At 38.6% G+C, this 141,959-nt stretch overlaps 1 protein-coding gene and 1 long non-coding RNA gene across 4 annotated transcripts; one reads left to right on the top strand and one right to left on the bottom strand.

The window, feature by feature from the left end:
- Window positions 1-26,708: 26,708 nt before the first annotated feature.
- On the bottom strand, window positions 26,709-98,156 carry mpped2a (metallophosphoesterase domain containing 2a). 2 transcript variants are annotated; one of them, XM_086143977.1, is made up of 7 exons: window positions 97,683-98,156; window positions 95,099-95,364; window positions 68,145-68,326; window positions 60,777-61,002; window positions 30,627-30,742; window positions 29,006-29,119; window positions 26,709-28,115 (listed from the first exon to the last, which is right to left on the bottom strand). In XM_086143977.1, exons 2-7 carry the CDS (start codon window positions 95,242-95,244, stop codon window positions 27,997-27,999), a joined length of 903 nt encoding a protein of 300 aa, XP_086000103.1. In that variant the 5' UTR covers window positions 95,245-95,364; window positions 97,683-98,156; the 3' UTR covers window positions 26,709-27,996. The 2 variants fall into 2 exon arrangements, with proteins under 2 accessions (XP_086000103.1, XP_086000104.1); XM_086143978.1 differs by lacking the exon at window positions 97,683-98,156 and having other exon boundaries at window positions 95,099-95,226.
- LOC147235764 (uncharacterized) lies at window positions 97,695-123,625 on the top strand. 2 transcript variants are annotated; one of them, XR_015105932.1, is made up of 4 exons: window positions 97,695-97,827; window positions 121,822-121,954; window positions 122,525-122,642; window positions 123,213-123,625. It is a non-coding gene; the product is annotated as an uncharacterized LOC147235764 (long non-coding RNA). The 2 variants fall into 2 exon arrangements; XR_015105931.1 differs by lacking the exon at window positions 123,213-123,625 and having other exon boundaries at window positions 122,525-122,851.
- The last annotated feature ends 18,334 nt before the right edge of the window (window positions 123,626-141,959 follow it).

The following is a 141,959-nucleotide window of genomic DNA, read 5'->3' as shown; positions in this document are numbered from 1 at the left end:
CTTGGTGGATTTGTCTTGTTGCTAGGCTTCTCTAGAGCACTAACACCTAGTGACTCACAGGCTAGGTCATAAGTCGATAAAATGTCGTTGGTCATTGGTTCTCATCATCAATGCACACCATGGTCACCAGGAATTCAAACTATATGTCTGCATAGATGCAGACACCAAAGTATGAGAAAGGTACAAACTTTTATATAAACTAGTTAGTCACTGATGACCTGCTAGATGTTCGTACCAAGTACCTTTGAATTCCCCTCAAATTGTGACATATACTCTATGTCTGAACAACCCAAAAAGACGATGTCTCATCAGCGTTCAAAACGGTACCTCCCAACAGCCTAAGCTCTAGCTAGCAAAGGTAAGGCAATTTTTTAACACATTTATTTTCTTATTGCTCTCTGCACAATAATGCACAAGGTCCTCTTTTCCTGCCTTGTTATTTGATTTGAATATGATTTGAAGGAGAGATGCGTTTTTCTACATATATTATCTGAGGGGGGATAATACAGTATGAAAATGAAATGCTAAGGAAACAATATAAATTTTCACTTTGAAATTACATAAGATGTGACATTATGTACACTGCCAGGGATTAGAAATGCATATGGTTTCACCATTTGGGATTTTTCTTTCTGAATTCTGAATGAGGTTAATGTAGTACTGCTGCCTGGATCATGCAAACAGTTTTCTGATTTCATAATGAGGTTATATGTTTCTTTCTTATCTCAAGTGTCTGCTTAGACAAGACTAAAGCTGATTATAAGGCCCCCGTTTAAGCACAGATTTATTCTTGCCTTCTCCAACATCAAATCAAAAAACAATTAGAAAGTGATTTTGACACATTATGTCAGTTTACTGTGAGGGTAAAAGTAGTGAGGACTGCAAAGGGACACAGAGGACATGACAGATAATATAAAAGCAGCAGCATTGGAACATTGCATTGATTTAACAAACAAGACAAAGCCAGAGCCATTGATTGGAAAATCCAGTATTAATGACAGCACCTCACACAGTGTTATCACTGGAGAATCACGGGAGGAATAAAAATCAAACAAAAGCAACCACCATTCGGTTTGAGTTGCTCTCAGTATAAATATTCTCTTTAAAAATATATAAATGTGAAGACATTTTTCCAGTAGTGTGGTCACAGCCACACAGTGGTTCTCTGCTCAAATTGTAAGCTGTATGCAAATACATGTGCAAAGATATAGAAACAGCCCCACTGTGTAATGTTGTAATGGGGGATGGAGAGAGGAAGAAGTGTGAGGGGAGGGGGGTGTGAAGGGTGCTATTTGGGATGGGGTTGAGGCGCGCTCCTGGAGAGGCTCATTCATCAAGTCATTACAGGAGGTGGCTCTTGTGGTATTTCAGCCTGTCCATCAGTGGAGGAGGATGGGGAGATATTCCCCAGAGGACAGAGGCTCGGCTGCCCTCCCCCTTTTCCATCTCTCTCCCTCTCTTCTCCTCTTGGATACCCTTTTCCAGGTTCTCCTTTGCCAGCTCACCTTGTGATAGCTAAAAGTCCCCCTTCCTTCCATCACTCTGTCTTTCACTTCATCCAGATCCTCTGTCTCTCTCCAATGGCTCTTGCCACACACTCCTCCCTCCACATTCTCAGTACTTCCTTCATTCTTTTCCCTTTTACATTTCTCCTGGGAGGCAGCCCTTGACTCTCAGATGTCCCTTGCATGCCAAAAATTACTATTGACATTTCAATTCTGTTGAGTTTTTTCGTGTTGCTGCTCTCTGCTGATGCTTTATAGCAGGAGTACATTTACATGTCAATGGGCCAGACAAAAGAGAGGCAGTGTGTGCCCACACCGGTTTCCTTACAGTGGCTGTAACACAGAATGTGGCTTCCGGGAAGGCTCAATGTGCTGGACCTATGAATGTTTAAGTATCTTTATATATGAGGTTATATTGGTTTACAATGGTGCAACAATCTACAAAGAATGTCTCACAGTTGCGTATATCATACACACACATGCTGGCTGATCAGTTTGCCTGTATGGCACTACGATGCAGGAGTGTACCTCCCAAAGAAAAGAAAAGTTTCAAAAATCTATATTAGTTGTGACTTCAGTAAGCTTCATAGTCAAATTTTAATCACAAAAGGGGAAAAAAATTGGATCAGCGTCGCTCTACAGTGTTGTGGTGCTCTGTGGGGTTGAGTAAGGAGCATAACCTTTGAGAATGGAATAATTCCCACCACAGTGAATTGGGACCAGCAGTTGTTTCATCAGTCTAGAGTGTTTGTGGAGGCTATTAGACTCTTCAATTAACATACCCTATTTTTTGGTAAATAGTATTGCTTTAGAATAGGTGTTTTCACAGATGGTTCCTTTAGCAGATGTAAAACAAGGTAGCAGTCTTCAGAGAAAGCAGGGGTTAGGATTGCGTAATTTGTCAGCCGCATGATGATTTGCAAAGGGCATGTAAATCACACTGGTAAATTTTTATAGAGACAGTTAATCAATTTTAATTTTGAGGTACCTTTGAGTATTCACATTCAATGCTCTGCACTACTACTCAACAGCGTGATTGTTTATGAGCTGTTGCACAAGTGAATACAAATTGCTCCTTCACTTTCTGCACTTTGCAACTTATTTAGTATATCAGATCTGATTCTTTGGGGTATGAACACTGTCCAAGTCGACATGCTATATGAACATATACATTAATTTGTTCCAGATTTCCCATGATCACAAAACAGTATGCGGGAACAAAATGAGAGCTGGCTGTGGGAGAGCATTCCTTCTGTGCATGTACATTCAGGAAATCTTTTCCAGGCACAGGTTTAACCTCAGCAGGAAATATCACCTTTATTTGACCTATTTAAGGGTGCATTTTTTCTTTTAAACCTGAGGTGACAACCTAGACTTTAAAAAGGCATAAGAATCAGCAATATTTTAATTATTCCTGAAAAATTGTATCAAAATACAGTTTTGGTTATTTGCTTTCTGGTAATTTTTATCGGCGGGTTTAATGTCTAGTAGAACAGCTGACATGATTGCACAAAGTTGACCCTGCCTGGTTTCCTTGTATGGATTATCAAATGGAAACTGAGTGTTGTTTGACAGAATAACTGCACAATGTGCTCAAGGATTATCAACATAGGATTCCAAGTAAACAAATAAAAAGAAAAAAATTACATCAGCTCAAAATGGACTTTAAGATGTGATAAATACAAAAGTCTGAACTGAATGATTGTGTTATTTCTCTGTTATTCTTGGAAATTCCATGATGTATATATATGTTTAGTTGTTATTTTCAAATGCTAATCAATATTTTACATCTCTCCCTACACTTTCACAGTGTATATTATTGACACACTGTGAGAAATTGGAATTTTAAAATTTAGACCAGGGGTCAGGAACCTTTTTGACTGTGAGAACTATAAAAGCCAAATATTTCTAAAAATATTTAATTGAGAGCCATATAGTACTTTTAACATATAATAAATTACATAGGTCTTACTTTTAATGCAACCTCTGGTACTGCATGGATTTGTTCGAAGTGCCGCTTTATACTTGACAGTTCCATCAATGCAATTTTATCATTGCATATTAGATATACCGCAGATCCAAATGCAAATCCTCTGTCCACGCAGCCTGGTATGCACGGAAATCATCATCTTTTTGTCTTTTTGCCATCTTTTCCGTTACAAGGGTTGAAGCGGATAAACTAGTTGGCTATCTGATAAAATTGATTTCTTCACCTTTACAATGACCCGGACATGCTCGGAAGCGCGAAATTTATCTTCAAAACTAAAATCTGTTTCCTTTAAAATGACACTGTATTATGAAAAAATATCACAAGTATTTAGAATCGGTTCCAAACTGAGGTTCTTTTCAACTCAAAATTGTCTGGGAGCCCTATGCTGTCACCGGAAGAGACATATATGGCTCTCTGAGCCATAGGTTCACGACCGCTGATTTAGACCATGGATTTGTGCATGCCGACCAAAAGAGTGTATTACAGAGTGATACTTGTAGACATGGTCTTCTGTGTAGTTCTACAACACATAGCAGTTAGCCTTTGCGACATTATGGCTTCCCTTTAAGGTGAAGTAGTTTGGAGCTTCCACTGTGTGACATCTTGCCCCATCACAATCAAGAGGCCACGTGCAAAATTTTTCTAGTAACATTACAGCCAGTTATTATTTCATATTCTTTTTAAAGACAGGATGATAAGGAATTTGAATACTCCAAACCATCATACAAGACTATCAAGCTGTGAGACATTCATTATAAGCGCATGTCAAAAATGATGAGATTGCAGAAAAATGAACGGCCTCATATCATAAATGGGATATTTTACAATGAAGCTGGCTAACCTGTTGGTTTCTCACTCTGTGAAGATCCAGATATGCTTGACATAATTCCTTACTTATTGGCTACAATTTTAATCTCTTTGATTACAATTGTTTTAAGTGCAGGCTACATCGCTGTCACAACAAAGTAGTGTTGCAGAGTGGAGCAGTGACATCACAGCTATGTTGCTACTGCCTCCTTTATTGGAAAATAAAAGAAACCGCATGGAGACTGCTTGCCTGGAGAAAAAGCTATGGACAACAGGTGGAGGATATGCTCTTTGACTTATTTAAAACACATTGAATGAATATGTTGATACATAGCAATTAGTTACCAAAGATGGATTTTCAGACTGTAATTAAAAAAAAAAAGATTATTATTTTTTCTCCCCAACTCTTGGTCGTTTTTTGAACGTGTGGTAATTTCTTGACTATGATAATGCAATGTTAATGACTGTTCCTTCTTGATACAAAATGCAGTTGACTTAAGCTCATTTCCTTATCACAAAAACAGTTGAGTGAAAAAAGTTGGTATGGCTTTTCAATTGATTAAATATAAACATACATATACAGGCACAAGTATCCACAATGACCACGAACAACCAGTTTTAAAAATAAACTAAAATATCGAGTGATATTGAGTGGCATCAGGCAGCCACAGATGAATGCTAAATCACATCTTGTCATAACTGGCAGAAATAGCAGCATTTCCTTTTTTTACTGGATCAATTTTACACCTGCATATGGTGTCCACCAAAGTGAAATGGTGGCCAATGTGCTGCAAGTTCTGGCCACGTAATTGTGACTTGTACATACATGGAGCGTAACAGTCTACTCCACCCTTCTGCAGTCTGTGCCTTATCTGAAACCCCTCCCTCAAAGAAAATAACATCCTGGACACAAATAATACGGAATAATGGCAAAAAAGATTAGGTAAGAGAAAAATAGGTTCAGAATGCAGGAAGAGACATATAGGTGTTGGTATCAGTAAAAATGCTGATTCCCACTAGCATATAAAGTGACAAATGTTGATGCCATATTATATATCATTATGATGCATGAATGTATGTTTGAATTCCATTTTTTGTTATTTAGATCAGAACTGTATTATATTCAGGATTAAAAAAAAAGAAATTCAGATAACTTAATTACATGTGATTTGTTCTTTTCACATTCAAGAAAAATAATATTTAAGTCACATATATGCGGTCACTAAGTCACCATATACACACAATATGGCCAAAAGTATTTACTCACTCATTCAAATAATCAGGTGTTCCAGTCATTTCCATAGCCACAGGTGTATAAAATTAAGCACCTAGACATGCAGACAGTTTTTACAAACATGTGAAAGAATGGGTTGCTCTCAGGTGCTCATTGAATTTGTGGATCTGTGACAGGATGCCACTTGTGCAACAAATCAGGTCGTGAAATTTCCTCACTCCCAAATATTCCACAGTCAACTGTCAGCTATATTAAAAGAACATGGAATTGATTGGGAATGACAGCAAGTGATAGGCCACATAAACTGATGGAGTGCCTGATGGACGGTCAGCGGCTACTGAGGTGCTTGGTGCAAAGAGGTCACACAATTTTCTGCAGTCAATCGCTACAGACCTCCAAACTTCATGTAGCCTTCAGATAAGGTCAAGAACAGTGTGCAGAGAGCGTCATAGATTGGGTTTCTATACCCGAGCAGCTGCATACATCACCATGTGCAATGCAAAGCATCACATGCAGTGGTGTAAAGCACGTCACCACTGGACTCTAGAGCAGTGGAGACGCGTCCTCTGGAGTGACGAATCTGGGATTGAGGGTTGCCAGGAGAACGACACTTGTCTGACTGCATTGTGCCAAGTATGAAGTTTGGTGGAGGAGGGATTATGGTGTGGGGTTGTTTTTCAGGAGCTGGGCTTGGCCCCATAGCTCCAGTGAAAGGAACTCTGAAAGCTTCAGCATACCAAGACATCTTGGACAATTCCATGCCCCCAACCTTTGGGGAACAGCTTGAAGCTGGCCCCTTCCTTTTCCAACATGACTGTGCACCAGTGCACAACGCAAGGTCCATAACGACATGGATGACAGAGTCTGGTGTGGATGAACTTGACTGGCCTGCAAAGAGTCCTGATCTCAACCCGATAGAACACTTTTGGGATGAATCAGAGCGGAGACTGAGAGCCAGCCCTTCTTGTCCGACATCAGCGTGTGACCTCACAAATGTGCTTCTGGAAGACTGGTTAAAAATTCCCATAAACACACTCCTGAATCTTGTGGACAGCCTTCCCAGAAGAGGTGAAGCTGTTATAGCTGCAAAGCGTGGACTTACGTCATATTGAACCCTATAGATTAGGAATGGGATGTCGCTTAAGTTCATATGTGAGGCAAGGCAGGTGAGCGAATACTTTTGGCCACATAGTGTATAAAGCAATAAATACAGGCAATATTATAAATTGCCTTAGTGATGGAGAGCTGGATGAATGGCAGAGTTGTTTTTAACATCAATGTGCATGGTGTCACCTTTAACTAAGCCCTGTGTAAGACAATTTAGAAGCTTGGATTATGTGCTTTTATGCAATCTGGTTTCATATGTGAGCTTACAACTTCACAGAGCTCTTAAATTATTGGAAAATGTTTCTTGATTGCTCAAATATGTCAAATTGTGCGGTCCTCCATAATAACTGTACTTGCAAGATGTATGCTCCTGTGAGGCTTGCATCCTCTGAAGGATTTACTGTTCTGTTGGAGTTCAACGGGGCTGATCTGGACATTTAAGTTTCCACACCAGTCATTTTTAATGACAATGCCACTGTGCATGTCAGCAGTAGCTGCATCATAAAAGGCTAAATTTACTACTTTGAAGACAACAAGAACTGCAGCATGACGAAGAAGACCTATGTTGTCACCACCAGTGTTGAGATCATTTTAGAAATGGTAAAACCAATGTATTACAATCAAAGCAGACGCAAAACTGGTAGCATTTTCAAGTGACTGTTTAAGGGGACCAAAAATGTCAAAAGTCGCATGCCAGCTTATAATGAGAACTCCAGTATGTTTTAGTATGAAGACATATGAATCTGGATGTAGCAAAAAATGTGTGGATTAAAAATTTATAGCAGATGTAGTACACCATTAAATTATCAAATCAGAATAAGATATTTTGGTGCCATGCAGCGGGGTAAAATGAAACTCTCCTCTGCAGAAAGCTTGGGTTATAAATGCAAAACTGATTACTGGCATCAGTCACTGAGTGCATAAGTCAAAAAAAGAAAACTAAATAAATAAATAATGGTTTCAACATTTTAACATGACCTTTCAACAACTGTACAGATGTCTGACTGGCTTGTGTCCAACTCTTTTTATACATCCATGCCTTGGTTTTAGTTTCCCTCAGTGCTACATCCAACTTACATTCCAAGAAAACACTGAATTCCCAGTGCTGACAGGTGGAAAGCTAGTGAAGGATTACGTCCTTGTTGCTAGGCTCGGGATTTCTCAATGTTAATTGAAAATCTTCCAGGTCTTTTTGGTGACGCTCACACAAAGATTTTTTTTAAAAAAGCTCTATGAAAAACAATCAGGAGATTCCTAGCTCTAGCAGGCATAATATAAACAAGTTAAAGGGCATTATTGTCAAAGCTTGTCATGGCCGCTGGAATTGGCCATGACCTGGATGATTGACAACCTTCACAGAAAGGTAGAAAGGTTGAAGGGTTCTATTCTTATTCATTGATATATGTATATATCACTTATATGTACACACATACACACACACACACACACACACACACACACACACACACACACACACACACACACACACACACACACACACACACACACATTATAAATATATGTATCTATATAAATGTGTAAACTGTTTTCTGTATTTCGACATATAAAACATATAAATAATAATAATAATTAGTTTCATTTAACTACTGAAATAGCCTGCAACTGGCTTTGACTATGAATGTATGTGTGTGTGTTCCTGTGTGTGCTTACATGTTTGGCTGTGCATGCTTGAGGAATCACCACCTTACTGGTCCCAGTGCGCCTGAGCTCCCAACTTGTTTTGATTATGATAAAAAAGATGCATTGCATATGTAAATGTTCTGCGGTGGAGAGATCCGGCTGCTGCTCAAGAAAGGAAAAAAGCCCCACAGCATTGATCTGCCCTTCTGCATTTAGTTTGGGTTAAGTGTTCAGCTTCAATTAGGACTAAATTCATACAGGGGGTTGTGTAATTATGTCTGAGTCAATCCCCATTTCTCCTTAGCACTATTGAACAGCTGCTTTCTTTAATAAAAACAAGCGTCAAATTCTGGAAGAAGAGCTACTTCTGCTATGCATGTGTGCGTGTGAGTGTGCGTGCGCGTGAGTGTACCATTTCGGGTGCATATTGTTGCATTTGCAAAGGATTTGAATCAATGCAAACAGGAAAGAAGCATAGAAGGAGCTTACCAGAAGCAACGCGCAGGAATTGTGCTTCAAATGTCCCGTCAACTACACCATCTGTGCCACAAACGCCTCTTTCAACTTATTGCTCTTTCTCCCTGAGGGACACGATCCTCTTCTCTGTCTACTTACCACAGACTATCAGTCTGTGGCTTCTCCTAGTTTCTATTTTCCATCATTCCAGGTTTCTTTCCTTTTGTTGAGAGCTTTCAAGCCTGACCTTTGTGCCCTTGGAAAGACCGCTGTGGGTAACAAAGAATGCCAACCAATCACAGGCTGGTCTGAGTAACCCAAGGTATGTGCAGCTCATTCTAAATGGCATAAGAAGGGCTGAAATGAACTTTAAGATGGCCGGTTATCTAAACATGACCTAGTATGCAATGACATCCTTGAACATCCCTCCCTTCCTTAAAAGCTGAGACCAAATTAAGTTTTTACTATAGACACCTCTGCTGCTATTTTTCAATATAGCATTCACTTGACTTATCTTGAATCTTCTAATTAAGGTACAAAGACATCTTTTTGGACTGCATGGTGGTTATTTCAGCAATATTGCATTTGGCAGGATTAAATATATCATTTTAGTGTGGCAATCAGGAGTATACTTTTTGCCTCTGAATAATTGTCATGTGGAAATAAGAAGTGAACGTTCAAACGAATTAGATGATTTAAAATTATATTGTGTTTTCACCAGATCAGATCAGACTTCCAAAAAATAAAATATTTCTTTTCTACTGGTTTTCAGTTTCAATGATAAACAACCTGACATTTGTCAGTCATTGAAGAACTGAGGGGCTTCTCTAGAGCATATTTATTCTCGAAACACCCAGACACAAATGACTTATGCTGTTCAAACTCCCTTCAGACAAAAAAAAACAAAACAAAACATAGTAATATGTATCACAGTCCCTTTCAGACTTAGTCCTGTGTTGCCATCATCAGCCATGATTGTGGTTTGAATTTACAGCAGCATGTCAGCACTGGTGTACCAGAAGCACCCTGCTCTATATTCTCTGTCGCTGGACCCTGCCATCCCCCTGCTGTCCCCTGCAGCCTTTACTCATTCATCAACAAGAGAACTAGCTGCACAGCAAGAAACCACTGAGGTTAAAACGTTCTCCTGCCAGAGCTCTTAAGGCAGGTCAGAGCACTAACCAGCAATTTGGGTGTGCCCACATTTGCAGCAGCTGTCTCTCAGATTTAGGAAGTTTCCTTCAGGAAAAAAGGACTTTGGTGTAGGATTTGTTTTGCTATTTGACTCCCAGTCACCTCAGTCTAAATGTCTGCTGCAGTCTCCATTACAGTGCCTGGACAGTGTGTTTTTATCAACATTTATTGTTAATTAAGCTTTTAATTTTTCCAAAATTTTGTAGGATTTACACCGATTAGTGTGTGCTCACAAACGCACAAGCACACACACCACAGATAGAGATACCCTTTTAAGACCAGAATGAGTGCACAAATTATATGCACACACTTATTCCCTCTGTGATGTGTTTTCTGGGAGTGTATGCAATCAAAAAACAAACAAACCTCCCCTCAAATACAGCACCAACTGCAAAAACGTTGGTCTCTCAAAACATTGCTGACCACCATATAGCGTCAAATAGACTTCCCACTGAGGAACATCGGAATTCTTCTAATACGCTTCTTTTTTCCCCACTGCATACCTGTTTATTTTATTTTTCGCCATTAATTAACAGTTCACAAGACAAAACAGTTTTTCAGTTCAATGAACCAAAAGCATGCTGGAATTTGAAAAGTGAACAGGATAGATTCACATTGCCTAACTTTGCAAATGTTCATTCCTCTGGTGTTATATTAGCATCCCATCACTATCTACGTCTTGTGCGGTTCTTTTCTTTCTGTCGTTTCCTTTGTGTCTCCCACTGGCTTTACCAGTCTCAATATAATCCTTGTCTCAATGGCTCTATTTCTGTGCTGCGCAACACTCCCGTTGCAGTCCAATCCTTGACATATGATAAACCGGTTGCTGAGGGTCTCAATATAGCGTTAAGGGATGAGGTGCGGCAGCTAGTCCTGAGGCCGGTCAGCACTCGGCATGGAGCCCTGCGGTGTAAAGAGGTTCACAGAGTGCATTGATCTAAAAGCAAACTTGTGTGTGTCTCTCCTGGCACTGACCCAAATTGCAATAAATCTCACCTAGGAACGTCTAAGCTTATCCATATGTTCAAGACTTTTTCCTGCCCTCTCTTTGAATCCCCCTTCAGTCATCACATCCGCAGATATTGAGGACATGCCACTGTTGGTTTGCCCCATTGGGTGTCCTGTGCTCTGACCGCCCACTAACTTGACCGCTCGCCAACTTCGACCATAACTTTTCTCATATTGATCATGAGGCATGATTTTTTTTTCTTAACTGGAAAAGCCAGTTACCCACTAGACCCACCAGAAATTGGCTGTCCTTTCATTTGTTTAAGCTGTGAAAGAGAATTGTTCCCCCCCCAGGACTCATCCGTTAGTTTTCTTAAAACTTGCCAACATTTCTTGGGTTTGTCAAGGTCACTCAATTAGACAAGCGTTCCTCCTCACTGACGAAGTGGATCCCCGTCCTGCACAAAAATCTTTCGACTCCTGGCCCAAAAGAATATTCTTGTATTTCAATCTTCAAAAAGCCACAACCATTTTGCATTATTGTCTCCAACTGAAAACCATATTTGTGAAATTGGGTGCGGCACAAGACCATGATAACGGTTGTCTTTAAAAGAAAAAAAAAAACAACCACCAAATAAAGAAAAGTTTGGGAACTACAAGTGGGTTCAGATGCAACTTTTGAGAACTTTTTTTTATTTTGTCAGTTTGTTCTGCGAGATATAAGTTTTGGACATAAGGTTTGACGATCCACATCCACACCTCTACCAGGATTCTGAATGACTGAGCCTGAGTTCTGACTTGTGGGCTATAAATCTAAAGCTTCGAAAAAGTGCAGAATGATGGCGAGGAAAGGGGTACGACTTGGAAGAGAGGTTGCTGGTGCAGAAAATAACAAGTGCTGTTCAATGAAAGATTTTTGTGGCTTCCTCCCCGTCTCCCATTGGAGGCAGAGACAGACGTCTAAGACAAGCAGATAAGGTGTATCCGTCTGTCCTAGATGCTCATCCTACTGCTTCTCCACTAACTTTTGGCTATGCTTTCATTCATCCAAGTTTCATGTTACTTTAATGACTAGCGCGACTGCAGCTCTGTTTATTTCTTTCTTCTGTGAAAGATTGATTGAGATGACAAAAAAAGATTGAGATGTCTGTCTCTGTGAGCCATTTTCTCATCATCTTCAGTCAGAATCAGTCAACTTTAATGGCCAAGTGTATTCGTCCATACAAGGAATTAGGTTCTGGTTTACGGTTACGCCTCCTTCTATGATGAAAGTAATCAATGACTGAACAACAGGACATTATACACAAGACAAATAGCAAAGTGCAGATTGCAGTGTTGTTAAGTAATATACTAAATGGTTTAAGCAGTCAGTGAGGTACCACAAAAGGATAAATCAGGGGTAAACATGTCTGTCCATATATAAGGCATGTATATATTTTACAACATGGACATGTATCACAATATGTTCAATGAACATATAATATATACATATAATAACAGGGAGTATATTGAAGTCCCTACTGTATTCTAATCTTAATTCTTCCTTCTTACTTTATTATTATTATTATCATTATCACTATCAATAATGAAAATAAAGTGCACTCTCTCCAAGTGCACTGTCAACATTTAAATAGTTTAAAAAAAAAAAAAACATTTGAAAATAGTACAGATGCCACCATTTGAACAAGCGATGCTAAATCTGAAGAAAGCTGTAGAACTGAGCGACTGTCAAAATCAAATATATGCAGATTAAGCCAGATTGTGTGAGATTTTCTTTCTACCCTCAAACCAGCACCCGTGGATCACCACCTCAAAAAAGCTTCTGTAAACTATGAAGGCTGGATCTGGTGACAAACACAGCCTGCCATTAGAGGCTCTGCTCCTTATATGAATGTTTGTGTTTCTGTGCATGTGTGTGGATTTATGTTAAGATACGTGTAGAACCGAATGAGTGGGAGTCAAAATATCATTTAATCTTTTTTCCTGAAAATGCTGGCAGTAGCTGGCGACTCTTTTGAGAAACGCTGGCGAAAAGAAATGTCTTTTTACGTTCCATCTACATGAAAAACAACTTGTCTGGAAAGGAGACTGCTGACAGATGAAAAGCTGGACTAAGTTAAGAAAAATGCCAGTAAACAGGATAAAATCATATTGGAGGTAACAAAGTTTTCACAGGGGGGAAAGTAAATGCAAATGCAGCAAAACTCCTAGTGGAGCCCAAAGAAAGACTGAGCCTCAATGCAGCGCAAAATGAGCAATTGATTCTGTTCTACCTGTACACATTTATATTTCTAACAACCCAATCTCCTGTATGTTTCAGGTTGTTAAGTGTTATTAGGGTGTTGCATAGCAACAAGAACAATGATGAACACCCATTCAACCCTCTGAGGTTCTGCTAACTCTATTGCTCGGGAATATTTGAATACCTTAACAGATCTGCGCCATTGATGATATAATAAATGTATATAATAAATGTTTTCTAATTCCTCACAGATCTATACAGTCCCTGAAAGTCTTGCATTGTCTCAGACATTCTTTGCAGAAATGTGATTACTCGAAATGCAATCAATCAGAGAACCAATGCAACTTGACCTTCTCTACAATTTATGTGCATTGCTCAGCCAGACTGCAAACATATGCCAAAATATTCACTCAGATAAAGGAAGCTGCTACATAACACCGTAGTAATCACTGTAATTAGGTACCTGGACCCAAACTCACAATATGTATTATCCAATATTTACTCCAGGGTGGCCACATTTTGTGTTTCTTAGCAGCTTACTTCTGCTTGCTTTTCCTGGATTTCAGCAGTGAGCTAAATATCGTCGCTATCTCTTTTGTGCTAACAAAGACTGTAATTACACAGAAGGCCATTCAATTAAAGGAGGTCATGCACCTACATGGCTTGTCACAAAAAAAAGTCACGGCTAATTAAATGAGTCAACCTTGAGCGGGAGGCCACATGGAGGGGATGCGGTGAATGAAAGTAAATCTTCAGCTAAAAAAGGCCCAAATATATATATATATATTTAGGAGTTTTCTGCTCTGAAAACTGAGCTGTAAATTTGATCACAGGAAAAATAATTAGGTATATTTGAAGATGGAACAGAAGTGTTGAGCTCCTGACTGATGAATAAAATGATTCAGTCACAGTAAAAAAAAATCTGTTGTTTTTCCAGTACCCTTCCAAATTAAATCCATGTAATAGCACAGCTACGCATTTCAACATGGCTTGACACTGTGTCGGGCATCTTGTAGGTCATGTGGCTGTGAGGGGCACACTGGATTGCAGTGTTCTTTTCATTTTCCATTTAACTGAGAAAAATTCAATTGTCTCATTTACGTCTCCACAATGCTATTTGAGGTTTTATTTTCACTTTTTTCTTTTTTCTTCAAATATGATTATATATTTATTTAAATGTGAAACTGTGAAAAGAAAACAAAAAAAGAATATTTTAGAAAAAGAAAAAAAAATCAACCACTGTTATCTAACATTATAAAGTTTTTATTAGTTTTGTTTTTGCATTTGGATCCTTATTATTTGTGAATGCTTGGTGTGCTGCTGTGTTAGCAGACTAGCAATTTCACTCATTTATGGTAAACACAAATAAAAACAACAGTAGCAAAAACATAAACACTTACCTTTGGCCTGAAATAGTACACAACACACTATATGTGAAATAGTCCATTATATATGTGGGCCCTAGTCAATTTTGATTTGGAAAAGATAAAGAGAGAGAGGGTCACTTAGAGCAAGAGAGAGGGAGTGAGATGGAGAGAGAATTAGTGTTGCAAATCGGTGTGACAATGTTTGTTATGTTTCATTAGTTTTATATGGAGGTACCCTCTGTCATGCATTAAAAAGAATTCATTTTAATGAATTTGAAATAATCATTAATTAAGTTGGGTTTAGAGCATGGCAGTTAATTTTTTTGTTTTACATTGGAGAAAATGAGAACTTCTAAAGAAAAACGAAGCTGCTACACGCTTTAAACACTCGCTTGGTCTCTGGACAAATGTATTGACATTCAGTGTGTGACAGCGGAAAGGAGTGGCTGGATAAACAACTGTGACATTGAGGTTATCATACCCAATTAAGCTGCTATCGCTCAGATAGAAACAGATCTTTTGTCATGTGACGGCAGAGGTTGCGAAGGTTAGGCGATGTCTCATGTCGAGTGGCTGTTGTTAACTCCTAGGGCAAACACAATTGACACCGTGTGCCAGCTAGAACAGGTGCAGTGCATCTGAATGTGTGTGTATGTCCATGTGTTTATAGATATGTGTGTGTGTGTGTGTGTGCGTGCATGTTTGTATCTGTGCCAGGAGTTAACGTCATCAGGACACAGACAGGACTACTGGCGCCAACTGAATGTTTCACAGGACCGAAGAAATTCCTCAGGATTAAAGGAAAAACCCTGTGCAGATACTCTTCCACCATTAGCTCTCATCGATTTGTGTTTTACGTCTGCTGTGTTTTCTGTGACGAGCTGCTGCTCGGAGCTGGAAAGTGAGTGATTATCTATTCATTTAAATGCGACACGGCTGTGAAAAGAGAACAAAACAAAGAACATTTAAGAAAAAGAAAAAAAAAAATCAACTTTTGCTCCCTAATATTATAAAGTTTTTGTTAGTTTTATTTTTGCATTTTGATCCTTATTATTCGTGAGTGCTCATAGAATCTGCTGCTGTGATACTGTAGATTTTGTTAGACATTTGACAAAATTTGACAAAAAAATTGAATATTTGTATTAAAATTGGCTGTGTTTTTTTATTGATCATTTCCACCACAACAGTAGTTATATATAGTTAGTATTAACAGAAACTTTAAAGGGGCTACTGAGCTCAGAGGTTACTCAGCTGAAAGGCAGACTATATGATTTGGTTTCGTGCGAAAAAAGGCAAAGCAAAGGCCTTATTTCACGTGCCATTAAGACTAAATTTCAATGTTTTAAAATAAATATAAAAACCTGGGGATGAAACTGAATGCCTGACTTTTAACTATGCAGTGGTTATCATCAATGCCAATTGTATGTGTAATAAAATTTAATTTTTCCCAATTATCTGAGATAGATTTTAAAATGCTTTTTTGTTTATTTTTTTTGTCTTTTTTTTCTTGCCCAGGCTAATACCTCACTGAGGTGTTCCAGTGTAACAACATAGTCTTCGTTCGTACCTATCTCTGACTCTGATCTGCCTGTTGTTTGTCACTCAGCATCTCCCTGCCGCACACACACACACACACACACACACACACACACACACACACAACACGCACACACCCACACACACACACACACACACATTGTTGAAAGCTGTTTGAAAGTGCTTGTTGATAAAACTGAAAAGCAGGCTGAGCAATGAGCATTGACGGTGAGTCTTGCAGTGTTGCCTGTTACTCAAACATACATTTTACTGAGACGGCTATATTGGGCACAGAACCAGTAGTTTAACAGGACTTACAGCCAAAAAGCTGTTCGTATCTCTGCCAAAAAAGCCACATATGAAGGATTGGGTGAAAGGTTTGCTGCTAATCGTGCAAGACGTGATACTTGTTTAAATATGAGAATAACAGCACGGAGAAAAGTCTCTGGCTGAGCTCAGTGGTGTCAGTGTCAAACTGTCTGTTTTAAAAAACTACATTTCTGTCAGGCATCCCCACCCCATTCCAGAAGTGTGTGTGTGTCTATGTGGATATAAAGCTGTTCCCACATTTAGCAAGCCCTCCATAATAAATGGCACCCTGACATTCATTCATTATCCATACTGGTCAACAATTGATTACAGGGCCACATGCAAAGAATATAAAAAATATTCACATTCATCAGAAAAACAGATTTTAGACTCATCAATAACATTTTAGAAATTATTTTCATAGAAAGTGCTTTGCAATGACTCAATATCATGATAGTAAAACACAGTGAAGTAAAGAAATAAGATGGATAAAAACAACTTGAGTTGAATAGATACTAAATTAAAAAATGAAAATATGCAATGTTCACAAGTCAAAGCGCAATGTGTGAAGTTTATATCTTTCTTGGAGAGCCAAGGGGAGAGCAGCTCCTCTGTTGCAGACACTCCTTGTGTTTAAAGCTCTTAAGAGTGTGACTGACAAAGGCTTCATTGATGATTTTCTTTTGATTTCTTCTGGAAAACCTCCAGAAAACCAGCAGAGATAAACGTCTGCAATAATTGCCCGTTTTTTCTTTTACAAATAACAGCACATTAATCACTGTCAAGAGGAACATCAATGCCACAGTTTAATTGTCATTTTTGGGAGAATGTTTACTTCGCATGAATGTGTGTCTGCAGACCGTCTTATATCGGCTCCATACTCCTGCTGGCCCACTTTTAACAGATGAGTCTCTACATTGTCTTTCATGCATTAACAGCAAAAACACACACACAAAAAAAGAATAAATCTATCATGATTTTTATCTATCAAACATATATTTTCTATTTTGGTTTATTCTTATTGGATTGGGGAATCAAGAATATGTTCGAATCATGTGCAGCTGGGTCAGATTGCTGGTGTCAAACTTTGTTTTATATCAGGTCACGTCAACATTTTGACTGCCCGAAAAGGGGAACTAGTAGCTATTAGACTTGAATCTACTCGGTCTACAGTCATTTTAAACAATTGCCTCTACGATATATTCGTTATTATTTTTGTTGCAAAGAATTATCATAACTAAGCTTTTGCAGGAAACATGATGCAAATGGACATCCATGGTAAAATTATTTTAACCAATTTACAAAATAATAATACCAATGGGAAGCATTTAGGGACTTTCTATCCGGTGCTTTGGGTATGATGCATGTTGCTATTTGAAATGTTTAAATTTGATGATTTTTTGGGGGGGCTGCAAACTTTGGAAAGCATTTTTCTAATGCCAGAAAATGAATAAAGGAGTTTAACCAACTTTGGTTAAACGGGTTAAATGAAATTAATTTGGTTAAATTCCTTAATTCTTAGTATTTGAGAGACATTTGTAGTTTTACAGTTTATATATCATGATTATTGCAAAATTATTCTTCAGAAAGCTTGGCTAATGAACCACACCCTGGTGAAGGTTTTTGCCAAATTCCCTGCCTCTCCCTGAGCGCCCTCTTGACCTGCCTGGTGCAGCGGTTGGCCTGTCCAAGAGAGCCATGATGCTCCCCCATATGGCAGACAGCATCTCCTGCTGAGGGACTGCTTCCCTTCCATTAACACACACAGTGTTACCAAGAGCTGAATTGAATTAATCAGCTTGAAGACGTTAATCAGACATTAATGATGTATTGACCTCTGCACTACACTGCTGTTCATGGTGTCTGCTTGCCTGCTTATGAATGAAGCTTTTTATCAACAGGCAGCCCTGTTTGCTGTTGTTGTTTTTTTTATGTCCTCTTAAAAATGCTGACCGACAACCGAAAGCTGCGGCTAAGTTTTCTCCATGACAAAATAATCAACCATTATTACAAAGTGTGCTGCAAGTCAAATCCAGTTGCAATTTTTTCTTTTTTTTTTTGTCCCCTGAGTAGTTTGCGGTTAGTTCAGGGGGCAAACTGTCCCCCTTTGTTGCACCCTACAGGTTTCATAAAAAAGGCACCCGAAATTTAAGAATAAATCAAGAAGTTGAGATTATCTTACCCGACACAGCTACGATAATTTGACTTCAACTCATATCACATGGCATACAAATTTTAGCGAGACTACATTGGAGGCTGAATCTTGAGGCTTTTCTTTTTAGTCTGAGCAAGACGTTTGGACGGCACTACTTTATTTTATTGTAAATGCTAAATTGACAAATTTTGTAATTTAACAATGTTTGTTCCTTCATATAATTTGATATTTTCTGTGGATGTATTTAGTTTTTCATTGAAATAATTGGGTAGATTTTCTCTTTTTGTAAGGGTTTGATGGCATGATCATTTCACACATAGAAATATGGCCTTGTACAATATCAAAAACAATATTCCAGGTGTGTGAAGAATTTCAGGATTTGCTCTGGACATTTGTGCCTGATAAGCCAGAAAATACTATAGTTTCTCCATAGCTAATGAATCAGGGATCTTTAAGAAAAAAGAAGGGCAGGAGAGGCAGAATCCAAAAGAATTAAGAATATTATTAACTACAATAAAAACCAAGCTTTTTGTCTGTTAGGGGATGTGAAGGTCCTGCAGTGGGACAAATCATCTCAAGTCATTCAGTTGATCCACTTGTGATAATCTTGTATTGTTAATGAGGTTAGGGGGTCAATTCCCCTCTGTTTCAATCAGCTGCCACAATTCGTTAAAACTCAGAATGTGAGGACAAATGACAGTGACAGATCAAGCTGCAGAAAAGTAAATAAATAGAAAAAAAATTGTTGAAGACTCTGTCATTAGCCAGTTAAGTTTTATTTTAATTGAATCAAGTTTTACATTTGGAATTGACCACATTAAACTTTTTGACTGTGTGTGTTTGTGCAGCACACATTGACTTCTCTCTCCGTGAATTCAGTTGTTATTATACTGTAATCTAAGTATCTTTCTCAAATAAACTTCAATTACTAGAAATGTTAAAATGAAATATTTAGTCTAAACTTCTGCTCAGTGAAACCACATGGGAACAATGATTGCATGGAAACTGTGAGGCTGCATGACTTTGATTCAGAAAATTATTTCATAGCAACTCCATTCGAGCCAAATGAGCTCCAGATTATAATAATATGACTGGGGGGCAATTAAGTCCATATAAACATGGCATGCAAAGTGCTGGCACTGAAGTAAGTACGGTACCATCTCTCCCTCCAACACACACACACACACACACACACACACACACACACACACACACACACACACACACACACACACACACACAGACACACACACACCTATGGTGGAGATGATTGATCTGATTGTTTCATCATGTCTCGTCCTGTATACATTAGCAGGTAAAAGCTAACTTAACAAAACAGCAGATGCCTGATGCGTGATGATTAATAAAGCCAGCAATTTGTTTAGAGATCAATGTCCTGACATGGAGAAACAAACGGAGAGCAGAGATGGAAAAAGGAGAGAAGCTCTGATAATCTGGATAAAAGCTGGTCTGAGACAGACAGTGAAATCCACTTGTACTATTCTTCTGATATATAAATCCTTTAGAGATATACAATCTCTAACAAACCCAGAAAAGGTCAAATATGGTGTTAGTTATTTGATTATTTCAAACTGTTCTGATCTCCTAACTGCAGATTTAGAAAAATGCACATCTATTTTCAGATTCAAACAGTTACCGTATTTTCCGCACTATAAGGCGCACTTAAAAGCCTTAAATTTTCTCAAAATTGACAGTGCGCCTTAAAATCCGACGCGCCCTACATATGGATCAATATTGGTTAATTATGGCTAACGAAGTCAGGGGGTGTTGCTGAAGTTGCAGTAGTAAAAAACGGTAAAGGTGAATTCCAGGCCCACACCACTTGTGTGTGTATAAAAACCCCAAAATGGCAGCTATCGAGAGACACACTTACGACGCAGAGTTTATACTCAAGGCGATTGGTAACGCAGTAGAAGACGTGAATTGAGGAGCTGAAGAGAATTCATCATTAATGAAGCAACAAGAAGACCTGCGCCAAGTAAAGAAGACCAAAAAGAGTTTCCGAGGAAACAAAACGGAATGGCCACAGTTGGAGGACAAACTTGAACAGTGGGTTGTTGAACAGAGAGCAGCAGGTCGAAGCGTCTCTACAGTCAACATTGGAATGAAGGCAACAGTGCTAGCTAGCGACATGAACATCAATGAATTTAGAGGCGGTCCTTCTTGCTGCTTTTGTTTTATGACACGCTTTGAACAATGACAAATGGAGTTGGAAAAATATTACTTTCAACAAAGGTGGCGCATATACCGGTAAGAGCTACTGGTAAGTGCGGTACCGTATTCTCAATGCACTATGTTGTTTTTGGAGAGTTGTCAGAACATTGGTTTGTATTCTATTAATGAAGTTTGACTGACTTATCTGACATTGTTGACATTCCCTTTAGAGCAGCTTCACCTGGTGGATGTATAACACAACCCCAGCCACAAAAGTAGTTTCTATTCTATGCGCCTTATATATGACAACAGTTTTAAAACAGGCCATTCATTGAAGGTGCGCCTTATAATCCAATGCGCCTTATAGTGCAGAAAATACGGTGGATAAAATAAACCAATTATTGGATAACAATTTTAAGACAACAGACAAGATAAAACAGAAACCTTTGGCTTACATATAAGATCAGACAGACAGTTTGAGCAGCTACACCTCTTTATTACATGAACCTCCTGGTTTTGGGACACTGAATAGTGTATGACAAAGACTGGTGCGACCTCAGCAGGTCAGAAGGTCAGAGATTGTAAACAGAGGTCCCAAAGCAGCAGTGGTACCCTTAAGATGGAAATGTACTGACTTCCACATGCTTATATTCACAGAATGGGCCCAGATGTTCATTATCGTATCAGTTCTGTGATCTAGTTTACACCAAGTGCTTGACGGTAGGCAAACAGACAATATGTCTGGAAAAATTCTACAAGTTCCTTGGTGTGATAAAATGAGCAGGAACCTTAAGTCAATGGTATTTGATATGTGGGCATTGGAACATCCCTTGAGATAATATATCCAAAAGTTCAGGAAACTTCTTAGAGTCTAAAAGTGATTAAACGAGTAAAATTTGCTTACATATTCATTACACTGATAGGAACAAAATCAATAATGTGCTTGCATACATTTGCGTTGTTATATTTATGATACATTTCAGGAGGCTGGAATTTGCATAACTAACTTTTTTTCTTTCAATGTACGACACCAAAGGCAACAATGCAATCTGGCAAATATATGATCTGGGTGCCGAGAGACAGAGTTTTTTGAGCACGAAACAGAGATGACATGTTGTTTCAAACAGTATTTTCAGATTGGGGGTTGGAAGACACACACACACACACACACACACACACACACACACACACACACACACACCACACTTCAAGATACCATAGAATTAAGCACAAATACTGGAGTATCTCATTTAGTTCAATGAAGAAGTCTTATAAATGTAACTCTCATCCCACACAAAATGGAATGTAAAATGCAAAACATAAATATTAATGCTCAAAATGGACATTAAAGCTGAAATATAAAATGTTAAGAAGCGTTGTGTATTTCTCATATTTACTGCATAAACACCACCTACCAAGAAGGATTATTATGGTCTTTAAAGAATGTTTTTGTGCATCTTGATGTGAGTAGAATGCTAATGTGTGTCACTTTGGTGTTATGTTACATTCATACAAGACATGAGAACATCTATTAAAGAACACAACAGCGCAGATACATAACATGTGCCTCCACTCAGTAAGAATAATAGTGCCCGTATGCATCCGTGTCTCCTCCTGCTCATCTGTGGCCCATGTTAATATGATTAGACTGGATTATGGTAATGTGTGGGGGGATCTGGTTGGTGTGCGGCGATGCTTTGCTGCTCTTGTTTCGGGGAATAGTTAATTGGTTGGGCTGCTTTGATGTTGTGAGGATGAGAGAAGGGGGTTGGTGGGAAAGCCTGGCAATGGTGCCCTACAACTCAAGCCCATTTTATTTTTGGCCTACAAGGGATCTGTGCTGGCGAGTGGTGAAAAGGAATGAAACCTGATGAAACCGGTGTGAAACACTCCAGATCTGGAGCAGGAACATCGTGAATACTCAAATAATAGCAAGTATGAAAAAAAAAAAGGTAGCCAAAATTTATATTCTCCCCCGCTGAGTGTGGCATGCTGAGTCAACAGCTCAGTGGATTGCACAAATCTAGTATTTTTAATGTTTTCAATTAATATCTGTGGGACACCCGCACACTGTGATACTTGACTGAACAAACAATTACACTGCATTGATATTCATTCTAAATACAAATGGTTCTCAGGAGGTCCAAAACCACACCTAACCCAAATCAACATTTACATATTAATACATTCAAGGGATACATTTATTGATGTAAAAAGCAGGGGAGAATGCAAATTGCATGGTAATGAGTGTAAAGCATTAGTAAATCAAGCAGGAGATGGTTAAATGGGAAAATGAAAACAAAAGCAGTTTTGAGTATTAGCTATTAAGTGGAAAACACGAAACACACATCTTTTCTTTCACCAGTTTTCTTCCTCATGCATTCATTTTACCCCCCCCCCCCCCCCCAGCCCACCAGTTATGTTCTTTTACCCCTGTTTCAACAAGAAGTAGGTTTGGGTTTGGATGTCAGGATTTCAACAAATGGTAATCAACTGAAAGTTCTTTTCAGTGTTTAAATGCCCTGATATTTAGAAAGCAAATGCAAAACAGATGCCAGCATCCTATGCGTTTCTCCAATTACTAAACATTAGATCAACCTTGCCAGCAGAAAATGCATTTCCAGGAATGACTGCAGAGCTCAGACACAAAAAACATGGATTGCACATTAAAAGGAAAGACTTTTCCACCCTGATTAAATATCAGGGCTTTCGGTAACCTGTGCGTTTTAAATGTAATTTTCCATTTGAAAAAATATAGGGTTTTTGTTTAAGGAAGAAAAAAAAATGCCAACTTGATAAAAAATAGTGGACCAGAGCTGAGCTATTAAAATGATACATGAAAATCCTGTCACTTCTACGATTGTTAGTGGTTGATGAAACACAATGGATTGATGAAGAACCTACAGGGTTTCTTGAATGAATCCATATGTACAATTCTTCTTAAGTGGCAATAGAAAGACTCTGGAGAATTTGCTACTGTCATGCAACACAGCAGGGTTATTATGAATGAAACTGTATACAAGAGTTTTTTTCTGTGTAAGATGGATTTGGGGATGGACAACCCAAAGAATGAGGCAAGGAAGGAAGTACCTTCAATTTGTACCAGGCAGCAAAGAGTGACTCTCCAAAACCCTACAAAAAAAGGCTCACTGCTACGATACTGAGAAAATGAACCACATATCTTAGATTTCTGGACAGGTTAATGTTCAAATGTTCACTTGTCTGCCTCAGTGCAATATATTGTTCATTTTTAAACAAATTATTTTCTCTGCTAAAGAAGATATAAGTCTCAGGTGACACTGAAAGGCAAGATGTGATGTAGAAATTAATGAACTAGATGTCACTTTTATTCAAAAAGAAGATTATTAGTTTCGTTGTCACCTCATTGCCACAATATGATTTTACCACCGCTGAATATATCTTACTTTGACTGTAGAGACTCCACTAAATCTGGAAACTGAACACTTCTCACCAGCAAGGATGTTATACTCAAAGTAAATGCAACTTTGTAAGTACAAATTTTGCAATTTTATTTGCATATAAAGGCAGCTAAATATATCACAATGAAATGAAACAAAACTAACAATTCAATGAAGAGGGATACAATCAGAGAAAGAGCGAGAGAGGAACGGAACACGAAAAGAGCATTTACAGCGGCAAAGTTGAAACAACTATTGGCAACATTTTTTTGTGCTAGCAAGATTGCATTTACACACAGTGCAAAATTAGAAAAAAAAACAATAAAACACAAATACTATCAGATTTACACTTTAAAGGACAACTTGACCATGTTTAGGCAGGCTAGTTGATAGGAACAAACAGTGCCTGTTGGATTGTGACAAATTTTTCTCTCTCATTCAAAATAAGGAATGCCCTATTGGGACAGTTGATATAAAACATGAAAGAAACGTCTGGAGAGCGTCGGATAATAGCAATAAAGAAATCAATCACACAGGTGCATATTGGGAAAAAAATGCACCAGATTTTTTTTTCTTCCTCATCAAACACAGCTTTTAGTACAGTTGTTTTTACACATATACATACATACATGTATATGTATATATACACACATACATATATACATATCAGTGATGTGCAGTCAGGGGAGGCAAGAGAGTCCGTGCCTCACTTGCCAATCTTGGAAAGAAAAAAATATAAAATGAAAAAGAAATTACATGGTTATATTTATCAATTTTATATCAATATTAGATTTATTCCAAATGGCTGCATTTACTTCTCAAATACTAAGAAGAGATGTGTGGTGAGGCCGCGGACTGCTGGCATGGTCTGCACTAAGACAGTATTGCTGTCTCTTCGTATGTCACTATTAAAATGGTTAAACACTTTCACTATATGAGCTACATTTCCAATGTACAGTGTTTTTTTTTCAGTAAATGTATGTGTGTTACTAGTTTCTTGTGCAGAGCGATCATAAAATGGCTCAGAAGAGCCGCTAAGTGAGGCACGCAGTTCTCCTGCCTCATGATAGTGGGAGCTCGTGATTACCAGGGCTTCTTGCAACTCCTCAGCTGCAGAATACAGTGCCTAACCAGCCATGAACCTCACCACACACCACTGATACATATGCATATATATATATATATATATATATATATACATACAGTCAGGTCAATAAGCAGTCGATCCCTCTGTGATTTTGCAAGTTCTCCCACTTGGAAATCATGGGGGGGGGGGGGGGGGGTTAAAATTTTCATTGTTGGTGCATTTCCACTGCAAGACAGAATTAAAAATCAAATCAGAAATCACAGTGTATGATTTTATTTTTTTTTACTATTTATTTGTAAATTACAGGTTCAAGTAAGTATTTGATCCCTTGAATCAAACAATTTTAATATTTGGTACGGCAGTCTTTGTCAATAATTACAGAGGTCAAACGATTCCTGTAGGTCTTCACCAGGTTTGCACACACTACAGCAGGGATTTTAGCCCACTCCTCCATACAGATCTTCTCTAGATTTCCCAGGTTTCGGGATAGTCGCTGAACAACAGAGTTTCAGCTCCCTACAAAGATTTTCTCTGGGGTTTAGGCCTGGAGTCTGCCTGGGCCACTCCAGAACCTTGATATGCTTCTGACGGAGCCACTCCTTGGTTTTCCTGGCTGTGTGCTTCGGGTCATTGTCATGTTGGAAAACCCAGCCGCGACCCATCTTCAATGCTGCCTGAGGGAAGGAGGTTTTAGCCCAGTATCTCACAATCCATAGCCCCGTTTATCCTCTCCTTAATACAGTGCAGTTGTCCTGGGCCCTGTGCTGAAAAACATCCCCAAAGCATGATGCTTCCACCCCTTTGCTTCACTGTACGTATGGTATTATTGGGATGATACTCATCCTTCTTCTTCTTCTTCCAAACACGGCAAATGGCGTTAAGACCAAAAAGTTCTATTTTGGTCTCATGTGACCACAAAACCTTCTTCCATGAATCCCCTGGTTCATCCAGATGGTCCCTGGCAAACTTCAGACGGGCCTTGACATGGGCTGACTTAAGCAGGGGAACCTTCCGTGCGATGCATGATTTTAAACCATTATGTCTGAGTGCATTACTGACAGTAGCCTTAGTGGTCCCAGTGGTAAATAGTGGTCCCAGCTGTCTTCATGTCATTGACAAGCTCCTCCCGTGTAGTTCTGGGCTGATTTTAACCTTTCTTGGCATCATTGATACCCCATGAGGAGATCTTCTGTGGGGCCCCACTCCAAGTGACATTGGCAGTCATCATCAGCCTCTTCCATTTTCTCACAATGGCTCCAACCACTGTTCTTTTTTCACCACACTGCTTGGCAATTGCTCTGTAGCCCTTTCCAGCTTTGTGAAGGTCAACAATTTTGTCTTGTGTCTTTTGACAGCTCTTTGGTTTAACTCATGTTGGCTGCTACAATTTTGACAGATTGTGGGGTGCACAGGTGTCTTGAAGAAAGCTATCAGCATTAAGAATGAGCAGAGTGTAGTTGGACTCTTTAAAAGCAGAGGAACAGGTAATTTACCTGTAATTTACAAATAAATTGTTAAAAAAATCATATAATGGGGTTTCTTTTTTTTTTTTTTGATTATGTTTCTCACAGTGGAAATGTACCATGGATAACAATTTAAGAACCCTCCATGATTTCAAAGTGGGAGGACTTGCAAAATTACAGGGGGATCAAATACTTATTGACTGTACACACACACACTTTATATATATGTATATATATAATACATAAACTTTTGAAATTAGATCAGAAATCCAAGCACGGGATGTTACAAAGTTAATGTTTAGGGGCTGTAAAATTGATAAGCTCTCTGTCCCTGCGTTAGTCAGTTGTTGTTTGCCGGGATGATGGGTAATAAATAAGGACTTTTCTCTGAGCTTGCAGAGAGTGGGTTTTCTAGCTGAGAACATTAAAGCTAGTTTAAGGCAGTGTCCCTGTCAGCCAATAAGAAATGAGGAACTGACGAGAAAAAAAACATTAAAAAAATACCTAAACACAAAATATCAGATGATACAACATAAAACAATGGCATCCATTGTCTGGCTGATGCAAACCAAACATAAAGAAATTGTACAAATTCACAAAGCTTTATTTATCTTACAGATCTGACCAATATTTAACAAGAGCAAGATTGTTTAATCACAAAAAACACCCTGAAAAGGAGAATATCGGTGTATGATCTCAAACTCACTCTGCATCATATCCTGGATTTAATTGTTGTTTAAAAAAACACACACGCACACACGCACACACACACACACACACACGCACACACGCACTTAGAGGCTAAGAGAGGAGGCAAGAATGTATTTTCCTCCTGTTGCTTTGTTTGTGTCAATTAAATACTGTAGTTGTATTTGCGTTGTGATAACCGCAAAATCCTGATGGGTGGTTCACAAACTGACACCAGGTTACTCTTTTCTGTATCTATGGGGTACAATTTTTGTAGGACTTTCTGGCTAAGGCTTCAGACAGCTCACACAACTGAGGCAAATAGCACAAGGGTGCATGACAAACAGGACAAAGTGAAGTTGCTTCATGCAGGTGGCAAATTGCAGTCTTCTAGAGGAAAAAAAAAGACTGATTTATATAAACATGATGACTGTGTACAGAAAGCAACATTATGGGCACCATCTAATACATATAAAACACCGATATTCTCCTTTCACCAGACCCCACCTCCCCCCCAGTCTTCAAATATTCTCAATCTCAACGACAGCCTGGAGAAGATCCAAAGTTTGCAAAGTAATACTTTGATTCTTTTTTTTTCTTATTTTACTCAACATATTTGTAGAAAAAAAGTAGTTTATAAGCCCCCATCCCCCCATCTCCCATGACCTCAGGTCTCAGGAGCTGGAGGGGTTGGGAAGGTCAAACAGGATGGGGGGGTTGGTGGGCTGGAAGCTGACGGTGCAGGTTGATGCATTGATGAACGTTGTGTAGCCGTCGGTCATGATCCCATAGCCTGATGGGACAACAGTTTTTAATAATTGGGATTACGCTCTTTTTTTGCCCCTTAAAATCATTTTGCAGGACTTTTCCAGGACATGTTAATAATTAAATAATTAACATTATAAATAATAATTATAAATAATTAACATAATAAACATTTTGCTATATTGTTCTGAAGATGAACAATTTTGAAATGACCTATTCGTCAAAGTGACAACACAGATTTATCTTTAAGAAACAAAGCCATTTTGGTTAGGAGTACACATTATCCTCTTTAAAAATATCATGCATTTATACCAATTGCAAATACCTCTGCTAAAAATCATTTTGACTAATTTAAACGAGAATGCGACACATCGAGGACCTATAGTAGCAAAAAAAGGCTTATATAATTTTATATGATCACTATGTTGAGAACCAGAGACTTTTAATACATTTTGAAATTTGTCATGTTATCTATGACTTGAAAATTGGACATCAGTTCATCTGGTTTTCCAGGATGTGTGGATTCATTAAAACTCAAAATCATTAAAATGAATCTAGATTCTGTGAAGACATTTATCAAAGAGTTGATATTGTTCTCAACAATAGAAATGTATCAAAATATCTTCCAGGGATATCCCATGAAAGATCGATATCAGGGTGACTTGATACCAGCCGAAGGCTCCACTCTGCATTTCAGTAAGATAAATCTGAAACAGCATCAGAATAAGCTGAACTTTTATAAATGAAAAGTTGTGCTGTAGGTTGATTCAAGAGTCTTTTGGTGGCAACCTTCTGAAATTTTTGACCTTGAAATCAACCACGAGAACAAATTATTAAAATAACACGTTGTACAATATGAGAGCTCGATAACAGTGTTTATTTACGGATAGAATGGGCCAGCGGTATTTTGCTTTATACCTTCATGTATGCCTCCAAAGGCATGGAGTTTTGGCCGCACCCTTTTCTGGACCGTGTTGAGCAACTCCACGCAGCCGACCCGCTGGAGCTCCTTAGGGACCCAGTCTCGAAAACCTACAGAGACACACATACACATACCCTTAACAAATTCTTATCTTTGTGTTTTTTGCCAGATGTGTGCTTTTGCAAATCCGTCACCTTAAGTCAACTGGGAAAAGGAAGATGAACAGAATTTAATTCATTCTCAAAGAGAAAAACTGTTATATTTTAACAGAAGAATGGCTGGATAGAGTTTTCCTGCAACTTACAGATTTTCTTCTGGTAAATTTCCAATTAATAAGTGAGTATTTTGAATATCCAACATTAAAAGTTGGAGAATATATAATGCATGAATGGTGTATGGACATACATACATACTTGTTTTATTTATAACATACAATGGCCTTCATGAATGGCCTGACGTACACAAAATAATTTGGATACGGACCAAAAATGAATTCTAGGCATATTTTGACTGGGGTTTCCTTCAAAAACTTCATAAGGAAAAATTGTTACACTCTGACTGAATTTAGTTGCTTATAAATTGTATTTGGTTGGAAGTTGTTAAGAACTTCAAGGTTTCTTAAGTCTCCTGCTGGAAATGTTATGTCAAATTAATATACAAGCATCCCCAAACACTGCTTCGCCTGGATTTAACATAAATTTAAGCTGGTTGTGCTGGACAGTTTGCTAGAGTGAATCGTAAGTATGAGCAGAGACTTTTCATATTTCTTACATTGTCTTGCAACCCCGCTTTTTCCCCATTTTTGCAAGCCACCCAATATCCTCAACGACACCCTGCCCACATACTAGGCTCTCTTCTTTTTTTCCTTGTTTGTGGCTCCTGTCACACTGTTGCAAAATCAAGTTTCCATGCAATCAAAAAGCCACAGTAGCAGCAGCAGCTCTCCATAGTCGAGAGGGAAGGAAATCGCTCAATAAAGCCAGATGGAGTACACATAAAAGAAAAAATAAAGCCCAGAAAAAACAACTGTGGCTCAAACAAGCAGAGAGAAACCCAAACAGTCAGTTGTGATTTTTGTTTCCGTAAAGTCAAACACAAATCCTTAATCGTGTTCAGGTTGTTGATTCAGACATTGTTGGGTTTGGATGAAAACACTGTTTCTTCACTCAAATATATAAACACATTTGCGGGAAAGGGAATGTTATAATGTTAAGGGGAATGTTTATTCCTCTCTATGAAGGAATGAGAGTACAATCTCACGTACCAGAGAACAAAAACATCCAGTGTCAAAGCAGCATAGTAGTAATCAATAATAATCACATTCACATTTAAATACAACAAATGCTTCTCCAATTGGATTTCTAATTCAATCATTTGTGAAAACAATTTGCAATGTTGATATGGAATTTTGTCAATTTCGTCATTAAAATTCAGATTAGCAATACCAAAGTAAACAAGACTTCTTTATATAAATAAATTCAGAAAAAAAAAAACACACACACACACACACACACACACACACACACAAGCACGCTCTTTTATGGATATTGGGAATAATGAGGAACAACGCCATTAGGGGTGGCGATAAAGGAACTGTGATTGGTTAATTGTACTCACCCAGTGGAGGACCGTGGGTCATCAGAATGTCGATACCCTCTGGGACTTGGTTCCATTTATCCAGCAGAGACTGGCCTCGGGGCAGATTGAATCCCCACCCGTTAAACCAGGGAGTCCTGCAGAGGCAGAAGGAGAGAGGACTCACATTAACATTTGATCAGGAGAGTCAACAAAACATCATGATGACAGAAATCTAATTGATGACATCACCAAATATAATAGAACTCCCACACCTGTTTCTGCTCCATGGAAATTTTGAAATTACAAAACACGAAACAACTACAGGAAGCCTTTAATGGATAACGATATTGGACAAAGCCTTTCTTAAAAAAAAAATGCATGAAAAGGAACTACTTGAAAGAAATTAACCGATTACTTGCACAGATCTTCAATTATTCACAAGAAATAAAAATTAAATCAAATTTTTTTTTTTGAGGGGGGGGGCAACCAGGGGGCAACCATTTAAAGACAGTCATTCTACAATTTCATTTGAGGGACTTTGACTTTTCTTCTGGTTTTTGTAACTAGTCATTTTAGTGCTTCTTTAGCAACACTTGTTACTACTGCTTTTCCTCTTTTCACTTTGTCCTTCTGTTCCCTTGAAGAAAAATCAACACTTTACAAGTGTAAGGATATGTAGTACTATCTATTAGCACATTTTCTATTAATGATTAATTCCCAAAACAATTAAATGCATATACCGAGTTAATTAATTATTGGATAATGTGCTTACACACACACATGACCCACCCACAAAAACAAATAAATACAATGTATTGTTATCATACAATTATCCATGTCCGTAAAATAATATATTCTGTATTCAAAAAAATCTTTAATCCATAAGAGCTACATTACATGAAGCTACACGACTAAACCTTGGTACTTATTGCCAATACATATCATGAATAATACAGACCTGAGAGCACAAATAATTGGTCAAAATGTTAACCTTTAAATAGAGAGACTACATCAGCCAGCTTTTAATTAAATTAATCAGAATTCAGAAATACATGACTTGCTGTACAGGCCTTGGAGAGAGGGAAGTGTGAAGAGTGAATTCTAAACAGCAGGAGCCCTGTCATGTGTCAAACCCCCATCCCCTCTGCAACCTGGTAACAGATTGACTGACAGCAGCCAAGCCACCTCCGGCAGCCTAGACGTGGGTTTGCAGCTCCTGGGTGACAGGCAGCATCTCAGCTTCCCATGGCAGACACAAAGAAACCATCGATGTGGCTGAGTGGGAGAGTGGGATAGACAGATGGATGCAGCACGGTGAAAACAGATGAAGAAATAAGACAAGTGGTGCAGAGGTTAGATGCAGGAGTGGGGCAGAAATTGAGTAGATGCTGGCTGATAAAGTGAGACTTCATTAATCATAATAGTGGTAATTGTAGTAGATGGCTGACAACAGAGAAAAAAAAAATACTGGACCTATTGCAATACCTATGACCTATTGCAATACATCCACAAAAATCCACAAAATATTGCTCTAATTGTAATTAGATGTTTGCTAAGAAGGGTTGTGAATGCAGTGATCATTTTGCCTCAGTAATTCCCAGGTTTCTTTGGGACAGTTGGAGACCGCTTGGTGCAGACTGCTGCAGACCGCTTGGTGGTATAGTATTTGACCAAGGGGAAATAAGGGCTGCACAACCATCAATAAGTTTTGTTACAGTGAGGGATGGATGCTGTGGCTCGAATCAATATCTGCTGCTCCACAGACTGAGTTGGACTAATCAGGGCCCGGGTAGCCACAAGATGTTGAGCAGAGATTGCTATCCGTTCCAGTTTCTTTTAAACACATGCGAATTCCTGATTTTTCTTCTACAGACAAGCAAAGAAAAGGGGAAATACTTCCTTTGCTCAGCAGAGAGAGAGAAAAGAAACCAGAACAATATAAGGTGCTCCTGCACTCGGGACACAAAGACTGAAGCTCATTCTTTGATTTGCTCAGCCGCTCTTTCCCTTGTTCTCTCGCTCAGTAGAGAGCTGAAAAATGAGGTTAAAAATTAAATGTGAGGAGCGGAGGAGTGAAGGCCACAGACTGAACTGATTAATTAGAACTAATCACACAAATCTGTGCTAATGGAAGTCTAATGGATTACTGGGGAGAATAGCCATTTCTCCAATGGAAACAGAGCTGCTGCGGAAAGCACTGAATCAGGGCTGAGCTTGCCCTGCTTGGCTGCCTACACACAGCAAGCACCAGCAGAGCATTTGCCTGACTCTGGTTGTGACGAATAGCAACAAGGCCAAACTCTGAAAAATAGCCCAACACTTCCCCCCCCATTCAGAAAAAATAAATTGCACTTTCTTGTAACAAAAATAAATAAACACCAGGAACGTTGACTTTGCTCCATGTTTCACATGTTTTCTCCCACATAAACACATTCATCTGGGAGATGAAACATAACCCCCGACATGTGCCGTGGATCCGGAGCCAACCCAAAGGTCCTGACTGAATGCAGAGCAGGGCGCTGCAGCTGACGCCACAATAGCCCCATTGTGGGCTGTCTGCCTGTGAAATATACCTTCCATGCAAGTGCATTTGTTAACCTCCACCAAGATTAATGATATCCCACTCACACATAAAGTAGGATAGTTTCCTGTATGGCAGTGACAGAGGTTTTACTCTACTGTACTACTGCATGGGTGTGTGTGTGCATGCGTGTGCTGTGGGCATAGGGTCATCCAAAGAACAAAATGTACACTCCTGATGTCTCATTCTGTTCATATAGTCTATATACATACTCCAATGTGACTGTGTGTTGTGGTCAGACAATATACAGTGCTCGGTCGTGCCATGACACTTGCCATCTGGAGCATGTCGCCCTGGAAACAAAGGAGAAGCGTCTGCAAGGAGGCTCAGAGGGAAGTAAAACAGTCACTGAAATACAAGTCAAAGAATGGAGGAGAAATGGGACAATAGCGGAGGAAAGGGGAGCTCTGTAAAATGAAGAGATGCAGAATAGCTTCCACATGTCGTGCATTTGTGGTGCAGTCGTGTGTTGGGTAGATGTAAAGGCATTTAGGGTGAAAAGTCATAGATCCCTCCTGCATATAACAAGAAAAGTTGCTGAAAAACAACGGATATAAAATGGTTTCTTTTCCACTTTAACACCGGTATTTCTACAGAACACACATGCCAAACAAAAAACACAAGGACAAAAGGCTGGTAGCCATGGTGACAGGGAAATTTAATGATCCTCCTGGGAATCAAACAGTGGAAACTGGTTAAAAATCAGCCCTGCAACCCAGACTAGCAGCAGCAGTAAGACAGACCATTTAGCCCTCATATGCAGAACGTCAATATTCAATTAGGCTGGTGGTCATCATTAGAACGGGAGTGCAGTGTCTCTGTGCGTGACATGGCTTTTAAACCCCCTTCTTCCTAAGCTGCTCTCTCTGGGCCCCGAGTAAGGATGTGATACCCCCACTAATACCAGTCTCGCACACATACAACTGATGCCTCATTCATCTTATTATGGCTATTAGTGAAGCCCCTCCCCCTCTGAATGGTTCAATTTAACCTATATTTTATACTTCAGTGAATTACTTGTTTATAGACAACACTCCTCTTTCTCTATTTTTGCATTGTTAACCCACGAAAAATTATGGCAATAGCAATAATTTAAAAACTTCAGTTCCATCCCATCTAATGTAATGTAATAGCTTGTATCACATGTGAGGTGGAGTAGCTGTACGTAAACAAACAGAAGCTCTTAACCCAGTGACGTAATAAAGACACCTGAGTATTTTTCAAGGTATATTAATATGTTGATTTAGAATGTTGCCTTAACTGAGCATAGATTGTCACAGGACTTCTACAACTGATCCAAATATTGATGTTAAAATTCCAGAGAAGGTCCAGAAAAAGCTCTCTGCACATGATACTGTAGAAAAATTGACAACAACAAGCATCATGCCAGATCAAAGCTGCAAAAGAAAGCCATCAATATAATATAAAATGTTTCAGTTAGAATTCTAAATCTGGTATCAACATATTAAAGTAAAAATGCTTGTCCCAAATCTTATATCTTCCACCTGTTCACTTAAAAATGCATTATCAACATCAGGGGTCCTGACACTGTATCTAAATACCTTGTATCCAGCAGATATTCATGCTAGCCAACAGTGTGCTGATGCTCACTTATCTTTGAGCAACCAATATCTATATGGCAGTGGCTCAGCCCATTGGGATTTGCCCTGGGGACTGGAGGATTCGAGGCCTACTTGGACCAATATATATATATATATACTGTGTTTGGATTGGTGGCTGGAGAGAACCCGAAACTGCCCCCTGACGCATAAATCTGACAGTATTCTCCCTCCGTCACCTCTCCACCCAAGTAGTTCTGTTTGTGCATGTGCGTTTATTTCTCACCAGTGTAAAAATATGAACAACAGAGTGCAGAAACATAATTTTCTGCTAACGATCAGTAAAAAATGTACTTATCAAGATCAGTAATGTTCTGCCTAAAATCCCTTGTCATCACAATAGACATTTTGCTGTCTACATAACTGCTGATGTTGCACCAATCAACGCTACCGTCCATCACCCCTCAATTGTGACACTTGGTCACAACAGTCTGTCAAGCACACATCTGAAAAACTTGTAGATTTGCATCCATGATGTCAAAACACACTACACCTTACCTTAATTGTACAGCACAAATGGTCCTCTTCTATGTAATCTAATAATAATAAAAAAGGTGTTTATTTTACAGCTATTCAGTGCTAAAAGCACAAGTTACACTGACAGTGGACATAGCAATGACATCAATCTATCTTGATATATTTTTGTTTTATTTGTTTCACCTTTATGCACTGTAGGATTGAAAATTTTCACTTTGTCGCTCATATTTGCCCACAAAATTGGTGCATGAATCTGATAACTGAGTCGGATCTTTTTTTCAAACATGATAGATTATCAGCCTTGGTTACCCAACTCCATTTAACAAGCCTTTTACTCATGGGTAGACCCAGCAAATGTTATTTCCACTTCTTACTGCTTAAAACTCTGATCAACCTCTTCTTCTTTCTCATACACATGAACACTCATATACCCTGTGCTGAGGTGAATGTTTACCCAACACAGTAACGGTGCAGATTCCTAGTCATCTCACATTGTCTGTCATTCACAGCCCAGACATCTGGTAGCCTTTTGGACAGAGGAGACACAATACTGCAGGAACAAGTGCCAGCAAATGAATACATACACCTGTACTGATTGTCTTTGTATTATCCTCTTCAAAAAAAAGAAAAAAAAAAATCTGTATTGAGACAAAATTTCCGGTTCTCTCTTTTGCTTGCTCTAACACACACACTCCCACACACACACACACACACACAAACACACACATACACACACACACACACACACACACACACACACACACACACACACACACACACACACACACACACACACACACACACACACACACACACACACACACACACACACACACACACCCTCAGGACTATTTGTGTCATGTTGCAAGCAGAGATAATATCAAAGTATGTCACAGGTAAAATATAATCCTTCACCTGAAAGCTGTGAAACAGCTGCTCTCTGGTATATCAACTGGATGCGAAACATATGACAGCAAGTACAACCTGTGCTGTGACCAGACCAGAGATAACAAGAGAGGTGAAAATGTATGTGCACAGCCAGCGATCCATCCTGTCTGACCTCTTGAGTCAGAGTGTCCCTGAGGTCAGTGGGGGGAGGAATCTAATTGATCAACCTGTCAGAGCCAATGAAGAGCGCCATGTTAATGGGACTTTTATAAGCCTCACGGGATGAACCACCTGACATTCAACTGTATGAGTATGTTCAAAGCAAAGAGCTTGCCCTATGTGTGTATGTGTGTACATTCAAGAGTCCAGGTAGCCCTATTAAAAGGAGCCAAGTGGAGACTGGCCAGGTTTTGACAAATGGCCTCTCAACACCAAGGCCACCTTTGCAAACTTTGGGGACAAGGTAGAAGGCGAAGTCACAAGGGTGAAAAGGGGTTATGTATGTATGCATGTGTGTGTGTGTGTGTGTGTGTGTGTGTGAGTGTGTGCACGCTCTGCTCTGTCCCAGCACTAATAACCTGTGTCTAGTGACTGATGGAGTGTGGAATGGATTAATCTTGCTGCAGTCATGCTGCCAAATGCTGAGGCACTGAGGGTTAGCAACCCGACTTAGCCCGCTTAGGAAAGGCTAGAATCATGGGGAGATGTTGCATGCACGCACGCAGACACACACACACACACACACACACACACACACACACACACACACACACACACACACACACACACACACACACACACACACACACACACACACACACACACACACACACACACACACACACACAGCCTCTCTCCTTGGGGTTTGTCTTCACACTGTGATGAAGCCAGCTGCAGTTTGACCAGCAGGCCGCTGCATCAGCCAACAGATGCTTCATGGCAAACACAGCTGCTCTCAACGGCCTCGCAGCTTCCAGCACTTCACTGCATTCAGGTCCGGCTGGGTATGAAGACATGGAGACAACCAGTGGGAGAGTGACAAAAGTCCCCAATACTGCTGCAGGAAATCAAACAGGCAGATGTTGCAGTGCTCCTCCTACCTTCATAGCGATGTGTACATTCTCACTTACACACACACACACACACACACACACACACACACACACACACACACACACACACACACACACACACACACACACACACACACACCTCTTGTGGATCAACGTGAACATCAAAGGTTGCTTAATTGCAGCCTCCTGTTACAGTGCTACTCAGATTGAAGGGTTAATGTAAAAGCACTTTTTTCTTAACCCTTTCAACCTTCCCATAGACAAGAGCTCTTTCTAAAGAGTTTTAACAAAGCAGGTTTGAATGTGTGTGAATATTATAAGAAAAAAAAAGTTTTACTTAAAGGAACAGCAGAAATACAAAAACAATGGTAGAATAAACAGAACCACGAGAAATATACATGAGAGACAATAAACGGAAACTGTGTAGAGTGATAACTAAAAACTAGCAGGTTTTGGTTCTGATATGAGAATATTGTGTGTAAACTATGCCAGTAAATAGTTCAAAGACAGTGAGTCATTTCAAAAATATGATCATGTCTACTCTGAGTAAAAGAACAGAAGAATAGAGGTACAAGTAGAAAAAAAAGCACCAAACCAGAGAGCACAAAGCCGCTGCACCCGAATGCACCGCCATCTTGTGTCTTCACACAAAAGAAACGTCAGTGACATCAACTGCGGAAACAGCTTTCCATTCTTCCTGACCTTTATGAACCAATAAATTGCTCAAATTTGTGGACTGATAAAGAATATCAACCAAAAAACTAAGGTCCAAAATTTTAAATAAAGATTCAAAAACTTAGGTGTCAAGTCAGAAGGGATTGCAGGGTATAGCTGACACACGTTGGCATTGTGATGAAACTGTTTGACTACTGAAGCATTAGTTGCCCTTGGAGACTTGTTGTATGATGTGTTTCTGGATGTACTTGAGAAAATCACAGCTTAAATAGAATTATTGTTGAGGTTGATAAATGAATAAACACCATATCAACCAAAATCAATGAAACTTTAACCCCAAATTCAGATAAGAAGAGGATTTAATGTGGAGACTTGAGTATAGAATTGCATGAGAAGAACTGCTTTATCAAAAAGCAGACAAGGCAATGTTGTTAAGGTTCTACCATGGCAATAACAATCTACATTACCACAATATGTAGTTATTTTTCATGGAGATGCTGGTTAAGAGGTGCAAAACTGCATATCTTCCCAGTAGACATGGCATTTTTGAAACACATAACATTTTATTATATATTTTCAGGGTTTTCCCCCTTAGGCTAATAGGCATATAAACTATCTTGATGTCTTGAAGTATCTGCAGACAAAATCCTTGGGAAAAGAGAGTTGAGAAGCAGTTTCACGTGTATTTTCGGAAGTTAGCCATGTACATGTCAGAAAATCTGAATTTATAATTAATTGGTGATCACTGAGCTAGATATGAGTTAATTTTGTCAGCATCTTGACACAATATCTAAAGAAAAAGTATTTGTTATGAGATTGAACATATTACCACAATCTCCTTCATTGGCTTGTTGCACAATAGAAACATGAAAATATACAAAAGAACCACATTACATCAAAAGGTATTGAGGTAATGAGGTATTCACAAGAAAATTTCAAGGTAAAGGATAACAACAAAGGCTCAACAGAAATGTTGAAGTTGAATTGTTTTTAAACATCTCTGGTCAGTGATTTCAAATGTTGATAAAGCGGATTTAAATCAAATTAGTAAGATAAGTACTGTGATGTTGCATTGTTATTTCAAATTGAAACTGAAATATCCTGCATATATTGGCTAGCATGCTAAAAAAAACAATACAATTATTATTAAAAACACATTATAAAAAAACACTTGGAATTTCCAATAACATTCATTGAAAAAAAATCACTTTAAAATCAAATCAAAAATAATGAGAACAGCCTCAAATTTTTACTGATATTTAGCACAGAATTATATGCAAATGTTCATGTCAGAAAATATTTTTAATATTTGATAATTCAAGCTATTCACATAAGAATCATTGATCTGATTTTTGTCAGATTTCTTTCAAAGTTTTTTTATCATTGAAAGCAGTGTTCAGACAGAAGTACAATGAAAATATTCCCCGATTATCCTGGGGACAAATTGATTATCAGACCTGTGAGGAACTGTGCCCAAGCTTATATTGTGATGCATCAATAAAAAAGCATTTTAAATATCTTCTGCATGTGATATGAAATTCCCCAGCCTTAACTGCAATCTATATTTATATTGATTATGTCAAAGTATCACAAAATGAGTGATCTGTTATCCAGGCTGTCAGTCCTACTTTTTACCAGATGTTGGCAATGATGCATGTTTGTTGTTGGTTAAAAAAAAGCGGGTCAAAACACAGTGGAACCTATCATTACCCAAACATAGACTGACTATGGAGATTGTATAATTCTTTTCAAACTCTTCTTGTGACAAGTAGACTTGATTTTCTTCCCTTGAAGCTCTCGAAATTAACCATGACCTGGATATCGGAGAACTTCCACAAATATGGAGATTGTAGACATACTCAGAACATTCTTGCAGTTCATTCATAGTGTCTGCAATATTAAGAGTGAAGGAATATTTTCGAGAAGTGTGAGACACAGTTACTGTGACATGTTTACTGTACTAGCAGCAGAGTGAGCAGACGACTTAAGACCGTTAACATACTGGGGTCACTGAGGGAAGAAACAGATTTATGTGAATGATTTGTGTCTGGAGGCTTGTGAACTGAGTGGGCTCTAATCTATGTGTTCATGTATAAAACAGCACAGACCTGCTGCGTGTCCCTGGTGTGTGTCTCTGCTTTTGAATGTGGCAGGTGGGGTTTAGGAAGAGTGGTGAGGTGTTATGGGAACAAGGATGTGTCTACATGTGAACAAGGAATCTAAACACTGTGAATTATGGATCTGTCAGAATACTGGGCAGTTCTGTAGAAACCAGAAACCAGACTAATAAAAAGAGGAGGAATCTGGGTCCTATTCAGAGAGTCCATATGGGGTTGGGGGCTGGGGGATGGGGCTGAGACCTATTCAACCTGCCCTGAGACACAAGGACAAGGGTCCCATTACCCTTCTCCTGCTCGACCTCAGTGAACTTGATCCTGAAGAACAATGTGGACCACAGAGGGCAGAGTAGGGAGGGAGTGGAGTAAAGGGGGGTGGGAGGATAATATATCTGGGAAATAAGTGAGCAGGGGAAATTCTGTGACAAAAACTGGCAAGGTTTCATTCCCAGATCTGTTCTAAAGACCATCGCCACGGCCTATTCAATATTGATTCTAAAAGGGACAAGGTGATTTGAAAATCGAATACAACCACTGCGTTACACAGATGCACCAATTCACAATCGTACCCTTTTACTACTTTTCAAAAAGCACGATGGCTACAGCTCTGGGTCTGCAAGTGAATTGAAAATATTGAAACAGCTGCTTGAATGTGACATACATACTGACACTAGATAAAGAAAAAAATTAAATGATTCAGTAGGATCATTATGACTACTCATGGTCCATCACAAAAAGTCTATAACTGTACAATTACAAACAATGTCTTCAGGCATCATCTTAAATTCCTCACTGCTCAGTACAAGGTTTTCCTTCATACAGTTTGTCTGCAATTCTCCTTTTTCCTGCAAAACTACAGGAATTGCTTGGTCATCCTAGCCACCCTCTAGATTCAAATGGTCTTGTGTGGAGATGACGATATGCAGCAATAATACCTTATCTGTGAAGCCACTGAGTCCTCTAATGCCAGGGTTCATCGATCAATCAGATGAAAGGATGTCAAAATTGTTATTACATTTAAAACATAATTCTTGAAAACACCATATTCATAGACCATTTTTTTTTCTTGTTGAAGAGCCGTTATTTGGTTTCAGCGATTTTTGTATTCTACTGGAGATTTTAATTTTAAAAGCTTGGATTGTCTTATTTTTCGAATAGTGCAATTGGTAATTAGCAAAGTAATTACATCAAAAAACATCTGTTGAACAGTTTCACATCAAGCTGTGTGTTATGTAGTAGACATTCAATGTAACTTCAATCTGGGTTAACTGTGCAGTTTATTGTATTATTATTTCCAGTAGAACTCAAGACTCAAATAGAGACTCATAAAACTTTGTCCCCTGGGGGCAATTACAAGATGCATATGAATGCCAATTTGACTGAATTTGGGTTGTGATGTTGTATTTTATACATTGTTCACTGTCTCACTACCATTGGCAGTCACTGTGTGAACAACAGAAATACTGACATTTTTCCATCCTTTACCAAATATTAGTGAGTTACTAAAAAGAAAGCGCAACAGCACTTTTCTTGATAACAACTCGCTTTGATTTTTTAAGTGTTGATATATTCTGCAATATTGTCCTCCAGATAATCATGAGAACCCAAGGAGACAGTTTTCACAGAGACCTGTTAAGAGGGATGGGAGCACACCCATCACATTAAAGGCAGGCAGTCTTGGCAGCAGAGGTCAGAGATCAAGAGGGTGGGATGAGGGGGGGTGTTAAAGACAACAGGAAGAGCTGCAGGGTCAAACTACTGCAGATACATGGCACTCTGTCTGCAGCTATTGTCTTGACCTTACAACGAGTGGATGTTAGCGAGGGCACAGAAACATAGCAGCAACAATAGGCACAGGAAAGCACACAGACTGGCATTGTTGATCTTAAGGGTTTGGATACTAAGTGCAAGAACACAGACAAAACAAAAAAACACAAGGCACTGTGGTCAAAGGGGTGAAGGATTTGCAATACACCCATGAAATATAGACCAAGAAAAAAAAAAAATGAAATTCAGGATCTTAAAAATAATGAACAGACATAACATTATCAGACACAATTTTCCCGAGAAGATTACCAAGACCCAATTCCAGGGATGAATGGACATGCATTGAGAGAAAAGGAAACCCAGTTTCCAGCTCTTTTGTGAAGTAAACTGCTCAGGACATTTACACTGACAACATGATTGATAGCATGGACCAAGCTCAGAAATTAATTTACTCCCTTCTGTGGGGGCTAATTTTGTTAATTAATTAATTGATTAATTAATTATTACTCTACTGTCTATTCTCTCCATGAATTAACTAACTACACACAAAATAATGAGTCTAAAAACCAAAAATAAATTAATTTGCCTCTTGATTGGTTTCAATGTGTTTTTCATGATGGAGTTCTTCATAATCTACTGTAAGAAAACATTTCACGTGAGCCATTCCAGTGGCAACTGTTCTATTCTCTTCTATTCTATCCCAAAGTCAAATTGATTATTAGTGATGATGGCTTGGTGGAGGTCACAACTCCAAAGTGCTTTTATTTATGATATAACATCACTGCTCTCACCTGGGTGTTCCAACCTGGGGGACGGGGGGGGTCTAAATTCAGTGAGTAGAGATAAGCAGAGTGCTGTCCTTACCACCAAAACTGTGCAGAGGTCAGCAGGAAGGAAAGGAAGTGCTGTAGGACAATGTGAATGCTATCACAGCCATGCAGAAACGAGTAGGTAGACTGCCCTTCTGTTTACAGCGCTGCTGTTACTGCCATGATTGATGACTCCCTGAACAATTCACATCTCCCTCATGGGCAACTCGCCTTGGTGGAAGACTAAGTGTGTGAGAAAGTGTGTTGCGTGGCGATGGTGGTGGTGGGCGGATGGGGTTAACCCATCTCACTTGTTGTGAATGTTAAATTTTAGGGGCTCTGATGTTTTCAATGTCCTCCCTAAATTTTTCATGAATTTATCAAACATTAAGAGTTTTCCAATTAGCCTTAATATCAAAAAGCAATTTCCAACTCTTTGAATTAATTCATTTGGAAATACTTTGCCAACAAAGTATCTCCTGGGTGCATAAATTGGCATGGGGGGTGCTGTATTTTTTGCTTGTTCAGCTACACAAGCTCTACTGGGGTAAATGTGACACAGAGAAAGCAAAATAATACCTTCATTTAACAATACAGACAAAGTTGTACTGTATGTGTTTGTGTATACTGGAAACAGTGCTGAATAGAGTAATTTTCTATGCAATATAAAAACATCAGCAAATAAATTATTTTAATCTTTTTTATCATCATTCTATCATCATTTCTCTGAGCTATACTCACACCCCCATATTTGGACTCTTGACGCAGGTTTAGAAAACCCATAAGTACAAAGACAGCCTGCCGAAGGTTCCTTGAGAGGGGCTCTGGCGCTGGAGCTGGCAGAGGGGGCCTGAAGCCCACTGCTGTGGTCTCAGATATGTCAAAACATAGAGGGTTCTCATGGGGATATGGAACTGGCAGCAAAGGCCAATGCCTCCCGTGGGTAAGAAAGTTTGCTAGATTGAGTGGTGGTTGGTCTGCAATGCAGGCTGATTCACATCCTCTATGCCAAAATGAGAGAGACGCTAATTCAAGGACCAGATTTTGTCATTGAAAGCACAAAGTCAAGATGTGATAAATATGAGTCGTATAAATTTTTGGTCTAGAGCTAAGTTTTCTTACTTAAACAATAAAGAATAACAGCAGAGCTAAAACCCACATATCACAGAAAATACGCTATAGTAGAGTGTATAATATTATGATGCTTGTCCACATAACAAGTAACCACATTCAAAATCTTGGATTTTTGAGAGGAAACCCACAATAAATAAATTACATTTCCAGAGTCTGATCTCTTTTCATTTTACTCTTTTGTCTTGAATCATTTACATCCTATTCCTTCTAAAACGTGAAGAAAACTCATTTTCTTTCTATTAAAAACACTTCTGCACTTAGCAGCTCTACTGGGTGTTCAGACTTGTTGTCATTGATGGCATTACTTATTCATCTGGGCTTTTCAGTTTGGCTGAAATCAGCACTGCCTGCACTTAAGTTGCAGGCCTTTCACACCATCTTGACAAAGAATAATGGCCAGGATAGTAAGACTCACTTAAAGCTGAAATCCATGTTTAGGTAGAGAAAAAGAAGTCACTGCAGTAGAAGGTACAGCTGATTCAGGCCTGCCATACCTCAGGTCAAAGCAGCCACGGCCACAGGGCTTGTGCTGCTTTTCAAATATTTATCCCCTCATAGCAGGAGACGCAGCATGGGATAGAAAACAAGATGGAGTCCTACTGGGCCCAGGATTTGCTCATGTACACACATATACAGCATGACAAACACAGTGAAGAAAAAAAAAACAAAAACAAAAAAAAACAGATGGACAGATTCAGATGTCAGATGTAAACCCAACCACCAACCCTAGTGCTGATAATAGGGGTAGCCCACCGCTGCCACTCTGCTGAAGGAGCAGCCTGGGGTTTTTACCACATTCACTGTTGAATGAGCAGGTAGCCTGAGGTTGGGTACAGGCGGAGAACTAGGGACTTGGCTGACATATCGTCTTTTCTTCCTGGCTGGTTGCTGAGCCATCTTGGGATCCCTTCCAGGGGATTGTGATTGCATTTTATAGCCTCGAGCAGCTTCTGCATGTCATATATCCCCTCCTCATGAGGCAGACATTTGGCTTGCTCCAGGCCTCCATAGTCACCCATGTGCACCCTACTGTTGTCATTCTTTTGATTAAACCTGCAATGTTCGCAATTGGTGCAGGGGCCTTCCAACCCATACACCTGCAGACCTAAAGGTTGAGTAATGCAAGTAAAGAGCTAGTTTGTATCATGTCTGGTCTGACAGAACAGGCTTATGTATTTATTTCCATTCCTAATGGAACAACTTGAAAGGTTTGGTGGTAAGTCAGCTGTCACTGGGGGTGAAGAGAATTTCCTAAATGAGGAAAGCAGCCCACATTTTCCCGAGACTTGAAGGAAATTGAAATACCGCATCCCTGTACATCTGGCCAATTACTGTGTTAAGTGGAGGAAAATGTTGGTGTATCAGTTTTGGAGACTTAGGGATAGTGAATATAATGGTAAAATGATGCTGAGGGTGGAATTGCCAAGAAGCTCCGAGGACAACCAAAGAGAACATTTATGGTTGTAGTGAAAAAGGACAGTAGTTGTGAGAGAAGAGGATACATGGAATAGGTGGATGGAGGAAGTTGATTGGCTGTGGCTACCGTTGAAAGAAGCAGCTGAAAGGAAAAGAAGATAAATTATCTTCCTATATATGCCAATCACATGAGACCAAACTGTGTGGGATGACCAACTGTTTCAGATTCACTTTCCTTATAAATTGTTACAGCTCTGAACCTGTTCATTACCATTTGCTCACCTGGCCCTTCGGTAAGTTATTCATGATTGAGGTATCTAACCTTCACCAAACTAGGAACAAAGCTATTCACATCCTGTGAGTTAGCACAGGTGTTCTGTTCATGCACAATGTGCCAAGAAGGAGACATGACCCCGTTGCAGACAGGTATTAAGAGACGGTGCATCACCATCACACGGGCGGCATGTGTTTAAAGGTGCTCACAGGGGAAGGAGACTTACAGCGTGTTTACACAGTGGCATCTCCGAGCTAGTATTAATAATAGAGCCACTTAGCATTCAGTGGCATGGGTCTCAGCCATGCTGTTTGTTTCACAGGTCATTAAATTTATGCCGCAGCCCTAATGTTCATTACAGCAGCAAGCTGGCCAGGGGTCTGTAACACTCGCTCACTGTCTTTAATCCCCTGCTGTATTCTGCATGCTGGCTTTCTTTTCATCTTTTTCTTCCCGTCACACATCTCTGGACCATTTGCTTGACAAAAATCTTTCTGCAGATTAATTAAAATGACTGCAACACTATTCTAGATCTTTCAACCCCCTCACAATCACGGAATCTGAGAACAAAGCTTTTTTTTTTTTTTCTTTTAAGTTATAAGTTCTACATATTCTTATGTAAAATTATCATTTTGTAAAAATAAGACTGATCATTTAAGGGGACATATGTAACAAATAGAGCTGTGAAGCCAATTTGCAAATATCATCATTGCAGGTGATGGTTGAAAAGCACATGAGCCTGCATCAGACTATAAAGGCTGATTCCATCTCGAACACAGTAAAGTCAGTTTAGAAATTTTGATGACAAAATAATGGCATGCTCAGCATTAAAGTTTGGTAATTTATAAAAAAAAAACGAGATGATCTAATACCATGCCGTAAAATTTAGTGATTTTTAGAGGAAACAATTGGATGGTAATGAGCTTTGAGCTAATAAAATAAATGTTTTTTGTTTTTTTGCTGTTCTGGACAAACAAATGTGATAAACATCAGACATCTCCTGGCTTATTGCATAGGACCCAAGTACGTGAAAACAGTTCGATTTTGGAGCAGACCAGATAAACAACATCAATACAATCTAACCTCAGAATCCCTGTGACAGCAGTAAAGGGGGTCCTGTCACTAAAAAACAAGTTATTCAAGTCTATCTGTAGGCCCAATACTGTAAAAACATGTCTACTTAAGCTCAACAAGATACTGCAATTTACTTTTTAAATTTATAACATTATCTAATGGGGGGCAAGGGGGGGTTATCCTGTAACCAGCAATCTATAGACATTATTTGCAGCCTATGAATGGAGCTGGTCCCACAAACACTAAAAATCCTGTGTTCAATTTTTGCTTAATGCAGGGATTATTCTCTTTAAAACTGTCACAATGTAGTCCAGGTGAAAACACAAAAAATAACACCTACACTGTTAAATCTAATTGATCCTTTCAAAAATTGAGTGTACCTCAAAGCCCAACTCTCCAGGGCTGACAGGAAAAGTCAAGCAGCTTGACAGAACAGCATATCTGTGCATTAGAGGTTGGTTTAAAATCCAAAAGTATTACAGCATTGCTAAAACCATCGAGAAATATTCATTCAATATTCATGTCTACAGTTGTAACTTTTCGGATATGTACCATCAAAGCTTAATCTGTGGTTCAGTCATTTCAAAAAGTATGACCTTGTTTGAAAATTGTTTTTACATAGCTTTCTCAACCTTAATTATCTTGGTTGTTACACCTTGGAGTCTATATGAAAGATCTTTGATCCAGAAGGGGAGGAAAAGATCATTCCTCTGATCTGGAAGCAGGGGTAGTCACTGTGGCACATTGATGTATCTGTGCAGCAGAACAAACACTGCAATATCTCCTTCAACAGACTGATGCTTCTGTGTTCATTTGTTGCGCTCTGATGCAGAATGGCACAATGCTGGATGAATTCCCATGCTTCAAAACAACCAAACCTAATCTTTGCGTTGTGTTGTGTAAACAAACGGAGCATCACAATGGTGACTACAGAATCATTGTGTAAAATGGACTAATACTTGTTAGTTTCAACTGCCAAACAATCTCAAAAATTTTTGCCATCATAAATTGGGCTACAGGAGTTGCAAGTGTATGGCTGTGTCCCTATGCATTCAGCATAATACATGTAGCATTGCCCACATTGAACAAATTTTTCCAGTGAACTTTATATGCATTTTAATTTTTTAAAACTCCACCTTTAGTTATCTTTGGAACACTTGTTTATTTTTTCCCCAAACATGTCTTTAAAATTTAATGATTAAACAACTCAGTCTACTTTGCTGCTAGAAAATCAGCACAGCAAAGAGATTGTCTTAAATTGACTGAATAAAAATCAGCGATGTTTTGGGCAGGAATCAGAGTGTGCAAAGTATTCAGTTGTGAGTTTCCCAAATTGAAACAATTGCAGCCTCAAACAAACTAGCTTGGGGGTCATAGGTTGGCACAGCTCTCTCTTATTTTCTCCTACACAAACTGGCTCTCAGGAGCAATGGGCCGCCCTTTTACAAAGGAGAAGTGCAAGTAGTTGAAGGAAGTGTAAGAAAGGAAGGCTGTTGCAGACAAAGAACAGGTTCAACTTCTTTGTAGAGGACGTTCCTAAATACAGAAAAATCAGAGTTCCCGATCTGTCAGTGATAGAAACAAACATTAATGTTACAGATGCACACTTGCATTGATTTTAAGTAAAAGTCCATTAACGTTTCTATTAGTCACATAGGGTATATTTTATTCTGGACCCCCCAGGTGTTGAGAATGGTGAATGGCTTTTCTTTAATAAGTCAAAAAACGACAAGCTTTACTTATTGGCATGTTATTGGGCAGAGTCGAAGAGTGATGTTGATAAAGCTTCTTTGAAAAAAAAAAAAAAAAAAACCTTCAATCTTCAAATGTAAATCATTCATAATATTATTTTTTAATTCTTCCACTGAATAGTGAGCAGATAAACTACATGGAATGATGTTTCCTAGTTTTGCTCAGCTCTTTAGGGCAGGGAGTGATATACTGTATGAAGTCTTCATAACTACAATTTTCCCAGCAGGGGACCTCCAAGCCCGCACTTATGAAGTGGCCTTACTGCTACCATATTTGGTCACCTGATTTTCTAAGTCCAGCTACGACTTCTCAACAACCACTTTTGTCAAATCTCCTCCACCTTATTCTCATGAAGTAGTCTATTCAAGAAAGACAACGCCTCTGCACATTTATCCACCCAATGTCATGTGCGAGAGGGAACAAAGACACAAGTAGAAACGTGAAAGGCTGAGGAAAAGTTCAAAAAGCACGGTGGCGGAACATCTATAGGAAGCTGGCACTTCAGACCTCTTTCAACAGGATGAAAGAGCAGGGATGCTACGGTGAAGGTGCAAGGCCATCAGCGAGGGGCCAAACATGTCACAGCGAAAAAAATAAATACTGTCAGTGTAGACGTGAACTATGCCCTGATATCTCCCCTATGAAAGAAACTCTGTCCCCAGAACATTGTGTTTTGTCGGACTAATAGTAGAGGGGAAAAAAAAAAAACAAGTTCTCAAGGATAGATGGAAAGCAGTACTGAAGAAACCCATTTATCACACTCAAAAGGAAAAAGGAAGAAAAAAGGTCTTAACCACAGTATAAAACGATATCTTCTTAAACTTGATCAGGTATGAATAAAATAACATGTAAATAGATGTCATCAAGATTCAGAGGCTTCTTGTTACTGTCCGAGTTGAAGTAGCATGTTGACCCAGAGGTCAGACACTGCAGGCCTTGGCAGCGAGTCAGCTCTACAGTCACTTCCACTACATCCACTGGTCACATTCATTAAAATACAGGTTTCTGAACATAGGGCCCTGCTGGTGTTCAGACGACAAAATGGACTCCTTCCATATTCCTGCTATCCGGGAAACACTTGTGCCTTGTATTTGCTTTCCCTACAAAAGAGTTGCAAAAATCACCTAATTAGGCTAAGAGCTGTCAAACAAAACGAGCAAAACAATCAAATGACGATCATGCAGTTGACAAAATTGTATCGTATTGCACAACATATGTATATTTACACACACGTGTCAATGTGTGTGAATAAATGCATGTATGGCATTAGATGATCAAATGATCATTATTACACAGGGTATTAGGACAAAACCTTTCTATGCCTCTATAGACTGATAGTGACTCTGTTACATAGTTTTACCACTAACCTCCATAAGATTAGTCAGGAAACAGTATGAAGAGTTAAAATGATGTGCCGTGGAGGGGACTAACCACATTGAGCCCTCACACCAAAACAAAAGCAAAGACATGCAAACCAATGGCAACAATTACTTTCCCAGTCTGAGACTTTGTGTGTAATGTAACCACAGTCTGACCACAGCGCTGAGGACAAACACTGATCTGACCTCAGAGCAGTGTTAACAGGCTACTGCAGGACTACAAAGCGGAAACACACCACACAGCTGTCTCTCTCTGTTATTTCACACTATTACTTTCGTTCACTGAGCGTTCTATTTTTATCTTCCATCACACTCAAAAGGAACCCTCGCAGGAAGACTCTGCTGCTGACATAAACAGATTAAAGACTTAAAAATATTCATTGTCCTTTGATAATGAAGCTGGGTGAGCAGAGAAGGAGGTCAAATTACATTCACAAACACCAGGATCAAGGACAGCTTTGCTGTATGAATCATTTTTAACCAAAGCATTTGCGCCATCTTTTTTGAAATAAATCAAACTTGAAGTTTCTCAGATGAAAATAGGCTAATAACGAAAAACAGCGTATGGCTTCAATAGAAAACAGACGAAACAACAGTAATATAATTTAAACAATAATATAACTTGAACAAGACGACACAGTGGTGCAGTGGTTAGCACTTTCGGCTCACAGCATGAGCTGCCAGGGTTCGGGTGGTCCTTGGCCAAACGTGGCAGGTATATTTGGTAACTGCCCACGGGTCATTAGAAGAAGCGTCTCGGATGAGGGGTCAAACAGCAAGAAGAAATTTAAGTCCAGTTGCTAAGAAAAGAAGATTTTGACAAGCAATTAAATAAGAAAAGAACTGTGCGAATCATGAATATCACATAATTCACAAATGATAGAACTTGTTCACTCAAGATAAGACACAGGATATGTTTAAGTTTTCAATGTCAATAACATCACATTGTACAGCTCCAATTTTCACCCTCTCAGGAAAAGATTAAGTCACTCTTTCATTAGATAACTCATGCAGGTGGATTCTTGAGAGTCCAGAAGATGCAGAGGATAGGGTGGGTGAGAACGGGATCCAGAGGATAGGGTAAGATGGAGGCTGATGATTTGCTGTTTTGATCCCTGAGGGGAATAGATAAAATTAAAAATTGCACATAGATTTCTTTGTCTACCAAAGAAAACTGACGTGAAGTAAGCAAATAAAGTTTAATTTGAAAAATCAATGTTTTCTTCAACAAATAGTACAAAACTAAACTCAAGAGAGTAGAAACATCAAAGTAATGTGCTTAATTAACCTTTTTCCTTCACTAGGTCTGGTTTATATTCATCAGATGATGTGGCCGCATTAGCTCTTTTTGACGGGTTGATGGAGCAGCCGGCCATATTGTGGTCGTCCTGCCAAGGTGACTGATGCACACCATAATCGTTGTAGAAAGTTTTATTAAACAATAATAATCACTCTCCTTCTGACATATTCGGGCTTCAAATTGGCATCGGGGTTAGCATATCAAAAGAAGTCAGTGAGATGTAAAACACATCAATGAAACTGTACAGAATGTCACTACCCTATTCACTGTTTAATATTAATATCTTGATAGTGATTTCCTACTGTATATGTGTATGGAGGAGGAGTTATTGAGTAGGGAATGCTGTGTGTTATAAGGTGTTTTCATACAGCACGGTATGACTGTCAGTTATCGCTTACATTCATTCCACTGGTGTGAGTTCATGCATGCACGCCAGACCGAGACCTGGATGGGCCGCCCCCATCAAACCAGATACAAGAGGCTCCATGCTGTCTGATCCTCCTTGTAATAGTAGCCTGACAACCACCTGCAGCTGCAACACCAGGGATGTTTATAAACATGTTGTGTTGCTCTTTGCAGTGCTATTTCCACATTTAAACATTAACCTTTCATTATGAAAACACTTATTAAGAGGGCTGACTGTTTTCTCAACAGCACATTATATTTTGGTTGACAGTTTATGGTCAATTAATGACTGTCCATTATAAGACATCCCTGTGAAATTTCCCTTCCCAGCACTGATGGCCTAACAAGAAAGAATGACTGATAAAAGCTGAGCCTTCCATCAAAACCTCAGTTTTCAATAGAATGACAATTCAATACTTCACTGAATAAAGATGTCAAATTTTAACATCAGTCAACAATTATCTCATTGATTCTGAAACATTGCCGCAATGTGATAATGCTGTCTACATGAAAAAAAAATCTAAAAGACATGCCAGACAATCTCCTGTAAGTTTTCTCAGTTGTTGTGCAGTCTTTTATTCTATACTTACTATAATCTAGACCGGTCAGATGCGCCTATACAGGACTGTCTCTGAAAATTAAATTGATTAAATTAAAAAAAAAGACAAAATTACTTTTTCACGATATTCTAATATTTTGAGGTAGGATTTTTGAGTTTTCTTAAGATGTAAGCCATAATCAGCAATATTAAAATAATAAAAGGCTTGCGATATTTCAGATGATTTGTAATGAATCCAGAATGTATGACATTTTTGTTTTTGCACTTGCATTACAGAAGAAAAAGAACTTTATCACAATGTTCTAATTTTCTGAGACAGTCCTGTAAGTGCAAAGACTCCATTTGAATGTCCTTGACTGTAGTGGGACTCATACCTTTAAAGTCAAATGGACAAATACATACAAGTCTTGCAACTGCACTATAAATTCAACAGATTGAAAGACTTGATGATCTCTCCAAGGCCAAATCATGGTTAGAAAAATGGCCTTAAAGGATAACACCAATGAACATAGTAGGATTAATTTAGCTGGAAAAATCTACAGAACTAAACATAACCGTCATTAGGAACTGGGAATTCCAGTATATAATTCCTCTGGTCAACTGCTCCTTTACCAGTTGTGGAGATGTAAAAACCTTTGGAGGAAATTCTTGGAAGCTCCTACAAACTGAGATATAGTTTTATAAAACAATCTCTCTGTTGGGCCAAAAAGGAGGGGACAGTAACCAAGAAGCCCTAGACTTTTTGGTGATGGATATTCGTCAGTACTTTTTGCCTCACTGGAAGTAACACTGCAATATGATCACACAAAGACTGAAGAGTGCATGGTTATGTGTGTTACAGGCATGTTTCCAACACAAGCTGACAAACTGGCGTGAGTCTGACTTAAGGGTGATTAAGCTAAAAAAAAGCAGACAGAAATGGAAGATTTGGGTGAATCCCAACATATGGAAACAAAAAGTTAAAAATCAAAATGAAAAGTCACCAAAAAGTGCATAAGTGTATAAAACTATCAAGGAATGTGTGTAGTATGTTACCATGTTTAGTGTATAGACAAGGTGAGGCACTTTAAATAAATGTATCTTCATTTAATGATGTATAAAGGAAATGCTGATAAAATCACTTTCAAAATCTGTGTAGAAATATTATGTCTATAATACATATATACTTGATAGAAACAGAGAGCCAGAGAGAGAGAATGAGAAAGAAAATTTAGGGTTGCGTTGGTTATGGTTTAGTTATGATTGGTTTAGTTATGATTGAGAAGGCCAAACTTTTCATTGTGGACATGTTTTTTACAAATTGCTTTGTTAACAATAAATTTTGTTCCATGACATATAATGGTGGATGAATTAAAAGAATTCCGGATCAGTTCAGTTAAATTATTTCTCAGGAAGGCTTTATTTTCCAGGAGTCTGTTCAGTCACTAAAAAGAACACAGACTGTTTTCTAAGTAGGACAACAATAATCTTCTTCTTCTGGTTTCTCTCTAATTAGGTGACATCACAGTGGATCATTTGTTTCTATCCTCCCCTGTCCGCTGCATCTTTTTCTGTCACACCCAGTAACTGCATGTCTTCGTTCACCACATCCATAAATCTCCTTTTTGGTCTTACTCTTTTCTTCCAGTCTGGCTGCTTAAGTACTATAATAACACGGCATGTCCTGGGTGGATGTGTGTGTGTGAGTTAAGGGTCAAGGGTGTTCCTTAATTTCCAACACCAGGATGTTCACTGAAGAATAGACCGCTTCCGGAGAGTGAGGGGGAGGGGGAGAGAGAGAGCGAGAGAGAAGAGGGTAGTTAAACATTTTTTTTTTCTAATCTTGACGTTAATTATATTATAGAAAGTATGAGCAAACCTGAATGAATGATCAAGATTTTCAATGTGAAAGCTGAGAATGGCTTTAACAAACATCCTTTTTGCTGTAAAGGATTTTAACTTTCTTCCTAAACTGGTCAGTAAGATTCATACATTTACAGTGCAGGGCTTTGCGTCCACATACAGTACTTTTGGAAATGAATTCTAGACACTGTAGATTGTCAAGAGAGAGTTGATTGTAATGGAGGTTCAGGGATAATAACATTAAATCTTTTTTTTTAATTCTTTTTTTTAAATCATGAGAAATTAGCTACATCATGCCATTATTAAAACATCAATACCCATTGCTCAACCTAACTGTAACCTTATCTAAATAACTCTTATATGCACACACACGCATACACACTGACCTTTAGTGTGAAAATGAATACATGAATAAAACAAAAATCTGCAAATGACAAATCTACATTTGGCCCTCCAGTTTCCCCTGAGGTGAGTTTCAGAGTCAAATGAGGGCAGTTGGATTTAATCTGCTGCCCCTGGGGTACGTGCCCACACACACACACACACACACACACACACACACACACACACACACACACACACACACACACACACACACACACACACACACAAAGTGCTGGTGGATTGATTTGCTATTGAATAAACAAACCAAAAGAGGTCTCTATTGCATTACTCAATAAAATCCAAACTATATATTTTGAAGGGAGAGGAAGGTTAACTGGATTGAGGGCCAGAAACGAAATGCTATCAATAGTGAGAGGAGAAACACAAAGACAGGGATGTGATGCATAGAAAAGAGAAACATCTTAGAGATTGAAATAAGCCCAAGAATAAAATAAAAATGAGATGGAGAGTGAGCACAATACAACTGTATGGGAGAGGAAGTAATATGAATGGATCCCCTGGGGATGAAAAAGAAGAGGAAAGAGGAGGGCAATGAGGATAACGGAGGAGGAAGCAGAGGGAGTAGCAACAGTTTGATCTGCAACCAGGGAGTAGAGGCATGGTCAAACCCTGTATCAAAAACCGCTTAATCCCTACTGATAGAAAGGAAAGCATCTTTCTTTCTTTCAAATGCACACGCTTAAGTACACACACACACACACACACGCACACACACACACACACACACACACACACACACACACACACACACCTGTTCATACTTCTCTGTTCCAAATCAGTCAGTAGAGCTTATCACAGTCGGCAAAAGCAGGATTCCTTCCATATCAGTGACCACCCTCCCATCTCCTCCTCCCTGGGCTGATGTCTGAGCCAGTGACTCTATACTGTGACTAAAAATGATTAGGCATGGAAGTTACCAATTAAAACTGATCACATTACTGCAATCAAGTATTTAATGGGAACCAAATCATAAGCCAGCTGGTCCCAAGAGTGCCATCAATTAGTCTTACATCATACCTTTATTCTCCCTTTTTTGCAGCAAATATGACCCTCAATTGATTGCAAGAGGCTCACTAAAAACAACGAAGATGAAAAAGAAAAAAGTAAAAGTAGTGCCCCACATGTCATTCAGGAGCTGCACTGTGTGGAGACCAAGAACAACAATGTAAGGAGAATGGAGGGTAAGGGATTGTGCCTGGGCTTGGAAGTAGGCTTGGGAATCATTAGTTATGAACACAACAAAAATAAAGCCATTTATGGTAAGAAATTTTATATAGTCTTTCAAAATTGCATAAATACTCTCAAAACATCAATATAAAGCCTTTGTTTTCTGAGTACTGAGTATACGACATCAAGCATCCATACAGCAGAGAGAAATTTGATTGGATATGGCAGATACAAGAGGTTTTTGTTGGAATCACATAGAGGAGTTGAAAAAATTTAAAAGTATAGGCCATATGCAAATATTAAGTTTTGATAAATCATGCATTTATGTACATTTATTGACACAATTTCTGATAGAACTAGATCATGAAAGTAAGGATGTATCAACCAATCAGCTCAGTATTTACCTCCTGATTACAAAAGAGAAACTCTTTCTGTCAACTTGCTCACCATTTTGAACAAGTTCAGACCTAAACTATGTTTTTTGCTTAAAAGGTTGTTGCTTGAAACTTGACACGGTTAATGATGTGAAAAAGTCCTTCAGGTTCCATTAAAGAAGTTTGACTGACGAAGTGCAGGGTTCTGTACATCTTTCCAAAGTATGAGTGGTTGGTTGTGTGTGTGTGTGTGTGTGTGTGTGTGTGTGCGTACGTGTGTGAGAGCACAGTGGTGTGTGAAGCAGGAACGATGGTCTGGGTATTTGGTCTGTTAAGCATCTGTCATTAAACTGTGTGCTGTATGTCTTTCATGGTAGAACGCTTTTACTTCATTTTACAAGAAAAGCAAACCAGGGTAGGTCAAGAACTAAGTCTGGGGTTTAGAACAATTCACAACTTTACAAAATTTTCCAATGTCTCTATCTAACCAGCTTTATTCAAGTAAGTGGAGACACAATAATGATAGTAAAAATGAGCAATTCAACTCTTTTATAAGATTTAAAAGATTACGCAAATAAAATCTTAAGTCCCTCCAGAATTAAACATGAAAAGCCCAATTCAAATAAGTGGTAGTGTTCTATGAAGTGTGACCAGAAAAAGGCGCACACCAACAAGTTATCCCACTATGTGTAAACCAAAAACTAGTTTTACGAGGCAGTACAATTCAACACTGATGTAACTTGACAGCTGAATGTATTTTTTTTAAGGTCTTAGCATTAATGCTCTTGGTTAGAAAGAGGACAAGCAAGCTTAAAGATTTGGTCCACTGATACAACCGCATCAATCTCACACTCTTCACAAAGTTTGGATGCCTCCTCAATAACCTTTGTTGATCTCCCAAATTTGTACTTCTTGGACCAGCTAAGGTATTGTCAAAAGGTTATTTGGTTATTTACACAATATTAAAGGGCAGAGCACAGCGCTCACAATGTCCCATCTGGATGATCTTCCAGGGCAACTGTGCATTATACATATTTCTCTTCATTAAGAAATACTGCACCTTACTGTGATTGGAAATTGCAAAATGCCAGACTGTGATTTTCATTAAGTTTGGATTTATGGCCCAGCTCCACTGAAATGCTGTGCTTTACGCTTATTCTTCATTTCCTTGTGAACAGTTGGAAAAAACAGTTAAGGTTGAGGGAGGGAAACAATCTATAAAATTCCTCGAACTAAATTCTCAGGGAAATGGAGCATCTCTTTGATACGGACATCCTCAAGACAACTGTGGCTTGTTCAAAAGCACAACAATACATGTTGAAAAGAAAAGCTCTGTTTTGCTGCTTGTTGTCAAATGGCTGTGTTTGTTTTCAGAAAGAGGTGAAGAAGTGTATCAGAGAATATAAAAAAAAACTGAAGACTACTGAACAAGATTGCATCACAAGGCTTCATTGCCATTATGTTGTAGTCATGACCAAAACTTAACAAAGATTGTCAAACCACTCAATAAGTAACATAAATAGGGATATATCTGTACTGCTAGTCAATATCAAAAACTTGCAGAGAGAGGGATTCAATAGTTGTCTAAAAAGGGATTGCATATGGATTAGTTTTCACATCTAGATCAGCTCAAGGGATCACATTTTGAAAATCTGTGCATTCTCATTCAGGTACAAAATTACATGAAAATATTTCAATGTCCTCTCATTTCAATACTGGTTTAGTTATAGTGTGCGTAATGTAATCTTTTTTGTCTCAATCTAGAGAGAGTGTAATGATTGTCAAAAGAAATAGCTATACCAACAACATGTCATCAAAAGCTTTTTCTTTTTTAAAACTTCAACAGAGGAGGTGGGGCATGAATTTAGAATTCAAATTCTATTCATTTTGCACATTGATAATTGTTACTTAAGTCTGTCAACATAACGGAACAACCTCACAAATGCAGTCCAATTAAGGCAATGATAAAAGTGATAATGTTTAAAAACTAAAACAGCCTAACATCATTCATAACAACATGGATTGAAAAGTTACTAAATGATAGACTATAACGTAAAAATGTAAATATATTTGTGATAGAAAGAAAAATGTAAGGTAGCTCCTCAGAACAGGATGTTTCTTTTAATTTTCTTTTCAAACCTGAGGTGACTTTCTTTAGAGCCTACTGAAACCTGCTATTTCTCCTAAATGAGACTTGTGTCAAATGTCACTGTTTGCTCTGTGAATAGTACCTACACCAGTAAATAACAGTGTTCCGTTCTTAAAAGGAAGAAATGTCACGTTTCACAAAACCAAAGTTTTTCAGAGAAAAAGCTGGCCTTAGATAGAACTTGTTTCTGTAACTTGGCAGATTTCAAGTTTGGCTTAAAGATGTGATGAAAATGAGGAACCATTCAGCCATTCAATATTCCACTCAAGTGCTGCAGAGAGAGGTACAATATTCGGGTGTAGTGCTGTTAACATTGTCAAATATATTCATTTTGCATCTTAATTTTACACTTCATTTATTCAAGGGGGAGAAAACAGAACAATTGTGCGACTAAAATCCCCTACCTGTATGCTACATTGATTCAAAACAGAGTTGAATTTTTTTTTTCCTTACCCTTCAGAATGTGGATGCCAACTACATTTTTATCCTAAATTACATTAATTAAGCAATGAGCCACTTTTGAGAATGGGCTTCTCAGCATCTAGGTGACTGTTTATTATGAGGTGCAGGGTCAGGACATGGCTAAGTGAGACCTCACACTGGACAAACAGAACAGACAACAGGCCACAGTGGCATATGGGTGTGAAGGAGGTGAGGAAGCCAAGGCGGGGCACAGAAGGGGCGGCCAAGCTGTCTACTAGGCTTCTCATGAGACCCCCAGCTGTCACAACAGACACTTACCAGCCCTCATACTAAACATCCACCAGGGAGGGAATTCAGCATCCTGTTTTCCCAAACTAGAGTATTGAAATCAAGATGGCTTGGGGAGGGGAGATACAGATTTACTCATGTATCAGCCTTAACTATAAAGATGCTGTCAGTAACTGTGGACCACCCTGACAGCCTGTATTGATAAAATGCAAGAAGTGAATAGAAGGGGACCAAATTGTGGGCAGCACATGTTCTTAAATCAATGACATACACACATCAATCACTTTCAAACTTAATTCTTGTAACTTTGATCAGATTTTCTGTCCATGCAGCTGCAACAATGGCCTTCCAACCCGAAGCCTTACTTACACTGAAGTTCCAATGTAATGCTGCCGATCATGATATAGTGTCCTTGGGTATAGTGAGTAAACACTACATCAGTACTGCTTTGGAACATGTTAGAACATTTCAGCTGTAACTTTTAAAAAGATGCCCATATAGCACTATGGCACTATGTCTGCTGCCAGATTAGATATAACCCAACTTGCTTCGCCATTACACTTATGCAAATTTTTTTCCCCCAAGAAGAAGAAAAGCATTACAATGCCATTGAAAACATTGTATTTAAGGACCAGTAACATGTGCAACATCTGCTTCCTTGTTTAACCCCAACAAAAGCCCATCGCTGATTCTTCATTTTATCATTAAACATGACCGATTGGGAAGAAAATAACTGAGTCATTTTGCACCACATGGATTTGTCAGCTACGTATTTCATTCGATGCATTTAATAGTCAAACGTATTTTGAATTTTTTTTTGTTTCTTGAACGGGATGCACCGAGCCACATCAAGGGAAAAGGGTAATATCTTCTTCTTGCTGCTATGCCCCCCCCCCCTCGGTGTCCTCTACCACCTCTGATGGCAGGCTGCAAACATGCTAATTATAGCTACAAAAAGGCGGAAGGACTGACCTAAATGGTTATTTTAAGTTTGGAAGACTCCTGTGAGAACTGATGTGCAGAGAGAATAGAGGGCATCATAAAAGGACGGGGAAGTTCCTCAGACGCTGCAGAACAAAACATGAAGTTGAAGTCAAGAGTCGAGGTCAGACTGCAAGACTGTGGCAGGAGGATGTTGATGGAGGATGTCATTATAAAATGTTTTCATTTTAACTATTTTTAATTCTTTTTCAGTAGTTTTATTTAGAGGCTTATTGAAATGCCAATACTCAATAATTCCCTGGTCATTCTTTGCATATAAGTAAATTGTAATGTTTTCTTCTTTTACTCTTTTTTTGATGACTTGATGAGCTGTGGGAGATTTGTCTGTCAGGAATGATTTCTAGACGTATAAAAGAAATTGTTTTCTAAAATGACTATTTTCCCTTGATTTTGAAAAAAGAATACATTATCCAAGGCCAGATTACAAAGGTAGACAATATTGAAAAAATATATTACGAAGTCAATTTACCCCCCCCCCTCTTTTGACTCCTTTTAGAGAATAATTGATGTTGTCTAACATTCATTCATCATTACAGATCCCCCGTGATATTTGAACTGCTGATCTGCTTTAAAAATTTTCCTGGAAAACATTATTTTTAAATGCACCTGTTGTATTACTGTGTCTTTGTGCAGGACAGTTGTCTAAAACCTCAAAACCTATTTGACAAACCCAAGTCACAGTGTATGAAGACAACTGAGCATGAAAGCAAAACTGCATGTGAAGCAGTATTTATTTGTGAATGCAGCAGTAGCATCAGGCCCTTTCATCCATCATAATAAATGCTTTCACTGCACAAAAACCTTTAACCACACTTGACCCTGCTTCTGTTTGTTGAAAGTATGCTGCTTTTACTGTTTCTCACCCAATCATCCTCTTTTCCCTCCTTTCTTTTTACACGAGAGCCTATTGACAGAATGTCCTGGTACCACGCATATCACTTAACCCTGTGTCAAAACACAGGTGTAACGTAAGCCCCAGGAGTAGGCAAAGGTGTGGAGCACATAAAGCCATGTGTGAGCTGAGAATAGCACCTGGCATGTAAGAGAGGCCCCTGACTGAGAGCAGACAGCAGTGTCTAGACTCACTGCAGGGATGGGAGTTGGAAAACTGCCAAGCAAGCCTTCACTTCAGGGATCCAAAACATAACACAGAAAGGTAACTTGGTGATTCTGAAAGGCAGAAGTGGCCAGGGCATTTGTAGGCAGGGACAGAGAAGATTATAAAGGTGGTCTCTCTTACCATGGCGTCCCATATATCCGGAATCCCTTTATGGTGACATCCGAGTCTTGCAGGTACACACAGTTTGTGAGGAGCGACTGGACATTGTCAAAGTCCTCTGGTTTGAGTTTGGACACTGAAGGGAATCGGTAGTAATCCTGCTTGACCAGCTCAGCCATAAAGTCCTTATCGAAGGTCAGCTCATGGTTTCCAGCAATTACCACTTTGAACTCGTAGGGAAGGCCACCTGAAAAAAATAAGCAATAACATGGTGACCGGAAACCTCAATCTATTTTCTGCTTTAACAATTCAAAGATTTAGCATCAGAGGCCTTCATTTGACACACTCTCTTGAAATACGTGAAGGATTATGAATCAAAGTTTAATGCAAGCATGGATTTAGGCGACCGCAATCCTATAACTTATCCCAAAAAAGTCTTCAAATGTGAGGCAATAAATAGCATTCCCAGAATGAAATGAAAAGTGAATGCTGTGTGCTGTAAGAAACTGAAGAAAGAATGAGGAATTGCTGAAAAGAAACTGAGGTGAAAATTCAAAATTTGCAAACTGGGCCAAAAATTGAAAGCTTAGCAGATAAAGAGGAATGCAAATCTAAGTGGAATTAAGTAAAAAAATGTAAAAATCAAAAGGCAAGGGTTAGGGCCAAAAATTAATTGAAATGGTAGACAGACTGACATTACATTGGATTTGAGAGGATTAAGGGGTTGAATGCCTCCACATACAGACAAAAGAAAAGAAGAAAAAAAAAAACTGATGAATGATTATTATTCAAATTAAAATGATGATAATGTAATTTGCTAAAACATGTATACCATCACATGTATACATCAGCAACATTGTTTAACCAAGTCAGCTGTCAGTGTTTTTTCCATCTTACCTTTCACAGACATAATCAAAAAGATGGTTAAGTGTTTTTCTGTTGCTGTGACTTATGGAAAATATATATTTCTATGCAAGAGGCAATGAAATTGTTCAGTGTGATGAAAAAAATATGCATCTCTTTCTGACAATAAAATAAAATAGACTTGTGCTTGTGACATTACTGCTTTAAAATCAAACTAAACGTAAAAGTTATTCAGCAACTTCATTAGAAGCTTAGACAGATACATAATGGCTGGATGCATAAATATTTGACTTATCAAGTGCAAATTTAGTCAACAAGTAACAACTCTACTGTTGGGCTAACTAAGAAGCTCCCCAATAGTACCATGCAGTAAGCCTAACTTTGACCATGGATCAGGGTTTGACCACGCTATAGATGTATATCAGTTAGAATAAGAGCAAAACACTCCATTCAGACAGTCAAGAGCGGTTACAAGCACATCTAGCTCTGCTCGACCCCAGCAGGCCACTATCCATCTCAGCAGACAACGGTTGGCTGGAAAAGGATGAACCTGAGCTAAATAGAGAAGAAGATCTATCACAACTCACAACCCTTCATCATTCACGTTCTAATTTGCCCTTTTTTGCTCCAGTCGGTTTGGGTCATTTGTCCCTCTTCCCTTTTGTCAGCCAAAAGCTACCTCATGTCTTTTTTAAGTTAATTGAACACTCACATAAAGAGCCTCACCTTCCTTGCCCTTCAAAACTCTGAATTTCCTCTCCTGGTTTCTGTCCTTTTAGTCTTCCAGTGGATTTAGTTCCAGTTTTCATCATCTTTCCAGCCTGCTCTGTGGGTGTTGAATTGATTAACTGCAGGCTGATTTATGTTTAGCGTAAACCTGAGCATTGCTGGAAGCAGGGGTGCTGCATAGCCACCACCAGGTTGTAGCAGCCCTGACCCATGTCAGTGAGGTATTTGTATTCCTGCACATTTCATTTTTATGTGGTGTTACACTATCTTTCCTGATCCCTGTCACCACTGATACAATTTTATTGGTACTTGGATTTCTATATTTAGTGTTTTTTCTTGGCACATCTTGAGAAGCTGATCAACATGGGTTATTTGATTAAAACAATTTTAAATTGATAATTTGGATACTGGTGATACTTGAGTGATGTTGAATTAATCATTTGTAGATTTTCTAGGTATAATACTGACTCCACGGTCACTCTCTGTGGAGGTTCTCAGTCATCCAAGTCATGGTCAGTCTTGTCAAAATTGTCTTCTGACAACGGGACTGGATTTTCTTCCCTTAAAGACGTTTCTGTTCTCATTGGTGAGGCTTTTTTAGTTCAAGATGAAGAAGCCTCTCGGGTGAGAGGTGAAATGTCTTTGAGGGAAGAAAATTGAATTAGTTGTTATGAGAAGAAGAGTTTGACAAGAATTGCCTTTCATATTGTAATTGCTCACAGAAATACAAATAAAGTGCAGTTAAGTCATTGTTTTGTATCACGCGTGTTCGGAACACCAGCAATAGACTATATTGTAGGGCTGAATGCATGAAAGGTGGTTTTCCTTTACATGTCTAAAAAAAGCAAATCAATCTTCCTGTATGCACGCCAAAAACTTTTATATGTTGTTTAAAACCACAATACGCTTCTGCCAAAGCAATGTCTAATTGAATATGGTTGGCTATCATGCAAAATTTAAAACAATGCAAACCAAAGTAATCCTTCAATTAAATTACTCTTAGCAGACACAAAAAACACTGCAACTGGGTGTTGTACTGAAATTTTGAAAAATCTAACAAACTTACCAAATGAGAACATTACAAGATAAGCTTTTGCAGACATGTATGCTGAAGGATACAATGTGAACAACACCTAGATAGCCTCAGAATGGTCAACAATAGCATGACAATTGGAAGTAAATGAAGAATAAATTAGCGACAAATCTAACAACTTCCAACAACAACTTCCCCCAAATAACTGCAGTTATTTTCAGTACAAAGTGATTCATATACTTATGGTGATCACACATTCTAACAGACTTCTGCAAATAAAATAATAGCATACTGCTGCTGGCCCAAAGAGTTGCTGCAGTCATTTGTGCATGAGAGGAGAGAAAAATTTCAGACCTTTGTCTCGTCATTAATTTTTCTGCGCATGGAATTAATTTATACAAAAAAAGACCATCTCATCAAATTGTGCGATGCAAAAATACCATTATTTATTTATTTTTCTGAAACATCTTCTTTTAGAAAAGTGAACATATTTAACAAAGCAAAGGAAACATTTTACCATTGTAAATGTAAATAATCTTAAAATAATAATATTCCAAGTAACATCATTGGCACTGAGAAAATTATACGACAGGTTGGTCTTAGCAAACAACTTAATGGGCTTTTAGATTTACCAGTTTAATGTCTTATGTTTCCTTTTGGAAAACTGAAACCAGTATCTCCCAAACATTAAGATTATTTAAAGTGTTGATTCTTTATTTATTCTAAACCTGAAACACCTGCTACTGCTCTCTCACAGACAAGACAACAGACTTGTAAACAGCATGATGTACTTTCTCTCACTTGTAGATGCCATTTGTTCTGATAACACAATGGAAAGGAAAAAAAGGCCAACAACGCTTTCTTTTTTTAGCCTGGCTCAACGGCTATTTCAAAAGGGATTCAAATCTAAAAGCACAAATTTGCACGGCTTGTATAAAATAATGATTGTTTAAGCAGTCAAGGATTCATTATTAACTTTACTTGTGAGGAAAAACACTTACTGTGCAGTTTAGTTGTAATTTTTACAATACTATATTCCCCACAGGAGGAGACCCGGTCCTGCTTCTGTACTTAAGTCAATGTATTATGATCATTACAACTGGATCTGCAGGCTGGAGACACTGATGTGATGTTGCGTTGAGGGTACAAAGAGGCTGGGATTTAAAAATGCACAGTATCAAATGTATTTTGCAAAAAATAATATTTAAATGTTGGATTTTAGGAAGTTATACAACAATCCCACCCCTTTTGAGAAAGTAATATTCAACCAACTCTCACAGCTCAAATGCAAATCCATTTGTTGCATGTCTTAGGTGACATCTTTATAGATGAGAGATATAAGTGGATCACGGTTACATTCAGATAAAAAATAGGCATTAAAATTAAAGGAAACAAAAATAACCACCCACTATAAAAATTAAAGGTATGGGTATGTTGAGTCTAGATGTGGGTTTCATACCCTCCAGTCCCAAAAGTTTAGTTTGGACAAGCTAATGAGGACTGTCTATATGGTAAAGATGAAGAACATTATAAATAGCTGATGAATCCTAACAAACATTAAGTTATATCTTAGGTCTAGAGGGTTGACCTAAAAAAATGTGTAACTGCAGGTGTATGTTTTAATACAAAAGTGAAAAGATATCACATTTCTGCAAACCCATATAGTAAATGGACAGGACAATTGTAACTAAACTGAACTGTAATTATAGTAAACCTAAAAACTGGTCACTTGAATTATTTAAAACAAAACACTTGCAAAGCTTATCTGAATATGTGATACAACAGTGGCGTGTTTGATATTTTATGCTTTATCAATGACCATGATTTTAAGAAGTTACAATGCACTTCATGAGGATGTTTTTGACTAGAAATGTAATGACACTGCAAAGGTTAACCTTTGTCTCTGGTTTGGAATGAACACTGATCAAGCTGTAAACATATGGAAAGAAATACTGTAATAACAAGCTGGATCTATATAGGTAAATGAAAAACTACATCCAGCTGAATTATGTGCGTGTTTGGTGAGCGCTCTAATACTGAAAATGACAGAATCATGGCTCCTTGGCCCACAAGTCTCATTTCTGCTTCTATAATTTAGCCCTTGTCGCATCCCAGGATCATAAATTCCAGGCGAACCTCATACAAGAACACCATCTCTCAGTTCCACACCACTCTAACTGGATCACACACACAGGGGTGTGTGTGTGTGTGTGTGTGTGTGTGTGTGTGTGTAGGAGAAACATAATTACCATCAAACAATTCCATCTCCAATTCTCAACTGGGAATTTCTACTGCTTTTTATTGCCACTGTGATATATCATACAGAGTGTATGTGGAGTAAGACACTTTGATTTTCATTCTTCTCTTGCAAATCGGGATATTAAAAGGAGTAAGAAAATGAAAATACAGTATTCAGAACTGTGTGTATGTGGAGACATGTTTTTTACCTCTTTGGCATAAGTATGGTGTAAAAGGTTTAAAAGACGAAGGATTGGGCAGCTGTAATAGTTTTTTAATATAGAAAGAGCATTCTTAAGCATCTTTTAAGTGTTACTAGCTGTTTTGCATTAGAGTTGAGCTAAGATAAACATTTTTTTGGTGAAAATGATGCCCAGATGTAAGTTAATGATTTTCATGAAATAAATCTTCTTCAGAAAAATTTATGAGACTGACATTTATCTACTGTGGTACACCTCATTAGGTGGCAACATAGAAGAGTTTATCTCTGTGAATCCTGGTTAAATTTGATCGTACAAGTTTTCCTTCATAAAAGTCTACAACACCCAGTCTTCATGGGGTGCCTTTAAAGAAACCTTTACAGCAATAGCAATCCTGTTAGAGCTCAGGGCAAGTGGGACCTGTTGATACCCTTAATCTCTGCCAATCATAGATCAGAAGTTGTTTTAGTTAGCATGCTGGGTGGTGAGTGCTGGTGCTGGGGTGGAGGGCTGCCCTATATTCTGTTGTGAATCTTGCTACTCTTGCTATTGTTTTTACTGTTGTATTGCTTATCCTCTATGAAGTACAATAGCCTTCAGGTTATGTTCAAAATTCATATACATTTATTTATACACACGCACGCACGCACGCACGCACGCACGCACACACACACACACACACACACACACGCACACACACACACACACACACACACACACACACACACACACACACAACTGGAAACACCATTGCCATTCATCTTTAGGAGAATACAGTATTTCCTCTGGATGGATTGGGAACTACCAGCTACATTTATGCTTACCATGCAGAGGCCTAGTCAACAGAGAACAATAACTTACTTAATAACTAATAACTTGCTTTATAGGTACACTGATTTGCAAAAATTTAACATGAAAACCAGTACTTTTTGAAGCCTCTCAATCAATGTTGTACAGGGCTCCTCAATTCTTGATAAAAGACATAAATTTGACCAGACCTTCAGTTCTTCTTAAATATATAAAATCTTAAAAAAATGTATAGTTATTTGAATTGACAGCATCTATGCAAACATGTTGGCATGACAAAACCTGCCACAATAACAAGTGTTTATTAAAGGTAAGTAGACATGTGTGTCAGTATTAAAGGTGTTTTTCTTATGAGGCTGTCAAGTCTATGGTGTAATTATCTTGTCATATAATTAGTCACTACATAAGCATTGTACAACAGTAAAAAAAATCTAGGGGTAAAGTAGAACACTGGTTTCCTGCTTTATATCTCCTCTTGAAACCCCCTCTACTCAACTGTCTGAATGATGATCTCTGCTGCACACAGGTTAAATAGGTCACAACATCGTTGCATCAGTAGTATAAACCCATATAAGAAATCAGTTGAGAGTAAAACAGTTCATCAAATTGGACTTTAAAAAAAACAAACAAACATCAAAACTAATAAAATTGGAAATTGGGCTTTTTAAACTTTTTAAAATTCCTCTTTTCTAAAAATTATAACACTAAGAATTTTATGTAATGATGTACCGTATTCTGTGACTGACCTCTGAACTTTCCAGAAAGTCGAGGTCATCAACTACTTCTTTCAGTTGGGTTCCTTTATTCTTTGATCTTTGTAGTCATGAGCATCCACAAAGGGCCCAATAATTTAATTCCAATTCAAATCTTTCAAATTACACAAAGTGTCATAGTTTTATTTCAACTGAAGAGAAAACCCATCTTGTTTGGCTTACATTTTCTTATCTTCCTCACTAATATTCTGTGATCAGAGACCTCCAGTGAAAACTCAAGTGTAACAAAAAAAAAAAATATAAAAAAAAGAGCAAAAAAAAAACAAGCCAGTGGGTGGCAACTTTTGATTTACGCAAGTACTGAGTGGAAACCAGTGTGTATGAGTATACAATTAAGCAGGACTTAGTTGTTGGAAAAGCAATTCTTCAGTTTATGCGAGCTCACACACAAACGATCCAGTTTTTTTGGGACCTCCACCGCAATCCCCACTCACTCTCATGAGCTTCTACCTCCCACTGTGTGTCCAAAGAGAGGTCAAAAGGTTAACTGAGCTTGAGTGTTAGGTCGCAAAGGTTAAACTGGACACTTAAGCACAGAAGTTGTGGGGTCAACCAGAAGGAGAGGGGGGAGGCAAAGGCGTAGGGATGCTTTTGCATGAATCTGTATATTGGTTTTTCGTGCAAAATGTCTTATGCCTTTTCTTCAATCCTCCATCCATGAAACCTCTGCGTGTCAGTATTCCTGTGAGTTTGAAAACAATGCGTGCAGCATAGTGATGAATGGAAGTGATAAGCAGCTTAGTACCTAGCCAGTCGTTGAACTTCTTAACCTCAGACGGCAGGCCCAGCTCAGTGAAGTCCCCCATGTGCAGCAGCACATCGCCATAGGGCATCTGGATACCGTCTGTACGGGAGTGCGTGTCCGACACGCACACAAACCTTGTGTGTCCCGCCGGTTTGGGAGTGTCGTATGAAATGGGATCAACCCTGAAACGACAAAGCAAATTATGATAAGTTGATGAACTGTTTATCTTTGTATGCTTATCTTCCATATAGATTGATGTTGATATTTTTACCCCTGTTCTGTTGTATTGAGGTACACTGGCTTTTTTGCAAATTACAAATATAAAGTTAAAGTTAAAAAAAGATGTAATTATACAACTAAAATCCAGTTGGAAGGTTAGCGGTTCGATCCCTGGGTCCTCCTGTCTGCATGCCAGTATCCTTGGACAAGACAATCAACCCCCAGTTGTTCATGGTGGTCTGGTTGGCACTTTGCATTGCAGCTCTGCCACCTTTGGTGTGTGAATGTGTGATTGTGAAATCCAATGTAAGTGCTTCAAAACTGCAGGGTGATGAAACTGTCATAAGTGGAGCCCATTTACCATTAAATCTCTTTCCATCATGGATCACTGTAATAATTCTTTTCATCATTAATTAATTTATTAGAAGTCCCAAAATAGTGCCAAATGACAATCAAGTCCAAGTTGAAAGCCACAAATGTTAATGTTCCAAAGATATTTGACTGTCATGGAAAAGAAGGAAATATTCACATTGAAAAAATATTTTTTCCGTGGTCAGCAATCAATCAGTTGAAAGACTACTCAAATTCATCCCATTACCCTTTAAAAGTAATTAGCCCTTTGTGTGAAACCGATTTCATGGAAAGAAATCAAATTATTGCCAAATTTGTGAAACTCATTTATTTACGTGGTGTGCACCCTTGATATTGTTAAGCATTTTAAATATGAATGAAGATCATGCATATTTCTGTCTTTGTGATGTTAAAAAAGAGGTGTATCCATCCATGTATATTTTTGTGAAAGATATGCTAATTTCATTCCATTTGGCAAAAGGGGAACAGACGAAGACTAGAATCTTAATCACGTCATTTGTTGTTCAAACTAAATTACAGAGTAAACAGCAGAGCAAAAAGCATCTTAAGAGTGGGGAGTTTTTTGGAAAATGTGTAGTTTGCAATAGAAAACAACTAGGCATTGTGTTGATTTGTGCATTGAAGGGCAGAATGGATAAAGAGACAGTGAAATTTCTTTTCCATTATCTAAAGAAAAAATAATTTGGCCTCAAGTCTGGTTGGTGAAATGCTTGCCCAAGCCTTTTTATTCAATGTCTGTTAAAAAGGAAGAACAACCTTTACTTTTTTTCCTGACTAAAAGGAAAGAAGACGAGAAAAAAAAAACATCTTGTCTGTAATGGAAGTCTACAATACGCAATCCTCCAGCACCCTGCCACTAGCCCATTATTTCATTACAAGGGATGTCACTCTGTCGACAACATCAGACACATAATCAACACTGCAATCTTCAAACCTGACAATCGCAAGCAAATGCACCCACCCTATAATTCGTGAGTGCATGGAATCAGCAACAGCGCCTAATGAAATCAAAAGGCTAAGAATGGAGAAGACATCATTAACAGACAGAGTAAACAGGCCCCCCTGAACAAAAGAAAATCTTCTTGGAAAGAAGGCGTCAAGCGCACTTGAGGGGTCTAACTTGGAAAGTAATTTTCTGTTGAACATAACATTTCACATTAAGAAGCATCACAAAAAGCCTGAAATCTGTTGTTGTGTTTTTGAGTTGAACAGTCATCAGCGGGGCCATGTAAATTGTAGTATAGCAGAAGACAACCTGGCCACCGTCTTTCGTGTGACATGTGCAGTCTGTAGCCACCATCTGTGTTCATGGTGTGTGGTCAACAGGCTGCAGCAGTGTGGGCGATACAGATAGACTCATCACGATATGCGAAGGAGTGAGAAAATAAAATACAGTTCCATCACAATGTCCAAGAACAGCTTCGGTGTACATAGTTTGTTGGCTGTTCCGAGTGCACGGATGATGAAAACAAGGTTTCCAAAACATGCATCTTATTTGGTGTAGGATGGCTCTGGTTGACAGCTATGTGACAAAATGATGTGGACGATGATTCAGACTGTTTCAATAAAGTATCTATTCAGTGGAGCGTGACAGGTTAACAAGTCAGCCTGTTCATACTGGTAAATACCAGCCTTTTATAGGTATATTAGTTTATGTTGGCTGATAGAAAAGCATTTAAACATCAATGTATAAAATGTGCGATGTCGTCAGTTATATCAAATTTCCCTTCAGACACCCAGCTGAACACGGATATTAATATTTGATTTAACATAGAAATCTCCAGTCAACCACTATTTTTAGATCATTGGGCGAGTACAGGTTGATATGGCTTAGTTTTTGAAACTATTCTGTCAGCTAACCAAAATTGGAAACTTTAAACTTTCAAGAAGAACATAACAGGGCATTTAATTGTTTTAAAATAATTATATTCTTTAACATTCTTTATCATGTTTTCAAAGTAGACAATAAAGACAGCTACCTTTTCAGACCTATTTAGAAGCATAGGATTTTATAATTAGCACTTATGTGATGGCGCTGAAATTAACCCAGGTATCAGTTAATTTGCAAATACTTTTTCAATTTCAAAAATACCTATATCTATGTAAACATAGAGCAGAAGTTCAAGTTTCTTCTCTCAAATTCAGATTGTCCTTTGTTGACACATTTGTTTTCTGAGCCGCTTATTTTTAAATATTGATTGCTATACAGTTACACAACCTATTTTCCAACATACTAATACTTTATTATTTATTTAAGTGAAGTTACGATCATTAATGACAATAAACTTGAATACAATTTAAACATGATCACAAAAAAAGCACATTCCAGTAAATCAATTCATACATCTATGCTACACCTTTTTAAATGAAATGTGCTGCATAAAAAATACAAATATTTGATCCTACGTTATCAATCCAAATATTTGAAAAAAAAAATTTGAGATCAGCGGATGGAAAAAGTGAGGAATTTCAACCCTGAACAGTACAAAAGTGAGAGACAGTTGAAGACAAAAGTTGTGTAACGACCTATAGATTACATAACAAAGTAGAGAAAACCTTCTGTCAACAGAGTAATGTTTAACTTGACCATAATAACTGTCTTGATATTTGACTGAATGGTAAGGTATAGAAAGTAAAGTCATCTATATTGAAACTATTGCTTAGTTTTGCAAATCACAGGCAAAATTAGCTATGCTCCAATGTATTCAGTAAAAATGAAAGCTATGTTTAGTATTAAAATCATCAAAAATATGGCGCAGTATCTTCACCAAATGTGTAGAGTACATGATTTTCTATAGCTTACTGTATAGTATCATGTTTGGATTTTGCAGTTTGAATCAGAGTAATGCTGGGCTTTCAAATAGCCTAAGATATACTGGGAAACATGAAAAGGTAGCCATATATGATACCAACCACTGACTTTGTAAAATAAGTCTTTGTGCTTAAATATATACACAACCACATTAACCTAAGCGAACAGAGCAGCACAGATATTGCAGGGTAGCTGCTGATTAGATTTGGTGCTCTGTGGTGCCTGGACGTCATGCAGCTTTACAGGGTTCGACAGTCCCCGTCATGGAGGAAGGACAAACACAGAACCACATGGGATGACAAAAAGCACACATATATCCCTATATGTGCGCACACACACAAACATGCATATTAAAACAAAGCCGGGAGAAAAACAACCTCTCTTTTCCTTTGAGATTTAATCCACCCTGTGAATGTAAGTAAATGCCAGCAGCCCCTATCAATTAGAGAAGGTCTGGGCCAAGAAACCTTCATGGTAGTGCTGCTTTCACAAACAGACTTATGCACAAAGAGAGGGCCCCAGCTCTTCCTGTTAATGTATAAAAGTATAATAATCTAGGGATTCGGTAATATATACAGGAGTTCAGATGTTCAGCAGTGAAGCGCAGGCCCCTGATCTATTGTAAACGGAGACTGCAAAAAATGAAAGAGTCTTCCTGTTCTCAAGCAGCAGGTGAAAGAATATTCTCTGGTGACAGAACTATGGTAGCATGAAGGTTTGTATTAACGTGTCTGTGCTTCAGCGTGACATTAGAGGGAAGACTGAGGAAGGAAAAGATTGGGGGGCAGTGGATGAGAAATGCTAATGCACTCTAGGAGGGCAGAAGCACACTTAAATCTGCCACAACAATGAAGTTGCAGAAATATCTCTTGGATGAAGGAATGTCTTCGAACCTTTAACAGAGAACCATAGATGTGCTAACCTATCCTCACCTGCAGCTCAAACATTAGTGAACACAGGATTCACCACATGAATACCACCATTTCAGGAAACAGGACTAGATTATTGCACTGCTTCTTGCCATTCATGTTAAGCTACAGCATAAAATGTGTGATTTCTTGAGGTTACACCAGTCAGACACCATATCCGCAGACCAAAAATGTTACTACAGACAGTGGAGAGAACATTTATTTGATACACTGCTGATTTTTCAGTTTTCCCCACTTGCAAAGCATATAGAGGTCTGTAATTTTTATCTGCTACTCACAGCTGAAGAGCACCTATGTACTCTTCAACGATGAGTGACAGAATCTTAAAAAAAAAATCCAGAAAAACACATTGTATGATTGATAAGTAATTAGTGTGCTTTTTATTGCATGACATAGGTATATGATATATCAAAAAAAAAACAAACACCTAATGTTTGGTACAGAAACCTTGGCAATTACAGAGATCAGACATTTCCTGCCGTTCTTGATCAGGTTTGCACACACTGCAGCAGGGACTTAAGCCCACTCCTCCAGGTCTTTCAGGTTTTGGGGCAGTCGCTGGGCAATATGGACTTTCAGCTCCCTCCAAAGATTTTCTTTTGGGCTCAGGCCTGGAGACTGGCTAGACCACTCCAGGACCTTGAGATGTTTCTTACAGTTTCTTCCTTAGCTGCTCTGGCTGTGTGTTTCGGGTCGTTGTCATGCTGGAAGACCCAGCCACGACCCATCTTCAAGGCTTTTACTGCAGGAGGTTGTTGACCAAGATCTTGTAATACATGGCATCATCCTGTCTCCTTTGCAGAAAAGAACAGTTCTTGGGGTTGTACTCATCCCTTTTCCTCCAAACATGGTGAGTGGAGTTTAGACCAAAAAGCTCTATTTTTGTCTTATCAGACCATAACTTTCTTCTATTACTCCTCTGGATCATCCAGATGGTCAACGGCAAACTTTAGACGGTCCTGGACATGTGCTGGTTTGAGCAAGGGGACCTTGCGTGTGCTGCAGGATTTTATCCCATTACGGCGTACTGTGTTACTTATGGATTTCTCAGCTATCTTCAGGTCATTGACAAGGTCCAGCTGTGTAGTTCTGGGCTGATCTCTCACCTTCCTCATGATCATTAATGCCCCGCGAGGTGAGATCATGCCTGGAGCCTCAGACCAAAAGAGGTTGGTCTTTAACTTATTTCTTCCATTTTCTAATAATCGTGCCAACAGTCGTTGCCTTCTTCCCAAGCTGCTTGCCTATTGTCCTGTAGCCCTGCCTATTGTCCTGTAGCCCATCCCAGCCTTGTGCAGGTCTACAATTTTATCCCTGATGTCCTTACACAGCTCTCTGGTCTTGGCCATTGTGGAGAGGCTGGAGTTTTTTCGATTGAGTGTGTAGACAGATGTCTTTTATACAGGTAACAAGTTCAAACTGGTGCAGTTAATACAGATAATGAGTGGAGAACAGGAGGGCTTCGCAAAGAAGAACTAATAGGTCTGTGAGAGCTATCATTCTCAGTGGTTCGTAGGTGATCAAACACTTATGTCATTCAATAAAATGCAAATTAATTTCTTAAAAATTATACAATGTGTTTTTCTGGAGTTTTGTTTTAGATTCCGAAGAGTACCTATGATACAAATTACAGCCCTCTACATGCTTCGCAAGTGGGAACAGCTAATGAATCAGCAGTGCTCTCCCCACTAAATCACAAGTAAAAACATAATGCAGCCTCAGAAGGGGAACAGGCCAGTATATCCCTGACCCAGTCTCGGGGGGGGCACAAGCCAGTGTCTCCCTGAGCTGACCCCAAGCACAGATAAATGCAGGGGTTGCATCAGGAAGGCCATCCAGCGTAAAACTTATGCCAAAACCAAACATACAAATCAAACCTACCAATCTCATACCGGATCGGTTAACAACGACCACCATTGGTGCCGATAACCTACAGCGTACCATTAGAAAAGGGGAAGGAATGTTCAAAAGCAGAGAGAGATGAGGAAAGGCAAGAGTCTGGAACTGACAATAGGGACTTTGAATATTGGGACAATGACAGGAAAAGGTAGAGAGTTGGTTGACATGATGCCGAGAACGAAATTGGATATACTATTTGTCCAGGAGACCAGGTGAAAAAGTATTAAGGCTAGAATCTTAGGAGCAGGTTTTGAATTGTACTATCATTGTACTGACAGGAAGTGAAAGGGCAGGGGTTATATTGTAAGAGGAGGTTGTGAGGATGTTCTAGAGGTGAAAAGAATCTCAGATTAACAGAGTTAATGTCCATGAAACTGGAAATTGAGAGTGTTATGCTCAATGTTGTTAGTAGCCTTGCACCACAGGTGGGATGTGAGTATGGGGAGAAGGGGGAGTTCTGGATGAGTTCGATAAAGTGATGCAGAATATCCCCAGAGGTGACAGAGTGGTAATTGGTGCAGACTTCAATGGACATGTTGGTGCAGGCAGTAGAGGTGATGTCGAAGTGATGGGCAAGTTTGGTAACCAGGAAAGGGACGCAAAGGGACAGATCGTGGTAGACCTTACAAAAAGGATGAAAATGGCTGTAGTGAATCTTTTTTTTCCAGAAAGACAGGAATATAGGGTAACTTATAAGAGTGCAGGTTAGGAGCACATGGGTAGACTACATCTTGTATATATGAGGTAATCTCAAGGAGAACACTGACTGCAAAGAAGTAGCAGATGAGAGTGTAGCCAGACAGCATAGGATGGTGGTTTGTAGGATGACTCTGGGGACAAGGAAGATCAGGAGGAAAAACACAGAGCAGAGGATAAAAGGGTGAAAGCCGAAAAGGGAGGAGTGTTGTATGATTTTCAGGGAAAAGCTGAAAAAGGCTCTGGGTAGTCAGGGAAAGCACCCAGATGATTGAACAACCATAGCTAATGTGATCAGGGAGACAGGTAGGAGAGTACTTGGTGTGCCGTCTAGAAGGAGAGTGGATAACGAGACTTGGTGGTGGAATGAGAAAGTGCAGGAGTATATACAGAGAAAGCGGTTAGCAAAGAAGTAGTCGGACACTGAGGGGACTAAAGAGAACAGACAGGAGTACAGGGAGGTACAACGTAAGGTAAAGACAGAGGTAACAAAGGCAAAACAAAGGGCGTATGATGACTTGTATGCTCGCTTAGACAGAAAGGATAGTGAATATATTGGTAGTCAGATGCTGGGATTGGAGCTGCCAGGCAGGAGATCTAAAGGAAGACCAAAGAGAAGATTTATGGATGTAGTGAGATGATATGAAGTTAGTTGGTGTGAGAGAGGAGGACACAGAAAATAGTGTTAGATGGAGAAAGTGATTCGATGTGGTGACCTCTGAAGGGAAGTCAAAAGGAAAAGAAGAAAATCACAAGTAAAAACATGATTTTGTTGGCTATCTTGATTTATTCACAAAATAGACATAACTGAAGTTTGGCAGAAAGATTCATTTAATTATATCATCAATGACATGACAATTAACTGAGATGGCAATCGGAAAGGAGCATAAATCCTAAATAAACATAAAATTTGCATGTTTAAAGCGATTCAAGAGGATTGTTCACATTTATGCTAAAAAGCCAAACGTTGAAAGACTGGATTAAATACCAGTGGAAGAAATGCATTGCAGAATGAAACAGTGAGTAGTATTAAGTGTAAGAGAAGCAGAGGGAGGCTGGGGGTAGAGCTCTCTGATGTCTGTAGGAGGATATTTCATTTGACTGAGCACACTTGGCTCTGTGGCCTTTTGAAAAAACACACAAGCAAATGGGGTCAAAGTTCAGCCAGAGCTCACTCCTTCAAATGTGACACTTAACTCGCAGCAGATAAGGAGGTCACCAGTTCTGTCACTTTGAGGCTCACTGAGTTCTTTACAGACACCACATAATCACCATGATTGATTACAATGCTTCCACAACTTCTTATAAAACTCTAACATTCAGAACACACTGCGGCTGTGTGGGGAGGTGGATAAGGACAACATTATTTGTATGGAGTACAGCCGCCACATCTTATTGCTTTCAAGAAGAGTTAAGTTGCTCAGAAACCAAAGTTTTGTTTTGATTTCCTCTCAATATACAGGAACGACACATTTAATAAATTAGTTGGGAAGATGCTGAGCTATGATAGCATTCTTAATGAAGTACGACAATAAGTTGTTTTTTTTTACATAAAACATACAGTCATATAATAAAGTAGTAATACAAAACACATTTATTTCTAATCCTTTGTCAAAATCAAATGACATTACAGTTGATGTATAACAGCGACATGTCCTATATCTGTGTTTCAGAAGCAAACCTAAACCACTTTCAACTAACAATTACTTGAACTTCATATTTTATTAGCCATCTCCACAGACACTGAATGCCATTACATCTCCTTTGGTAAAAAATAGGATTCTCCTTCATAACACTTTTGGAAAATGCAGAGTTTAGTTGCAGTGTTGGAGAATAATATATTGTACACAACGTGCTGTGTGATCACTGCGTGTGCGCTGGTCAGGTTGTACAACCTAGGTAGGTTCTAGTTTTGGTCGTACCAGGGTACCTATTATCAAAAACTTCTAAGGAGACAACCATTTCCTCGCTATCCACTGGTTCCTCAGAACACCTGTCAATCACTGTTCAGTCGGAATCCACATCTGAAAAAAGCCCACCTACTCTTCTCCCCATTCCATGCTTTTCCTTTGTTGGAAACCGAGAGGTGTGCAGGATTTATAATCATTAGGTCTACCAGTTAGGAGAATGTCACCTAAAACCTCTTGGGTCAGGAGGAAATCCAGAAACCCACTACTCATCAGCTAATAATGAACAACCCGTTCATGACAGACATGGATATGATTTCATGTACTATCTAATGGAAATGCAAACAAACATAAATACTTTCAGTCTGTTCCTGCAACAAAAGAAACTAACTTTAAGTGTCGCAACAATTTAAGTCTTAGCAGTTTTTTGATATTTGTAACACATTCAAATCTCTATGGACCTTAGCTTATAAATGTGAACTGTGCATATATTGCACAAATTTTTTTCCCTCTGGCACCTTTCCATCCACAAAACCGTTAGAAGATCGAGACGCGCACTCACTGGTTTACAGGCCATCGAGGAGACTAAACATAAAGCAACTGAATTTGATAGCGAATGTTAACTGACTTCAACATCCATGAAATACTTTTTAAATACAAATTTTTAGTTACACTTTATTTAAATTAAAATCAAAAGTAATTATACCATGCATGTCAGTTGTTATGTCTGAATACTGTTGTGTATGCCAGCAGGAGGCTTCTTTTGAATGGCAGGAAAACACTGTCTGTACAGTAACATGCATGAGTGTGTGTATTTGTGTTTTCTTCACTTAACTCAATAAAAACTCCAGAATGCATTAAACAGCGTATTATATTGTCTTGGAAAAGTGATTGAAGATGTTGAAGTAATTTGAAATTTCAGCCTTGGTGTGATCCTCTAAAAACAGGATCACTGAAGAGTCTCCTGTTCACAACGGGAATAATTGCAGTTACTCTTGTATGAGGACTTCCTGTTGTATATTGTGGTGGTATATTGGCGTGGACACAGTATATGTATCTATAATTGAAAAAACATTAGTTGCACTTCTCCTTCAGTGACCTGACAGAGAGAAGATTAATTCTAGATAAAGCAAATCTCCAATTGCCTGATCTAAAATCAGGCAAAGTGATGAATGATAAACTTAACAATAGAGACTGTGTCCACTTCATAATAACACTACATTAAAATAATAATCATAACTGAACAACAGGCAAAATGTTGAAGATATTTCTGGAGAAACATCGACACAAATTGCTCCCCAACTCCTCAGTCTGTAACCCCTGCATCACATCCCCTCCCCCTCATCGCTCAGTCATCCACAGTGCAATACCATTTCTCTGAGAAGCACAGAGCACGCCTCTCTTATCTTCTGCATTTCAGCTGTCTGCGCTAATTCAATAAACTTCAGAGGAACAAAACGAACACAGGGATAGCAGATTGGGGGATGGCAGTTGAGGGAGGATGTGCACATTGGAGTGCTCAAAAGAGGCAAAGGTGGAAGACATGAACAAGCAAACACAAAAGGCATCAAGAGGAACATAGCAAAAGCAGACAACTGTACATGTTGAATGATGAAGATTTAAGACAGGAAAAACCCCTTCACCCTAACCAAAAACAATTAAAAAATGTATAAACACATTGCCTCAATCCCCGTTTCTTGTTCATTTTTTTGGTAACCCTCCCCATTACTTCTGCCATAATGGGCGAGTGCAGCACACAAAGCCTACGTTAGAATATCAGCGCTGGAGAAACCTTCCGGCACTTTGCTGGGAAATAAATTGCTTCTGCTAATGCCCCTTTCATTATGGCACAGCCCTTAATTGTGCTACTGACAGTCTGCTTGGCTGCAGGGCTGATGGGAGAAAGGCTGAGGAGACAAGCATGACATGGACGGGGGTGCAAACAGCAACCAGCAGGCTGACAACAGGATAAAGTTGGGAATCAGTTGTCATCTAGAGAGATATCACAGTTCACACAAATAAGAAGAAAACAAAAGAAACTGACGACAGTTTTTGATCTTTCGACAGCCATATCTTGCAAGACTTCACTAAAATGATTCAGGTAAATGAAGATTGTGATGAGGTCCAGTTACAGACCTAAAAGCAAAGCGATTGTTAAGATAGTGAACAGTAGAGTTCAATGACTTGGTTTAAAAGTGAAATGGGTTTAGATCAAACCCAAACTGTCCATCTTTAGCCCCTACAAATGTTTAACAAGGAAACCACATTTACATATTTGAGTAACACGGACACCAGCTCTCTGGAAGAGAGGTAGCTCTCTGGAAGGGCTGGGTAGTGAACAAGCAACCCTCTCATTACTAGCCAGCCATCCATTCAACTGTTCAGAGTATATAAGCTTGCAACAAATGTCTGTTCACATTCATAACCTTGGTTACTTATTAAACATGTTTTGCAAGCTTTAGACCATCTTGATCAAGTATCTGTGGCTCCAATCCCAGTGTGTTTTATCTGATGATATCAAATCCAATCTGATTTTCACAGGGCAGCAGAAGATAAGCATGAACGTTGATTTAATATACACTTGGCACATTGCAAAGGGCATTGATTCCCCTGTTCCTTCAAACAGCATTCCTGAGCCAATTACTGAAGACTCTTTTGTCAGCTACAGAGGCTCAGAATTTAAATTTTTTATAAGGAAATCAATGAAAATTTTACAAAATAATTAAACACCTGAATCAGTGATGAACAGTTAGGGGCAGCATAGTGCAGGAGGCAGCACAATCGTCTTTGGAAACAAACATTCCTTGTTTGATACCAGGCTGTGTGTCGGGTATCAAAGTGTGTCGAAGTGTTGTTGAGCAAGACACTGAACACCTAACTGCTCCCCAGTCGCTGATGGACGACAGCCGACTGCTCATGGTTCATCCATGATGGGTTAATGGCAGAGAACGAATTTCACCACAAGGGATTAATAAAGGATAAACTATTAATTATTATGATTGAAAATGTTACACCAGACACTGTTTTGACAGTCATGTTGGGGACTGAAAGTCTATTTCAAGTTACAATCCACAAAGCAGTGGACTACGCATCTGCAAGAACATAGATAGCAAGTATCAGCCAAGTCTTGTTTATGTGACATCAGGCATCAAGACATTGTTGTGGGATTTATTTAGATGGTGATCAACAAAAGTTTGACAGAGGGCTAACAGAAAAATTTTGACCTCATGTTATTTCAAAATATTAGACAAAATAAAGTATGCAGCCTCAGGGTGGCATGGGCCTGTGCCCCCCTGACCCAGCCTCAGGGGGGCACAGGCCAGTGTCTCCCTAAGCCGGTCCAAAGCGCGGATAAATGTAGGGGGTTGAGTCAGGGAGGGCATCCGTGGTAAAACTTGTGCCAAAACCAAATCTAACAATCTTATACTGGATTGGTCGACGCCCAGATTAACAACATCCACCATTGGTGCTGATGACCTACAGGAAAACCATGGAAATTGGGCGACTGTGGGTTGAAGAAGGAGATGAGGAAGGCATGTTCAAAAGCAGAGAGAGATGAGGAAAGGCAAGAGTCTGGGACTGAGAGTAGGGACTTTGAATATTGGGATGATGACAGGAAAAGGAAGAGAGTTGGTCAACATGATGCTGAGAACAAGGGTGGATATACTGTTTGTCCAGGAGACCAGATGGAAAGGTATTAAGGCTAGACGATTAGGAGCAGGTTTTAAGTTTTACTACCATGGTACTGACAGGAAGAGAAACTGAGAAAAAGTTGTCTTGAAGGAGGAGTTTGCCAGGAATGTTCTGGAGGGGAAAAACTGTCAGAGACTTATGAGTCTGAAACTGGAAATTGAAGGTGTGATGCCAATGTTGCTAGTGGCTATGCCCCACAGGTGGGATGTGGGTTAAAGGAGAAGGAGAAGTTCTGGAATGAGTTAGACAAAGCGATCCAGAGTATCCCCAGAGATGAGAGAGTGGTAATTGGTGCAGACTTCAATGGACATGTTGGTGCAAGCAATAGAGGTGATGAAGAAGTGATGGGCAAGTTTGGCATCCAGGATAAGAACACAGAGGAACAGATCATGGTAGACTTTGATTATTTTTTGACACTTTTTTCCAGAAAAGACAGGAACATTGGGTAACTTATAAAAGTGGAGGTAGGAGCATGCAGGTATACTACATCTTGTATAGACAAGGTACCCTGAAAGAGATCAGTGACTGCAAAGTAGTTGTAGGTGAGAGTGTAGCCAAACAGCATAGAATGGTGGTTTGTAGGATAACTACAGTGACAAGAAGATAAAGAGGACAAAGCTGTGGACAAAGTGGTAGAAGCTGAAAGTATGGTTCAGGAAGGAGCTGAGAAAGGTTCTGAGTGGTCAGGGAGAGCTTCCAGATGACTGGACAACTACAGCTATTGTGATCAGGGAGGCAGGTAGGAGAGTACTTGGTGTATCGTCTGGAAGGAAAGTAGATAACGAGGCTTGGTGGTGGAATGAGGAAGTGCAGGAGTATATACAGAGAAAGCGGTTAGCAGAGAAGAAGTGGGATACTGAGAGGACTGAAGAGAACAGACAGGAGTACAGGGAGATTCAGCGTGAGGTAAAGATAGAGGTAGCAAAGGCAAAACAAAGGGGGTACGATGACTTGTATGGACAATAAGGAGGGAGCGAATGATGTATACAGAGAAACAGAGCGATAGAGATGGAAAGGATGTTCAGCAGGTCCGGTTGGTTAAATGTTACACAACCCTTGTCAGACAGAGTGTAGAAACATTTGTACGTGAGATGCTATTTTATAACAGGATAACACTTACTAATTGATTTTTTTCAAAATCTGTTCACCAGTTTTCTACACAATTTGCTGCCTTAGGTCTGCAACCCTCAAGTCTTTGGAACACATTATAAAATTGAACGGTGCCTGGGTGGGCCACACTTTTAACACTTTTCACACAGTATCTATTTTAAACCTTTGATTTTTGCTTTTGATTTCTAAAAAACACCACTTATATCAGGGAACTTTACAGAATTGACTTGGACCCACTTGAATGGGAGTTCTGTGATCAATGCAGGCAGTGAATGTCAAAAGATGTTTCAGAGACAAGCCCCAACCCCCCAAAACATTGACTTTATAGAGGTAAGAAGCCACACTTGCCAAACAAATACTTTTTAGTACTGTTAAATTAAGAAATGACAGGTGAAATGATTGATTTTTGTTTTCAAACAGAACCGATTACAGCCAAGGAAAACTGGAAAACAAACAAAAAAACTGCATATGTGGTGAAAATGTCAGCCTGAGACATTAAAAACTGGTTCACTTTACCACGATACATAATCAGGGGAAATTGTGCCCATCGATGCCAGGTTCTCATATTCAGAGGCACAAAATTCTGAAACTTCAAAAGAGTTTCAATCTCAAAATAATAGCAGACCTGTCCAATGTCAACTGTCACTTAACCACCCCAGCACCAGCTTCAATTCCATCACAATGCTGCCTGTTTCCAGCAGCAGGTCAGGGGTGAACAGAGAACTTAATCAAGGGTTCTCCTGTTACAAAAGCCCCTCAACTCCAGCCTGAGATCAGTGGCTGGCCAAACTAAACAATAGACTATAAAATGGGACTTGCTCTTTGTCTCGGGGGGTGATGAAGCCTGACTACAGCTCCTTTATGGACAATTTTGCATGAAAATAAAGCATATAAATACAATGTAGGAGCCTAGGGTAAATTAAGGACTGAGTTGCTGATTAAAAATGTCAAATTCTGTTTCTTTGATGCCATTTATTAATAGCCAAAAATTACAAATATTTTACAAGTAAAATATTCCACATTCAGATAAGGGCTGGATGCAAACTGAACTGCAAATCATTTTTTAGTAATTACTAGTCTAATAAGGTTTTCTGTTTCAGAGCAGGTTCTTTTGACAACATAGAAGGAAGTGGCTGAGACCTGTAAAAGTTATTGTGATTCATAAATGAGAGAGAAAAAGCAGACCCTTCTTGAATTACTTTGATTAATGTAAAGCACTTTCCATGCTTTTCATAGAACAACCCCCATCCACAGATGGACAGACACATGCCTTGTTTGATAATTATTTTAATTAAAATAATGAGTTTGAATGAAAAATGTACTTTATGGGGAAAAAGGGGTCTCAAAAGCAAACATTTTTGACACTACTACCATTTAACAGAAAATCAGAGTACACATTGTATTATTTAGTGCTTTTTAAACTATAGGGCAACCCCTGCTCCAGGTATTTACTGACAAACTTTTAAGGAGCTCTCTCATGGCATGACAGGCAGTAAGTTTAATTCCTAATGCATGCATATAAGTCTGTTGTTTAAATTCATCAGGATGTGATTCAGGTCTTGAACTTGAACAGAAAATACAAGGCTGTTTTTTCTGGTGATCAGAATATTTAACTGTAAAATAGAGTGAAACCTGTGGCCTCTATTAATTTGCAGAATTGCTGACTATCGTGCTAAATATAATCACAGTAATGACACTTTTCTCTACATTATTGGTATGATGATGTGCAAGCAGTTCTAACTTGAAATAAATAAGAAACACCCAATGCAACAACCAAGACGTAAAGAGTAGCACTCCTTTAAAGGGACATCACACAGCATGTCAATCATTCCAGCTTGATGTGTCAAGGGTAGTCAAATTAACCTATTACTGTGATCGTTGGAACTCTGCCTTACGCTATTAGGCTTGAGTTCTGCACATACTTTGAGATCACAGCTGCCATTGGGTTTTTAAGATAAAACACACCAGCAGACTTGGATACAGAACTTATTCAGAACGACTGACTGACAGACCCCAGTCTGTCAGGATAGGTAACAGGACCTCAGCCAGCATCATCATGAACACAGGCACTCCACAGCGCCATCCTCTACAACTTGCTAACACACGACTGTGCTGCCTTCAATGTGGACAACATCATTCTGAAGTTCGCAGGCAACACAGCAGTGATAGGATGCATCACCGGTAGAGACAGCCTACGGGATGAAGGCGGCCAGTCTGGTGAAGTGGTGTGAGGACAACAACCTCACCCTCAACACGAACAAGACCAAGGAGATGATAGAGGACATGAGGAAGGAGAGGAGACGTCATCAGCCTCTCTTCCTCCAAGGTCTTGAAGATGAGCAGCCTCAAATACCTGGGTGTCCATATAAGCGAGGACCTCACCTGGTCCCTCAACACCACATAGGCAGTCAGGAGGGCTCAACAGTGGCTGTACTACCTGAGGAGGCTGAGGAGGTTTCGCATGTCACCTAAGATCCTCAACAACTTCAACAACTGCATTGTTGAGAGCATCATGACTGCTGCATCACTGTGTGGTACGGCAGCACCATTGCACTGGACTGTAGAAACATGCAGCGAGTGTTAAAGACTACAGAAATGATCACCAAAACCCCACCACCTTCTCTGCAGAGCATCTACTACCACATAGTCCAGAGGAGAACTGCCACCATTGCCAAGGACCATGCCCACCCCAAACATGGACTGTTCACACTCCTACCCTCCGGCCGGAGGTACAAGAGTATGAAATGTAGAACAACACGATAAAGAACTCGTTCTACCCAACTGCTATCAGACTCTTAAACAGCTGACACTCATTCTTGCACAAGTATAGTCGACTGTCCACTTAAATTGCCCTCATCCTTGCACCTGCACTTTGTGAGTTGTACACTAAGCTGCATTCAAATGTCTTATTGCACTGCCACGGTTCTATTGCACTGTTCATATTTATGTCTATAACCATATTTATAATAATGTTTATACTCATCCTATCAGCACATATCCAAATGCACTGCAGACAGCAAAATAGGAATTTCACTGTACAGGGAAACATGTTTCTACATTGTACATGTGACAATCATGGCTTTGAATCTTGTCTGCAAGACAAATGGTGAACAGGTAGTCATGTCTGAGTATGAAAAGAAAACAGAGGAGCCCAATCTCAAAAGAAGTGTGTAGACAATCATTTACAACCAGACATGGAACAACAGGGGACTCTTATTGGAGGTTATGCTTGACAATAGGAGCTCCAGCAGCTAATACAACAAAACAGTACAGGTGAAAGGCATTTTTTCCACTTCTTCAATTTGAAAGACAAAAATGAATATATTGTGGGCCAAAATACTGACTTCAATAGCTATGTTCCACAAAATAATGCCAAAATAAGGGTTGAGGTTATTGAAGTTAAATATAATTTTCAAGTATTAGAGCATATTTGAAGTCTTTTCAGCTCCAGAAAGGTTTGTGTTAACAAGGTTAAACTTGTTTATCAACCACATGATATAGGAAAAGATGTAAACTCCCTCACAGGCCAGAGACACGTCAATTTGATATTAAAAATTGAATGACAGGAGCTTAAGTCACCATTACCAACACAGAAATAGAAATGTCTTGTTTAATCAATGTATGAGATACGCGACTGGTGTAATGGCATGTTATCCAACACACTGAGCATCTTCTCATCTCTATAATACACTTAAGGCCTTAACTCATTTCCAAAAATCTAAAAAACCATGTTGATATTCAATACAGAAATGATTCATGTAAAGGTCCATTGGTTATGAAATGAGGGCTGCACTTGTCACATTACATCCTTATTCCAAATTCAGACCAATTTTTGTGACCCCATATTCAATCTGAGACTATTCTGGGCAAAAATAATATGCACATTGAATTTACTCATTAATTTATCAAAAACAGTGTTTGAATAAATGTGTGAATGCCATATTTCTCCTGCTGCTCTTTCCCAGCCAGCTTGTGTCAAAATGTCCACATGAAGCAACTGGCAGTGTCATTAAATGGTTCGTTTTTATGAGCTACTTCATTATTCAAAGGGTTGGAAGAATTAACAAGACATCTAGAGGAGAAGGACTTTGCTGGATGTGGATTTTGTATTATGTGTTTAAGTAATTGGGTTAATATAGGTATATTTTCAGAGAAAATACTGCCCACAAAATATAGGAGAAAGTATGTAACATGAAGATGAGCAGTGTGGTATTCGTTCTGAGCGTGGAGCAGTTGACCAGCTATATACCCACGGTAGGGTCCTCGAGGGGACATGGGGGTTTGCCGAACCAGTCTACATCTGAATTCGACCGTGTCCCGCGGGCAATCCTGTGGGGGGCGCTCTGGGAGTATGGGGTACCGAACCCCATCATACGGACTGTTCGGCACCTATATAATCACAGTTGGAACCTAGGTCCGCATTGCTGGTACTTATTCGGATACGTTTCCGGTGAGAGTTGGGACTTTGTCAAGGCTGCCCTTAGTGACCGATTCTGTTCATAACTTTTATGGACAGAATTTCTGGACACAGCCAGGGCTTGGTGGCTGGATGGTAACATGTCGGTTTTTCATAGTAATGGATCTTGTCGTCATGCTGGTAATAATTCTCCCAAAAAATGCTTAGTGTAAAATTAGATGATAAAGAGAATTCATGTTTGTGACTGGCTGCTGAGTAAACATCTTATGGGCTCATCTGAGTCAGGTAGTCACAGGTTTCCTGTTCTGGTATTGTTGTGCCTCTGATTACCATCACTCAAACAATATCCCTCATGTTTTTATATCAGCTCCAATTACAATTTATGTATTTGATAAAGAAAACCTATAGGACCCTTCATGTTGGTGATGTCCCATTGTCATCAATACCAAGATGAACATGTCAAAAGTTAAGCATTTGTCAACATACATATTCACAACATGTCCCTTCGAGGATGTTGGTAGTACCCCTGCTTCACCATATTCATCTACAGTGAGCAGTAGTATCTAGTATCTACTATATCTAATATTTGGAAAGCTCCCGGACACCAGCAACTTTCTAAAAAGTTGTGTTTAAATTAGAGTAGAAATAAAAAATCTGGGTGTTCATTTTTTTCCCAAGGGTGTTGTATGCTACTGCATATACTCACTCCTTGTTGGGGAGAAAAAAAAAACACTAGAACAAAAAAGTTGGTTCTCCATATAGATCAAGCCCTGAGCAATGTGACCAGTTGATTCTCAATGGGGAGGTCATCCAAAAATAGGTTCAAACATATGACGTTACTCCTGCTTCTTTTGGCACAGTATCATCAACTATTAGGGTGAGCTGTAATATAAAAAAGATATAAAAAAGGATGTACATAATGTCCGGGTACATAATACATCTTACAAATGATCCCGGTATGTCGTTTTCAAATCAGTCATCTGAAAACCATTTCACATTAGGGTGAAAAAAAACACAAATTTAAGTTGCAACAAGGTGAATTGGAAAATCATTACCCAAACACTCCATATCATCAGAGATTTGAATTCAGTGCAGCCAACCCATTCTCAATAACGAGCATAAATAAGCCCAGGTTCAACTTAAATCCTGCCCAAACATCTTGTTTCCTGCTGAATGTATGCCAGGTTCTCCAGTTATGATATACAGCGCCTTTGGCTAAGAGGATCACAAAGTAATATAGAGCTGGAAACTGGGCTCCAAAGTTATGTTTGGACTCACCAAGGAATGTTTTTTTCTGGTGACAAATTGACATGTGACATCATATATGCATTTCATTTCAGCATCATATATGCATTTCATTTCAGAATATCTCACTTAATTAACATAAGGGGAGGTATGGATGCCCAAAACTCACCCTATTCAAACAGGTTACTTCTTACGGTCACTGGTAGGTTTAATTAGATTATTCAAAAATTGATACTCATATCATACTCAAACAACCAATGCATACATCTTAAAGCAGGTTCCATTTAAGATTGAAGCATTTGTAATACTTCCCATACTGAAATTTCAGTCATCTTTTTCTTTTGAACTCAGTAGTGTTTTATTACACACATTCATCCATCAGTGTGTATTACGTCCAGAGAAAATAAGTTTAAAAAATACATATGCATAACAACTCATATCTCACACTTTTCATTGGGATAACAATATAAAGCAACAATGCTTTGTCAGACAAGTTGTAGAGGAGGATGTTACATAGTCATGACTAGGACATTTTCGAAAGTAAAAAGCTTAACATGAATCTGATAGGTCTAGCTGGCTAATTTTTGACACCACGCACGCACGCACGCACGCACGCACGCACGCACTCACGCACGCACTCACGCACGCACGCACGCACGCACGCACGCACGCACGCACGCACGCACACACGCACACACACACACACACACACACAAAGTTGAAGGTATCAATATTTTGACAGTTTAAGTAAACCACGTGAAACACTGGAACTTGTGTTGCTTTATTAAACTTGAATGTTTCGGATGGTCCTTGAGTTTTGAAACCTTTTTCAAAGAGGAATCCAGATGATAAAATCCCAGATGAGAACACATCTAACAGGCAAAAGCAAGCATATTCTGATTACATTGAAATTGTAACAAAACAGAACAGCAAAAGTAGAATAAATTCCACAATCACAAACATTTCTCATTAAAGCTTTGATAATACTTAACTCACTATTTTTCTAGTCTGATTAAGAAAACCTCTAAGCAAGGAATAAATATTAGTGTATGATGCCTTGCATCAATGATTTATCAAGAAAACACCTGCTTGTCTGCTTCTGAAAATCTTCAACAACATATCTAGCCATGGATGTAGGAGGAGAGGAATTAAGGTTGGCTGAGGCAAGACAGAATATATGTAGGGGGGCTACAAGGAGTAGAGATAAAGAAGGTGGAGGATTTTAAGTGTCTTGGGTGGACAGTAAAGAGCAACAGAGAGATTGGAAAAGAATTGAAGAACCATTGGCATGACCCAATCAGCAGAAGGGAAGTCAGGTCTCTGTACTAGAACTGCTTTCTTGGCCTGCAAGGTGTGCTCAGACATGGGGATTAAAATAACTTTGGAAAGGTGTTAATGGTACTTTCGTGTTACCATTTTTGTCTGTTTAAGGAAACTTAACAATTAAAATTTATCATACTCAATTAAAATGTTCAACTTTCTGACCAAATAACATTTGTTGACCGGGTTTCATTACAGATGAGCAATTTTATCGAAACTGAAATCACTGGAGCAGTTTGAGGTTTTCCATTAAGGAAAGGGCGGCATAGTGGTGCGAAGCATTCAAAACACATTTGAGACATCAGAGAAAATATGCTTATTTTACAAAAACATAGGTGTAATGTAAAAAAAGAATTTCCAGTCTCATCCAAGTGTTTGTCTTTTCATTGAAATATGCATTTGACAAATTTCCTGACAATAATGAATAGTTAAAATGAGCTCAACTGTTTAATCAGTAACTAAAACCAATGATGAGCACAACAAAATTTAGAAAAAAGTAATCTTACTGTATCAATTCATATAATATGACTGACACACATGCATGCGAGCACACTTGACATGATTTTTCCAAAGGAAAGAAAACTTCTGAATATTCAAAATATAATCTTCAAAGCATATGAATATTCATCGCACAAGTTATTCTACAGAAAAAAATGCATCTGCTATTGTATGAAGTCAAATGTCACTGGGACCTGAAGGCTTCTAGCTGCAAATAGTCCTCGACTTGAAAATTTGTGATGTCTCAAAGCAACCTCACAACCTCACCTCTCGATTTAAGATTTTCAAACAGAATCAAGAGGATATGTAACTTGATCATTTTCCACAGCAACGTTTGTGAAAACTTTGGACTACTTCAGTAATCTTAAAGAAAATTCAAATATTCAATTCAAAAGTATGACACCATACAGAGATCTCATAAAAAGCTATGGGTCATCAGCCCTGTATGTCCTATCTAGTTTTGATTCTGTCCGTCAGTCTTTATTTCAAGCCTTCTTGCAGTCTGGCCCAGATCCTGTTCAAATTGGATTCAATGCCATTAGCGTCCCAACTCGAAGCATATGTTCCAAGTTGCTGAGCATTTCATTTCACAAGACAACGATGAAGGGGAAGCAAAAAAAAAAAGACAGAGAGACAGAGAGACAGAAAGAAAGAAAGAAAGAAAGAAAGAAAGAAAGAAAGAAAGAAAGAAAGAAAGAAAGAACACAGCCAGCACAGAAAAATAAACCAGAAACAAACAGGGCTGGACTGAGTCTGTTGCTTGCTTCTAGACAGAGTGAGCCGTCGCATGCACCGAAGAATGTCCACAGATCTCAGGGTCAAGTTCCGAAGCATAAACTTGCAACTGCCACTGTATGTCTGGTTTGTGTTTAATATTATATGTGCCCCTTTTCTATACGTACTTCATGTAGCGAAAACCAGTACATTCCACAAAGGATACTGTTGTACCCCACAAAAATCTAAATATTCCATTTTTGGGGGTGGGAGACAGGGGGCATTAGCAGAGATTGGATTTCAAAGGGGTGGCAACCCCCTGATTTTTTTTTCTTTCTTTTTGCAGAGGAGCAACAACTTTATGTCCAAATAGTTTGGATGCAGTGTGAGAGGAACCTCAAGCAAGTCGGATCATTATCTCTCAAATCTAAACAAGCCTTTAGTTTCCCAGAACAAAGCTCGTATTCTATAAGCACTTAAACATAGGGGGGATGGGCTGATGTGTGTAAGTGAGTGATCCCGGCGCTCCAAGTCTGAGTTTAAGAATGACAAGCTAAAACACTGCAGGCTCTGTGGAAGCCAGGAAACAGCCTAATGTATTTATCCAAACACATATCTGGTGAGAGGCCCCTCAGCCTCATCACATCCCGTCCTAAAGGAGTTTCAGCTCACAAAACTACCACATTTAACTTGAAGAAGCAGCACAACTGCATACTAGGAATCACCATGAATACTCTGATTAACATACAGTAGGTAGAGGCCTTTTTTACTAAACATCTTCAACCTTCCAGGCACAAATCATGTACTTACACAGATCTATTTCATCCTTAATTCCATGTTTTTCTAAAGAGATATTGCATTTTGAAAGTCTTTTTGTTAATTTGCTAATTACACTTCATCTCAGAGGAATTCACAGGAGGATTTTTTTCCTAATAATGGAAAGGAAATACCAGTAAAACTTTAATTTGTCAATTTTAAAATACACAAATACCAATTAGAATAACATAAATATAAGTTGGACAATACCTGACGATTAGAAACCGAAATGACTTAATTAGTGCCAAGAAAACGGCACTGAAACTCAGAAGAAAAATGCCGGGGAGAGTATCGACAAATAGTACTGACTTTTTTTTCCCCCACCATTATTGACATGATATTTGAATGTCAAGCCAATGGGCTATTGAATTTATTACAAAGGGGACAACCCCACTTCCACCCCAAGTCTGGTGTGTCGTGTATCCAATCTTATATTTCTAAGCCTATACTGTGATATATATATATGGCTATTGAAAACACTGATATATTTTTTCAATAAACCCCAGCCATACTCTGTCAAAAGCGACAACCTGCAAACATTAGTCTACTGTTATTATTGCTTTTTATAAAACTTGTCAGGCTTCAGATGACTGACAAGGAGCCAATTTTGAAAATGTAAAGTTTTCATTTCAAAGAGCCTTTATATATTGCATCTCTGTTACTTCTCAAACCAAACCACTCCAGTCAACTGGTGAAACACTGTTGAGTTAAGAAGTGTGAGATGAACCATGCCATTGCAGAAGAAAGAAATCAAATTAAAACCTGTCAACATCAATCACACATGTATACAATAAAATAAAAAAATTAAACAAATTAAAATCACAGGATTTCAATGCCAAAACTGACTCCAGGAATAATGCTATTGTATTTGAAAGAATAAGAAAGTAAAATATCTACCATCTGACGAGTCTGAAAAAGAAAAAACTGAGTGAGCGTCTACAGACTTTAAATGTTCTTTGCTACTAGACACATAACCCCTGATTGAAATTGAGATATTTGGCTGAATTTACCATCCAGCATAATCGAATGACACAACATAACCTCATGTGACCCTGTCTCCTTTTCTACAGTCGAGGGTCCACACTCACAGCACATGCTGCCCTGATCACAGCTGAGGAAAACAACAGTGAAACAAGTGTGTGAACACAATCAGTGCTCACACTGATGAAAAATAATTACCATCTCCAAAAAAATCTCTTTGTTTGCACTACTGAGATTATCCAAAGAGAATAGACTTAAAGTCAACAAAGTAAAAAAAATAACCTCATCAAACTTCAAAGTCTTTACAAGGGCAGTGGGCATGACAGATAGGAATGTGATAAAAAATGTCTATTTTTCTCCCTTGCTAAAATTTCAAGTCTACAATGGAGCTAGTGATACAGATTCTTTTGTAATTGTCAATTTCACAAATTCCTCCACTGATTGAATAAGCAGGTAAAAAATACTACTTTATTCAACAGAATATAAAAAAAGGAAAAATCTCTGACCTATGTGGTAAATTTACCACTTTACATTGACCACAGAATAACTCAGCAACATTAACAGCTTTGGGCAGTGTGTTAAAAATAATAATAACAATAATAATAATAATAACAATGGCCATTATTATTATATCATAAAGTATATCATCATTAGTATTATATATAATATAATATAATTATTAGGACATTTAAAGATTTTCTTTGATGTTATGTATTTGTGTTTTCTACATCTGAAATATTGGTTGATCATTGTTCTGGTTTCTAGAATGGTGAGGACGCATGCCAACCAGGCTTATTTGGTTGTAGGCTTCACTTGTGGAGTCCACAGTGGAGTAGATCCGCTTCTAATTTGATGATTATCTAAAAATATCTTGTGTGTTGTGCCACCACGATGACCTCACTGGTCATGAAACAAACCTGCTGATGTCTCTGCTGTATTGACATTTCAATCACAACAAACAAGATTTTATACCTTGCCCATTTTGACATTTGCTGATATCAAATACAAAAGTTTAATTTGCAGATTTTCAAATACTCTAAGAGATATGTCTTTGAGATCTCTCAATCTTTCTGATGTAAAAAACAGAATTTTTTCCTTCTGATGCTGAACTGCACACTAGAAATGGTCAATGCTCCACGATTCATGACCTCATTAGGGATATACTACACTTTCGAGAAATGACAAATCTTTATGACCCAATTCATGATGAGTATTCTGTGTAGAAAAAAAGAAGCATTAATCAATCAATCAATTCTGTAGAATCCACTTCAATCCATTTAATCCTAAATACACAAATATATCTGAAGAGTTGTAAAATATCTGACTTCACAACTTTGGGATACTTACAAATGTGACAAGAAATGTAATTAGGAGCATTGGCCTTTTTTCCCCACAACCATCTGTAAGCACGTTTTTAATTCACATAAGTAAGCTTTACAATTCATTGGCTGAGCCTTAAAAAAAACAAAATAAAAAAAAAACATTTCTTGAAGGTGAACACAAAACCAGGTGGTATTTTGAAATTGAGCCATTTAGTATGGTAGAAATCCAACAACTCACTCATGCCTTGATAATATCTATCTTTAATACAAGACAGTGGACCGTTACACTTTGTGACCCACATAAAATAGGGTCTGTGATGTGTCTTTGGTAAACAACAGCAAATCTATGTTGTAGATCAGGAATGCCGTCTCAGTGTGAATCTTTCCACAAAGTAATAACTACACACGGTAATATATGCTGTAAGCATATCACCTTATTCTGGACACACTGAGGATCCATTCTGAGAGTGTTCCAGCTTTATTCAACTAAACATAATGAGTCATTCAAAAAGGTCATCCAAAGAGTTACAAAAATAAAAACACCTAAAATAATTGATTGTCTTTGCTGACTCGAATATAACATGAAACCAGTGCAGAATCAGGTGACCTTACCCGCCAAATGGTAAATTAATGACAAATGTCTCAAGCATCATGCATAAACTCATAAGCAGGAATAAGCCAAAAACAGTTTTCCATGCACAGCACAGCTATAACTGTGAGAGGAGACAGTGAGCCATGCTCTGTGCGATGTGCAAGAGCATGGCAAAGGCTGATGGATCACAGTGCTCTGACCCACAAATGAGAGGCAGAGTGTAACCACAGACAAGTGCCATACTAAGAAGATGGTCTAATAAATAAATAAAGAGACGACCCTAAATACAGACAAAGTGTGCATGCACCACCATGACAATATGGCACAACTGATAACTGTCTCTCGGTTTGGCCACAGCAAACAGCAAAAAGCACATTGTACTCAAAATCAAGTAAAAATGACAGGCATCTGTGTGCCAGTTTGACTTTTGTCAAACAATATGGTAAAAACTCACAATGAACCTCTTAAAACTGTTATATGTATATAATTGTTGTCCAGGTCAGCATCGGTACATGCTGGCCGCCAGACTCTTGGGCCACTTGAACAATAGTACACATAAAGAGGCTGGAGAAAACTGACTGCTCATTGGTTCCAGGTACCTTGCAAAATGCTTCAAATATGTGTTTCTTTGTCCGCATAATGATTGTAAGTTCTGGGCTTTTCCATCATGGTATCTGCTTATATAATAGATAGACCCCATATTCTTGTAGCACAATAAGAATGTCAATTCTGGTTGAATGTAAGAATTTGAGTAAAAGCTCTAATTGCATTTGAACACCGTTAAAAAATATTCAAAATATCACGTTTTATATAAATACAGCATATAATTCTGTCTGGAATGCATTATTTGCCAAATTCTGATTTCTTAACAAAAATGACTCATTCAATTTTGATTTTTTTCCCAGTTAAATAATATTTCTGTAGTATCGAAAGCCAATTTTGGATAATCCTTTGTAATCACAGATATTTTTTCGTAATGTTTTGCAAACATTATAATTCAGCTTCATAAGTTATTTGTGGGTAGGATCTTATTAAAAATTGATTTTTTAAGATATTTTTTCTGATTATTTCTTATGTATTATAACTTGTGGTTCACTTAATTATGTTTTTTGGCAATTATATGAAAAGTCGGCTAATTTTCAGTTCAACCAGTTAAATTTAATGACGAAGAATAGCAATCTGGATAATGATCTGGATAAATTTTAGGTGTAACAGCTTTCAAGACATAAAAAGGTTGAATGGGAATATAAAAAAACAATGTGTGTTAAATATTTCAAATACACAAATGAGGTGTTCCCTCATTAACAATAGGGAGGGAAAACACCTGCAGTAAAATTACATGTAAATGGAGGCATCCACTTTATGAGCTTTTAGGAGATGATCAATACATATGAGCATGTTTTGCTACTTACATGTGTACATGTGGAGGTTGGAAGCGGCTCTGGTTGATGTTGTAGTGTGTGAAGGCCTGCGTGGGGTTGGAGCTGTACTCATCCACAGTTATGGTCACTTTGCCATGAGCCATCCTTCCGCCGTTTTGACATGAGATGCCGTTCATTCACCGGGATTCAGCAGCGAGCCGTGCAGCGGTCATCCTTCAGACCCGTTCAGAAGCCAAGGAACTCACTCAGCGACAGCAGAGATCCTGTCAACCAACTCAACCACAGCTCACTGCAGACTGCATCAGTGGAAGAATACACAGACAGACAGACAGACACACACACACACACACAAATATATATAAATCAGCTGTTTGCAACAGGACTACAAAGCATGCAGCATGGTCAACACAAAGACGCAAGTTTCCTTTGAATTAAAAGCAGAAACCTCATTGCAAAGACACAATAATTGATGCTGTTAAAAAAATTGTGTTTTAAGCTCTCAGATACATTACAGTGATAAGTCAGAGGATACAAATGAGGAATGTACAATAAAAAAAGTCCCAAAGTTAATTGCTGCAGGGACACATTTCCAGATAGATTTCTGAGCACTAATATTTACTTTTGCTGTTAAACAAATATGATTTTTGCAATTAATTATCAAAGCCGCTCATCAAACCATTCTTAATAAAATTCAAATTGAAAAAAATACCTTTTTTTATCTTTTCAAACAAATTTCCACAGTTAAAGAGAATATTTAGAACGTAGTTTGTAGTGTTTCCAAAAATGGACTGAAGAAGTGAAAATAAATGTTTCTACAACAGCATCTCTGCTGCAAATTAAAGCAAACCAGCATGATGAAATTTAACAAAAGAAAATCTTTAAAAATAATTTGCCCAGTATTGTAAATATAGCTAAAACCTTTCAATGCAACAAGAATTTAAATGTATGTGAAAAGATTAATGAAAACGGCTATTCTGAAAAAATTAAAAGTAAAGCTCACCAGGACTGAAAATCAAATTCAGAAACACACCATGAAAAGATGGAAAACTAAATGGGTATCTTAGTAAATCAAAAAAAAATAAATCAGAGCCCAGTTTACACACATACAATCACACGGACTTGTTAAATTCTGCTAGAAAACACTGATATACTGATGCACAACAAGTGTGGTGTTGCATCTGCAGAGCTCACTCACCACGTCTCCTCGGACCCTGAGCCTCCCTGTTGCCTGACCTTCCTGACTGATCGTAAAGTGGCCACTGTGGGCTTGACAGGCTTTTTATACCAGACCTCCTGATGCAGCCACGAGCACAAGAAAGAAAAAAGGGGGGTGCCCTCAATTTAACAAGACTGTCACCTCTTCAGATGGAACAGCTCCGACATTTATTTGATAGTTTTATTCTCAGATGCAATGCCCCCCCCCCGGCAAAAAAACGACCACCAGGCGGTGAATGTTAAAAAAAGCAAACAAATCCTGCGATTTAAGTAAGATTTACTCATATTTTTAAAGCACTGGTTGTCTTATTCTATGTCAGCCGGATGACACTTCCTCTGATGTGTACAATGAATTCAAGGCAAAAGGATTAAAGCTGGCCAGACATTAAATCCTGCAAATTAAACATATCTTGAAGTGAGTGGAGCCGCTTTATCCTTACGCCGGAGACTTTTAAAAATCACATAATTCCAACTCTAAAAAAAGGTCCTAGGTGCTTTAGTGTATTGTCTTTAACGTCAAAAAAATCCATATACATAATATATATTGCTACAACGGAAGATGCTGGATATGCAGTTCACCTCTTCCATCTCAACAGAAGTATAACTGCTGTTAGGCATTAACCCTCCCACCCCCCTCTTTATTTATTTATTTTTATTTCTTGCTAATGCAGGCCGGAGAGCTTTGTGAAGCATGCTTCACGGTCTCTTCGCCGTCTGCAGGCGGTGTGTGTATCCGTGTGTGTGTGTGAGTGTGTGTGTGTGCGCCGCGGTGCTGCTGAAACTCGCCTCGCTCGCCTGTCTGTCTCTACCTTATGGCTACAGTAGCAGCAACTAGCCCTCTAGCTTAGCGTGCTAAACCTGCTCCGGCAGTGTATTTGTTTTTGTTGTTTGTTTGTTTGTTTTGTTTTTTAATGTTACGCACACCGTGGCTTCTCAGCGAGCTGCTCGTCTTCCACGATGCTGCCGCACACACGTTTTGCCAGCGCTCATCGCTGGATATTGTAGGCGCCGATAACGCGACATATAGCTAACTTTAACGAGTAGAAATCACCCGGTGAGCAGAAAGGGTAAAGGCGAATAAACTGACCCTCTCCGACACCATGCATATGCACAATGGGTGCTGTATGCTGCGTATCACTGCCGCTTGGTACAAAAAAAAGGTCCGCGCAGTCCTGAACTCTGGCCCCGGAATAATAAATAAAATAGAACCGGCCAAAGGTGGTCGGTGTCAAGACACCGCCGCGCTAACCTCTTGCTCTTCCTCGTAAATGACAAGCCACCCCTAAAAGAACCGACGGCTTTGTAACAGAGATTTCTTTTTTTCCTCTCCTCCTCCGTCCCCCCTCTCTCCTCTCCCTCCCTTTTCAGTTTTCAAAGCCAAGCGGAAAGATCGCTGTACCTTTGTCGTGCGGTTTTTTTGTGCGTTTTATATCTGGTTGAAGGAAGAGTGTCGGGTCGGGGTCGCCCTCTACGCGGCGAAGGCGGCGGCGGCGGCAGAAGCGGTGGGGAGACTGAGGTCCATGAAGCAGCCGCGAAGCGGGCAGGTTTGTACGCGGCCGTCCGGGGGTTGCGGCGGTCCGGGCAGGTAGGGCAGAACCTTCGACCCAGCGGGGACCTCGGCTGGCTCCTGTGGAAAGAAACCAGACAAGACAGCGGGGGCGAAGGGGTTGAGTGGGGTGGGGGGGGAGCCGGAGCGGAGGGCGAGAGACTGCGATAGACAACGGGGGAGAGAGAGGGGGCGAGCTGGCTTTGACGGAGGGGGAGCCGGAGTGCAGTGAGTCGGAGCTGCCACTGGGGTCAGAGAGCAGAGAGAGCAGAAGCGAGCGCAACCCCGCGCCACCTCCCGTGCGCGCCCCCTCACCGGCGGGCACACGCGTCGAGCAACGCGGGAGGGAGGGAGGGAGGAAGCACCGAGAGGGGAGGAGGGCTTCTCGCTCTACCTCCCGTGTTGCATTCACGTACGGTTGAAAATAATACGTTTGTGTGACGAAACCGCTCAGAGAAGGGACCCTTTTGAAAATCAATTGGTTTCGATCAACATGACAATTTTGCACGCAGCTCCAAGCCTGTCTTGGAGCCCAAATAACAGTGTGCTTATTTAATGTTTTGCACAATTCCGCATCCCACTTGCACCCCGCACACGGGAACCCCAGGAAATTAGTTTTATAGATAGAATAAAAAATCAAAATGTTCTGATATAATGAAGCTAAGATCATGGTACGCACTGCGATCGGCCTCGGACCTGAATATTGCTGGTTAAAAAGTGTTGTTGAGCGAGACACTGCTTCCCTGTCGCTGATGTACGGCAGCCAGCTGCCCATGGTTCATCCATGATGGGTTAAATGCAGAGAAAGAATTTCCCCATGAGGGATTAATAAAGGATAAACTATTAATTATTACTACTAAAAATGTTACACTGGACACTATTTTGAAAGTCATGTTGGGGACTGAAAGTCTATTTCAAATTACAATCCACAAAGACTGGACTATGTATCTGCAACGACACAGATAGCAAGTATCTGGAAAGGAAAATTATTACCCATAAAATAACTAAATAAATCTAACCAATGCTTACCCTTTGTTCAAGAGTAAAGACCTTTAGTAATGCCGATTTTACAAACTTGAATCAGTCAAAACACCACTCTTCAGTGGAACAGCTTTTATCTTTTAGAATGATCACTTGGAAATGATGGTTTTACAATAATTATAAAACCAAATCATTTTTTTGGTGATGACCCAAAGTGATAACAACTCATTTTTGTAAAAAGCTAAGAATAGTACAACAGGAACATCAAATGCGACACACAGATTTAGTCGCCATTAATACTGTAATTCAAAAAAGAAAATTCCTTCTCCCTCTAAGGCACGTGATTATCTCTGTAACACATTCACAAAAATCTCTCAGATCAACTTGGAAAAGTTTACTCTCGTTGTTCTTTGTCTGGAGTGGAGAGCAATATCTTTAAGTAACCCGGAGTATACTAGGAATATAATTTTTGTTTGTCTGTTTTTTGGCCTGTTTTATAACTGCAGCCATCTACTGTAGGTGTGGGCATGAGGGCACATAGGACTGTGACACACAGGCAGCACGATCCAAAAATCCAGTCATATGTTTTTAGAATTTCTTTTTTTTTCTGTTAGTACTGACAACTGCATTTTTCTCTCAAGTATTTGCCAATGTGGTTTCCATCATGTTTCTGTTAATACCGCTGCTTAATAGCTTGGTAAATAAATCACATTTTATAGACGCATACTATACAAAAAGCAGTATTTTGATGGCACAATGATTTCTAATTGGAGAACAATGGCTTTTTCATTACCAGCCCGTTGACCAAATGTCTGTTCTTACGCTTTGTAATTTCATCGCATGAGAGAAGTTGGATTACCCATTCCATGGCCTTTCACTTAAACCTAACAAAGTGTTTTTTTTTGCCTACAGCCAACCAAATCTTATCACCATACTATAAAACATCATTAGTTTTCAAAAGTGATTTCTGTTGGACAGTTCGTAGTTTCAATGCCCCAGTCACTTGCTCAAACACTATTCATGTGCACAGTTCAGCTCCAGTTCTGACACCAATTAGCTGGCCCAAATTAAAACAGTTTGGTGCAGAGGGGTGGCCATGCTTGAAGACGCCTCATCCACCTTGTATTTACCTCCGTCGCTCTCCATTAAAAAAAACAGACTTTTGCTTTTGCCTATTCGTTCGTAGATTAACATGAAGTAAATGCAACTCCATATACCAGCTGAGATCTGATGTCACTGAGATATTTGTCATTGTTGTTTATTTACTACTATCATGTCAACTATTTTGTAGATTCAAAAGATCTGTTTTAATCAGCATAATTTTGTGCTGAGCTCTGCTTTTGAACTACGATTTTCTTATGTTAATTGCAGTAGTAATCCATTTAAAAAATATTCGTTTTACCTATTTTGCATCTTCAAACAAAAGTATAAAACAAGCTTGAAATACTTATTTCAGTCCAAATATGAAACAGACTTTAAAAGAACGGTACTGAGGCATCCATTCTGTATTCATAACTCTGCTTGCTTACTCTTTCATCAATATCAGAAAAAAAATCCTTACATTGACAGTTTTCCCTTCGACATTTGTCTCTGTGTGTCCACCGTTGGCCTTGGAAATAGCTGTTTGCCTGTGATAGGCCTCCCCCAGGCTGTAAAGCTACATGACATCATACAGAAGGCAGGATTATTGATTTTATCCCATGAAATCTCTTCAATATTTTAGATCCTTCACCTTCAGCTCAGCACACACCACCACATTTGTATAGTTGTTGGGTGTTGGAGGGTATTCGGACCCAGCTGAGGTTGTTTAGGCATCTGAAAAGGTACATCCTAGTTGTAGGTAGGTACCCAGACTATGAACACTTCAGCGGTACGAAGCATCTCCACGGCCCAAAGAATGCCGCTGGATTACTCAAGAGAAAGTGGAGGGTATTGCTGGCCCTCTACTTCACAGAGAAAACTGGAGAAAATTCAGGGAAAACTAAAGCTAGATGCACACATTTAAGTAATAAAAAAATATCCAAAAACATTTATTTGTATTAATGAATCTAGCTTGTGGAAAGCATTAGGGTACTTAAATGCCACATTTTTTATTCTATTGTTTATTTGCACATCTGGGAACTTTCGGATAACAAAATGATATACAATATAGTACCTCGGTGCAAATGTTTACCTGACATATTTCTTCATTAGATCATAGTTGTGTGGGAAAATGGTGCCAGAGTGTAGAAGGTATTATAAAATCTATGATTAGAAGACAACATGGCCCCATTGGGTCCAAAAGTAAACAATACTAATGAGCACCTGTGGGAGTCCTATACACAACATGAAATCGGGCGGCATAGTTTGCAAGCCGGGAAAGCCCTGCTACTTGGATTCATGTAAAAACAAGAGACTGCTCCTCAGGGTTTTAATAGTTAATTATCAATTCATTAAATGATATATAAATTCTGAGAGAATGTTAGCCTTCTGTTTTGGCTGTTGATTTGGTGTTCTTGGAAACTTTTAAAATGTGCCGCATGGGCCATTTCTCCATTGTTAGATTTGCACGTGACCATTAAGTAACCTTATTCAGTGTATGGATTATAAAACAACTAGATGCAGAATTAATTAGATAGCCACTATTGAATTTGTATACCAAGTTTAATTTACTCCTGTATTACCCTGTACATTCAATGATTTGACTTTCTTAGTCAAACCATTGAAAGCATGTTTATACAGACAGTGACATGATGTTGTGCCTTGTACATTTGCTGGTTTAGAAGTAGGATGACCATTCTGCCGTCACGACATTTTGTGGTGACCCTATTGCTTTCCCCTTGTTTTCGTTGCTTTCCCTTTCACCCTCCCAGTTTTTTTTTTTTACCTTTGCATACATGTGTTTATGTCCGTGTGTGTGCTTCTGGTACACTTGCTTCTTGTCAAGCCTATTACAACTGCAGCATATTAACCCAGACTTCCCTCCACTATTCATTTAATAGTCTTTTAACACTGAGCAGTAGCTTGTTCTATTTGTGGTGTTTGCTCTTGGTTGGTCCATTCTAATTGTCATTGACTAAGCTATTCATATCTTCTGCCTCGGACTGTTCCTGTCCACCAGTAGCCGGGATCCAATCTTTTTCACTTGCATTATCACAGTCCAGCGCTTCACCAGCCTGCTCATCTGCACTCGCTTCTATCACTGGATCTCATCCATTCTACAGCACTTGGCTACTGAATCACTCTAGCAAAACCATGGTCACCTGGACTTCTGAACCATACATGTTTTAAGAGGAACTTCATCTGTTGTGTTGTGTCTGATTCCAAACTCAGTTGAATCCTCAGAGGACACAGACAGCTTTCAGAAACAAACCAGGCACACCCCTCTCTCAGGACAATATAGTCATCTCCTGGCATAGAAGCCCTGTTTCATGAAACCCCTGAGCAGCCATTTGAATCCTACTCAGGAAATCTGGGGAAGTGCAAGAGATTTCTGCTTCAGGGCTCACTTATATTCAATCAACAGCTATAAACTGTGTCTTCATCTTGATCCAAGGCATCAAAAGTCATTTGTTTATATTGAGGCGCAGTGCAAAAGAAGTTGGAAGGATATTTTGATATAAGTAACAGATTTTGTGGATGCATTAAAAAATCTGTGTAAGAAGCTGTGTAATCGCTCTTGAACATTTTAGGAGTGTTGATTATTCCTCAGTGGAGTTTTAGATTGTCGCAGCAGTTGGAATAAGGAACAATAAGACTTAGATGGCGATGAGAGCAAATGACAGATGACTTGTCAACAAAAAATGAAACTCGATATTCTGTTGATGTGTGCTTGAAACACTCGTGAATTTTGCTCTTCCCCCAAGAGCATTAGGTCTGGCATTCTAATTGACCCGATTGAATCACATAGACCACAAGCAATGGTGAGGCGCTTCACTCTGACACCCACAGCACACCTACAAGCAATCAGAGCTGGGGTCTATATTTACCGTAAACCTTTGCATCTCTTCTCCACCTGCCGGCTTGCAGTTGTATCTGTTCTGCTGCTGTCACTGCAACACCAACACCAGCGATCAACCCTTATTCTTTCTCTGCCAAGAACTATCATTCATGCAAACCCCTGCAAAAATCAAACAGACCCATATCTGCTTTACATCTGGTGCAAAATAGAACTTACTTTACGAAAAGATATCTTCCAGAAGACGGAAAAAAATAATTACCTTGAAAATGCAACATACTGTATCTGTTTGCAGTCTCAGTAGAAAACGTTTGGCTCAGATCACACACAAAACCAAATCTCAGTCCAAGACTATGTCTGGAAAACATTGAAAAGCCATTCAGTTTTTCGTTATCTCTTCCAACCAAACTCCCGTGTTAGGATATCATTGGCTAATCTTGTAATCGTCACCCTGAGTGAATTGCCCATCACTGTTAAATTTTAGTCTTAAATGCCAGCGCTCATGTTTAGAATGTACCCTCTCTCCTGGAGAAGTTGCCGTTCAACCACCAAATGCAGACAGACCCCTCGGCTGTATATCCTGATTTTGCAGAGATCTTCAGCTGACACCAAACTGCTGCTATGACAGTGCCACTGACCCAATGCCACCTTTTCCATCCAGTAGCTTTTCGACCTCCATTGAACTAGTACGTAAAATAACTGCCGACAGCCATTTTTGTCTATTCCTTGCCATTCATTTGGGAGCGTCATTCCTCCGAGTGGGTTGATAACATAACTTATTCATCCAATCAATACTTGTTTTATTGTTTTTGATAAAAGCTATTTGTCAGAATGGAAGCAATGCAACTGTAATTTCCAAGATCCAGCATTGGTTTTGGTTGAATTTATCGTTAAACACTGTTAATATATCGTCAGTATATCATCATAGCACACCCATTATTAGGTTGAGGCCAGGACCCTCCTCTGTAAAGTTGTTTGTAAATGTTTATACATTCACTTGTTTACTATTGTGATAAGTATATCTTGCTTTTGTATTTTAATGGCCTTTCTCATTTAACTGCACAGAGAAGTTTTGCAAAATGGTTTTGTCCATTTTTTTTTTTTTTGAGGCATGTGCTCAAATCATATGGTTGTAAGACAGAAGAACTAATGTTTATTTAACAAACCAGCAAAGTAAGACAATGTGCATATGTTGACTTATTCAGTCTGTTTGCACATGACTGCCACTCCTGTTTTCTACATTTAGTTCATATGATTTGGTAGAAGCAGTCATAACTAGACAAGCACTGACAAAGGAAGTAAAACCAGGGAAGCTGCCAGATAACTTAACAGGAAGTCTCACATCTCAATAAATCATTCCACATTTTGCACTGTGACAGCTCAGCCCATTTATATTCAAATATCCGGCTTGTATGCAATTCTATAGGCCACTTACAATCATCAAGCTCAATCGAGGATGCAGTCATGATGACCTTGCAAAAAATGTTTGGGTAAAACCTGTCCTTGTTTAACACCATATTCTTTATTACCAAACTATTTTTTTGTCTAACTTTGCCGTTTTGTGGTTGTGTGGATTGCTTAGAGGTGGCTCACAGGTTGTTGTTTCAAAGAATGAGAGACTTTGAAAGCAAGTTGCACAGCAAAAAGGAGCGGAATAGTCAGCCTATAGCAAACTTATACCCACAGCTTAGTTTTGGTGCACTAAGTGAATGGACAAGGAAGAGTGAGGGAAAACGGAAAACACTGATAACGATATACAGTTGAAAGGAGTAACAACAATTTTTAGCAATACCAGAAAAATACTTTTCCCCTATTACATGCGCACATTGACATGCAAGAAACCCATGCAAGAATGAAAAAAAATTAGAAATCAATATGCTGAGCTGTATAGGATTATACTAGTTTAGAATGATCAAAAATGTCATGACTTTAATGCTTTATCAAAATGGCCACAAAACATTTTATCCTTCAGCATTTCCTGTTACAATCGCACATATATACAGAATAAAACTATAAAATCACGATTAAATGGCATCTAGAAAATGTGGCTTTGACATGGATGTTTATTTAACAAATAGAAGAGTGAAGACTGGCCCAAAACAAAACATCTATGAATCATATTCTGAGTAATATGTGGGGCATGTTGATTACTTTACCATTTTGTCAAATAATTTAGCCAGTGCAAAAGCAAGTATCTATATCATTTTTATGAAGTGATTTCCACTTTTTTTTGTACATTTTTCTTATGAAGAAAAATTCTGGATTAAATTGAATTGCTGCCCATAGCTGAGTTCAACAGCGATTACAATCAGTACAGGAAAAAAATGAAATAATTAATTTGTCAGAGGCAAGGCTATACCTTTTAATACACTGATGGGATTTTGATGAGAAAAGGGTGCCTAGGACAATCCATAATGGACTCATCTGAGAGGTCTGTCACATTTACATGTTTGCCAGTTGAGCCCAAGCCGGGTTTTTGTAATTTTACTGACATGCTTCAATTTCCCAGGCCCATCAGCACGCTCTGCACTGCCACAACAGCCCTGCAAGTAATTTCCATTTGACTTTTCTCTTATCTGCACAAAAAAAGCATTTCCATCTACTAGCTGGCGGGTGTTAATGTGAAAACAGGGTTTAAATTTTATGTGCAGAGGCCACATTTAAACATTTGACCAGCGTTTGTTCTCCTGACTGCATATAGAAAGCTGATGATAGATATGGGACCAAATGTCACTGAAGAAATGGCTTTTGCCATGAATGTTTTATTCAGCTCGGTGTCACTGCGATCACATTTATACAATAGAAAATGTAAATGTTATGCAGAGTGTTAAAAAAACAGTATATATTTTATGACCTTCTATAAAAGAGGGTAAAATGACTCCCCATCCAAATAAGGCAGAAATGAAACACATATTTAATGGGAGTGAGAAATAGGAGTGTGAGCACTTTCCGGAGGCAGGGGGTTATATCCGCATAACCTGCTGGACACAAAGGTGCAGCAACGCCAACCCGCACTGATTTATGTCTTTCTGCGGTTCTGATGTCTCTCCTGTCCACCAAATAAAATGGAGTCCTTTATGCCTCGCCCATCAACTGAACATGCAGGATTTTGGATTTTTAAATGTTAATATCATTCAGATTTATGGGTGGCGGTTAGTCGGCAGCTGAACGTTCGCTGGGCTCGATAATGTTTATGTCATTGAGATGCACCCTGACAAAAATATTTGCCTGAGAGCCTCAACCATGTTCTGAAGACGGAGACCCTGTCATCATCAGGAATGTGTTTAAGAATAACAGAAAATTCAATACAATCTCAACATTCAATGACTTGCTCTTTGTATTTGCTCTGGCTGGTTTCTATCGGCTAGGTGAAAAAAAGAAGAGAAAAGTCATACAAGTTAATTTCATTAACAGACAAAGTGCTTTTGTCCAGTGAAGCCTGAAAAGTGAAAGAGCCGGAGAGAAGAAAGGCGCAGAGAGCACAAACTAGCATGAAAGCCGAGTGTATTAATTCTCTTCCCATTCTCCTGCTGTGTTGTGATAGACTGAGTAATATGCAGGCTCGCTTTCTATGCCAATGGCTACATGAAGGCTCACAAGAGAGGACTCTTTGCATCAGCCTCTTTCCTCTGCTTTCTCTCCTCTCATGCTTTTTCTAGTCTTTCAACTTCAGCAATGTTAGACAGGAAAGTAAAACGATAACTTCACCTTTCTCAGATATGGAGATTTACCTTCAGCCATTCAGTGCAATTGGTCCACCTCTGCTTACTCTGTTCAAATGTGTTTGAAACGATCAATACTGTATAAATTAGGAGAACACTAGCCACGCTTGCTTCCATGAGCAATGAATGTGTATTAAATCACATCAATCGATTAGCTAAGTTCAGAGGAGGACAACACTCGATTGCACTCAGACCTCAGTTTCTCTGTTAAAGTGGCTTCAGCTCATTGGTGGTGACGACCTGAACACTTACACTCATAATTAATCCGCTGCTGGCTTTCTCACTGCGGCAACTTTACTCATTCTTCTTGTGTTGAGCAATATTTTACTACAACACCGTTACCTAGGTCGTGATGGTATTGACCCTACGGAAATCTGAATTCTTCTGAAAATGCAAAATGTACAAGTTTATGAATAATTTTATTGATCTTTAAATGTAAGAATTGAAGTCATGATTTAATAATAATTTGCTATAAGTTTGACAGTATACGGTTCATAAAAAAACAACAAAAAAAAAAGCTTGTGCGACAGATCAAATTATATAGCTCATATATGATTTTGATTTTGATTAAAATGAGGGCCTGTCGCTATTATTCACTGGATGTTGTTTTAGCTTTCAACCCCTCTTATCATGCGCCTGATTGTCCAGAAGGCAAAGTAATTACCAAATTGGTTTTATAGAGAAACGATTCCCCGTGCAGCCCACTGGTCATCAGACCGGCAGGTGATTTTAACAGCTTATATTGAACCTATTTGAAATCATTACCGGTTCTTTCACCTGGTTACACCAAAGTCATGTATGGCATGACTTCTTATTTATTTATGATTAGCTGTAACAACCCTGTGTTAACTGAAGTGTTTGTCCGTTGATGAAAAAAATTCTCCAATTCTGGACAGATTTGTACATCTGTCACACTAAAAATGTATTTAATATAATTTATTATATGCAATGATTTATTATTTCAACAATAATATCATTTTTTTTCTAAATTTATTCGTCCTTTCACTTAAATTTCACTAATTTAAGAATGAACAATATAAACTGGGAATGGGTTCTGGTCTAATGCTAAAATTATATTTCACTAAACTTAAGTATCAGAAGACATGTCTCATACGATATTAAAACTGACTGTTGGGAAACCCTTTTGTGAGTTGAAGTGTACGTAATATCTGATAATAATGCATCAAATCTTCAAGAGAAAAAGGTAAAGTTATTTTCTACGGGTCCAAACGATTCAACCACATAATTGTCAAACATTTGTACAACTTCACCAGTAGAGCATTTTAAAATAACATAAATCAGGGGTAAATTGCTGCTGTATGATTATTTTTTCGTCCAGCTACATTTCATTCCTTAATCACCAAATTACTGAAAATTAGGATTAGACCTGACTGTAAGGGATTCACAAAGTTGTGCTACTGCATCCTTGAAGCTGTAGATCTATATTTTACTTTAATTCATCTGTCTGTGTATGAGTGTGTGCACGCATGTATGCTAGGATGTGTGTGTGACTTTTGATTTTTTTTAGAAAACATGATCTATTTTATTGCGACCTTGCCTCTAAGCATCACTCACATCACAGCAGTTGCCAGTCAATGACAGCACAGCGACAAAAAAAAAAATCTGGCTTTCCCATTTTGCAGTAAGAGTTGAAACGGAAAATGACATTGAACCAAAGCCCAATCGCAACATATTTTGAATAGAGTCATCCTCGATTAAAAGTAGGAACTAAGCTTCTCTTTCAGGTTCTTTAAATATCAATTCTGCTTAACAAAACAATGTATTTTGTAAAATGTTTTGTAAAACTGAACTGCATATTTTAAAGGATTTCCATCTCTCTCAGTTTGACTGAGCAATGAAATTTGCAACAGAAGAAACGTCACTGTTATGTTATGTTATGATATGTTACGTTACGTTACCTTACATTTTATTTTATTTACGTTTTACGTTACCTCTATTTTATTTTATTTTATGTTAAAGAATTCCCGTTTTTTTCTGTTTTCTAATTAAAAGCACTCATTAAATGCATTTTTGTCCTTACCTTATTTATGAGATATATTTCGTGCAGACACTGGTTAATGGCAAAGTGCGTGTTGGTAAATCAAACCCTAGTCTCCAAGTTGAACATCAAAACTGATCAACCACTTCATTATCTTGCTTTGCAACAACAGAAAAGTCATTAATGATGTACCACAACTGATCAATATCATGAAGATGCATGACAGTCATATCAACTTGCTAATTACTATTAATGGATTTGCTGTTTGTGTTGGTATAAACACTTTGTTCCAAATTATATAAAGTAGGTGATCTCAGACAAGCAAATATGCTATATATAGGCACTTCTTTGGTTGACATGAGCTGGAATTCTTAAAAACATTGTCAGGAGAAAACTTTTTCTTGTCAAAGACCCAACAAGAAAAACCGGTGGACTATTCTGATCTGGTTACAAATGGTTCATGTCCTTATAAACTTCAATGTACATTTGCATGACACTGATGGGAAAGGACCAATTCAAGATAATCGCATACACACACATACTGTTACAAACACACCTAAGTATTAGGGGTCTGTTTTAGAAATAGACATTTAGACATTTTTTGTTTACTAAGTAGTTAAAATATAGTCGGTTCGCTGCTGGGGATTAAATATGTGTGTGTTTGACACTGGCTGTGTCAAGGGGAATAGAACAACAGCATGAAAGCATGTCAGCAGGTCAGCTGGCCAGTTGATGAGGAATGGACTTTGAGATACTGCAACACACTCAAAAAACAGAGCGACAGAAAGAGGACAGAGACATGAGATAGAAGACAATGAAGCCAACAAGACAAGGGAAAGGGAGAGACATTGGGTGGAGAAGACAAGAATGTGAAATACTGACTAAAGGGGGCAGATTAAGGAGAAAATCTATTTTGCTGTTTAAGAGAAAAATGCTGTTTTTTTTCTAAACCTACAAAAGAGTTTAATTGCAGAGATGTCTCTGGTGATTCAAACAATCAGCATAAATGTTTGAAAAAGGAGACGTGATCCTTTAGAAATGCATTCTCCAGAGCAGTAAACTGTGAAATTATAACCGTATATCACTGTCGTGATTTTTGGGACAGTTTTATTTCACATTCGAACCGACAGACCAGCCTTCTATATACATCCTTGAGCAAACAGTTATTCAAAATCGAAGAAGCTTCCGATTCAAAAATGTTAGGCAAGGGAATAAAATAGAGGGCGAGTTGTCCAGATGAAGCTGGTGATTGTCAGTTTGCCTCAGCTGCCCTTAAATCCTTTTTACATCAAAATGACATCACTGGCATGCAAATGGTTCTTTTGCTGTCTAAGAAGTGTTTGAAAATCTATTCATGATAATGATGTATTCATAAAAATAAGGGTGCTTTTTTTGCCTTTTACTGAGGATTTTTAATGTGGCCCAAAGCTCAGTGGATAAATTGACAAAACATCTTTGTCAATTTGACAGCAGGCTCGCAGCATTTTATAAAACGCTTTTTGAGTCGTAGAGCAAAACACATCAGTAAGACACAGCAAACAACACAACACATTAAGAAAAAGTTCAATAACCACAGCGGTTGAAGATGTTATCCAGAACTGATGAAAATTCCATTACACATAAAAAAACAATAAAAAGTCCAAACAGTGATGGATCACAAGACATAAATATTTATCAAGGTGACCAACAGGTAAATGTGATGCAATAATGCACACTTATTTTCACATGTTGTTAATACTATTACTGAGCTATAGTTTGTGTTTGGCTTTTGTTAGCGTTTGTAGTGCCTTGTTGAGATATAATTGTTTCATTGTTTCTTAATGCATCATACAATAGGATTTATAGTGCAATTTCCATCAAAACTGACAAAGATGTTTCCTGTCATTTTCTCTAATGTGGCTGTGCACTCTGCTTTGGGGACATAGTGGACATTTGGAGTGACAGTCCAGAAAAAGACAAGTAGAGAAGACATACTGCGGGAGACAACAATATTTTGCATCAGGAGCACAAGTGATTCCACTCTGTGCCACTCTGGAAGTGACAGCCAAGCTGACTTGGTGTTTTATAGCCAACAGTATATCCATATTTTGAAGTGGGAAATGTCTGTATTAATCACGAAGGTCACATTTCTTTCCCATTTGTGTAAGTTCTTTCAAGGGAAAGAAAAAAAAAATCCCAGTGGGATTTCTAAAGAAAAGCATTTTCTACTAACCTTCACATTCTTCTACATCATTAACCCGATCTGAAACAGGGAGGCTGCTGATTATCTGATGAACGATGTTTCTTCCATGCAAAAAAAATTGTGAGTATTTAGTTCTGCCTTACATGTATCACTGAGCCAAGGCCGTTTTGTAATCAGGGGAACCTGAGTGACTGTAACTGGAAAGCTACCATTCCATATATTATCTCTGTCTGCTTCTCAGAGGAGTGCAGTGCTTAGCCTCCTGTCGGATACTACATTTCTGATGTGCATGAGCGTGGCCACAATGGTAGATGATAACCCACTACATCTCAGAATAAATGTAACTGTGACATGTGTGTCGGTGTGCTTGGGAGTGTGTCTACCTCTCCCTTTGGGTGTATATGTGCGTAAGCAAGACACATCAGTGTGGGATGTGTTTCATTGCTTTGTCCCCTGCTGTGAAAGTTGATGGGCTTTCCCACTGAGGACGTGCAAAATGATCCCGGCAAGTGATTTGTGTGTGCGCTTGTGTCTGTACGCGAGAGAGGATGGAGCCAGACTTCACTGCGACATTCTGTGTGTGTCGTTTGTGTTTCACTTAAACTTGCACAGGTGAGAGAGGAAGTGAGTCTGATTGAAAACCCTGATGACATGGCTTCATGCTGTGGCTCTCATTTTGTCTCACAACTGCTTCAAAATCCATTTTATTGGTCATGTGTGACTCATTTCAATATCTGCCAGTTTTCTAAACTCTGCTGTAGTACAGTTTCTGAGAGGGATAGAGAGCTCAGTATATGCTGCAATTTACAGTAGATAAGCGTATGCAAATTGTTAAACGAAGAAAAATTATGAAAAAATTCCACCTTGACTGCAAATGTCCCAATTTTAAAAGCACAAAATGTTTCTATGTAGTTATAACATTAAACTTATATAATTCTGCTAACTGTAGATGGCGTTTGCCTCTACAAATGTATCCCTAAATATGTCATGTAAAAAGTAGAAAGGAAAAATCGCAGCACAACGAGGGTTTCGACTCTGAGAAACTTGCTTGAAAACTGAAGGGTTTCTGTCATTAGGTATCTATGATCTGCATTTAGGAATGAAAATAAACATTTTAAGCATACAGCTGTCAGTGCAAACACATCATAAAAGATCTACACTTTCCTCCAGTCCTTGACTGGCTTAATGTGTAAACCAGAGTTTGCCTTTTAAAGTGGTTGCCTGCTACAAAAGAGTGACTGTTGTTTTGAGGCAGAGAAGCAGGAACTTAAAAAAGTATTGAAGCTCAGGCCTTGTTCTATCCGGGATCAGCATGAGCTTGAACACAAATAAAAAATGAACTATTCTTTCTTTTTTTGTTTTACACAAAATCCTCTTGTTACATTCACGGCTTTTGGCCCTAGTATGATAAAAGCTACATTTTTTTTTCTTTATTTTACCACCAGCAAGTGTGATGCACGCATCAACAATCACCTGCACGGTTTCCAGAGGGAATATTGAGCAGGAACCTCTGTTATTCTGCTGACTGCCAGAAATGTCCCAGCACTATCAGTAGCTGTGTGTTTATTGATCTGTTTAACTACGGGATCAGGGAAATACTAGTTGATTGATCCATAAAAACAAGCCTTGGCATTGCATGTCCTCTGATGCAATCAAGTCCCAACTTCGAAACTATTTATCACGATTTTATTCACTTTATTTCTCTGCAATGTTACGCATAGACAAAGGAAGTGACCAGATTTGGAAGTAAGATCAGAATCTACAGCAACTGCATGACGCTAGTCATTAAGAGTGATTTTACACAGATATTATTAATAGAAAAGAGACCACCGATACAATGTGCTGCAATGTTAAACCATGAGAGGTTTGGCATGAGCCTTTAGTCTTGATGAAAAGCACTATGTGTTAGTTTGTTGTGCAAAAAATACAAAAAGTATTTTGCTGTTTTCCATCAATTGAGCAGCCTTGCTGCCGCGCACTGACTAAAAAGGCCATTCGAAAACAGATAAGGGTTGAAAACCCCAGACTCAGAGACTTTGCAAATGTCTTCCTGATAATCGCGCAGTGCTGTGTTCCTTGACTTTCCTGACCTTAGATGTTTGTTTGCAGAAATGATTCATGTGTGAATGAAACTGTCACCGCAGTGGAATAAATGGAGTTTTCATTAGACTAAATACCGTCAGAATATTTTGTGGGTGAGAAGGAGGGCTAGTGGAGGTGTGTTTGCTTGCTGCTGTATGTTTTATCTTCTGTCACTGAGCTTTCAGCTCTGCACTCCACCTCCCAGTGATTTACTGTCTTACGGCAGCCTCGCCGATGTACCAAGTGAGTGTGTGCTTGTGTGCGTGCTCCATAGAACCAACACAAACTCACTGTGATATACTGTATATGAGAATAGAATGATCTACAAAATATCTGTTTGGGAGGAAAGATGTTCCAAAAAGGTTATTTATTCGACATCTCTAAAAGGCTGACTATCCTGAGTGTTTTCCAAGTGAAGTCAGCTCCCACTTTGTACAAGCGACTGGAATTTTATTCGATTATGTAAGTGCGACTCACCTTAAAACAGAGATATTATATGTATTTTTTTATTGTAGTCTGGCGGAAAAGACAGTTATTTTATGATTCATTAATTTAAACCAATCTATCATTAACATGAAGGACAGAGAGACGGACTGTAACGATGATGTCACTGGGAGACAAAAATCCTGGAGATGCTCCATTGACACTGAGTAATGGAAAATTGCAAGGACATTGTGATAGCAGCCATGGTGGTTTTACTGGGATAAGCCGCCCATTTAAAAAAAAAAATGTATGTGGATCGATTTGAGATGGATTTTTTCCCATGCCAAAAACCTGACTTGCAAACCACTCAAAGGAAGAAAGAAAGCACCGGCTTTATTGGCAACATGACCAAGGGGGCTACGGTTAATTTGTGCTCCATAATAAAGTATGTTGAATATGCTGCAGAGACTGTCATAGCAAGAGTAATTATGCTTTCATTTTGACTGAATTGAAATATATAAGTATATATGATCAATTATATGCTTACTGGATGAATTGATAAATATTTTTATGCCATTGTGATCACATGTTTACAGTGTATCATGCATATGAAGATCATCTTATGCAGACCTGGGCATTTTATGGCCCGTGGGCTGGCCCGTCAAACTATTTTCTTTGAATATTATAATAAGTATTTCCAATCAATATTGAATTTAGAAACTCCTATTTTTTTCTTTTGTTTAATTTTGCATGGATGATTACATACAAAATAAAGTCAGTACATTTATATTATCGTTAGTGATTTTCAAGTTGAAATAAAAAATGTAAATATTTAAATTGCAATTTTCATTTTGTTCAATTAACATGATACCTAGTCGGCCCGTGCATAAAAATTAATAAGAAATGTGGCCTGCCAGCCAAAATAATTGCCCACCCCTTTTCACACACCAGGATAACACCTTCTAAGATCATGTAGTTCTGGCAGTTACCCACGGTTTTGTGTAATATAGGCATCAGACAATGCACTCATGGTTTCTCAAGAAAATGCTTTTCTGATGGTTTTCCTGTCAAGAAATCATTGCACTTTTGGCATCATCGATTGTATATTATAAAACTAATTTCGATCTTTTTATGCAAAAAGACATTGTAGAGGATTGATCTTCTTCTCCTTTCGGCTTTTCCCTTCAGGGGTCGCCAATAATTAAATAATTAAACTTCTCCATCTAACCCTATTCTCTGTATCCTCCTCTCTCACACCAACTACCTTCATATCCTCTCTCACTACGTCCATAAATCTTCTCCTTGGTCTTCCTCGAGACCCCTTACCTGGCATGTCCAATTCCTGCATCCGTCTACCAATATATTCACTATCCTTCCTCTGTACATGACCGAACCTTCACAGTCTCGCTTCTCGGATTGAATAATAGTCTGCAATTAAAAACTGAATGTATGATTAGGTGAAAGAATGACACGTGAGACAAAGCAAATGTTGTGCCTTCACTATAATTTTCTCTTTATAACAATGTTGCCCATCTTCATTCCCAAAGTTTGCCTTAAGCCCATCATTAAGAAACTAGAGATGATTGAAATTGTCTCGCTGACTTATTCTTTACTGGGTTGCTCCCAATTTCGCTACAGTAAGTAATCATCAAAATGTAATGCAAACAACAACAGAACCCTTTATTCAAAGTTTCCTTGTCTCGCACTTTACAAACCGGTTTATTTATTTATTTGTTCATTTGTTTAGTTATTTCATGGTTGTCCAATTAAATTTGGGTTATTTGCGCCAGAATGGGCTTCACCAATTCAAATGTGGTGCAATTTAGAATCTTTGCTAAAAAATAATTAAGCACATTTATTTTCTTATGAATTCTGTTACAATATTATATTCTTAATTCCCTATACATAATCATTTTAAATACATTAACCTTTACAGCACTGGCTTACTTTTGCATTTTGCAACAATTTGGTAAAAAAAATATGTATAATATGGACATTCTGGAATTAGACTATGTGATGTACTGGAGTGGATTGGGATTAAGTGGTTAGCAAAGAAGAAGTGGGATACTGAGAGGACTGAGGAGAACAGACAGGAGTACAGGGAGATACAGCATAAGGTAAAGATAGAGGTGGCCAAGGCAAAACAAAGGGCGTACGATGACTTGTATGCTCGGTTGGACAATAAGGAGGGAGAGAATGATCTATACATTGGTTGGCGAAACAGAGAGATAGAGATGGAAAGGATTTACAGCAAGTCCGGGTGATGAAGGATAGAGAGGGAAATGCATTGACAGATGCTAGAAGAGTGATGGGACGATGGAAAGAGTACTTGGAAAGATGGAAGACAACTTGGAGAGATGGAAGATGGATGAAAGAAGGAAAGAGCTGATAAATGTGGAAAATGAAAGAGAGGCAAGGGTAGAAAAGGTGACTATTGTAGACCACAAAATAGCACAAATTAGTAAAAGTGAAGTGAGGAAGGCATTGAAGAGGATGAAGAGTGGAAAGAAAGTTGTTCCTGACGATATACCTGTGGAGGTGTGGAAATGTCTAGGAGAGGCAGCAGTAAAATTTCTGACTAGATCATTCAACGGGATCTTAGACAGTGAGAAGATGCCTGAGGAATGGAGACGAAGTGTGATGGTTCCCATTTTTAAGAATAATGGGGGATATGCAGAATTCCGGCAACTATAGACGGATAAAGTTGATGAGCCATACAATGAAGTTATGGGAAAGAGTAATGGAAACTAGACTGAGAGCAGAAGAAACAGAGCTAGAGGTTGCAGAGATTAAGTTGCTATGGTTCTCTTTGGGAGAGACTAGGATGGATAGGATCATGAATGAGTCTATCAGAGGAACCGCACATATTAGATGTTTTGGAAAGAAAGTCAGAGAAGCAAGACTGAGATGGAGGGATAGTGAATATACTGGTTGACGGAGGCTGGAATTGGAGCTGCCAGGCAGGAGGTCTGGAGGAAGACCAAAGAGAAGATTTATGGACATAGTGAGAGAGGATATGAAGGTAGTTGGTGTGAGAGAGGAGGATACAGAGAGTTGGGTTAGATGGAGAAGGTTGATTTGCTGTGCCGATCCCTGAACGAAAAAGCCAAAAGAAGAAGAAGAAGAAGAAGAAGAAGAAGAAGAAGAAGAAGAAGAAGAAGAAGAAGAAGAAGATGAAGAAGTGGATTGGGATTAAAAAAGTCACATGGTGTATGTAAGAAACAATATACTGTGTGCAGGTTTTCTCCCATGTACAACATGTATGTTTAGTATGCACCGTCAACGAGAACTCTTCCTCCCTGATGTCCACTGAATCAGATAGGGAACCCAGCCCCCACAAATGAGATTACACAAATTTATGCAAAGCCTGTAAATGATTTATACTGCAGTGTACAACAAAGTTTTTTTAACACTGCCAAGAGGCCGAAGGAATAGGGAGCAACAGGAAGAGACCCTGGGACCTGCATTAATCCTCACATTCGCCACCATACATCTTCTTGTGGCACTGTCAACACACAAACCACAAAATATATGTGGAATTTGTGCATTTTTCTGAAAATTAAACTTAGGGGATACATTCAGGACACGTTCTGCCATTGTTGCTATTTTAAAGAGAATGCAAGAAAATGCAAAAAGGCTTTTTCCCTGCCTGGAGATAAGTATTGCAGATAATACTACTGCTTCACTTGCAGCAGAGTGGAACTCCATTCAGGACAACTGCACTCACTGTTGGCCTTGGCTATATGTTTAGACAGAGCTTTTAAGCACTCCCATGTCAAGCAAATGCTGCAAAATATAAATAAATAAAATGATTTTATGTGTGCGTGCATGTGTGTCTGTGTTGCCAATGTACAGCACTCTATGTCTCTATAAGTAGAAGTTCTTTATTGATAATGATAAAAGGTAGAAATGAGTTTTGAGTTCTTCCCACCTGCGATGGCAGTCACCCCCCTGTGCCCAAGGATACAACGCGTGGCCACGTTTATACACTATTCATAAAGACCACCACTGTGTCAGAGAAAAATAGCCCCATTATTCCAAACAGTGCTGGGATTGGTTTTGTGGCCTTGAATTGCTCTGTGTGCATGTTTGTGTGTTGTGTATGGGTTTGTGACTCAAGTACAATAGGTTTGCATGTTTTACGCATTTAAGAATGCATCACACCATCAATTGAAGGCCTTGTGCACGTTGGGGTGATTCACACAAGCTCAGTCATGCATTTGTAAAGCATTTAATGGACGGATGATTACGGCAGATGTCAGTATTGTATGGGTACTTACTTGTATAAATCTCAGGCTACATTTACTGAATAGTTCACGTGCATTAAAAACTACAGTTACAAAGTCATGGTTTAGAAATCATATTCAAAATCTTGTATATTTATTGTTTTAGGTAAGAGAAAAAAAAATCAATTTTATCCTATTTAGGTATGGTATGACAATATCAGCACTTTGGTTGGCTGATATGAAAACTTTGCAGGTTAATTTTTGACAGAAAAGATGGTGTCGGCTAGTGGCATGTACAGTACATTCTCTACATTCTCAGCAGGAGCCCAGCTAGATGCCCATATATTTACATACTGAGTGTTGCGTAGATGGAGGATTTGAGTGCACCATCCAATGACACCCAATGCCGGATTTTAAAATTTTACATTCTGGCAGCAACTGAACTTAATATTAAGTCATTTTGCTTCAAAATTTCATTCATACAACATGAGATTTATATTTTTATTAATTTATTGCGGTAAAAATTGCATCTGGAAATACTAAATTGTGCTGAAATATCAGCCATGTTATCTATTCTGGATGATATTATTCTCAAATAATGATATTAGCTCCAAGAATCCAATATAAGCAGAGCCCGATTAGTGATATCGATCAACAGGTGACCTTGTTTGACACAATCAAAGCTGGATGTTCCCTCGTTCAACAGAAAAACGTTTAAATAAAAATGCTAACTCATGCTGCCAAATTTCAATATGCAAAGCAACAACAAACACAGGTATTATTTGCTGTCTGTGTCAACTGTTGTGTCCACAATAAACCTCGATGTATCCTTAACATGTACTTATGTGCTGGTGTTGTATGTAAGTTGACATAACTTACTATGCCAAACCAATCATCTTTAGTTCTTACTGAATCTTAAATTGCAACAACTTTAAATAAATCATTTTTCTTGTGTGTACCAGTCCCAGTATTATTGTACCTAATGATGATATATGCTGCTGGCTGTTGAGGTTTGAATAGCTCAGGAAGTACAAATGGACATATGTGATGTCTTTCTTATGTAATCATAAATACAAATATGGAATGAGCCACAATGGAAAATGATTTAGGGGTTGTTTTACAAATGTCAAGAAAGAGCCCCATTTTGGTATGCATTCCAACACACTTAGTATGGAAGGTAGAAATTCCATATTCCTCAAGGTTTTGTCATAGCACCAGGACATGGATTTGATAATGCAGGCTCTGGAGGGGATTGTAAATCCTGAATTCCTTGAATCTAGCTTGATTTCTCAAAATGTAACCCCAGATCTACTGGTTCCTGGATCACATGAGAAACGTCCTGCCTCAGGTCCCGCCCAACATTGGTGCTGCATGTTTGCCGCCAGTCAGACGGCATTGATGACTGATGAACTGTGACCACCCCCCCATGCACGTCCACCTCCCATCTATACAGTGTTACCAGGTGCAGAGCCCCCTGCTGTCCCCCTTGCTCCATTAACCCCCCTCTCCCATCTGCCCCTTTAACCCCGTCCTTCAGACAGTATTGTCTAGATGAACAATGGAGTCATTGTTACCTCAAGGTGGCGTATTGTAAGGGGTGTTCACAAGGGGCTACAGAGGTGACCCTGACTGTGTAACTCAGCACCCCCAACACACACACACACACACACACACACACACACACACACACACACACACACACACACAGCACAGCACACAGTTTGTGGTTCCCAAATGTTCTATTAAGGCTTCAGGTCACAGCGGACAGTCTTGGTTGGGGACCAGTGTGTCTGTCGGGAAGCAATTCAAGGTAGTTTTCACGGCGTAATTATGCATTCACAATCATTGAACTGTGGGGTTTCTCACCAGCGATCCCTTCATATCTAACACAAACATCATCAGTCAGTATGGACCGCTGGTGAGCAGCTGAATCTATAAAATACATAGTTTAGGGATAAACCTTTATGATTCATTTTATGTGGAGGAATTTGAGTCTTGTGCAGACATGGACTTTCTGAAAGAGAAAAGTGGAAAATTGACATCTTGTAATGTCACATAGTGTGATATAATATTGCGTCATTATTATGGAGACCATCTGGTTGATGCACTCTATATTTGAAGGAATACTATCTCTGAATATTTGAGACTTTAACAGAAACCAATTACTGATCTATCATTATCAGGTAAACAATCATCAGTATGAAAACCATATTATTCAGGGTCAAGGTGGTAGCATTGCTGGACACATGAACCCAAACATCCCTAGACATCAATTCCATTTCCTCCTGGGAAATGCTCAGTGTGGACAGAACATTTAATCCTATCTGCCTTTTCATTATTTGGCCATCGTTTCAGATAACCATATAATGTATCTTCAGGTATGAGGTGCCAGTGGATCTTTGAGGCTTGGCTGGTATGTCTCCATTCAGCAGATAATTTGCCAGTGGACACAGTTCATTACCATTTTACAACATCATCAGAATCTCAACCTCTTCATGAAATTATGTTGAATTTGTTGTCATAAAAAATATTTTAAACCATATGTGAAATATTCCAAAAACACAAATGTAGTTTTCATGTTATTGACCACATCACTGAGGGAACACGTTTGTTATTATATATTATCATTGGTTTTGCACCATAGTGAATTATACCTATGCAAAGATTGTCAAAGGGGAGCAGTTTTCACACATGTACACAATTGAGGTACATTATCAGTTTGCCTGCCCCAAATCCAAGTTTCAAAACTTCTGATAGATGCCATTTTCCAAGCTACAGGTGTATTTATTTTAGCTACAGGAGCCAATAGCATGGCTTAATAAGAAATCACTAAAGAGGGGCTTGGATACTAAATTACTAAATTACTGTTTTATCTTCTCAAAATTTCAAAAACAATGTTAAATTACTGTCTTGTTATTTCAAACATGATGAAGACTAAGAATAGATGTATTTTTAAACTCTGTCTCTCATGCTTTTACATTCCATTTCCATCGCCGCAGAACAGAATTTCTTTTTACAATTAGAGTAAGCTGGTCTCATCAAACATTTCTTTTGTCTTGGCCTATAATCTCAAGGTGCAGAGGAATACTTCATTTTCCCATCTCCCCTCATCTAGTCCCAGGCTATCATCTTTCTGTCTGATGGGGTACAGAGGGGGCACAGTAGCACCTTTGTCAGTGTTAGTCTGTTAGCCTTTCAAAGTAACTTCTCGTTTTCACTCAAAAAAGAAAAAAAAAGACAGAAAAACCAAACAGAAAGTTTTCTTGTAGCAATAGTGCAGTATAAAAATATAGCCTGTATGAGCATAATGATTCTTAAAATATGCCATGTTAAGAACTTGGTACATTATTCTGAGAGGGAAAAGGTTTGCAATGAAACATTTGAAATACAATTAGTGTGACTCACACAATTGACCTTGGAAGTGAAATTGTTTCTGACTTAGTTGAAAACCTACAAAGGAGACAATGCTCTTATTTTCTGTTTTGTTACTATATATATATATATATATATATATATATATATATATATATACAGGGCTGTCTCAGAAAATTAGAATATTGTGATAAAGTTCTTTATCTATTGTAATGCAATTACAAAAACAAAAATGTCATACATTCTGGATTAATTACAAATCAACTGGAATATTGCAGGCCTTTTATTATTTTAATATTTCTGATTATGGCTTACATCTTAAGAAAACTAAAAAAAAAAAAAATGTATATATATGTATATAAATATATATATATCACCTTATTTCAATCAGGTTCTCTATCATAACTGCATTGTTGTAATTGCTTATTTTAGAGGCTACTGTGCACAAAAAACAAATGAAGATACTCCTGAGAGATAAATTCAACACCAGGATATGGTATATACGCTCTACCCTTAATTTCAGTTGCAAATATGAACTGACCATGAAATCATAGATGTTTAGATTCATAATTATCATAATCACTCTCTTTGCCGCATCAAGGGAGTCTAAGTCAATTTCTGTTATTCATCCTCTGGTGTGATATGGGTTTTGATACTGGCTATTATCCAACCTGCAGAATGTGGAGATTTTATGTTTTCTATGTTAGCTCCTGATTTGACAACAATTATTCATTCATTATCTCAATTACTCATTATCTCTGCCTGTTATTCTGGCATGGGGAAGAGATGCAGAATTCACTCAAAAATCCACTTGTCTTGGATCTTTCTTGCTGTGTGTTGAGACTAATAACAAATGTGTGCCCATTAGACCGCTGTGACAATGGCTATTTAACGTTTAATCGGGAGAAATCCATTAAATAAACAAACATCATCACCATCCAAATAAAACAGAAAATACGTATTTCTGTTGCTTTGAAGACACATCTTGGTGAATGAAGACATGAATAAATTAACGAATAAATAAACATAATGATTAATGAATCCATATTTTATTTTTTTTTCCCCCAGGGTTTCTAAAACAGGCCAGTCCTGCCAGATAATGCCAACAAAATAAAGAGATGAACTTAAGCATCTTCTACAAATCAGCATTGAGTATGGCAGAACTGCTGAGCCATGGACGAAAGCTTCTAGAAAAATAAAGGTACTTTCTAATGACCTAATGACTTTTTGTTTTGTTTGGCTTATGCGATAATGTTTATGTATATTACAATATCAAACTTTAAAGCTATGCAGTCTTTTCCAAATCCCAATACCTGGAAATTTGAAAGTTTTGTCAAGTGAATTTCACAGATCTGCAACTTTCTTTGCAACTTGAACAAACTTGGACTTGCTTGATTTATATTTGACTGCTATCTTTACACTACCAATACCATTGAGCAGTACTAATCTTCAAGTGGTAACTGCCAAAAGTTCCTTCAATGACTTACTGTTGCTAAATCATTTTTATTGCTTATGCATTTCCAAAGAACAGTAATTATATACTGTGATTTACTGTCTCGGGCTGTGGTTGATATTCAGCGGACACTTGTTGTCCCGTTTAAGTCCTGTAATCACAGAAAAGCAAATAATGAAAAAGAAAAGGATTGCCTAAGTCAACAGACATGTGACCTCATCACTGGGGTCACAGAGGTCAAAGGGGATGTTGGGTCAAAGGGGTGTTGTGGGAGGGGATGAGGTCAATGACTAATTAGAGCTTTTAAACACTGAACAGGTCCACGGGCCAGCAGTGGATCAGATGACTTCACTGGGACATGTCACGTGTGTTGTAAAGGGTGAACTATTGAAGTGGTCGTCACTCTTTCAATGACCTTTGACCTGCAGTGAAACAGGTGATTAGTAAATGCAGACCAGTGTTTCGTATCCAAATGCTAACATTTCTGTCTTTTGTGTAAAATTGAGATTTGCGATATCCATGTACTGTTATTTATGTATTGTTAATTATGCTTTAAAGAAAAAAATACAAATCTGTGTTTTCGCAGTGGTTTTTGTCACTTGTGATAAAGTCAGAAGTCACATTGTCAGAAGAACTCTCCAAGAGCCCTACACTAAATATTTTGAGAGCTTGATATCTTTTCCCTCTAGTGGACAAAGCAGAAAGGCACTTCATGTCCACTGAAAACACTAATAAGAATTCACTGGATCTTTGGTTGAAGATATTCAGATATTTCAAAATTAACAAACTAAACTTAAATGCAGTTATTAAGAGAAGTCTAGTATAAATTGTATTGCTCATTTTGTTTTCAATTTCTGACAGTTGATTATTACAGCGTGAAGCCACTATAATACATTATCTGAAATATAATTTCAGATGAGGTTAGCATTCATTTCCTTTTTTCTTCCTGTGGCCAAGTGGTCCTGTAAGGTTCTGTCAACTGAACTCCCCTCGGCTCTGTCCTCAGATGGTGACCTCATTGCTGAAAGAGCCCAACTGTTAAACAGCATCTCACCTCTTTTACAAGCGGAGCCAAGACCTAGCCGGTATCATATGTTCTCAATCAGCCTTAAAATAGAGTTACACTCTCCATACCCCTTTTAACTTCCCTCACCGTATGTCACAGTTTCCTCTGAGTGTATGTGAGTAACCCTGACAATTAATTCACCACCATAAATTTAATGGCCATCTGGCAGTAGGTCTTGTATTTAAAATAAATTCAAAATTGAAACTAAAATTCAAGTCACCTTGCATAACTGTACTCATACATTAAGTTCAACCACAAAAATGAAAGAGCAGGATTCAATGTTACAAAAACTTGTTACATGTTAAGAGGAAAAGTTCTTTACAAAAATGTTTTGCAAAAATGCTCACCTTAAATTCAGGACAAATAATAAAACTGGTCTCAACCTGATATGTACTTTCTGCAATTATTTCTCCGCAATTCTTTGAAATGCCAAAGTTCAATGCTCAATACGTCATGAGAAGGCATGATCATTTTTCCCCATGAGACTCTGCTTCTGGTTCCTGTTGCGGCATCTCTTGAATGTGGAAGGAAACTGTCACAAGACTGTCACACCATCAAATGAAAATAAAAGGTCCACTGTAATCCTAGTTGCAGAGATAAACTGACAGTGTCCTGCAGAGCAGCCTGTCCGTATGCGGCTGCTGAGCTTCTGACAGCTCCATCAGCCAAGGTGGGGATCACACCTTCCAGCAGCACAGGAAGTAGTAACTCCTGTCAGTTGCGCTTTGGGAAATGAATACCTGAATCCAAGTGTTTTGCATCTGAGCAAGGTTTTTTTTTTATTTTCCTTGGAAGTGTTTCCCAAATTAAAATAAATAAATAAATAAATAAATAAATAATCAAATAAATAAATGAATTTTGATGTAAATTTTAATTTAAATTTGTATTAATTTTTTAAAATTTCCAAATTAAAAACCTTCATCTGATAAGCGAATTAATCCACTCCGCACAGGAACCTTATCTAAAGGTTTCCAACCTTGTTTCCTGCCCAAGTGTGTAGTCAATGACAGAAGTAACTACCATGGTCCATGTTATACGGCCCTCAGCTTCCAGGGTTATGTCTCAAAGACATCTTCATCTTTATGATGGCATATATTCAGAGTTTCTCCAAAATAGACTATATAAATTGAAAAGCTATTGACCGGTTGTGGTGAAACACAAATGCACATAAATGCGCGCGCACACACACACACACACACACACACACACACACACACACACACACACATACAAACAAAATTCAAGTTGGTCTACACCTGAGTGGTCACTGGCAAAGCACGGTTCCTTCAAGTTTTCTGTTCAAATGTTCAAGGTCTGTTTTAGAGATTGGACAGACTCAGAGTGAGATGAACTGAAGGTCAAATCTAAACTCTGGAGCAAGTCGTGTAGCCATTATTGTGTCAGGTAGGATTTTCCTGCCCCTGTCTTTTCATATGTTATTGGAAAAATGTGTCACATCATAACTTCCCTCTCAACTGCTTAACACTGCACTCATGGGGAAAAAATAAATAAAATTCCATGAAATGCTAAATGTTTCCTCAATTGAAAAACAAATAAAAACAACGCATATTTCAGTGTGTTATAGAAGTAACCTACACAGCCTGAGAAGTCCTTACATTGAGAGGACAGAGATTTGTTATTCATTCATGTGACATTTTCTTGTTCTAACTAAAGTAGATGTGTTAAACAATTTTCTGTGGAGGTTCTCAGTCATCCAGGTCATGGATATTTCTTGTCAAAATCTTCTTTTTGTAGCAACTGGAGTCTCATAGCAACTGCACTTGATTTTCTTCCCTTGAAAAATGTTTTAGCCTCCCTTTGGTATTCTTCTTTCTGACAAATTCCCAGGAAGACTATAAGTATGTCTAATCTCAGTTTGAGATATTTATATTGACAAATTGGTCTCTTCCCTGGAATTTAGAGGAAAATAAGAGGAACATTAAATTATTTCAGTATAGTAAGATGGTTGGGGTTGATGAAACTCAATTTTTTAGTATTAATCATCATGGTTTTCTGGAATGTGGTGTCTTAAGCCAGTGAATGTATCTCGTTTGTTCCATTTGCAGGTAAAACAAAACAAAGGTAAAAATCCATGTATCCATCAAACCACACATTTTTCAGTCCATTTGTCCATTATCCTTTTCCCATCTAACATCTGTCCTTCTATCTGTCTGACAGTCAGTCCATCTTTCCAAACATCAATTGATCCATCATCTATCAGTTTGTCAATACACTGATTTTTTTTAACCCTTTTCCTGTGCATCGACCCAATCATCATTCCATTTGTCAATAATATTTGGATCTTAATTATATGCCCATCCATCCATGATTTAGCATCAAATATATGATGAAAAGCAAAGCATTCAATTTGAATTTGATCTTTGATAATTTCCTCTGAGGTGTCTCATGTTAGCATCACGTGTGTAAATATCTGTAAATTACAAGTTAATGTCACTGGATCAACACGAGAGGCACGTAGCCGGAGTACAATGGATACTGTTAAAATAAATACACAATTGTAAAGTTGTCTAAAGCAAAGTGTAAGGTTTTTTCTTTTCCTTTTTTTTTTTTTAAGTCAAAATGATTCACTAATGAGCTATAATGTGTAATGACCACTGAGGGCAGCAAACACGCCCTTACTGGCTCCTCTGTCAGAAAAGCAAATGGTGAATCTGTTAAGTGCAGCCAGACAAACCATAGCCTGAGAAGAATCATTAAGACTCATTGTTTAATAATGGAGACAGTCAACAGTATAATAACTGCCTTTGGAGGCCAGAGGCTGGAATAAATTAAAGGTGATATACACAGAGTAACTACTGCTAAAAGAAATCCATGGATTGCATTTTAAGCACTGTACACGGATTATAAATTCGTATACAACCACAGCGACAGTAGAATTAAACTGTCACATCCTGTGGATTGACAGGGATTGCAACAGGAATGTTTTCATGCTCTCAAACTGAATTAAACTGGACAATGAGATGTCTTGTGGTAGCTTAACAAATTTGAAAAGCTCATGTCAATTTTTTTTTTTCAAAAATCATGGTCCAGTTATTCAATATAAACCACAGACCTTTTTGTGAGACATATTCAAGGGAACCATTCTTCTTTCAACAAAAACACACCACTAACCATCTTCATGAAAGCACTCATAGCATAATGCATAGCATAATTGGGACTGATCAGTATAATTAAATAGAGTGAAAATAGTTTTTTTTTTGTTTTGTGGTGAAATCTAACTGTATTTTTAAAGAAAATTGAAGGATAACAAGTGTTTTGGATTTTCACTTACTGTATGTACACATCAGTTACCATAAGTTATCGTGGCGCTGGTGGACGGCAGCCTACTGCTCATGGTTCATCTATGACGGGTTAATTGCAGAGAATAAATATCCCCATGAGAGATTAATAAAGGATAAATTATTATTATTGATGACTATTTCCAGGAATTTGAAATCTGACCTTTAAGGGTCATTACCATCTATATTTCTCTCTCCCTCTCACTGACACACACTTTGTTATTGCTATTGAATGTTATTATTTGTTACTTATTTAAAGAAAAAATAATAATGTTAAGTACACACACACACAAACATGCAAGCACATGGACACAAACAGTTGAGGCTTCAGTGATCACTATTCCAGTAAGTCCTATCTGGGCTGCTAGGCTGTTTGACATAGCGGCCATGTGTTGGCTGTGGCCTCAGTACAATAGCCCCGACCCCCTGGGGAATTTGGATTCCATCTTTAGTTCGGAGCTCATTAAGCCGATTATTACCATAATCTCTCTGATGGCAGCCAGTATAAAGAAATACCCTAATAATTGCCTGCTTACATTTGCGGCCTTGTTGACTTAAATGGGAGTCTGAGAGATCCACTGTGTTTCTTGGTGTTCTGTTGGTGTTTGTATTAATATATATCATATTTAAACAGATAAATGTGGCAAAAAGATGAGATGATTACTACCAAATGCAAATGCCCACTGAGACCAAAGCACGGCGGTGCAGCATAATTCATTTATTCTGCAGCATGTCTTGCCTGCCTTTCCTGGAAACATTCACACAAACACAAAGACGCAAACACACACACAAGCATATTCACACCCAACACGACACGTACATGCGGCACAACCTATGTCGCTGGGTTTTTGACATGACTGACAGCTCTGACACCACCAATCAGTGCTGGCTAGCAAGGTCACACACTGCTGTTTGTAGCTTGATATGTAGATACACCTCTGCAGCTTTCCCTTCCTAGGAAATGCTCACCCAGGTGTGAAGTGTGCAAATGTTAGATGTGTTCCGTGTGCTCATGAACTAGCGGTTCACCAATTTTTAGCTTTTTTTTTCCTTGTTTGTTCTACCTTATACCTTCTAAAATGTCAAAGGTTGTTTATGCAAATCTAATAATCAGTACTGTCATTGCAAGGATGTGCTGTAACTTGGGTAAAACAATGGCTTGCATGACACATTTCAATGTAAGTACCAAATGTGCTCTTATTCTAGCAAGTGAAATGCGAGCACAAAGCGATCAGCATCGGCTTCTCTTTAACTTTCAAAAATATATATTCATTTCTTCTTCAACACTGCTAGAATGTCATTGACAGCAGTAACCAAATACTGTATCTCAAGGCCAGGAAGTAGAACTTTTTCAATTTTCTCTTGGATAATAGCAAGTGAGTGACATTTGTCATAATTTCAAGGTTTGAATGGACATGAAAACCTCAGCACAAAAGATCAGGAAATTGGCCATCTAGTTCTATAAGTTAAAAAAGGAAAAATCTGGATCTGCAAGTGTAAAATGTTTTGAAACATTGAACACATTTTATTATTTCAATATGGGCCTTTTTCCAATACTGTATGACTGACCTGTTCTTCCATATTTCTAATTAAATATATTATCAAAAAAGGAAGCAATGCAATTATTTGGAAATCACAAGATGGTTAGGTTAAAAAATGGAAAAAGATCCAAATTAAAAAAACACCAGGATATTCAGCAGCATATCATTATTAACTTAGCCTGAGAAAAGTCTTCAGTGCTGTTTAATGGTAACGCATGTGACAATAAGTATGTCAGTTAACAATTTAGCTATCAAGGTGTCATTTTGCATATGGCAACTGTACACCAGGGCCTGCCTTCGATCCCCCATCAGGTATTGCGGTTTCTGCCACAGCCTTCAATCCATCCCCTGATGGCTAACACTAATCAGGTCTGGTTAGTGGAAAGCAGGATCTGCAGCTAGATTTTTCACAAGGGCCTTCACCTATGTGATCTCACAGGCTCTTTCGCTCTCTGCCACATGATAAGTGTCTGTGACCTCTGACCTTTATGGATAATTAAAGAGTCATGACCTCACTAAGATTGCATTGGAAATCTGTCATTGATGAGTAGTGAGTAAGGCACTGATGAGGGATTTTTTTTTTTTTTCACAAATGTAACATGTATAAATTATATATAAAATATATCCAGCGATAATGTATGTATTTTTTTAATAAGCAGTGTTAATGGATTTTTAAAAATTCATCCTATGTTTTTTCAAATATTTGGAAGTAGGAATGTAAGATTGCCCCAGATATCCATACCCAGGCTCATTTTTAAAGTCGGATACCAATGTTTTACTTTGAAAGAAAGTCTGATATTTTACAAAGCAAAATAAGCATGTATTCAACAGTTATGACCGAGATGTTTAAAGGATTTATGGCTTAAATTAAACATACCCGTCCTGTTCTGGTAGGATACGTTTTCAAATTTTTGGGTATTCTTCAAAGCAGTCTAAAATCAAAAATCTTTCATTCTGCCAGCAGTTCAACCAACAAGTCACAATCACATTGTTGAGCACATGTAAATGAAGCCAGTGTACCAATGAACAATAGAAGCCGCTGCAAATAGAAAGTCGGGTTGAGCCGGAAAGACGATCGGCAGTGAGTCTCTTCAGCAGAATGAATTGGCATTCAACAGTTCTCTGCTCCACTTGGATACTGTTGCTAGGGCTTGAAAACTTTATCTGGCACCACCCAGAGCAGAAGGACAGCCTTGTCCATGTGATTTTTTTTTCCCTTGTAGCTTCAGCCAGTTTGACTTGTCTGACAGTAAAGATGAGGAAGGTAACGGGAACTATTTAATGCTCGCTTACTTTAACATTCAGTTTAGTCTCTTTATAGTACTTGAGTTTTTATTAGTCTAGACTTCATGAAATTTTTCCAAAATTTTCAGAATGTAAAGTCAGACCACCATACCAGTGATAGAATGATAAAATCATATAGTAGCCTTGTCCAAGCCAATCCAAATAAGTTTATTAATCAAAATTAACAAATGACCCATGTTCCCTCAAACTAAGCAATTCGTTTTATTGTCAAGACATACCAAAATTATGCTGCCCAAATCCCCCCAAATCATTCGCTACCTAAACCACCGGGTGCCTTTCCGTCTGGTGTTTGCATTTTCTCCCCGTGTCTGCATGGGTTTTCTCCCATCTGCTCCCACAATCCAAAAACATGCAGGGAGTTAACTGGAGACCCAAAATTGAACAGATGTGTGAATGAGAGAGCCAGTGGTTCTTTGTTTCTGTACTGTATGGGACCGGTGGATTGGCTCCCGGACCCCTGCAGACCTGGATGCAGGATAAATAGCATAGGGAATGAATAAATGAATGTATGAATGAATATATGAATGAATGGAGAACTGAGATTTAAGCCTAAGTATGAAGATATGTGCTGTGACAATGCAAAATCTCTCCACGTAGTTGAATTGCCTAAAGGAATCAATGAAATCAAGGATCTGCGGGGAACCTGCAGCTTCCAACTATATTCACTTGGGGCAAAAATGTATCAACCTAATATATTCATAAACTAACCATATCATTAATTACAAGTAATACAAGACCTCCGTTCTTTCAGAGTTTACAGAGAAGACAACACAACAACATACAGATAATTAAACAATCTTTATGCACCAGCGTGCATTTATCAATTTTTCATTCCTTATTCCTTATTCATATTCATTATTTATTATGTTTAGAGCATTTTCTATACGTTAATTATTGTTATCTGAGAGTGAAGAGGATACAGAGAATAGACTTATATTGAGGCAGATGATTCGCTGCGGTGACCCTTGAGGGAAGAGAGAGGAAAATTATTTTCATTTTAATATCTTTAACGTGTGTTGTTGTCATTTTACCATCTGTCATTTTCCTTTTTTTTTTCTTTTAGTGAGATCACTCACCCGCGTGTTAACAAACCAAACCAAAGTCATAAAAAAGGATACCATTTAATTATGTCATTTGAATAGACAGTGTGGGAGGCCAAGATGAAGTTCAACAGCTCAGGCAGAAAATGTGTTAGACCTGACTGGAGAGGGTCTATATTATGTGCTTTTGAGACACAAAAGTCTAAGGAAGCCTGCAGAGACCTCTCTGTATTGGCACCCGGTGAAGATCATTCATAAGAATGAATAAAGCACCATCTTTGAACACAGTATCAGGTTCTCTTTAATGAAACCACAAAGAATAAATCTTGAGCCTTGGAATGATAAAGTACTGGACCGCTTCCAGTGTTTGATTTAAAGTAAGAAAATTGCAGACCCAGCCAACAGAGCCAAACAAATGAGAGACTGATTATTGTCAGGGTGATCTCTTGTTATAATTGTGTAACAAAAAAACAAGAAAAGTAAAGATTCAAGGTCTGAAAAGGGGAATGACACATTAGTAATAATAAAGTATTAAATAAATAAATGCATCTGTTGCTTATTATTTCAATTTCAATTCAAGCTTATTTATTTGAAACTGAAAAGCAGGGACACTGGGGCTGTTCCTCTGGACATTGGACAAGAGGGAGGATGCAGTTCACAAAGTTTCATCGACTTTTTTTGTATATACCGACAGTAGAACACTGTTAGGGATTTTTGTGTAATTAATCACGTAGAGAATAAGAAAAAGAAATGTTCTTATCCACTTTGATTTTTTTTATTATGTTGAAAACTTTGTTGACTTAGACATTGGACTTAGACTTCATGCATCTATCTGTAATATGCAGGCAGGCAAAGAACATTTGTAAACCACAATTTTGATATTTAATAGTGCTGTGTACGTTAAAAAGCTCATAGAAATGTCCATTCAGGTAAAATGTTTTAACTCACTCAAGCTGTAAGGCTGCCATAAGTGTTGTTCAAAAGAAAGTAGCGGTTCAGTGAAGGGACTGAATTTAGCTACATTGGTTTTCCAGTTTAAAAATGAGAATTATTGCATCTCGCCAGTTAGACATAAAAGTCAGTCCAGAAAATGTGGTTTTGGTATTGAACCGCTGACAAAATGTTTTGCCCCTTTATCATGATAAGAGTAACAACAGCACTACCCCATTTTGGTTTCAGCCATTTACCAGGAATGTGCTTTTTTTCCCTAATTGTGGAAAATGTTAGGGAGTTATTTGCAGGACCATCAGCACTGGCACTACAACAGTGCCCACACAGTGGTGGCAGAAAGACAGAAATCTCTGCATGGACCATTTTGAAGTCTCAGAGTTGACATTTTAGGATTCAGACTTGACCATATTTGGGAACAAGAAATAACTCTGTCTGTCACGCCTTAATCTTGAATGACTGTGGTCACAACTTCTTAACAACAAGCACGCCCTGCTTCTTAAAGTCTAAATTAGGTCATAGTTTTGAAAACGAACCTCATGTTCTAATGAAGAAATCTTTCAACTTGTAGATTTACTACCAACTTCGTTGGAACTTTTTTTTTATTATAAAACACATCTCTAGCTCTCTGTCTCTCTCTCTCTCACTTTTTCCTCTCTACATATATATATATATATATATACATGTATACATACATATATATATACACACACATAAATATATGTTCATATCCTTCTCTCTCTCTCTCTCGCTTGGGGGGAAATCATGATTTCTCCCGAGGCATTTTGCTTGTATCAAAACACTACAGAGGGATGACTTGGAGCGTCTTCACACTTACTGGTCATTCCAATGTGAAAACGTTGCTGTATTCAGAGGGAACTGGGCGCTCACTTCATAGAAAAATAGAAAAATGGAACATCTATAAAACATTGAGTTTGTATTGGACAGGGACAATCTGCTTTCTAAATGTGCCGAGAAGAGGGAAAACAAAAGACACAGAGAGGAATCTGCAAAAAGAACTTCTGAGTTTTCAGAGCAACCAAACTCTATCCTCGCACAGCCAGACTGCTCTGCAATATTATCAGTAATATCAGATTGTCCACCATCATTCGGACAGTGTGTGTCTCAACAAATCAGAAAGCTATGTCCTTTGTTGAACTAAGACCAGAGTGCAGTGAAGGTTTTCATGCAAGAGCCATCAAACATTTGTTGGTGTGTTGAGTGCTTTGCTTATGTGTGTGTGAAGTAGTTTGGGAAGAATGTGCATGTCCTTCACCCAGCAGAACTCCATTGAAACACCACAGAATCAGGGTCTTTTTCTCAAGTATGGTAATTTATACAGGCCACTGTGGAATCTTGTATATCCACTTTTACTCATGATAATCTACATGAGCCCAATTAAAACGATAAAAGGTTCAACCCCCCCCCCCGATTTTGGTTCCCCATTTTCAGAGGGATCCTAAAAAGGCCAACACTGTAAGAAGAAGGGTACAGAGAGGGACTACTAAAGTAGGTGACCAATGACATGCTTATTTAAATTTGACATGTAACATTTAACACACATAGTTTTGTCACACAAATTGTGCCAATCATTTCCACCCAGAAATTCCATTTCTGAATATTTTTTTCAAAATCCACAAAAACTCCACAGATAGTTTGACAGTCCAGCATCTGTGACATAAGGCAAAACTAAGCTTATTTGTTCCCATTAATTTTCAAGTCAACACACATTGATTATTTTGGACCCAAGAGCCTTCCCTTGTATTTGGAGACAATTAAGGTCGATGTGATGGGGTTGTAAAGAGGAGGGCTGTGATGGTGACCATGTCACAAAGGTACACCACAGTAAGCTGTAATTCACCTGACATTTCCCTGTGTGCTTAATTGCGATTCATTCTATAATAGAGCACATTGTACTCATAATGGCAGGAAATGTCAAGTCAGCTTTTAAAGGGGAGGATCTTGCAAATTGCTTTCCTTTTAGATGAAAATATACACCCCCGTCCCCCGGACGAGTCAGCGAGCATCGTGATGGCATTGTTGACTTGTGTGATTTTCTACCTGATGAGGTTGAGCTGTGGCGGTTTTATTCATGACATTTAACTTGAACCCCTGTCACCTCGGAACATATAATTTACCACACACTCTTATTTAAAGGTGAGAGCTGCTGACACAGAGTTACAGCAACAGTTTTGCTATTATTACTTGATGGTTTTCTACATTAATTGTGCTTTGTGTTCCTGCTGTGGCTTTATGTCACCTTTCAAGTGTTTCTAACTTATTGACACTTGGTAGCTGTAAAGAAGGGAAAGGACAAAGAAATGGTGATAACAAACATAGAACAGAACTTCATCAACATCATGTTTCACATATAATTAAAGATAATACCTTTTTTTCAGTGGCGTTTACATTGTATAGGCCATAAAGAACATTGGGGCTTTCAATTTCTATCTTCTGGGAAATGTTTTAAGGTGTGAAAGCCAATGTCTCGTTCATTCTTTCCTCCTTCTATCTTCACAAACAGAAGAAATACAATGCTGCTGTGAGCCTACAATAATAAAGGGACCTTTATTATTGTGGATGCAATCCCTTGTATTTATCACAACACCACAGAAAATACAAAGAGTATTTTAACTTTTTCTTAGATAACCTTGACACCAAAGAAGCAACACAAACATCTCCAAAGGCACCATGAGAGAAGGAATGGAGTGGACAAGAAAACGGAGGAGAGGGAAGGAGAATAAATGACATTCGACTCTGAGGTCCGCCTCGGCCACCTGATTGTTCCAAAATGAGAGCAATGCCCAGCACAAGAATGAAAAGAAAAAGAGGGCAAAAAATCAATATAGTGCAATTAAACACAAAGCCTGGTGCAGTGGAGCTGAGGGGAATTTGTTATTTATTAAATTCACTCTTCCACCTCCTTCACCCCAAACCCCATAACTCGCGTCAGTCTTTAATGCATGAGGTTGTCTCTCTCTCTCTACCGTCCTCTCTTCAGGTAATCTGACCTTTGTGGTTCGGAAAGGACTAAAACGATTGTGAGAGAAGACCGAGGAAGTCAGGAGTGTTCTCATTTATTGATCCGAGATCCGTCAGCTTTGCAGCATAAGACGGGTGGAACGACGAAGAACAGCATTAGTACGGGAAAAGAAAGAGAGGCAATCTGGAATAATTTGATACTGCAGGGTACAGATTATGGTTTTGATTTTATTTTTTGTTCTCCTCGGATATGAAATGAATTTAAGATTGAACAGCTGAACAATGCTTTGAGGGGTTTTCCTTCATTTTTCGTCTATGTTGTCATTTGAAACAAACTTGTTCGGCCTAAACAAATCTCTAGCCAATTATTTAAATAGATATGGGAATTGATCAGCAGCCTGAAGGATTATTATTTATCTTATTTCATTGTATTTAGGTAAATTTCTCTTTTCTTTGTTTGTATTTGCATTTTGATAATATATGCCTTTTAGAACGGCAGATATAACACTGTTACTTATGGTGCCATTATTCCAACCACTATGTCCATTACAGCTGAGTAGCATCGCTATACCAATACTTTGCATACTGCAGCTTATGGGAGGGTACAAGTTTCATGATGTTCAGCCGTGGCATTCTTGGATTTTCTTTTCTGAATCTCTCTGCTACCACAGACACCCATTTTTTTTAACATAAGATAGGATGTTTAATTATCAGGAAAAGAATGTTATATTGGAATACATTTTTTGCAAATAATTCAACATAAATGTACTGAAACCATGACAATGAACCTCAAAAAGACTATAATAAGAAATACACACAGAACACACTAATAAATAATCACATTAATGACACATAATGACAAAGGAAAAAAAGTTAAATCACAAATATTAAACATTCACAGTGTTAGCATTATCTACGCTAACACTGTTAATACTGCTAGCACTGTTAGCATTGTCTCTGCTAATACAGTAATGAAAACATACCTTTTCATATATGTATATTTTTCTGAGATGGCTATTTGGTTGAGTGGTCACTTCTGACTTCCAACTACTGGTACTTCGGATCTTTTGTGACTGAATTGCACTTTTTGTAAGTTGCCATGGGAAAAAGCGTCTGCCAAATGACTGTAATGTAATGTAATGTAATGTAATGTAATGTTTATGACTAAGCTATGACTAAGCTACGATGCCAACACTAGTGCCAGTGTGCCATGAAAATATCAGGATCATGCAGTTCCTTATATCTGAATTTGCCTTTTATAGTTTTCTGGATTTTCATAATCATAGTTTCCCCCTCATTGTAACTACTTATCTAAACTTTGATCCACACAGCTCTTCGTAAACAAGTACTGATGTCATACGCTCAGCGTCTAGGCAGCAGTACAAGTCTACTTTTAGCTAATTAAAGTTTCGATGAAGTAAATGAGCCTCGTGGGTCAATTCGACGTCTAAAATCTTTCCCTCTGTTCTACAGGGATGTTTGTCATCCATTTTGAGGATTGATGAACTGTGAATGACATCATCCTGTGGCAATCAATGTTGAGTTCGACCAGAGGGCTCTCAGTGTGATATGTGGTGTTTTTTTGTTTTTTTTTGTGTGTGTGTGTTATTTATTTATTCATTTATCTATTTGTTTGTTTGTTTTTTGTTTGTTTAACCGCAGTACCTAAAAAAGGTCAAATTCACATCAGTGTCTGCTCCTTGAATAATGAGAGGTTGTTTACCGATTTTAAAAAGTAAAAAGAAAAAAGAAAAAGGAAAAGTGGGTGACAATATTACTTTGCTTTCTCTAATTAAATACACGGTAAATATCCATTCCCCTTGCCCTTCTTGCGAGAAACCTACGGGTGTCTTTGGCTTCCCAGTCTGAATGTGATCATAACTTTTATGCACTTTCATAATTAGAGAGGCAAAAGGCAAAAATAGATCATTGAAAGTTTTTCAGCCACTGTTTTAGATTTAAATGTAAAAAGACATGTCTGACTAAATTTTTCCTGTTGGTATGTAGTTGCTATGTGGTTTATGCCTAGGTTTGCCTACATGGACTTCTGTGCATTTTCCCCATTGTAACAATGATTTTAAGGAAAGGTGTTTGCTTTCCAGTCCATGTGTCCTTGGGTTTGTGTGTGTTCATTTTTGAAATATTAATCAGAAGTTCAGAATTTAAGGCCAAGGATTTATTAAAAGAAGAATTTAAACATGAGGAGGAAAGGGCAGAGAGCAGGGTAGTTTTTGCCCTTGCAGTTGTTTGCTTTGGCTGTAAGGTCACTAGTATTTCAAATTTTTTAATTTTTTTTTTTTTTGTTTAGTTTTACTTAAAATATTTAATAGAAAAGCGGATATTTTCCTCAACTAAAAGACATGCTTCGGTTACAGCAATGTCAAAGATGAAAGTCAAGCGACAATTCAGTTTGCAATTTGAATTCTACTAAATACTTCTCCTAAATGTATTTAATTAATATATGTCTGAGGCAGAAGTTGTATGGTATAATCATGATTTCAATCAAAAGTTTTAAATAAGACAAATACTAAAACACTATTCAGATCCACGGCAAATGCAGGGAGAAATGCATAGATACAGTATATCTTGTAGGTAGGTATGTGTGTGTGTGTGTGTGTGTGTGTGTGTGTGTGTGTGTACTCACTTTGTTCAAAATGCGTACACACACACACACAAACACGTACTTTGACCAAAATTCAATGGTCATTCAATATCACACAATGTTTTAAATGTACAATATTACCATATTTGAACATAATGCAGAATGTTTAAAATGTGTATACTTTTACTATGTGAAGACAGTACTGGATTTATTACAATTCAGTGATATTTAAATAATGAGCTTAAACTCCAGGTAGAACCAGAATTTGGTTGAGTATTATCAGGTTATTGTTTATCACTGTAAGTGCCATGTTTTGTGTTGCTTCAGAGACATTTACAATTAAATATAGAGGGGAAAGAATGATTGGGTGAGGATAAAGCAATCTAAACACCTATCCCCCACTAACCTCTCCCTTTCAAGCTCTTGTTTGAGCTTGGCTCTTGCTTGTTGGGTTTTAAGAGCAGGTTAATCTGACAGAATAATCTGATTCTGTCACCCCGACCTCTCGATCCCTCATTGAGCAGTAATCAGTGCAGAGTGAGCAGCCTTTCCAGGAGCTCCAAACAGGTTCAATGAGTCTACGGTGAAGTTTTAAGCCCGTGGAGAACAGGCTGTGATGCTGATACTGTATAACATTCACATCTGGAAAGGGATGGGATCAACAGTGTCATCTGAGTGAATACTAGAAGAAAAACAGTACATGTGTACTAAAAAAATGTACTTTGAATCATGAATATTGCATAGTTGAAATGCCCTTATGGAAAGCATTATAACCTTTTTAATTTCAATGTCTTTTTACTCAGACAAAAGTAAATATGGCAAAGATTATAGCCCAAGGATGACAGCCCATGGCAGGGTTTTTGCAAAGTGACCATCTTTCTATTGCTTCTGTTTCAAATTGATTGTATCTGATTGACGACCTTGTGGACAAATCACGCTTTTTTTTACGTACTCTTCACAGATAAACAGGCGCACACACCTGACCTCCACAAACACCATCTCCAGGGCCTGTGCTTTTCTCGCAAAACCCAAAGGAAATTAAAGGCCTTGTGTCATTGTTTTCAGTGGACCTTGTTTCTTTTCTTTTCCTTTTACTTCCTCCTCTTTACTCCCTCACTCCCTCCATCCACCTCTGTCAGTGAATTTGATCCAGGCCCAGGATAGTGAAGCGGGGTGAGTAAATGAAATATTGATCCGCGGCTCTGTGGCCTTGCCTTCACCTTGTCCCATGCGCTGAGTTACCGACTCTTTCGTTCTGCTTGTAATAGGAATTATTACAGGAGGCCGGGGCGAGTAATTACTTGGCATGGCAGAGAGGCCGCAGAGGAGGGGCCGCTGTATATTTCCTCTAAAGAAGTTATTTACCGCACTTGCTACCTTCAACCTAATGCTGCCCCCTTACCTCCCTCCTGACCAACCCTTCTCCTGCAGCAATGTCTTTCTTACCCTTAATTCAATTCTGTTAACCCTCATTAATCATACAAAGTACCAAGGGAAGTTCATCACTCACAGGCTGGAGAGGGAGGTAGTGAGGCTGACAAAGGAACACAAGGACTGTTTGTTGAGATATCACACATCCCAACCTGTGTATGCTTTTGTCTGACTCCAGTGCCCCTGTACAGAAATTGCATTTATTCAAAAAAATCTAGATTTATCATGGCAGTCAGTACATCAAGAGCATCTAACAGAGTTAACAAAAACAGTTGGGCTGGCCAATCCAATTGTGGCTTTGGTTCGTATCAGAGGTACCTTTTAAGCCTTTTCTAAAATTCAGCAACAACACAAAAGTCAGTTCTGTCCTGAAAGTCAACAGACCTTCTCCTCCATTAATAAATTAGAAAATGTAAAAAATTAATTAAATGAGCAAATGCTGACAGATGAAACAAAAACAAAAATGCAAAACAAAGATGAAAAGAAGATTAAAAAAATGGGATTAAAAGATAGGTTGAAAAAAAAAAAAAGTCCAACAAAAATGTAAAAGTTATCTCCTCAGGCATCTGCCGTATATAAATAAGTAGCTTAAATCATTTCAGCTGTATTGCAAATGGCAGCAGAGATATAGCAGATATAGTGGTGAAGTCTAGTCTATCTTTTTAACAGTCTTGTTCACTACCTGAAGGTCTCTGTCATCCACCACACATCCTAGTCTGCTCAGATAGTCCCTCCCAATGATCACACATTCTATTCCTATTGTCAAAAGATGCCATTTCCTCAAATGCAACAAAGATTTGCTCTCCTGACAGTTGCAGGCGTAAAGCGTGGTTTGGCAGAACACCTGCAGCAGCAGCATGAGAAGCAGCAGCCCGCTGTTGTTTAGGAGTTTGATGTATTCCTGCCTCGCTCGAAGAAGAAATGGACGTTTGTTTGGGTGACAGATCCGCGACACTTGCGTCCTTGCCCTAACGGTGGTCCGTGTGGTGCTGCCAAGCTGGGTGATGTGCCACTGCATCAGAGTCTGCTGAAGGTCACCACTGATGGGATGGAGGGCCGAGCAGTGATCCATCGTGGGACAGCACATGAGTTTAACAGGGAGGCAAGGCTGGGGAGGAACTGGGAAACAATAAGTAACCCAGTGCTTTTTTTTTTTCCGGAAGACAGACGGCTGCTATTGAACCCTCAGCTGGTAGCAACTTGATTTCATCAAAAACAGCCTTGAGAACTTGAATTGATGGGAGCTCTTTTCAGAAATAGCGATAATTTTTTACAAAATGTATTTCATATGAAGGTCATTGTTCTATTTTTCCTTTGGAGAGTATTATTATCCAATTGGTATAATGGACTTCTGTTTGCTCATTTAACCTTTAACTCAGAGGAGCGCTTGATAAAAAATGATAAAAACTGAAAAAATGCTACAATATAAAACACAGACAGCATTTTAAGAAACTGTAGAAAACAAAAAAAAAAAAAAATCAAGTTTAGTGATTTTTATATGGTGTCTGTCAAAAAATGAAAACACTGTTGGCTCAGACTCTGTAACAACATGCTATCTTTATTCATTGTTATGCTGAGGACCACTTTCTTCATTCATTCCTTCATAATTGAGAGCCTGAGTTTGTTTTCCCTTTTTTTTGTTGTTGAACAGCCCTAACATTTTCAGCTCCTAATGCCACCATCTGAAAATCTGTGACATTTTCAAAATGGAACCAGTGGGGTCGTTTTTTCAGACGGTGAATGACTTTCTGAAACTGTCTGAGTCGGAACTCAATGCCGAAAAAAAACCTAAACTTTTGAGAGAGGCTGCGGCACAGATAGAGTTGGTAGCTCACCTGGTAGAATGGGTGTCTCTCCAATCAGAAGGTTGGTGGTTTAATCCCGGTCTCCTCTGTCTGCATATTGAAGTTTCTTGGGTAAGACACCGGACGTCCTCTTGGATGAACTATGAAACTATGGAAATGGATAAATGGTATCTGGTGTATAGTGCTTTGAAACCCTATATAAGTTGACAGCTACCATAACACATTGTCATGTCTGTCAAAAATGTTATAAGCCCTTTTATCCCAGACAGTGAACTGAATGTACGGCACATGCCAATACGTTTCAAAGATTCATATATTTCTAAAGATATATCATGTTTAAAGTTGGGCTAGTCCTGACTCAAAATATTTAATGAAAAAACTGTGATTCAAGAGTGAATTCGGAGGCGCAGTAAATATTTTTGAAAATCTCTGGTTTGGCCGCAGTTAAATATCCTGCTGTAGCGCCATTGAGAAGAAGCTCAAAACCTCTGTCCGAAGAGTTCTCTTCACTCTCTGCCATGCAATAACTCTACCACCATGCATGGTTTACAGCAGGGGTGGGCAAACTACGGCCTGCGGGCCACATCTGGCCCGTTGGTCTTTTCAATCCGGCCTGCTAAAGATTGGTACAGAATTCATACTTGATGTGAACGATTGAATGATTGGATCAATGAATGTGGGAACTCAAACATGAGATTATTTCATATTTGGCGCAACTTGAGAATACTTGAGAATTTTCCTGAGTGAGCTAAATGACACAGATTGGCTTTGCCTTTAGCCTTTACTGTGAGCATACTGACACACATGAATGAGCTGGACGTGAAGCTACGAGGGAAAAAAAACGGTTTGTGCGTGAAATGCAAGCAAACTTCAGAGTCTTCAAAATCGAGCTGGTTTTATTTTCAAAGTAAATGTCAGACGAGTCTGATGTGTAATGTTAACAAATGCTTTTTTAAAATTTTTTATATGTATCATATCTTGTGGTGACTCGGCCCATCTGTCAAATTTTAAAAGTCAATGCGGCCCCTGAGCCAAAAAGTTTTCCCACCCCTGGTTTACAGTATATATATTGTACAGAAGAAGTATATATGGATTTTAAATACCGATAATGCTGACATTTCAGCCGCCAAACCTAACAGAAAAAGAAAAAAATTACTCGTAAATGTGCAAACTTTCTGGAACAGAGTTGAACACTTGATCATAGTGCACATTTCTGTAATTTCTTCAAATTTCACAAGCCCTGAGCTGGCCTGGAGTAAAGGGACAGGTCTGTGAGAATTCCATAACAACTGGGAAAGTTGACGGTGGCTACATTCTGCTTGTATTGAAGGACAATTTAAATCCTTCATGTAGCTTTTCTTTACAGAAGCTGCAATCGAGGCTGCCGAAGCCCCAGGAGCCCGACACAGCTTTCCCAGCCAGACTCTCTCTAACAAGATCAGACCCAGCCCTCATAGATTCTATTACCCCGCCACTTTATTACATTACATCTCCATTTACGAACCTTAAGCAGCTCCGTGCATGGCTGGGGCTTCGACCTTGTCAAGGAGGAGAAACTCTGACCAGATCGAGGAAAAGAAAAAGAGAGTGGAGAAAAGATGGGATCTAGAGACAGGATAAACTGTAGGAAATGTGTGTGAGAGGATGTGGTGGGCTGGAGGATGAGGGGGATAGGGGATAGGAAATCGATATGCAGGCGGAGCAGGAGGATAAAGATTGAAGGATGATGAAGAG

Source organism: Fistularia commersonii, chromosome 3 (genome assembly GCF_037954325.1).
Source record: "Fistularia commersonii isolate RoL2024-O1a breed Wild chromosome 3, RoL_Fcom_v1.0, whole genome shotgun sequence".
Lineage (NCBI taxonomy): Eukaryota > Metazoa > Chordata > Actinopteri > Syngnathiformes > Fistulariidae > Fistularia > Fistularia commersonii.
Note: the sequence above shows the minus strand (reverse complement) of the source record. Positions and strands in the feature narration are given on the sequence as shown.

What these genes read in the sequence shown, in the direction of transcription:
- mpped2a (XM_086143977.1), bottom strand. Translation starts at nt 95,244, where the DNA reads ATGAACGGCATCTCATGTCAAAACGGCGGAAGGATGGCTCATGGCAAA. An exon ending in CAACCTCCACATGTACACAT is followed by an intron (nt 68,327 to 95,098) that starts GTAAGTAGCAAA and finishes TTGTCGTTTCAG; the next exon opens with GGTTGATCCCATTTCATACG. An exon ending in GACCCACGGTCCTCCACTGG is followed by an intron (nt 29,120 to 30,626) that starts GTGAGTACAATT and finishes GTGTCTCTGTAG; the next exon opens with GTTTTCGAGACTGGGTCCCT.